Source organism: Pezoporus occidentalis, unplaced genomic scaffold (genome assembly GCF_034315485.1).
Source record: "Pezoporus occidentalis ecotype Australia unplaced genomic scaffold, CSIRO_AGI_Poc_V1 ctg3, whole genome shotgun sequence".
NCBI classification, from domain to species: Eukaryota; Metazoa; Chordata; class Aves; order Psittaciformes; family Psittacidae; genus Pezoporus; species Pezoporus occidentalis.
The window spans coordinates 7643892-7788070 of NW_026914940.1; the positions used below are offsets into that span (position 1 = coordinate 7643892).

Below are 144179 nucleotides of genomic sequence, written 5' to 3' on the forward strand. Positions count from 1 at the left end.
TACTTCCTCTGTAAACACACCCGACTGAAAAAGTGAAGGTTCGAATTCTTGATCAAAAGCAATCATGTCCTTTTCACTTGGTTGACCATTTATCTGTTGACCTACCATAACTGACTTTGTGCTGTGTTTGCATCACTTGTGAGATCTTTTAAGTTATATTGGCCACAACCACTCTTTCATACAGCTGAATCATACTGGTGTTCCTTTGTCTTATACTCTTCAACAACATCTGTGGTCCCTAGGACCATAACTCCCTCCCTGAGAAGCAGTAACAGCACCTCAACCTCAGCAATAGCTTTTCCTGTGCTGAGCACCAAGAGAAAGAAAGCCTGACATCCCTCCCAACCACCTTTGTGTCCAGGGTTTGGGTTCAGATCTGCATTATGTCCCAGCCTGACTTCCTAAGCATCTTAGACATTAGAACCAGAAATAAACAAGGTCATTTAACTTCCCACTTGGGGTGCGTTTGGATGTTAATCACAACATAACGTGTTACCTGAGACACTTGGATTCCAAGTTGTACAATCCTGAGCCTGCAAACCTACAGCAGGATAAAAAAGAAGGTTAACACTGATGTCAAAGTTTGCCTGTCTTACGTACTGTTCTTCGTAAGTTTGACTGTTAAGGAGTCAGGTTTGTGTGATCCTGAACGTTCAGAAGCAAATTTAATAATTGATTTGAGGATCAAGTCATACCTGTCTTACTTCCTCTTGGAATTAGAAAGGTCTCTAAGAATTCTCACACTTAATGCTTCAGTTTGCTTAACAAAGGCATACTTTTTGTTACTATTAACTTGGGGAGGTGGGAAGCAAAATAATAATACTTACAAAATATTTTTATTAAAAATATTCCAAATTTCCCTCACTTTTTAAACCTGCTCTTAGAATAAAAGATTTATATAGAGTATAACTGAGGCTTTCAGTCAGTTGCTGAGGGGAGTTGCTCCAGCACAGCAGATCTTCATGTACAGGGGCTTCCTGAGGCTGGGAAATGCTGCAGAATTGAAGCAGTCAGCCTACATGGGAGATGCTGGAAAGGCCTGGGCATTGCAACTACTTACAAGAAGAAGCCTAAGGAGCAGTAGTGACCAGGAGTACTAGCAACAGAGCATCTGTGCATCAGGGTGTGCAGGAAGGGCATGCTCACCCTGCCAACTCGAAAGGTGAGTTCAGTTTGTAGTCATCACCTCCCAGAATGAGTTCAGCTGTGGTATCCACCCTGCAAACAGCTTTTTGACGTGAGTGTCATATGTGTGTCATGCAAGCTACAGAAGGTCCCAATTTCCTCAAAATAGAAATAAAGAATTGTTCTTCCCCCTTCTCTCAGGGTGCACTATTAAAATAAATAATAAGTATTTCAGTAAATGGGCGCTCCCAGAAGAAGTGAGTAACAAACATCAGTGTAATACTCAGCCCCATTAGATGGCACCACTGTTTGAAGAAAGCTCCCTGTGGGTGAACTGCATGCAGATTTTCACACACGCTGACAACTTTCTTCCTTCAAACTGATAATACAAAGTCAATATGCTTTCTAACCAGGAAGGCAGATCTGAAAAGCACAGCTTATCTTTTTGAAGCTTATTTGCTACTAGAAAATTATGTTTGTATTGTTCCTTTCTCAAATTTTGGTGGCCTTAGCAATGTACTAAACTACTAAATGTGTTAAACTACTAAAAAAACTAAAAGTAGTTTAACAATGCTGCAATGCTATAAACATTTGCAAGGACAAAAAAATGAGGCCTATTTTAAATGCTAAAAAATGTCAGTGACATTTTATTTGTGAGCAATAAAAATTAACTGACACCTTAGAAAAGATTGATTTTAAATTTGGGTTTTATTGCTTAAATATATATTGCACAGTGTGTTCTTACATTGACTGAAACTGGATCATGACATACAGTACAGAATATATGACCATCAGAACAACAGACAAATTAGCCCTACTCTTGATTTTGGATAATCAATTAATTTCATCTTTTAAAATCAACATGGATTTAAATTTACTTTAAAATGACCCACTACCATAATCTATAATTTTTCAAAATGACATAATGGGAAGAAGAATCCAAAGCAAAAGCTGGAACACATTGGAACAGCTGGATTTATAACCACTGTGACAGTACTCAGTATGTTGCAGATAACACAGGGCCCGTATGCACATGGAGCTTTTAAGTTCTGCAACTTGCCTCAAGAACATAAAAGAGACCCGTTAAAAAAAGCAGCTTTATACTGTACAACAGCATTCTTAATTCATTTGGTTTCATTCACTGACTACACATAACAACAGCTACCAAACCAATACATTTTACAGTCACTCCCTTCTCCCAGCTGTCTACAAAGGCCAGAGCGAACCAATTCTCAACTTACAGACTCCCTGAATTTCCAGAAAGGAAGAAATTAATTATCCTGTGAACACACAGGGTGTTGCAAGCTCTTCATTCCCTGCACAATACCTGCACAACACCTGCATTTCCCAAACCAACCTCATTTGAACATTGAAAACGTGGAACCTTATCATTAGCACAAATGAAAAATACTTCATAAACAGAAAATGAAATGCTGAATCTAGTTATTTTCACATGCAGCATTCATGCAACAGAATTCAATCACAGAAACAATCCTGTATTTACAGCACAGTCTCCATACTGCAAGAGTGCAAACAGAAGTACATTCTTTATTTCTTAGACTCCGTATTTCATTTTTGTACAAAAGTGCAGTGTTATTCTTAGAAAATGACAGAGTGGACAAGTGGTTAACATTGTATCCCTAGATTTACTATTTAAAAAATTACACTCTTTATATAGGCCACAAAACTATAACGTCTTACCTTAAAAACCCCCCAAAAAGTGAAAACTAAAAGCTAGAGTCCTATTTATGTGTAGACTGTGGTCTGATCAGGCTGAAACGCTGCAGCAGTAAAAATCACAACGGAATGCTGTAGATAAGGGGCTGTTTCGTCATCCACTAACAGCTGTGATTGCACTGTTAAACTGAAAAGAAGGTCTCAATTACCTTTTGAGTTTTGTGAATGCTTTCTGAAAGTCTCAGCATGTTATCTCATAGGTTTAAGTAGCTGATATTTCTCTGATATTATGTCACTTCAGGCTTTTGAAAGCAGCCCAGTGGAATACTGTACTACAGTTATAAAAACCTTAAAATCCTTTTTACAGTGGGTTTGCAAATGCTCAGCCAGCACAACAGCTGACAGAGAACCATTCAGAATCATGGATTAATTTAGGGTGGGACTTGTGAAGGTCAACTAAACCAAGCTCCTGCTCAAAGCAGGATGAACTGAAGTTAGTTGACTTTGTTTGTGCCCTGATCGCTGTTTATCTAACCTGCTAACTAAGTGCCTTACATTGATTATAGATATTTGAGAACTTTCACTGATGTTTGTGCTGCTTCAGTCAGATTCAGACAGATTAAGGGACTTCAAATTTACTATTCATGTCATCAATGAACATTGTTTTTTCTTTTTGCCTACAGAATTTGGAGAGGCATAAGGACAGCCTTGAAAATTATCCAAAATTCAGTGATCTCCTATATTCTAATATATATTTACTATATATATTCCTTTCTTTACATTTGAATAGTATACTCAGATACATAAACCTATGAAAGTTACCATATTTTCTTTATTTCTAGAAACGTTTGAGAAATGGAACAAAAACGAACACAGAAATGCATCTCTAAAAATGCTTTTGCTTGAAAATATGCAATAAATTCCTCATCTTTAAACTGTTTCATCCGGTTTTCTTTCAATTTCTAAAATATCATTACAAAGCTGTAATAAACTACAGAGAATAGAATACCTCGTAGAATATATTTGCAATTTCTGTATTTATGATTTAAAATGCCCTCAGTTTATTTTTTGCTATACTAAATATATCTCTCCTGTATTTATACCAAAGCAGACAGTAAAATACTACTGCATTTTCAAAAGTACAGTCTGTAAACGATACACCTTAAGACATTAAAAGTATTGCACAGTTCAGTGCTTCAAGAGGAGACTTCTCATCTCTTATGCAAAGCAGTTAAAGTTTAACAAGAAATGCAGGACACACACTGGGCATACATATCTAAAATGTATTATTATGTGATGCATCAAAAAAAAATTACTTAATAAGTGTCCATTAATTCATTTACTGTACTTGAACACGTGTAAGGTATTGTTTTTTTTCCATATATTCCAAAACAAAGAAGTTGGCTACCTATGACAGCATGAACAAAGGGAGCTAAGGTTGTGCTCCACTGGTTACATTTAATAAGATGAAGCAAGCCAAAAGCATTCCTGTTAAGATATATAATTGAGGTGAAGAGGATTAAAAAACAACAACCAACCACCAACAACAAAAAAGCAAAAGGCTTTAACAGGTTTTTCAGTTACAGTGCCTGAAATTAAAGGAATTTACAGAAATACAAATTCCTAGAGTAACTGAAATATTCACCTGTATAGCAAGACAAGTTTTAAACCTGGCTTTTACATGTACTCAAACATGACAATGAAGGAACATGATATATGAAAAACCTAACTTCAAATATATTACAAAGGAAAACAAAACGAGACAGTCTCATAAGTTTGGCTAGAGTAACCCTTATATGGCTCATGTCCATCATTAGAGGAAATAAACAATAAAAGTTTGAAAACTCATCTTGTTCTTTCTATTGTATTCTACTCTAAATAATGTCCAGCAGACTTCAGAAGACACTTAATACACACAAAGGTCTGGAAACTTCATCTCGTAGACTGGAACAGACTGGTAATGAGCATGTCCAGCAGTAATGGTCATCGTTCCTGAGGGGCTGGGTGGAGGGCTGTGTGAGAAGCACAATCAATAATTTATAATTGTAGTAGTTGTTTTCTTTAAGTTTATAAACCAAAAGCTGAGAAACAAAAAGTAAATCGCACCATCCCCTCTCTACTCCCCAACCATCAGTGTTTTCTCCTATTCCTGAAATTCTAAGGAAATTATTATGCCTTGTTTTTTGGGGTTTTTTTTTTTGGTATTCTGGTCTAGATAATCAACTTCAGTGATGTTACAGAACTATAGAAATGCATTTGATTACTAAACGCATCCTGTTTATCCTGCATAATCGATGTGCAAAACACTATAATACTGTCATGTACTATTTTGGGTGTTCAATATCTGACTACTTTCTCAAGCATACCGCTATGGGAAAACGACATCATTCTTCAATACTACAGATATACATAGAAATATAAGTATACTGTGACATGGTTTCTGGATATTGTCCACTATATAAAAGATGGAAAATAATAAGAAAAATCAAAGTGACTGTTTTAGATGAAGTCTCCTCTTTCAGTGTACTGGTTCTGGCTGGGATGGGGTTTACTTTCTCCACAGACTGGGGCTCTGTTTTGGATTTGTGCTGGAAACAGTGTTGATATCATAGGGGTGTTTTAGTTACTGCTTAGCAGGGCTTACACAGAGCCAAGGCTTTTTCTGCTCCTCACACCATCCCACCAGCGAGTAGGCTGTAGGTGCACAAGTTGCTGGGAGAAGACACAGCTGGGACAGCTGACACCAACTAACTCAAGGGATATTCCACACCATATGGTGTCCTGCTCAGCAACAAGGAAGAAGTAGGAAGGGGGGGACGCTTGGAGTTATGGCATTTGTCTTCCCAAGTCACCATCATGCGTGATGAAGCCCTGCTTTCCTGGAGGTGGCTAAACACCTGCCTGCTGATGGCCAAGCTGCGACTGAATTTTTTATTTTGCTTTGCTGGTGCGTGGGGCTTTCGCTTTACCTATTAAACTGTTCTTATCTGAACTAATGGGCTCTCTCACTTTTATCGCTTCCACATCCCACTGAGAGGGAGTAAGCCAGTGGCTGTGTGGAGCAGAAATGCCTATAAGGGTTAAACCACAACATTCAGGCAGATAATACTTGCCTTAACTATTGCATATGTTTAAGAACACTGTGATATGACCACCTGAAAGTAGTCACAACTGCTTTATAAGTCATTTATCATCCATCACACTCTTCATGCGTAAAGTCTTACCGAATGGTGAGTTCCAGTATCTGTGCAAGTCTATCATGAAGCAAGTTTGCCTAGGAAAAGCATTAAAATTGAATTGTTAACTACTATACGTGGAACTGAGTTAAAATGAATGTGCCAGGTCATACTCAGTCAGTGTGTGCCACATCACCATATGGCAAATCTTCACCACATGGCAAATCTAAGGCAGCATTTCTTGTCTGAGTTTCTTTTCTCACTGCTGCAAGGCTTCTAAGCCCTGAAGAGGCTTAGTGAGCCTGTCTTGAAGTGCAAGGAATTACATAGCAAATTTTGCTATTACAACTAGCAGTTTAACAAACCTGAAACACTAATTATTCAAAATGTATACTGGGATAAAAAGTGCTCCAGTTGTCCCAGGATGAAATACAAACAAACGGGGAATCTAGATTTCAAAGATGGCAAGGAAAACATTAAGATGAAGAGGGTATGAGTTTTCCTTTCCAAAAGTTCTAGGAACACTCAAAAGCACGCTTTAAATAACTGGAATCTCCCAACATTGGTAACAGTGGAGACTATAACTAAAGACAAAGACTGAACTTTAGGAGTAACTGCAGCAGTGACATGGCAACATAAATCACCTTTTGCCAACCCATCCCCATTAATGCTTACACTGGTATCTTCAATGATGTACATTTGTCAGAAACTCACTTTGGTTTCACATTGTGCTGCAATTTCTTCAAATGGTGCTTTCTGGAACTTTTCAATCACAAGGCGCCTTTTTTCTTTTTCCTGTTCTTCAAGCCCATTGTTATCTTAAAATAATGAAATAAAAAATAAAGACATAAGTAATCTTTGCTTATCAAGTATACGTGATATAGGCCTTCAAATGCGCAATGCAGAAGCAAACAAGCACTGCATTTGAAGTGACGCAGCCATACTCAAGCAAGCTGTCATCTGCCGTTGCTTCTAAAGCAAAAATGCAGCTACAGCTTCAGAGTGCTGGTTTGAGGACCCCTGTCTGCCTCTTTCTTACTCTGTGCTTTAATTACTGGTACATCCAGCCTTCCTTTTGCTTTATTATTTGGACTCAAGACTGCGCTTGTCACTCAATGCACGCAAGTTCAGCCTCAGGAGAAAAGACAAGAGCATCCTCCCTCCCAGTACCATGCAGAATGGTGGGCAGAATTTTTCTACCAGAATTTGGGACAAGCAAGTTCAACCTCCATAGGCTGAGTAAACCTACAGGCAGCTGGAACCTTCCAGCATGTAATGAATTTAAGTACCTCAGTGATGGGGAAACAGACTGAATTCTTGTTTCAGTGTCTGTGTCTATTGCTTAAAATATCAATGCCTAATCCGTATCTTGATGGACTGGACAGTATTAATCCATAATTACTTATAGCAATATTAAACAAGGAAACTGGATAATTCTAAGTTCTGGTACCTGGGTCATTTGTCAGAAAACTACTCTTTTAAGAAAACAGTGTTTTTGAAGGCCGCAGTGTGTACCTTGCAATTTATTATCTGCACACATTGAATAATAATATGCAAAAGATATTTAAGTTGCTTATAAATAATCACTGAATGGAACTTGAAAATCTTATGTTATTTATAGCTTGATCTCCAAGGGCAAATTTAACGGATGACAGGCATTTCCAGATGCTTTTCATTCAGTCAACTTAGCTTCAGAAACTGAATTCACTAAAAATATCAAGATGTCATTTCAGAAACTTAGAAATAAATAACTGAAGTTTTAAATACATTTACCAGCTGATGAAAAACAAATGTAATGTTTTAATTATGTTATTCTGGCCACACCATTTTCTCTAGCAAATCCACAGTAATCTAGAACTATGCTGGATAAATACAATTGTATTAAATCTTACCAATTGCTTTCTTCAAAGCTTCAAAGGTGATTTCTTCAGTATTATCATTCTAAACAAAAAGAAAGAAAAGCCTTTAAAACTCATATATATAAGATAATAAAAAGTAAGGAATTTGATAAATACAGAAGTTTCTAATAGCTTTACTTGGAGTTTCTGTGAGAGATCACTACTGCAAATTCTTCAGCCACTACAACTAGCGAGGAAATTTTTATCAAATGAGATCAAGGAAAATTTTCCAAGTTCTAGGCAAGATGCTGTACGGCAACAATACTTTGGAAAAAGACCTGAATTTTGGCAGGAATATGCTGTGGCGTTTCCATATTGTTAAGCCTCAGTACTGGTTCTCAGACAGCTGTTGCAAATAACAGCAACTGCTTCCTGAGACTAGTTGTTACCAGCAGTGTGATCCTAAAATAACAGATAGTAGTGGAGGGTAGAGGGGAAAACAGTTATTGCTTTTTGCTTCATTTTGCAATAACTATATCTCATTTTTAACTAATGTTCAGCTTGACACCGACCACACACTCTGTTTCATGTCCCTAGCTAGTTTGTGCTTGAAGATGCTAACAGCAGGATTCATTTGCAGGTACAAACCCCTCAATTTCAACAGCTAATCTCCACCACAGTCAGCAGAAATCTGGTTAATAGAACTCAGCAGGACCTTGAAAAAGATCCAGTAGAAACAGAAACAGAAATAGAAATGTATTTTAAGAAATACTTCAAATGAAGTGTCAAAAGATGGAGAATAATTTTAATTATAATGCAGTCTTCCTAAGGGATAATTAGCATCAGCTCCTGTACCTTACATACAGACTTTTTGTTGCTGCCTTATCCTTCCCATGACTTTTAAAGCTCTGTGTGCTAAACTCTTCTGGAAGGGAAAAGGCAATACCGTAACATGCAATCTGCCTAGTCTTTACCTGCCACTCCCAAAGACAGCAGGTCTCCCACTAGTCATGTATCTGTCAGCCCCATGTTGATGAACATGCCCCTCAGAGACTTCAAATGACACAGGGATACAGATCCAGGAATTTATCTGATCCCTCAAAATGCAAAGAAAATGTTTTAGAATATTTACTTATAAAATATGAGTTGTTCAGCCTGTGGAGACTGTGGAGGGATTGCTACCCTGTATTCTGCAGTACTATCTGTAAGAACTACGGTGACAAAATATATTGCATTGTTATACAGCAAGATCAGCAGCAGTCTTTGACAACACATTTCTACACACAAAGGAGTTAAAAACATCAAAACCCCAAAGCATTTAACACTGCTAAAACAATGAAATATTAGACTTTCTGGGGAAACTTCATTTGCATTCCCTATAAAGATGCTGCTTTAAAACATCCTACGATTTTCACACCTTATCCTCTGTGTTGTTGCCAGGCAGAATATCCACTTGAATAGACACTGTGTCCACAATGCTCTTCCTCCTGGAGAGTCTGTCCTCATCTAGAAGAAAAACAATTTACCTCACTTCAAGTATAGAACTTGAAACATGATCAAACTTCTACACATCAGATGCAGATTTGTTTCTATATGCCTATTTAATCAAAGATCATCTATTTTACCATTTGGACTGCTGTGAAAAGCAAGCTGTTACTGCTCTAAATTATTAAATATGAAGGAAAATATCTGTTTTATTGCTTCTTCCCCCTTTCATCACAGATTTTGTCAACTTTCCCTTGAAAGCTCAGAATTTTTTAAACATAAGATTTTATTCCAATACATAATAAATAACATAGCACATGATAACATGTTTCTGCAGAGTCATTTACAAAAGCCTGAACTTATTTTTTTGTGAAATTGAAATATTAAGGTCTTAATCTGCAGGTACTCTAAAGCAGAAAAGGGCTTTTTGGAAGATGACTCAATGACAGAAGAAATAAAGACTTCTGAATGGAAAGGAACAACAACCCTTCCTTATTCTTGTTGCTACAAGCACCATATTCAGCAAGTCTAAAAAAAAAAAAATCTACTTGGTGAAAAAAATTCTATTTCTAACTTCCTACAAACATTTTAGCAAGTCCAGCTGGCCTAAAAAGTTGTCAGAATGTGACCAACTGTGCTGATAATAAAAGCAGCATAGTAATTTCATTACTGCATAAGCAGATTATGATCAAAGGATCCATCAGTTGACGGATTTTCCTTTTGTGACTGCATTCCTGAGACAATACAACAATAATATTTTCTCATGTTTGACATTTAATATATTATCATATTTAAAATTACCATCATATTTAAAATATTTTAAAAAACCTAAGTAAAAGTAAAGTAAGTAAAACCAGTAAAAGTAAGTTTACAGTTGTGTCATGAGGATCCTCTGACAAATGGAGACTCGAATGACTTTCACGTATAGCATTTACAAAACCTTGAATTGCAATGTCACGTTTTACATTTTAACCAAGACCAAGCCATTTGTGCCTGGCCATTATTATTTGCTCCACTGCACGCACATAGTTAGAAGGACCTGCAGGCACTTGATACTAAGACAAAGAGAATGACTGTAAAACTCCTGCACCACAAGGCAATTTATGCTGGTTCTTCTGCAACCTTTGCTTAAACCACTTTTAGTAAGTGCTTTTGCAGTGCAAGTATTGAGCACGAACAAGAATTCATTCCAGCAGAACTGAACATACTCAGCATTTAAAAATCAAGATATATCTTTCAGAAGCCATATAAATGAAAGCTATTTTAAGATCAAGAACCAGTAAAGAACAGGATCAGTGAAAACCACCTGAATTGTAGTTACCTTGGCCAGTTTCTCGGAGACCCTGAGCATTTGAAGTGGCATTTGGAAGGATTTGCTTAATATTTAATGCCTGATGGCTCACTGGGACACGAACAAATACATGTAGAGTCTGAGGAAAGCCCCTTAGCCCTCAGCAGTAAACACAAGACAAAACTACATCTTTGCTGCCATCTTGCTGCTTTCTCTGTAATTGACATTTGAGCACTGGAAGATACACATCTGCGACTTCTCTGGATGCCTCACTATACTTGCCTAATTAAAATGCCAATTTGTCTAATTTTAAGAAATAAAGTGTGTGAAAATTGTGAAAATGGCATTTTCTTCTGTTAAATGATATGAAGATCATCTCCACACGCATGAAGGAGCCTTGGGTCATGAGGGGGGTGATGGCGGAGCACTGATACATGCTGTCCCAGCCCCTGCAAGGTCTATGCCAGCATCTGTGGTCCCGTGGTCTAAGGTGGCACCCACTCCATGGGGCAATGGGAGCAGCAATCTGGGTTACTTTACTGACTGAGCAGTCACGGATATGGACACAGTGTGGGATGCAGGGAACAGCACCTTGGGATTGCACAAAGCTTAGTATGGGATGCTCAGGGGAGGAAGCAAGGGTCGGGAAAAGGAGGATTGAGATGATTTGAGGAGGAACAAGAAAGAAAAATGGATAAGGGGGTAAAGGCATCAGTCCCAAGCAAACTTCTTACAAAACAGTACACGTATCTGGCCATACCCTGAGCCTTTATCCTGAACAGTGAGTAGGATAAATCACCGTTCTATGAACAGCTGAGAGCTTCTTCCAACTTTCTACCAAGTTCTTGTCAATCAAAGAGGTAATCAGTACTATCATAAAAATGATACCTATAGCCCTAATACCTTCTCAGGAAAAGAAAATCGGAAGCTAGCATATTGCAGAGTTCCAAACACAGTAAACAGAAAGGCAAAACTTGCAGCAGCTCACATTGCTTCACATATATCGAGATTAAAAAAAAAAGCAGAAGGAAATGCTAAGTATACCAAGTACAACACAATTTCTGGGCTAAAGGTCTTAAGGCCTTCTAAAAGCATATTGGTTTTGACTGCGCACATCCTATACAGACACACTGCTACTAGCAGGACAGCAGGCTGGCCTACAACTTATTTTTACCTTTTGACTTGTATCTGTGTTTATGAAGCTTTCTGCCTGATGGAAATAGAGCTAAATTTAATATATATATATATATATATATGTATAGACAAAAAATTGTTAAATGTACATTTAAATTATCAGCTTCCCCCACCCTCAAATAAGGAAGAGAACATGGTACAGTACTTCACACTGGGATGTCTTAGAGCGTATTAAAAGAGCAACCAGTTACGTGCAAGCACAAACTACTCATGGTTAATAAAAAATTCTTCAAGCAATGTGAAGTTTCTCTTTCAGTGAATTGTTCAATTGGCTGCTGGAAATCCGTTAAAAGCCCAACCACACAATGTAACACACAGCCAGTCATTCACACACTGTCACAGAACGGTTTAGGTTGGAAAGGACTTTACGATCACCCAGTTCCAACCCCCTGCTTTAGGCAGGGACACCTTCAACCAAGACCAGGTTGCTCAAAGCCCTGTCCTGGGTAGCAAGAACTCTCGCAAACCTTCCCCAGGCACATTTCTATTTTCATGAGATACCTAATTTAGCATAGGTACCTAATGGAGGAAAACACAAGATTCTTAATTAAATCAACATGTGCTCATTGAGAATTTGACTAAGGCAAATAAGCCAGCATAAGGCCACATAGCATAAAGATCTACTATGTTCCATCCAGTGCTGACATAAAAAGGATAAAGAACACTGAGTTGTACAAACCTTCCTCACCTGCTAACTCAAGTTAATACAGAAAACCAGTAACAATCACTACCTGCTTCTTAGGTATTCTTTTGACAGAAAAGACTTTACAGAAAAGAGTCAAAGTGGATTCAAGAACTTCCTAGCCCACCTCCTGAATTTAAGGAAAAAGGAATAAATCTTAAAAGGTCAGAAAGATGAAACTTCTCAGCAATAACCGAGCAACTAAAGAGAAAAAAGAACATCTTGAGGAAACGGAATTACGCTACGATTAAGTTTTGTTGCCAAGCAGTCACATTACACTTCATGTTCACACAACACATTAAAAAAGCATTCTTAATTACAGGTACTCAGTAGTTTTGCCACTAATTACTACTTACCTGTCACCTGAGGTACATATGGGACTGACAGTCTTTCCACACTGTATCCACTGCCTCCTAATGATTCTGCAATCTTGTTCGTGAGGAAAAATAGATCTTTTTCATGCTTCTCTAAGGATTTTGGAAGACTGTCAAAATATGTATTTGAAGTTAATTATTTACCAGTAGAGATTTTGTTCATTAAATAAAGCATTTTTCCAGTTGTCTGCAAGCAACTGAAAAGGGTCAATGGTAATGATTAGATGGAAGTAAAAACTTGCTCATCTTTCTAAGAATGAATACACCCCAAAATGAATACCTTTGCAATATCTTCAATTACCTTAACGCTTCCTGGTTATCTGAAATATGTTCCTCACTTATCCTGCTACGTCTTGAAAGAACACTGTCTCTGTTGAATAACAGAAACTGCAGAGCAGTAGTATTTTCCATTTGCCAGAAGAGTGCAGCAAAAAAGGCTAAGGGTATCTAGGCTACATTAACAGGAGTGCTGCCAGCAGATCGAGGGAGGAGATCCTTCCCCTCTACTCAGCAGTGGTTAAGGCCACACCTGGAGTATTGTGTCAAGTGCTGGACTCCCCAGGACAGGAGAGATGTGGACTTACTTTAGAGAGTCCAACAAAGGGCCACTAAGGTGGATTAAGGGACTGGATCATCTCTTCAGTGAAGAAAGACTAACAAAGCTGGGACAGTTAAGCCTGGAGAAAAGAAGACGGATCTTATCAGTATCTACAACTAACTACCTTAAGTGCAGGAGCATGGAAAGACAGTCAGGCTCCTTTCAGTGGTACCCAGTGGCAGAGGGAACATAGATTGAACATCAAGACACATTCTTTATTGTGAGAGTAACCAAGCACTGGCACAGGTTGACCCCAGAGAGGTTGTAGAGTCCCCAACCTTGGAGATATTCCAAAGCCACCTGGATGTGGTCATGGACTGCTTACCCTATATGACCCTTCCAACCTCACCCATTCTGTGATTCAGTGAAAATGCATTTTGCTATGCTAGTGCTTACACCAAGCATCACTGTGCAGATAAAAGTCCCTCCAGCTACAATTAAAACCACCCAAACCCCACATTTTTTTTCATATATGCTTTTAATCCTTGGTTTTCTTCTGCCCATCCTGTATACTATTAAACCTCTAAATTATTTTTCATGTATGGAACACATTTCAATGATATGCTATTTTTTAATAGAAAAATAGGTACTTCACTGTTCATTAGCTCCCATTCTTTATGTACTTACTTGCATTTGTCTTTGAAAATTGTTTCTGGCAGAAAATAAGATGCTTCCAGACTTCTAGTCTCAATGACCTGAAGAAACCCAAGACAAATAGAACAAATGGAGTACCACAGCTATTTTCTCCAATGACAAAGTTGCTTGAAGAGGTTCTAATACAGCAGATTACCAATCCTTCACTAACATCCATCTCAGCACATAGTAGGCCTTTATAGTTTCTTTTAACCACAGGAGATTGTTGCACTCACCCTTTAGACTAAAAATCAGGTTCTCATGGTCTCCTGCATGCCACTACTGTTTTACCAAAGCCAGAGAGGCTGCAAAGTCTTAATACCAGATGGGGACTTAGCCCATTATATGTGGTTCCATAAACAAAATAAAAATGTTTATATATACCTTGAGAGAAAACTATTCTGTGCATAATTTTAAGAGTCAGAAAGTAATGCCATCAGAGACCAAAGAGAATGATGTCAGTGGACACAAACACAGGAGATGGACACCACACTTACAATGGGTTATTTACCCATTTTACAGTAGAATGTGTGCTCTTCTAAATGACTTGAAACTACTTAATTATGTGTTACCTTGCTGACATGCTGACAAAAGGCAGGAACTGCAATCATCTGACTCAGAAAGTTTAGATATGCTGCAACCAATGCCATGACACCACAACGATTAAACATTGGCAGATTATCCTCATTGATGATGGCAATGTCCTGAAATACAAAGGATAGCATTATACTTTCCAAAGATAACAATCTGTCCTGAATATATGGAAGTCAAAATGATTATCAGGAACACTAGCTGACATGTGATGATTATCTGGTATTATTTATCATTTAATACCTCCCATCTTAAAATCCTAGTCTTTCAGCTCACTCCTGAATAGTTACATTTGATCTGAACTCAGAGTGCTTAAAGGGTTCAACCCCTACGAAGAGAAATAAATCAAATCAACTACCATAGGTTGATGACTGGCAGTCTCTTCTCTTTACCACCTGCTGATCACCATTTCTTTCAGGAATATTATAAACAGTAGCTTAATAATAAAAATCACTCTTGTGAGTCACAGACACGGTACCATAAAGGGAATTACTTAATTTCTATTAGCATGTCTATGTTTATCCAGATTGTATTATTTTAGCTCTAGTAAAACTCCTAATGTAATTTTCATCAAGGATTTATTCCAGAGACATATTTTAAAATTAAGGATGCACTCTACATATCAGAGGTTTCATAATGCAGGTGCACATCAGGAAATGAGGCTAATGACAGAGAGTGAACTAGTAATACAGGACACAATCTCACCAAATTTCTACAGCACATGCTAGCACTACTTTTGTGAATGCTTTAATTTCAACACAGATAGATCTACTAAGTTACACAGCTTCTCTAAGGACTCTATGTAAGTATGAAATAATGTTTGATCCTGTAAAGGAGATGTTAAGGAATAAAGCCTGACAACACACTGATAGAATTTTACTCCAACATAAGATTAAAAAGTCTTGTTGAGAAGTATTTCCAACAAATCAATTAACCAAAAGCTTTCTTCCAAGGTGAGCATAGTCCATATATTTTATGCGGAACACTGACACAAGATCACAGATTGTAAGAGTATCTTCTGAGTATGATAATGAATATATCAGTGATTCTGGGGAATTTCTGAACACATTTCCATATCTGCTGTATTTCCTGTAGAGAACATGCTGCAGAAGTTTTAACAAATCTGATTAGTTTACGCTTCCCTATTAGTAAGTGGTATGCACAAAGTGCACTGCCTTCATGGATCGATCAAGTTCAGACTGAATGATGAAGGTCAATATACAAACAAAAAAGTTATCCACATCTCCAATTACAGATATAAACTGTCAGCCAATGAACCCAACCCTGATTGAGAATCATACCTGCAAAGCAATAGCTAATCGAATGAGGTCGATAACTACTTCTTCATTGGCTAGTTCAATTGTGGTAAGAGCTAGAGATGTAAACAGAAGTTCAAAGTTTTTTTGGACATTGTCTTCTTCTTTACAGCCTAAGTAGATGTGTCTGTACAACTGCTGACCATGCTATAAAAGACAAAAGAAGGGAAAATGAATATTAAAATCACAGAATGTTTTAGGTTAGAAAAGATATTCAAAAGTCCTCTAGTCCAACTCCCTACTCCAAGCAGAGCCAACTTTGATATCAGATCATTTTAGATAAAGAATTAAAGAAATAAAAAATGATCAAATACATTCATACACGTTTGTATACACACATGTATGATTAATCAAGATGACTACTAGCTTATAGCAACAGCTTCTTTATCAATACAGTACTGTCTTATTTTATGTGAGAGTGTACAGACAGAGAAGATGATACAGAGAATTGCTCATGAATACTGCACTGCGTGTCAGACACTGGCATTCACTTCCTACTGAAATATTGAGGAAAATAAAATTTCCTGGTTATGAAAAGAAGAAAACAAAGACTAGATCTTGAAAATTCTCAAGAATGTTCAAGTAACTGAGGAGCTTCCAGGATTATCCGCGTAATGGTATCAAATTTGTTCGTTAACCAAGTCTCCTTGACGAACAAATGCAGAAAATAATCTTGAAGGTGTTTCAGAGGGTGACTAGAGCACATCTACCAATGGGCACAGGGAGGCTCCAGCTAGTGGAGAACAGGAGTTATCTAATGAAAACCCCTCAACTTCAACAGTGACTTTCCTTTCCTCATAACACTCTGTGTAACCAGATCTTGTAAAGAAACTATTATCTCAACACACAAGAAAACTTAAAACACAGAAAGGCAGGATAAGCCAACTCTACCACTCCAGCATTCTTAATCTCTAGAGGATACAAGTCTCTACCACTTGATACAGTTAATTTTCAAGATCTAAGGACTTTATCTCCGAAAGTACTAGCTCAGCATTAGAAGGAGAAAGAAAACTCATTTTTAACATCTGTTTTTCAAGCAGGACATATTCACTTAAGGCATAATAAAGATGATGTTGGCCTTTTTATTACAAATAAAATCAAATATATAGCTGTTCAATATATGTTTTATTTAGAAAAGAGGGAAACAGTTATTAGCAAAGCACAGAAGCTACTACGAAATAAGCACAGACAATGTTAACTGTTTAAAGACACAGCATATTTAGAATATAAAAGTAATGAAATGATTTATCCCACTGATGAAGAATTGCAGTTAGATATGAAAATAAATTATTATGTAGTATTTCTTGACACACAGGATCTTTCTAGAAACCTGCAAAATGCAAGAAGTTCAGTATTTCCCTTGAAAGAAAATATAGAAGTAAACCTCCTGGCTTTAAGAAAGTGGACTGAGATGGAAGAGTTTTGTGCATATGTCTGGTTTAATTTCACCTAACTTTAGGTACTGAAGTACTTAAGTATGATACACAGTTGCCTTAAAATCCCCATCTAACATCAAAGAGGACTAGATGGTCATTCAGATCTTAATGGATGTCTGGAGATGCTTCACCCCTCCCCTTTGATTACGCAGGGAATCTAGGATGAGTAGGCTGCTAACATACACATCTACACTAGGCAGAGTAACATTAGCTTTATGATACACACTTGAAACAGTATCACATAGATAATTAGAATGAATGACTGCATTCCCCAGGGTTAATACATTTCTTAGAAGATTAATCTTTTCGTGACCTGCTAAGAGTCTCTTTTCCTCTCCTGCCCTCTTTTCTGATGAGTGTTAACAATTCAAATATTTAGTTTGATGATTAAATTTTCATCTAGCAAAAATCAGCAAACACAACTTAGCCAAACTCCTTTAAATCCTAGATATTAAATTGATGAATTAACATTTAATTCACTTTTTACAAAGATACATTAATAACAACTGTCAGTGTTGGAGTATTCCTTATGTATTATTCCAGTATTAATCAAACCAGGTGTAAATACACTGCAAGGAATACCAACTGTGCTGACCTAGCAAGAACATTTATCTTGCAATACTACTTGAAAGCTGAGCGTCTCTAGTTAGCATATTACAATATATGCAGTATTTTTGCCTCTGGACAAGTTAAACTACAATTCTTTTGATATTTATAATTAGAGTAGTAAGTCAGCACCCAGAAGACACACATTTTTATTTCACAGCTAATAGCAAACAAAACCAAAGCAGCATGGGATAGCTATAAGAAATGAATGCATTTTCTCAGGCAGATAACAGTGATAAACACTGTAAAGCCTGGCTGAGATGACTGCAGTACTTTGCATCTTTTTTGTTTACAAACATACCTATGCAGATAAACCACAGACAGGAATGAAAGAGCACATTAATTACATGTGCTTATCCACACACTGAGAATAGGGTGCATATTGTAAAGAAGTAACTTCACTCCGCATAAGCATCATCTAAAAAAACATATATCTTTTTTTTTTTTAGAACAAAACATTCTCAGAAGTCAACTGGCACAATACCCTGGTAAAAACAAATCTTATGAGGAGGTGCTTTTTTTCTTCAAAGTTAACTTTCTCTGACATCTTTACCTAATACGTAAGACCTAAGTCCCTCTACTAAGGCTTTTAACAGAGAATTTCAAATAAAAAAAAAACAAACCCTGAAAATTCAGCAAAATAAAAGCCATACAAATGAAAAACTACCACTGAGCACAAATGAAATGCTGCACGGGGATGGTCTTTTCAGAATTAAGGCCTAGATACACACTGTTCTAATTTCATGCATGCAATGGTTTTCGCTGAAGACAAATTTATTCCACGGAATAACATCTCAAGTCTCTAGAGCACCTCAAGATTAAAATCACTGTAATTAGAATTAAAATCAGTTGATACTGATCTTTGCAACTTGTTGCAAAAGGACAGTTGTAGAAGAAAAGCAAAGCAATTGCCTCAGTTACTTTTATCTTCTTTCCAGATAGAAAAGTTAACTTTTTCATTCTATTACCTTTTTCATGAAGCTCACGTCTTGCCTTGAGATTTTGTCTCGTTTTATCTTTAGATCAGAAACATCTGGTATTATTCTGCAAAGGAAACAAAAATGTCAGTTTAGCATAAAGAAGCTGAAAGGGAAGAGGATGTGAAATACATGAACTATTCAAACAAATCCTGAAGCAATTTCCATTTTAATTATATCCATGTTTAACAATGACATTCAAATTTCAGTTGAAGAGGAAGAACCATAAACGGAATTATGACAACCACATATTTGTTCATGTATACAAAATACCACGTACTGTCTTCCATAGTTAAACCAGCAGATACTTGGAATAGTTTTAAAGGTATCATGCACTGAGGTTTACCTGTAAAACTCCTGTCATCAATAAATGACACTAAGCAATATGCACTTATCAAAAAAGTACATTAACATTTCATATAAGGAAAAACATTGTAAAAGCCATTTATCATTCAGATATTAAACTAAAACTTCAAGCAGGCCAAAGCAAACAAAAAGAACTACCTTATCCCTCTGAGCTTTGCTCTGTTGTCATGCCGATCAATGAGGTTATGCAGTATTTCCAAAACCAGCTGCCTTAGTTCAGAGTCTTCCATGAGTGAAGGAGACAATAATGGGTCCAGGAATGGGGGAGGAAGTGCATTAGTTATTGTTGTTGCTTTGTATCCTGAAGTCACCTGTTCAATGGTGGAAGTAAAGTTACTGTGGGTAAGAATTTCTTGCAGCTATCACTTTTTAGTGGGCTCGCTTTGGCATCGGACAGGTGGATTCAAACTGAAGTACTGTATTAGTTTTGAAAATTCCTAACCTCACCATGAAATTTGGAAGAGCCCATGTTCAAATGAACTCCCTCATCTGTTTTGAAGTTTATTTCTCAGGATTCTTCCTCTACCAAAACACCAAAAAGAAAAAAGAAAGGTATCACAAAATCCTTTAGAAAAGCTGCAGGGCATGAAATGAGGACTCTTCCATTTCAGGCACTAAGCTGATCATTTATGGTACTGAGTATGCTGATGCAAAGAAAACTGGTGCCTAGATGTACATCTTAAACATTATGGATATTACTTTACTGCAAAAAAGAGAGCAAGCAGCAAATGTCACTTTCTTAGAAATCTGGTGCCATTGCTTTTTTCCTCCTTTTTTTTTTTTTTTTTTTACACTGATACTACTCCCAACTCACCTCATTTGATTACTTTCATTTAAATCAAGCTCTGTAGGTACATAAGGAAAAATTAACTTCTATGTGAGAATTGAAATATTAACCAGCTGAACATTTACAGCAGTCAGGAATGTTCAAAATTTACCTTCTCTTAAAATGGAGGCTACAAGAACGTTATAATCTCAGAAAAAACAGTATTCAGAAATGGACAAGCATCAACTATTGAGGATGAGGGGAGCAAAATTATTCAGAATTATAATAAAAGCAAGCATATTTTTTTCCTAAGACTATACAATATTTATCTTCATTATGCATATTGCTTACCATTACAGCTTTTACATGTGAACTGTGTCGTCCTGGTTTTGGACGGAATAGCTAATTTTGTTCGTAAGAGCTCATATGATGCTGTGCTCCCGGTTTGTGGCCAAACCAGTGTTGTTTTAGTGGCTGTTTTACAGGGACAGGGATCACTCAAACACAGGGTTGTTATAGTTACTGCTGAGAAGCAGTTACACAGAGCCAAGGCCTTTTCTGCTCCTTGTCCCATCGTACCAGTGAGTAGGCTGGAGGTGCACAAGAAGTTGGGAGGGGACAAAGCCAGGACAGCTGATCCTAAATGACCCAAGTGATATTCCAAGACCACTGCATAAAAACAGGGGAGTTTGCAAGGGCTGCCACTGCTCAGGGACTGGCTGTGTATCAGCTGGCTGGCAGTGAGCAATTGGGGTTTAAGTATTTTTTTTGTCTGGTTTTGGTTTATTTTTTATCACTTTTTCTTGGCTTTTCTTTTGTTTTCTTTTTTTACTCACTAAACTATCTCAATCTCAACCTACTTTTCTCACTTTTACCCTTCTGATTCTCTACCTCATCACACTGGGGAAGAGTGGGCAAGTGACTGGGGGGTACTTTGCTGCCTGCTGAGGTTAAACCACAACACGTGAGCAAGAACTATTCCCACAGCATAACTGAACTGTTGAAAGGAAACTGGTTGGCAGAGGAACATGAGAGTACATGAAGGTATCTAATAAATCACTTTGAAAATGGAAAATTACTAATATTACATGCAGTAAGGCCACAAATAAAAGTGAATACTTTTAATGAAGTGCCAGACTTTAATTGCCTAGACACCACAAAGTCTGTCCATGTGTATGCATGACAACAGACTAATTACGTTATGAAGTCTGACTCTTTTGTGAGGAATACATGATGTACAATGCCCAGTTCAGTACACAGAAGAGATAAGGTCCAGTAGTTTCTAATTCTTTCCTATGTGCACACTAAACCTCATACACCACAATGAAAGCTTTGCTCTGAACACAGATTCCCTCCCACATTTTTTCCCCAGTATTTGTCAATGTTGAGTAATTTATTAAGGACCAAAACATTCATTTTCACATCTCTGGGCCATGATGGGATTTACTTTCATATTCTAAAAGAGGCTCCAAGTGAAAATTCAGTGTTAAAAATGTTAAATTCTTTCCACATGCACAACTTGAATCCCTTAAAGCACACTTACAGGCTGTGCGGCGCCCCAAATAATTAGAACTGACTTCAACTGAAATTTTTAGGATTGGTGAGACTAGTATTGTCAGAAACAGTTTAGGCATAGCTGAGTCGATCTTTAATGAAGACAATGTGAAAAATGGCCCCCTGAGGTCCTTTTTAACATGCTTTCTACCCTTGAATTGCAACTGTGAATGCTTAGCTCTTCTGCCCACCAGAATCTAGCATTTCATATTTTGACAAGCAAGAAGAGTTTAACTGATTTGCCTAACACCACACACAAGTTTAATATCAAAGCAGGGGTACAAACTCATTCTCCAGGAATGCATTCTTTTGCTTTAGTCATGAAATCATTCTTTACATTACTTTCTCTAATTCAGTCACAAAAGAGTTTTCAGTTTCTGCAATGAAATAGGTCAGGATTCTACAGGCAAGAGCCTCCTTTACTACCCACTTCTGATTCCTGCAATCAGGATGTATTTCAAAAAATACTCTTTGAAGTTTTACAGCTGAAAAACATATTTGTGATAAAACATTTAATAAGAGCTTAAAAGAAACTTGGGAAATACTAGGAAGGAAAGAACAATGGTGCCTGGGGCTCTAAGGCTTGGAGATAGGCATCCATCCCTCTGGTTTTAAAAATATTAGTCATTCTGCTAATTACAGCTTTTCTGGTGTCAGACAAGAGTGATTTCACTTTGATGTTGCCAGCACTGCTGTCAGAACTAGCCAACTCAACCTACTCTATGATGTTCTTTTGGATCTGCAGATCCAATTATAACTGATATTCACTAATCCACTAAGAGATGGAGAAATATTTCTTGAGCTGCTTGTAATGTAAGTTGCAAAAACGCTGTCCCAATTTTACCCAGTAGAACTACAGATCTATGTAATGTGAAGGTATGTTTTATTTCATAATACAGAGTTGCAATGTTGTACTTACATGTATAAACATATAAAGTGAAACACTATGTACTTATAATAGACCTGAACACAGAAGGCTTACCATAAGTAAAGATCTCAACAGCATAATTTGAATCCGCCTGGTTCCCAAATCTCTACAATTGGAAAAAAAAGATGAAAATTAGCTTCTTTATGTATCTTCAAAATATTATTGCACTCCAGACATCATTCTAACAACTACAGTTTTCACAAGTGAATACAACAGTCTTGGAAGGGATGCTGGTCAACCACAAATAAGTATCTCCAAAGGAGGTGTAATAACTAAATGTTTTTCAAAGGGACATTTATAGAAGGCCTAAAAAAGAAGCACATACAACTGAAAAGACTAAATTATATATGGGAAACAGATCTATATCTTCATGTTTTATAGAATCATAGAATGGTTTGGGCTGGAAAGGACCTTAAGATCATCTAGTTCCAACCCCCCTGCCATAGGCAGGGACACCTCACACTAAACCATCTCAGCCAAGGCTCTGTCCAGGGATGGAGCATTCACAACTTCATTCAGAAATCTCTTTGCATCTGAAATGTTTAACCACTACATGCTTGACTTGATATTCATAAGCATCAGCACTCAGAATTTCTTCTGAATTAAAACATAATGGAGTCTTTTAAGACACCGGTACACTTCTTTAAACCAGATCCCTAAACTCTGAGACTGAGAAAAAGCTATCAGCAAAAATCAAGACAGAAAAACTGAAAGAACCCTCAGTTTTCAGATCATAGGAAAGTACATGGAATACCACTTAACCTGTTCTTCATTTGTTCTCATCTTCCACCTGCTGGTGCTTGAAGTTAAACACCTACTGGTATATAGTCAAATATGCACTGTTCATGCAAGATCTTACAATAGAAGAGCACCTGGAATAAATTGCTCTGCTTACAGAATCATGGAATTATTAGGGTTGGAAGAGACCTAGAGCAGTTACATAGGAACATGTCCAGGTGGGTTTTGAATGTCTCCACAGAGGGAGACTCCACAACCTCCCTGGGCAGTTCCTGTTCCAGTGCCTGTTCCAGTGCTCTGCCACCCTCAACAAAAAAGTTCTTCCTCATGCTGAGGTGAAACTGCTTTAGTTTACTGCCACTGCTTTTTGTTCTGTTGTTGGGCACCATCGTAAAGAGTCTGGCACCATCACCCTAGAAGCTGCTTTTGAGGTATTCATATGCATTAATGAGATCCCCTCTCAGTCTGCTCTTCTCTAGAGTAAACAGGCACAGCTCGTGCAATCTCTCCTCATCAGAGAGATGTTCCAGGCCTCCACTAGACCCTCTCCAGTAGCTCCTTGTCTGTCTTGTACTGAAGTGCCCAGAACTGGACACAGTGCTCCAGACGTGGCCTCACTAGGGCCAAGTAAAGGGAAAAGATCACCTGCCTCGAGCTGCTGGCCACACTCCCCCTAATGCACCCCAGGATACTACTGTCCCTCCTGGCCACAAAGGCACACTGCTGGCTCATGGTCAATTTACCATCCATCTACCAGCACTCCCAGGTCCTTCTCAGCTGAACTGCTCTCCAGTAGAGGTTAGCCCCCTGGAGACTCAAGTACCAGTACTTGGGGTTAGTCCTCCCCAGGTGCAGTACCCTACACTTTCTCTTGTAAAGAGACATTTAAAGAGACTCTGCCAAGAAAGCAGACAAGGTACAAACACTTTTGCCCTCTAAATAGCATAAGAAAAGAGCAAGCCTCTTCACAAAAGTTGGCCTTACATAACAGTGGAAACTTCCACCTTCATGGGCTCTAATCCTGGCTATATCCCACTGGCAGCATCATTCACATCTTGTGTAGCAGAGACCAAATTTTCAGGTAAGTAATGCAAGATTTTATCAGCAGTCAGAAAGCCTCCTCTGTTCACAGTGACAACGTGCATTGCACAACAGTCATATTTACACAGAATCCTATGACTGAAAACTGTACAGTTACAAACAACCCCAAACCCCTCACCCCAACTGGTAACCCAAGTGCAGAACTGTAAATAGATTCATATTCCAGATACCTTCTCAATGAGTGGTAACTGCCTGGCACAGACAAATCTCTATCTTGGAATACCGTCCCATACTGCAGGGACACAATACTGTATCAAAAGCCACCAAGAAACCAGGAAAATGATGCTGACTTCGTACTTATGATCCCAGGGGATCAGACATATGTGGTACAAAGTGTCCAGGCATGCCTGGAAAGAACAGCTACAACCTTTTCAGTGACTTTCCCCATACTGGGAAAAAGCAATCTTTTAAACATAATGATACAGGGAAAAATACTACTTCAGCACATGACAGCTTTTTAGTTATGGGTTTACAACAGAAGTCTGCTCACCTGTGGCTTTATTTTCAAATAAATTTGGAAAATCTAAACCAAACCAAATTCATTGGAATTTCTGCAGTTTATTTCTTAATCTGAAGTCAGCTTGTACAGAATGAAGAACTTCCCCCCCCACAAAAGTAGTTGTAACTCCTACAGCTATTTGAAAAAAAATTAGTCATAGCTCAACTTCCTTCATTCATAAAACACACATGTAAAGTTATGAGTTAACCACCATTAAGTAAGCAATTTCAGAAACATTTGTACAGATTTAGAGAGAAGAAATGTTTTAATGTAAGATAAGTTCCATTCCAATCAGGTATTTTCTATCAGTTAACACATCTGGGTATTAATTTCATACTTCTGACACTGTGCTTGTCTTGATTCTGCACAGTATTTAATATAGCCCTGAATGAGGGAGAATGTGCATTTCACTTTTCTTAATGTTTTCACTTTTTAATTTATCGGGATTCTAAAAAATTAAATTTTTAATTAGAAATTAAAAAATGAAGGATATACAAACCCTAGGTGACTGGTATCCAGTGATTGTGATGTTGCCCCGAAAACAGGTACTTTTCCCATAATGAACATCATAATCTCTGATCTCTGGTAATCCGGGAGATTGCTTCCAAAAAATCCTAAATAAAAACGCAATATAAGCACACATAAAAGAGATATAGTGTCTTCTCTTAAAAAGAAAAGCCTTACAAATATGAAGAATACATTAACAAGATCAAAACAGATGCAGAATGAAACTATGCTTTGGTTTAGGGGGTTTGGGTTGATGTCAAGTTAAGTATAAATCAAGAGGGTGCGCTAGCAGCCAAAAGGACCAACTGTGTCCTGGGGTGCATCAAGCACAGCATCGCTAGCCAGCTGCGGGAGGTGACTGTCCCACTCTATGCTGTGCTGGTGTGGCCTCACCTCAAGTACTGCGTGCAGTTTTGGGCACCTCTAAATAAGGACATCAAACTAGTAGAGTGTGTCCAGAGGACACACCAAGATGGTGAAAGGCCCGAGGGCAAGACTTAGGAGGAACAGCTGAGGTCACTTGTTCAGCTTGGAGAAGAGAAGGCCGGTGGCTGCCCTCATCGCAGCCTACCCCTTCCTCATGGGGCTGTGGAAAGGAGGGGCTGATCTCCTTTCTCTGGTGACCAGAGACAGGAAACAAGATATTGGGAAAGCTGCATCAGGGGAAATTCAGATGGGACATTAAGAAAAGGTTCTTCACCGAGAGAGGGTGGTCAGTCACTGGAACAGGCTGCCCAGGGACATGGTCACAGCACCAAGCCTGTCAGAGTTTAGAGTGTCTGGACAATGCTTTCAGTCATATGGTTTAGTTTCCGGTAGTCCTGAGAGAATCAGGGAGCTGGACTTGATGATCCTGATGGGTCCCTTCCAACTTGAAGTAACCTATTTTATTCTACCATTGTGCAGTAATAAATGTCACTTTGACAGAAAGAAGCTTTACTTTAAAAGGTTGGGTTGTGGGTTTTGGGGGATTTTTTTGGGAGGTGGGATGCTAACATTTTAACTTAAGAATGGTGAGAAATAATCTACTATATACTTGCTGCTGGCTGTAGAAAGCTTCATGGCATAAGCAAAGGTACAGATTAGTGAACAACATGGAAGTTACATTCCCCCTTGTTCTTTAAGTAAAGGAATACACACTGCAAATGCCCTGCAATATATAATTATCAGTACCATCAAGAGAAAAATCTGAAAAAAGGGGAGAGGCAATTTTAATGAAATCATTTACAGAAACTGTTGCTCTTATTTTCAGTATTGTGTTAAGAAATACTTCAGTGAAGTTGTGGCAGCAGAACCAGCCATTAGGTGTCATTGTTGCCACTATGTTTAACACTGTTTTTTCAAGTAGCAACTACTCAAATATATTACTGTGTGACTGCTTGCAATATGATTTTCATAAAAGAATATTAGTTTTGCACCTCTGAGACCAAATGATGTCTATATTTCAAGTGCTATATAATAATATAATCAACAAATGTATTGTAAGTCCACAAGCATTTTTAATTTTCATTGAGCTTCTTGGCTATCTGCTCAGATAACAATTAAAAAAACAGTCTTTCAGAAGTCAAATACATGAAGTAAGCCTGAGATTTAGAGGCAAATATAACCAGAGACACCATACTCACCAGTATTCCTCTTTGATTCAAGATGGTTTAATACCATTTCATTGAGGATGATGCAGAAGGGAAGTAATTTTAAGTGAACCCACGTTACTGTCATCACTCACCAATTGTTTGGATAATAGCATTTTGGACAATCCTCTCATCACTCTCCTTGGAGCTTGTGCTGAAAGTGGCACTCCCTGCTGAACTGCGCCTATCACCCAGCTCAAAGTCAACGCTGATGCGTAAGTGCTTCAACAAGGTGTTAAAAACTTCCAGAACTGTTGGGCCTGGAAAAAAAACACACAACAATGATTGCAGCTGCCAAGAGAAAGATGCCTTAAGTATATTAAAATCAATCTTTTCAATCCCTTCCCAGGAGAAATCAGGTTAAGCTGAAAAGAACAAATGAAATTCACTGTCTGAGGGATATGGCCTCGGGATAAGCTTTTGAAGTGTGCCTACACCTTGATATTTGAGAAATTCATTTGGAATCAGTAAATGCAATCCAGTGTGTATGCATAATCCATTACTATCAATTTGTAGTGAGTCTGGCTAGGATGGAGATAACTTTCTCCCTCACAGCCTGAGTGGTGCTGTGCTTTGGGTTCGTGACTAAAATATTGCTGACAACACACCAATGTTTTGGCTGTTGCTGAACAGTGCTAGCAAGTATCAAGGCTTTTTACTTTTCCTATTCTGTCTAAAGAGTAGGCTGAGGTGTGCAAGAAACTGGGAGGAGACACAGATGGGCCAGCTCACTCAAACTGACCAAGGGGCTATTCCATACCATGCAACATCACGCTCAGCGGTAAGAGCTCAAAGAAAGGAGGAGGAATTGGGGGACATTTGTCTTCCAAAGTAACTGTTCTGCAAGCTGAGGCTCTGCTTTCTGGGAAGCAGCTAAATATCTGTCAGTGGGAAGTACTGAATAAATCCCTTTGCTTTCTTTGTGGATGCAGCTTTTGTTTCACCCATTGAACTGTCTTTCTCTTGATCCATGAGACTTCTGACCTTCTCTCTACCTTCTCCCTGTCCTGTGGGAAAGAGGAGCAAATGGCTGTAGGCTGGAGACAACCCACCATGGCAAGTTTTACACAGAAAATGCGAGTGGTTGCTGAAATTAAGCATCAATACTATGTTAAACTGCTGATACTTGCACCCAATTTTCAGTTATTTCAAAACCTGCTACTGAAACCCAGTTCTATGTATTGGATCAAATACTGAGCTCTTTTATTAATATAGTAAAAGAATTCACAAGTCATTATCATGGAATGGTTTGGGTTGGAAGGGACCTTAAAAGTCATCCAGTTCCACCCCCCTACCATCGGCAGGGATACCTTCCACTAGACTAGCTTGCTCCAAGACCCATCCAACCTGGCCTTGAACACTGCCAGGGATGGGGCAGCCACAACTTCTCAGGGCAACCTGTGACAGCACCTCACCACACTCACAGTAATGAATTTATTCCTAATGTCTAATCTAAATCTACCCTTTGCAGTTTAAAGCCATTTCCCCTTATCCTATCAGTACATGCCCTCATAAAAAGCCCCTCTCCAGCTTTCCTGTAGACCCCTTTAGGCACTGGAAGCTGCTCTAAGTCTCCCCAGAGCCTTCTCTTCTCCAGGCTGAACAGCACAGCTCTGTCTGCCTGTGTTCACAGAAGAGCTGCTCCAGCCCTCTGATCACAACTCTGACAGGTCTGTGCACGCAAGTGGATCTTTTACTGAAAGAACAGGCTCAGATTAATGAAGCAAAGGAATAATGTTTCAGTAGCAGACCAAGGAAATACAACAGCAGAGCACATGTGTACCCAACTTCGTAACTACTTTTATTTCAAAGAATTATGCTGCCTTAAATGACACAATTCACCTTATCAGCTGCTTCAAAATTACAAAAGTAAAAATGCACAAAGATCGTTCTACTTGACTCCCTTCTTACCACTCATCTCACAGCAGCTATATCACAAAGTGACAGTGCTACTGACATTTCGTAGAGTCACACACAGATCTCTTTGTGAATTCTTACCAAACAGGAGCTTCTGCCTTTCACAAGGCTGTAAACATTCATCTACTCATTTTTCAATGCAAAGGATTATAAAGCAGTGAAACAACCAATTAAATACATTTGAGTAACTGTAAACCAAGTAAAAGACCTTCTCAAAATACATGCTTTCATTCAGTCTGAAAACAAAGCAAAAATAAGAACCAACCTTCAAATTTATCCTTTGACCTGATGCCTTTAATCGAAGACAACTTACCTATTGATCCTTTGGCTGCTATTGCAACTGCTTCCAAAAGAACCTGAATAATGCCAGCACGAACTCGTGGCGAGTCTCTTTTACGAACATCAAGGTGTCCCAGAATTTCTTGTATTACATGATGGGAATATTGTGCCTATTAAAACACAGACAAACAGAAAGAAAGGCTTAATCTGTGACTTTAATAAGAATAAACTCGTACACCATTCAGCTACAGTCACAACCATATTCCTATTCCATAATATTCTTACTCAGAAATGTATCCAGATTTCAATCAATTCATGATTAAATATGGATTTTAAAACCTACCATGACTGATGAAGCCATCCAGCATAGTGTACAAAAGCTTATAGCATTAAAATACTCAGGAACATCTAACAAGAACAGAGGAGGCCTGAAGCAGTACTTCATTCAGCCAACTGCAGTCCAGGGCCTTCAGCTGCTATTATGACAAAGTGCCATTGATATAAACACTGAGAAAACTCAGACGTCTTCCACAAACCTGCAATTCCATAACTTTATCTTTCGGGTGTCTGTGCTTGATCCAAGCCAAGCAGCAGACTTTGATCATGTTTACAATAGACAATAGAGGTTGCTCACTAGTAAAAATCAATTAGCACAGCACAGTTCCATGTGAAGATGGATTCTTGGATTGCAACAGCAGTACAGCTGTATTGGCATGAGAAATGACCACCTTAAGAGAGATTTACTTATCAAGCACATGTCAGGTCAGTATGACTATCCATCTCCTTGTTCTGAGCTGGCTGAAGGACCTCCACACTACCTTTCACTGAGAATTCCTTAATATCTTTTTTAGTTCTACAAGTGTACAGTAACTGAAAGTAAATCAGGTAACTTCTCATCACAAACCACTATCAGGTTATTATTTTAACAGTTTTAATAAAGAATAAGGCTAAGAAGTTATGGAAAGGCATCTTTACTTCATCTGTTGTCTATCACTACTGTGGTGAGGTGAGCATTTAAACCTCTCTCATCTGCTCAAACCATGTAAATGAGATAAGAAAAAATCCCTGGAGAAAGTCCTACCTGTATAGAATACATGATGATTTTGAAGCAGGAAACAGCAAATTCGTTGGGATCCCATAGTCTGTGATGGTCTAAATGCCTGTAACCAAAAATTAAGGGACCTGGAATAATGACATTCCACAGATATAATAAATGTCAACTTACAGTTTTCCCAAAGTTCACCTCAAATTGATTATTTCCTTAACATAAAGCTTCTAAAGAGTAACTAGGTAAGAAAACTATAACCTCAGAAAAGCTTTGTTTCAAGGTTTAGGATGTGGTCACAAAACATTCTGCTGTAACAGAAATTCCTGATCTTCCAGTTTTGGGAATTTAAGGAACCAGTCATACCAAAGATACACAGTTAAGAATATACTGTTTCCATACAAAGTGTACACATAAAAATAGCTGTGACATTATTTATAAGGAAGAGAAACACTGAAGAAGATGATTATTATACCTTGACAAACTCTAAATAAGATAATTTGTTTTGAATCAGGAGCTACAAAATAATTATCACTGAAAGTTAAATCCAGAAGAGAGACTCTAAGAATTACTTTCATTTTCACAGTGGTTTCATGAATAATATATGGAAACCAAAAAAAAGAGCTACTCTTTGTATATATACTCCTTTATCACTCTGAAGTATTTCAACACTTTCTGCAAGAATTATCCAAACAGAATCAGAACGATAAATGCTTCAGTTTCTCTTTAAATGGGATAGGAGCCACCAATGAAACACTGTCAGTTTCAAGCAGAGAGAAATTCTGCTTAAACACTATGCTGAAAGCTATGAATAGGGCAGACATAAAACCTTCCAAAAAGAACTGAGTAACTAGAAAAGCATGACAAAAATCAAGGCATATTTAAATCGTGGAGTCTGAAAAAAGTAATTTTGGATGCCTTTTAACTGGTATGATTTAGGTTAAACCCCCCCCAAGCAAACAAAAACCAAACACACCAACAAACAAAAAACAACAATCAAAAGAAAAGCAATCAAAAACTTCCTTGCAGCAACTGAATTTGTCTTTCTAAATAGGAATCTCAGTTACAGAATCACTACTGGTCTGCCATTCCTCAGAGAGCAGAGCAAACATATAAAGATGCTCCAAATAACAAATTTGAGAGCATACAGGTGAAAGCAGCCACTACCCTGAATGCTGGAGGACTGGCTGGATGCTTTAACTGACTTTGTTTAGAGTCTGAAGGTCTCAATTACCTCGCTGGCCAGCTGCTACCAGCCTAGTGACCTAGTTGAGCACACAGGTCTCCTTCAAGGTTGATTAAACTAGCTGGCATAAAGCCATCCTCCACTGTGCCCTAAATTATGCTGCAGTCCATCGCACAGCTTAAAAGAAATACAGCCATTTTGACACATTACACAGCTTTAAATAGAAATCCCTACAGGAAATATTTTCAGGAATATTAAAGCTGTCTGTCTGCCAAGGTAACAGCATATTTGCATTACTAAACATTAAACTGGACTACCTGGTGGAGATAGCTGCCTTTCTTGTGCACATGCCAAACACACAGGTACATTTAATCCTGCCTTGGATAGAAAGACAAAAAAATTACCTCTTTAAATCCTTCAAGGCTTAGTGTTTCATCATATATTTATTCATATCTTCTTTCTCCCTAATATCATTCCAGCACAGCCCATCACTTGTGGATGACAGCTTATTTTAGCTAGCCTATTTTATTTTTGTCTTACCAAACACAAAATCATGCTCTCCACTGGCTTCTCCTGATTGCAGCTAAACCTTTCATCTTTCAGGGTAGCATGCTTTCTCCGTTACCTCTTTATGTGCCCCAAAGATTCATTCAGGCAGGTTATGGTCAAGATTATTGGTCAAATTATATTTCTTACGTCAAGTTTGTTTTTTATTTCTCAAAACAAGACACACAGTTTTCCTTTTCCAGATAGGCAAAGAATTAGCTGCATCAGGTACATAAACTGATGGGGCGATGGAAGGGGAAAGACGACAGCCCAAGTTAACATTTTGAGTAGTAGCTCAACTGGCAGCATACTTTGTGTACAGGAATTTTACTCATAAGAAAAGGAGTATTAGATTATTGTAGGTGATATATTTTACTCATCAGAATGCAGGCAGTGTATGCAACATAGTTTTGCTTGTGTAAAAGAGAGTTAATGCTATCTTGAACATGCTGCATTTAGTTTAGTTAAAAATCAAGTCACATCTTGCTTGTTTTGTTTTTTTTTTTTTTTTCCAATTAGATTTCCTTTAACAAAAAGTATCTATGTGAGATTGCAAAACATTTTATTGCTGGATTAACAAATGCTGAACTCTGCCTTCTACTAAAATGTTGCACATATGTAGCAAATGTGCACAATTGTGTTTCTGAAATTAAAAGGAACAGCAGAAACAATGGTGCAAATAACTACTTTATCAAGTGAGAGCCACAATCAGTCAAAATTCAACTCACAGTACAAAATGATAAACTGATGCTGGTGATTACAAAGTAGAACTGAGGCATGTATGGAAATGTATGAAATAATCTTCTCATGCACTATGTTTGCCGGAAGAATATTAAACACCAGTCTTCTGATATTCAAAACCCTTGCACTGATGATCTGATAACTCACAAGAATGGAAATACAGTGAGATGAATAGGGTATAACTTGTTATACTTGGGAAGTTGTTTATATTCACTGTATCCCCCTGGATCTGTCTAATCTATTCACCATTGCAAATTCATGCTAAGTAAGTCTAAATAGCCTGTGACTGCTGACACAAAATACAAATTTTTTTCATCTCATATTAATATGAAATTTTTGACTTTCATTAAGCAGTTTGCCAGATTGATCTGTCAGATTTCATTAAAAAATAGGAATTTGTGACTTTCCAGATGCAGACACTTCTAACCATGGAGAATTTCTGCCAAAGACAAGGAGAATTAAAGTCAATCCAAAACCATACCAAGAGACTGACTCCAGATTTCAACTGTCTTCATTACCCTCAAATCATGTTGCAGCAGTACTGTTCTCCCAGTTTTGCAAGGAAGCGATGGTGGCACGTGGACTGGTCATAGAATGGTTTGGGTTGGAAGGGACTCCAAGGCAAGATAAAGGAAGCCTTCAAGTGGGGAGCAGAACCTGCATCTTCAGTGTTAGCACTGTAATAAGTGACCTTATCATTATTTTCAGAACTTTCTTAAAACCAGTGAAATTGTTGAAAACTGTTAGGAGAAACTTTTTCTAACCAAGTGTGCACAAATTAAGTCAGGTTTTTCAACTGGATACAACGGACTCACTATCTCAAACTTCCACTCTACCAGTTCTGCCCATTCACAATGCGAAGCTGATTATATAGCACATTTTTTTTGCTTAGGAAAAATAGCTTGGAAGCTGCATTTTCTGCACTCTTACTCTCAAAACCACTAAACCTTTACAGCAGTTACTTACAAAAAGATGAACTTATTTGGCAATTCTTCCTCTAAATGGAACACAAAAATGGTGACCACAAACACTCTATTCTGAGTAACTGTGGTCATCATCTACTGATTTCAGCTCAGAAATAAAGCATGCAGTTCCCTCTAGTGGCAGGTATTTTGGAGGAATGCAAATTCTACACGTAGGAAAGGTTGAAGATTTATTAATAAAGCACTCAATTCTACAACAGTTAAACTCCTATCAGACTGGTATAATAGGTATACACGGAAAGATAATAGCACAGCTCTTTGCAGTTAATGCTTTTGGGTGAAAAACAAGTGGCTACAGAAGTTTTCTGTCCTCAACACCTATCCTATCTTCTTTTTGAACTTCTGTTCTTACTTAACAGTAGTAAATAAAGGGCTTTTGGAAGCTTGAAAGCCTTTCAGTGCAGGAATGGAATCCTTAAGTCTTGGGGGAAGAACTAGGTCATCTAAGAGAAGATGTGCCCATAACAGGTGAGTATCTTGAAAATCTACAAGGAGCACACAGCTCTCCTCCTCACCAGGGTTTGAAAGTTGTATCACTGAGTTTAGAGCTTCCTGTAAAGATCTCCCCTGAGAATATGCCTACTTTTTAGATGCTAGAGGTGAAAGAAGCAGATTTAAGTTATCTCAGTGTTTGTAGCTTTTTTCACATCTTTTTTTTAAGAAGCAACTGTAGCACAGAACTGAAAAACACTGCACTTGATAGTTAATACATCAGCTGTCATTTGTACTGCATGCATTTGTGTATAACGTCCCTACTGTGTGCACATCTGCCATTCACAACTAAGTGAGCTGTTAAAAGATATTCCTCACAAAATATCAAAACAGGTCTTCGAAGAAAACTGCAAGAAAGTACAAATCTCAACTTTATATATTCATCCAGGCACAGTGTTCACTTGTGCTACTTGAATTTTATGTGGCTTGTCTCTTCACTGACTGCAACGGTTATCTGTGGGATGCCAATATCTACAATAAACAGTTCCACATTCAAAAGAAAGGCCAGCTGAGGCAAATCCCTCCAAATCATTACATTGCACTTCTAAAATCAGTAAAATGGGAGCCATGTTTCTTCATAACTATCTTCAAGTTGATAAGCAACTAAGACTTGAGATTAAGAGAAGGGCAATTTCTTGAAGAAACATGAATGGAATCCCTTAGGTTGAAAAGGAGGAAGGAATTTAATGCAACATAATTAGAGGATGAAATAAAAGCAAGTCTCAAGGTAAGACCTTCCATGAATTTTCAACTTACGCAAAAACTGGTCTGACAGCATTATTCATATTTCCATACGTTGCTCTTCCTAGTAGCTCCCTGAAGCAGTTCTCAGCCAGCAGAGCAGGATTTTCCTCTTTCTCTCCTCCTGTAGGTGAGGATGGAGGGCCTACTCTGCTGAAGTAAGACAAAAATACACTGATTTTACTACTGCTTAATGTTCATCATTCTTACTGTACCCACCCTCGGTTCTACAATGTTCACAAGTCATGCTTTTGACCCCAAAGCCCCTGTTACCTCAAATATGCATCAAACCAGAGTTTGGAATAACATATTTTATTCTCTTATAGCAGGACTATAAACCATCATCTGTCCACTCAGTAGTGATCTCTGTATTGGTAAATATTTATATGGCAAAACCAATGGCTGTTAACATAGATTTAACCTGTTACCCACTGTATTTTGAAAACTATAACCCATTGCTAACAATGAAGGCTATGAAACCATGTAAAAAGTTAGGCAGAACCTTTAGTCATTTTGTTCAGACTAATGATCTATTTCACCTGCCCACTACTGAATCCACACTGTGTGGGTGACTGTTAAATAAATCTCCAATACTTCTGCAGGAACAGATGGCTTACAAGTTGAAAAATGTCTGATTGAACTGATTAGAACATTATCACCCACACAGTTACCTCTAACTAGATTTGTAGAAGTTAAGTTAGTCACCTTCTAACTTTGCCCAACATCACTATGGAGAGGATTGTACATGGTGTCTGTGCACTGGCACAGGCTGCCCAGAGAAACTGTGGCTGCCCAATCACTGGCAGTGTTCAAGGTCAGGTTAGACAGGGCCTGGAGCAACCTGCTCTAGTGGAAGATGTCCCTGCACATGACAGGGGGTTGGAAGCAGATGGACTTCCAACTAAAATCATTCCATGATTCTATGGATAAAAAAAAACAATAAAAAAAGATAACATGATGGAAGGGAGAGGAAAAAAGCAATGGGTGGGGGAGGATTTTATTACACAGCTACTATTTCTTCAGGTGCTAAAATACCCCAATGAATGACTTAAAGTAAAATATTTTTTCTTAAGCTAGAAGGAATTAAAATTAGCATTTAAATATCAACTTCATTTCATATGGAAATTTCAACTTCGGAGTTTAATAAAACGTGCTGCGCAAAGCAAGGCTTTAATTTTTTATACTAATGATCAAATGGCAGCTACCAAATTTTTGTAAGGTTCAAATACTGCCACTTCCCATTATTTCTTTTCTCTCTGTGACTGGGAATCAGGCTGACTATTTAAAATCAATGTGGTACAGAAAGAAAGTAAAACTATCAAACTGAAGACTGAATCCAGACAAGAGAAGCAGAACTACAGGAATGCCAGAATATTTTGAACAAACTAAAACCTACTGAGGCCCAAATTCTATCGAGTTTTGAAGGCAAGTCTCACCTTGGAATAGCAAAGATCATCACCCATGCTGTAAACAGTGAAAGCTAGAGCCCTTCCAGAAGAGTTTCCAGTTTCCCACTTCTCATTTTTGATGCAGGCCCTGAAATGTGTTTTTTTTTGGGGAGGGGGCGCTGTGTTGTGGGTTTTTATTTTGTCATTTTGTTTTCTCCTTGCCCAAATTCACTTCTTTTTTAGTACACAGAGACCTGAATTACTACAGCAAATTAAAGGCATTTGAAAAGTATTTCTGAATTAAAGCACTTCACACACCATACCATTAAACTGTTAATATTTCATTTAAACTGAGCAGTTGAGAGGTGAAAGACTGAAGAGGAAAGAAAGTTTCCCCTAAGAAGAACTGTAGCTACAGATGGCATGTATTTTTTTGCACAAAACACATTATAGAAACTTAAGTGAGGGTTCACACACATTCTGTATAGATGTGTTTAGAGATTTATTTTAGTCTGAAGAAATAAGTACACTAAAACCTTAAACATACTTTCAGTTCTGCAGTGCAAGTTTATGCATTAAATACATTTAGAAGTGTTCATCAGCTTTAGTTAATGTACACTCCTTAGTATCTAAAACACATAGCTTTAGAGCACGTCAACGAGTGAAATACTGAAATGCCACTCGTCAGATGAACATGTTAACATCATAGTTGTAATATCTTCTGATAGCAGATCTTCTAGTGCTTCAAGACTACTGCAGTCTAAAAGTTGCGATAGACAAGTCCAGTTCCCTCTGGTAACATTAGTGTTTCAGAAATTACCATAACATTGCTGCCTTGTCACATTTTAATAATAGGAAAGCCCCAGGCACCCTGTTAGATAAGTAAGGAGAAATAGTTTTACAAATATAAAGTGATTAGAATTTTAAAAGGCATGACAATTTGTACATAACCCAACATGAGCACCACTAAACCACAGCTTCATTCAACTGCTGTGCCTCTCAATCTGCCTGTTTTTCCCTCCCTGTACTGCCTCTCAATCTGCCTGTTTTTCCTTCCCTGTACTGTCTAGACTGATGCAGACAGACAGGCATCCTTCTCAGTGCAGAGAAGGTACAAACAACCACCCAGGACTCTTATTCCCATTGCTGTTTTGACTCAGATTCCCAAGAATGCAGCAGCAGTACAAAGTGGGTGGGTGGAGGGAAAAAAGAAAGCAGGGTGCAGAACATACAGTGAGTTCTGTCTGGAAGAATTATAGTTAAACCAGTAAAAATAAGTTACATGTTAAGTGTCTCTATATGAAAACCCACAGAAGGTGGCCTCTCAGCATTGCTTGGAGTCTTATTTTAGAAGAGGTTAAAGGGAGAAACTGCAATCCAGTCTTCGTGAGTCTTCAGACTGCATCAGAATGTTCAAAATTGTCTTTCCTTTGCCTGTCGGAATCACCTTCTTATTTTGAACTTTTATAGCATCTACCCCTAAGTATTTCTCACTCAGAGTTCCTTTAGCATTATCAGATGAAAGACAATGAATATAAAACTGCTTTTAACTTTTATAGCTTTAAGGGAAAGCTTTGTACAGCCTCTCAAGGTTCTAAATTCAAATGAGCAACATTTTGTTTCACTGACTTGGTTTTTAGACAAAGATCAGAAAACAAAGATGTGTTTTTTCAACAAGTATCTGACAAATCCAACTGCAACACAAGTAAATTACTACTATTTCTCTGCATCCAGACTTTCTTTACTACAGAAAGTCCAGAGGAGCGAAACATGAAGTGCATTTTGCAATTAAATGGGCAGGAACTACTCCCTTGAACGGTTCTACCAGTTCAAGGTAGTAGCATATACAATATACTGCATATATATGCATGACAATTATTTTGTAACACAGAATCATGGTGAAGTACAACTAAGAAAAAACCCAATCTGATTTTTAGAACAAGTTACACTTGCAATTTTTTCTGATAGTCATGTAACTAGAATGTGCATACAGATACACAAATAACACCCAGAAATACAACTGTTTTTCTAAAGTGTTTAAATATTAAAAACTACAAAAGTGTCTCATCTGACAGGTTCTCAGAAGAATCTAGGATTAAGCTACTAAGTAAGGTTCCACAAGTACAAATTATGCTGATCTTTAAGCTAAGCTTTAACAACATGTACCTCAGCTTTAACCAAAAACGGTTATTTTCTATGGACTTAAGATGGGGGTATTTTCTGGAATTTCTGCTCTCTCTCAAATAATACTTTGATTCCATCTGCCAAAACAATGTGCTTCTGACTCCTACTCCTCCAGATGTCTCTGTTTGTGCTCCACACATATGATATCACAAGATGAGAAATTCTCTGTAACATCACTTAAGGCCTAGAGATCAACAGTTTATAAATACTGTTTTCAGCTTCTGTCATATGTACATCATGAAGGCCTCTGCTTGTCACTTGGAAAAGCATTAGTCTTTTTTTCTGTTGAACGTGCATTATAGAGAAAGTTTCAAGCAATATTTAACAGTTGCTTTTTGACAGATTTGTTTTCTACCACCACTACTGCATTGCTCAACAAATGACAGAAAGTGGTCCTGCAGTACACAAAAATTGATCTGCCTTACAAGGTTGATCCAAATCCTATTTCAGTCAGCTCTACCATCAGTAATTAGTTTAATTTTTTGCTAAATGGCCAACCTGCATGTAGAATCCTTGTAAGAACAAGCAAAGCCTAACAAGGCTCTCCTTATTCCAACAGCACTTCCAGAAACCTTCGTCTCTTATTCAGAACACTCTTCAGATGTAAAATCCAGATATTTCTGTACATACTGTGTGGGCCCTCAGTTTTATGCAGTAAATAAATAAAGCATGGACAGAAAGACAACTATTGATTTAGTTATGTAGTCTCAAAACCTGCTTTAGAGAAAAGACAGGTGCTGACAGTTAGAAGTATGAGAAAAGAATGAGGCTGAAGAATTGGGAAAGACACCACCTAAACCCAACAAACTAAAAGTGAGAAACGTGACAGATTTAGCAAGCTGAGTGTCATGTGAAAGCCTGAAAAGCGTGGTGGTATGAAAAGGCTGCTGAGCCTACTTACCAAGCAAGCTTTGAAGCAGCTATGGTTGGACACAAAACAAACATTTAAGCTCCTTTGCATAGCTGAGATTGGTTTTAGGGAATTTTCCCAGTGCTAGCAATAGAAGTGCTTAAAACACATGAGTGACCAGGAATAAAAATACCTGTCAATATCGTCTATTTTCTGCATATTAAACAGCAGCGAAGGTACGATCTTGTCCATGTGCTGAGGTTCCCATATAGTTGCTCGAAGTTCATCGTTAACTGTTTTTCGAACCACTCCCTGAATGCCCCTGATTCCAGCAATCCGAATCCTAAGGAAGGAAGAAAAGGAATGAGTGAAAAGGAGAAGAAACACATCACCTCCCAGTATGGCTGTTTCCCTAGTTGGCAATAGTAACTACATAGCGTGGGATTCAAATGGGTTCTCACAAGCAGTAATATGGAAATGTGGCCAATTCCTTAAGGTTGCCCATATTGCCTTTAAACGCCTTCAAAGATCAAACAACCAAACAGAAGATGATCCAAAAGGATAAGGATAATACCGACACTGACCAATGAATACTCAGGCTGTGTTCACCACCTCCAACAGAAGGCAAATAGGCAAAAATCCACAAGCTCTACACAATTTACCACCCATCAGTTGAAACTGTGCATAATCTCAACCTATTCCAGTGCTGAAGAAAACTGGTGTGAAGTTACCACAGCACAGCTGAACCAATATCTAGTCATGATCATGTCCTTAGAAGTTGTAATTAAGGCTTTGGATTAATTATAGCCAAGTTTTAAAGATCTGTGCAAGATTCACAGGATGGAAAGCAAAGGATAATGCTATCAAATTATGCACAATGCACAAGAGGGACTGCCACTTTTATCCCAAACCCATTTGAACGGAATTAACTGAGATCTGATCAACAACCATAAAACAAAGAAAAAGAATATTAGTTTTAGGCTGACTGGCTAAGGCTTTTTCTTTCTGTTAGCTAGTTTTGTTACTTTGTTAAAAATAGGTTGCAGGAGAATCTCTGCAATTAAATGAATGGCAAAATATTTTGTTGAAGTGGTAGTAGCAAACTAGCCATTATAATAAATGGTAGGAATAGGATTTTACTTACTGAAAACAAGTAGAAGAAAGGGTCGTACAGCCATCAAGTGAAATAAGCACAAGATTTGCTAAAATTTAAAGTTATTTCTATTAAAAATCCATCCCTCCTTTTTTAGATCTTAATTTCAGAACGGACAACACGTAACTCGCCTTTGCTCAAATTTGCTGAATGAAGATATTTGCTAGAGGAACAGACCTCATTAAACTCTGTAACATTTCTCTTTAGATTTCAATCTTCCTGTTTTTCAGCTTTTTCTGAAGCAAACCACATACATTCAGTGTGCATCTGATACCATTCTAGACCTTTCAAGACAATTTTACCAGGGTTACACACACAACAGGGAAGAAAAGGGATGCACAGTTAGAAAAGCTCTTGCTGCTGCTGCACTGCAACTACAGCGCAGTATCCAGTATTGTTTTCAATACTGAGGATCTAAGAGTGACAGTGGTTTTTTTTTTGCCTTTTAATTATGAGTTCTCAAGCTAATCAAGCTTTGCTGACACTGCAGGTTTAGATTCATTAAATATTAGGACTGACCTCTGCTCCTGAAAGGGATATCTCACTTTACAGGTCAGGGTCAGTTTCAGTCTCAGAGCCTACATTACCTGATTATGTGTGTAGATGATGTTCAAGCTCCCACCCAAGCCAGAAAGTTCAGTGGAACCTCAGGCTATGCAGGTGGACAGCAACTTCAAATGTCAAGCCCTCGGCAACATGGTCTAGTGTGAGGCATCCCTGCCCATGGCAGGGAGGTTGGAACTAGGTGATCTTGAGGTCCTTTCCAACCGAAACCGTTCTATGATTCTATGTGTGGTTTAGGATCACCTGAATTTCTCCCCAGTCCTCATCAAGAGAATTAACTACTTGTGATATCTACAGTCTGCCACAGCTCAGTTCTTTTGTTGAATTACCTCAGAACCTCCAGCAAATTGCTGCACCAACTCCAATGACTGCTGTTCATAAAGATCTCTTTTGAAAGAGATACATTTAAGCTGTCTAGAATGAAGTAGTAAAAAGTAATATTGCCGTATATTTGGCTAACCTGAGTAAAAAATTGATTCACAGTGGGAAAAAAAGGCCACACTTGTGTACTAGAGTACCATTAGAAGTGATTTCACGTTCTTACTATTGTACAGGAGGCTAAAAAATGAGGGTTGTCTTACTGAGAAAGGTGCAGCATCAAATTTCATCACATTGCTCTAAAGAACGTTTAGATAGGTATTAAAGCAGAGATTACATTTAAATCAAGGTCATGTACAGTCTTCTGTCACTAGGATGAAATTCCTCCTTGTCTAAGGGTACAACAACATTGCAAACTGCAGCACAGATAAGGTGCAGGCTGACACTCTGAAGAGCAAAAGATTAGCACAGTTCTCTTACTCCTACAGCAATCACAATTTTGAGGTGTTTTAATTTTGGGGTAACCTTATGAGTAGAAAATCATACCTGATACACCAATGCAGGATGTATTAGTCTCTTCATTCATTCCATGTCACAGCTCATTACTTATATTACCTCTCATTTGCCAGGGGCAATGAAGGTGAAAGTACCACTAAAAATCCTGAGCTGAGCTTTATATCCTATCCTCTATGAAATGTTTCATGGTAAGTAAGCAGTTTAACATTTATGTTTTAATTTCACTAAGCCTAAAAAGGCAAAATCTTTCCCCTAAAGCTCATTAAAACATTTATGAATACTGTTTGCAATCCTCAGCTTCAGGTAAATAGTCTGTACCTGGCAGAAGCCTAAGTTACGAGGTAGCTACAGTAGACAAACTGACGTCGCTAGTGCTACCTGCTTAAGAAGTTTCCATCCCCTTTTCCCTTTGTCCCTCAATACAATTCAGGTCTTCCCCATACAATTCACATGGTCAGCCTGTAAAACCATTCACTGGAATAATCCTCCTAAAGGGCAAAGGGATGGGGGCAGGGGTAAAAATACAGGAAAAGCAGACAGATTTAATCGTAACCATTTTAGAGACACAGTTTACAGCAGAACCCTACACACCACAACAGGGCAACAAATAAGATGGCAGCAAATTACAGCAAATGAGAAATTAATTTTTTGGTTTGTGTTTGTTGGTTTGTTTTTTTCTTCCCTCCTAAGCAATGTACAAACTAGTCATTCTTTTTGAAACTGCAAACTTTTGGACAAATCCTTATGTGTCGCAGTGAACGTGAAAACAGCACACCCAAAGGGTTAAACAAACGTAAAGCACATGGATTTTTCACAGTTGGCTAAATAATTTAGCACATGGAAATAGAAAAGATGAGTATAATGGAGATGCAAATAATATAATCTGAAACACCTTAAATTTTCTAAGATACTCAGGAGTCAAAATACAGCTGAACAATAAGAACACATCTGCTAGGGGGAGCTGAAGTAAAACTAATCGTGGAGCTTACATAAGAATGCCCAAATTTGTAATACTAACGCATGAAGGCGTTTCAGCTTCAGACAGTCTCATACTGCAGACATCTATGAGAATTCAATTTTAATGAGTAATTCTCAAATAGCAGACTCAAAACATGCTTTTGCTATTCATATGAGTAGCCCCATTAATTTCTCAAAGGAGTTATGCAACTTGCACACATTTACAATAATAAGTAGAGCTTTTCTGGAGAGCAATTATTCAGGCAAAATTCCACTTAAATATTCCAGGAGGTTTAGCCACCTCAGATTTGCAATATTTAAATTTGCTATTTAAAAAGTCAGGCTTTTATTTTCTTCCCTATGGAATGAAATAATCCACTAAGTATCACAAGAAAGCTGTACTATAGACTATATTAACATGCTAAGACAGTTTTCTTTAAGACATACAGAATGGCACTTACTCGGTTTGTGTTTCTGGATCATGGTCACATGAATGACACATGGCACTGAATCGAGACACAAAGAAGTCATAGCGTCTGTGGTATGAAGGTGTGTCTTCCTCAATGTTGGCAAATTTGACAAACTGGAAAAAAAATACATTAAAAAAAGCTTTCAATACTGAATTCCCCAAAAAGCATAATGAATACTAAGCTTCATTTAAGAAGTAACAGAAAACATCGCATTAGGAAAGAACCCAGATCTGACAACACTTAAGTATTTCACTGCAGAGAAAAAGTTAAATTGGACAGCTTTCCTTTTAAAGCCTTTCCACTGGAACTTCATTTAGATCATCAGGAAAGGTGCAACTTCATGAGATACAACATGCTATGCAATACGGAAACATCTAACACGTCAATAGTGACTGCCACCAGTTCACTGAATCACAGAATCATTTAGGTTGGAGAAGAGCCTTAGGATCATCAAGTCCAACCCTTTAACCCATCACTGCCAAGTCCACCATTAGACCATGTCCCCAGGTGCCACATCTATGCATCTTTTAAATACCTCCAGAGATGGTGACTGCACCACTTTCCTGGGCAGCCTGTTCCAGTGCTTGAAAACCCTGTCAGGGAAAAAAAAAACATTTCCCAATATCCAATCTAAACCTCCCCTAGTGCAACTTGAGGACATTTCCTCCTGTTCCTACTGCTTGTTACCTGCGAAAAGAGACCGACCCCACCTTGCTACAACCTCCTTTCAGGGAGTTGCAGACAGCAGCCCAAGCAATCAACGAGTACACTATCACTAGCAGGTTAACTAGCAACATTCTGACTTATCAAAATGCAAGGGAATAAACTTGGAGGCATCTGTCAATTCTGTCTATCTTTACAAAAGGGAAGAGGTGGCGTCAGGGAATTAGAACCCAGTCAACTTTAATTCCATTAGCAGAAAGACATTTAAAAGAAAAATCCAATTTGCAAACATCTACAAAGTAATGAAAGGGTAAGTAACAGTCAACATGGATTTGTCAAGAACAAATTGTATCAACCCACTCCAAATTATCCCTATGACAGGGAAATAGATTTTGTAAATCCAGATGAAGCAGCATCTGTCATATCTTAACATCAGTGATACTGTGACAAAAAAATACAAAAAATCCTAGAAGGAAAGCTAGAAAAACAGTGTCAAAAGAGCACTCACGTAAGGCAGATGCAAAAGGGTTTGGAAAAAATACAGAGACACTTGTGACATCAAACTACAAAAATGTATTGAGTGAACTTCTGAGGGGGCCTGTCTGAACACAGTTACACTAGAAACTCAGATGACAGAGTGGGCTCATCAAATGTGCAAAGAACACTAAGCTGGCCAGAGCTGCAGGCACATTTGACGCCTGGTTCTTGACAAACTGGAAATAGGACCTGAAAAATCAAGAAAGCAATTTAGGAATGGCAAATGCAAAATGTCATTTTAAGACAGCTGCACAAATACAAGCCAGACACAGCTGAACGCAGAAAAGAAACTTAGGGTTATAATAAGCTGCACCTTCACAGAAGTCAATGCCATTATAATGGCATGAAAAAGAAAACAATATATTGTGATACATTTGTATCCATGACACCTATGAAGAAATTTTTTGCCACCTAATTTGCACTAAGCCCTTAGATGAAGTACGGCACCCAGCTGGGGCATCACAGCTGAATATAGTGATTAACTGATGCAGTCCTTCAATTATTCAAGGGATGAACAAAGCTTTAGATAAACACCTTTTAAAACAGACCAAAAGACATTAAATTATCTAGTCTAGAGCTGCCTAAAAGGTATTAGTATTACAAAGTACATAAGACAGCTTTAAAAAGAAAAGAAATGTTTTTCTTTGTCCAATAGAGATAGAAAAACCAATGATAGGCTGACGCTGAAGCGAAGGCTGCCTAAGTCAGACATTAAAAACCTCTTCTTTCTAAAGAGAGCAGACTGCCAAAAGACCTTTTGGATTCTCCATCACAGACAGTTTTAAGAACTACAGAAGGAATTAAAAAGGGAAAGGAAAGGTTGAACAGTGCTGGTTCTGCCCTGAAGCAGAGAGCTGTCCCATTTAGATTCCTCAGCTTTTCCCCACCCAGTATTCTTCCTGCCAACTGCGAAGCACAGGCTGAGGCATTGTGCACTTTCCAAGATGTAGAACCTGCTTTTATCAGCACGTTACCCACATTCAACTAGAGAAGTCCAAATCACTTCAGCACAATCTGATTTGTGGGTAGTTTTCAAGCTGAAAGTGAAAGCTGTGTATTTCAGAAAAAAAGCAAAATTACCCTATTTTTTCTACTTTTTTTAGTCTTTTTTTTCCTGTTTTATGTAGAACACATATCCATTTCAACAGCACTAACAGTTCACCCACTGAAAGCTACAAGAACAGCTGAAAATTATACAGTTTGTAAAACTATACTCTCAGCCATCACTGAGAAAAGGAGCAAAACTGTGTAATACTAATCCATTTTACATATCCTTCTGTAGCGATTATCCTGTACAGTCAAGTGGTGACAGACACTGAAACCCCAACTCTGTACAGACTACTGCCACAGTCTGAAAGACAATCAGCACAAAAACAGAAACCATACACGATTTTCAATGCAGCGAGTTACAAAAATGATCACTGACTTCTCAAGATGTCTTACCTAGAATCTCACTGGTTTGTTTTACAGAATTGTCAATTACAAAACAGAAATAGATTTTCTAAAGTTTTTTGAAGAGAGGAACCTAATTAGTCTCTACGATTTCATAAAGCACAATGTCCAGGGGTAAAAAACCCCAAGTTAAATACGATCTTAGTATTTTCCACACATTCAAGTGTTCCAGCCTACAACAGATTCACCCAGCAAACTTCCAAAAAAGTATGTAAAAGAATAGAAGAAAAAAGTTTAAAGAAACACAATACTGTATGTAGGAGTGGCTGTGAAAATATTAATTCCTCCAGCATTTAATATTAGCATATTAATATTTTCTAAAACACAAAATTATTTGATTGACAGGGTCTTCCAACATGAAAATTTAATCCAACTCTATTAGCTGTTTTGCTAGAAGAAAGATTTATTGCATCAAGAAACTGCTTTGTAAGGATAAATGACAATTTTAGAAAATAAAGTGGCAGGGTCTCTCTCCCTCTGGACATTTTCCCTGTATCATGATGTAGCCTTGTAGCAGGGAAGCAAGCACCCAGAAGTTATACCCCTCAAAATGGCACACACATTAAAACGTCCAGAAAGGGCAAAACTTCTTTTATTTCCTCATGTATATAACAAAACAATTTCACCCACTGAACACAAAGCATTGCTGAAGCATACTCCAGGATTAGCACTTAGATGACTGAACATCTAGGCCGCAGGCAAGCTTAATTGTAACAACAGTTTTGAGTTGCACTGTTAATTCAACACAGTATATAATTCCATTCCATTATAGAAATTTGTAGTTGTTTCAGTACATTTTAGCCTACAATTTCTCCTTGCTTATCAGTGGTGCTCCTGAACTGTTGCTGCTGTTCAATAAATATTTTACTCCTAAACACCTAGGATACTTTCAACCATACTTCAAATATAAAAATTATTCCACCTAAAAAAGGACAAAACTCTTATGAAAGTCCAAGCACTTGCCTAGGATATACTTAGAAAGCTTTTAGAGATGTAAACATGTCATTCAGCCACAGTAAATGCTGGCAATCACCCACTGGTAATTTATGGCAGTTTTACCAGTACAAGCATCTTCTGTATTTGTACAATACTGAAGGTACAAAAAGGAACTGACATTGGTAATATCTTATTTCTATTAATTTTGAAACCAATAAAAGTCAATCAGTATGAAACCATAGAGATCTATCATGAAATAAAGAAGAAACATATTATCTATTCAGAAGATGTCTGTTCCAGTCTGAATCAAGAAAGTTGGATATTACCAGGAAGACAGAGATTGTGTGAGTCCTCTAAGTAAATCAAGCAAGTTCTTAAATTAAATTTCTAAGGACATAATTTCTTATATGCATTTCTACTGCCTTATCACTCTCATGTAGCAAGTACAGAAGGAGAAAAATCATAACTTTAATGGAGCCTGGATGTCTTTAAAGAAGGTCAGGTTTTTGGGGCAATTCAGGAACAATCAGCATGCATCATATTTGAGTTACAGTTATGGTATTTAAAGTATCTCCCTGAAAAAAAAACAGTAGGCTGGATCTGAGCAGTATTTTTTTTGTTATATTTGAGCTCCCAGTCTGTCTTCCACAGACTGCATTTTTCACAGGTTTCAGATGGGGGAAAGGGAGCGCGGATACTGAGCTAGTAGATAAAACTACTGTATTTCATTCGTAGAAAACTATCACATACGGAAATATAACATCCTATAAGCAGGAGACTCTTCTAAACTTCACAGGACAGCATTAATAAGTGTGTGAATACATGCATGTGCTTCACCAAAATATACAAACAAGACAAACACTTCCACTTTTCTAAACAGGAAAGTTTCAAACACCATATTCATGCATTAACTTCACAAATACAGTATTAAAATGATCACAAATAATCAGATAGGTCAGCAGACATTGCTCATTTTGAGTTTTATCAGCATAAGATGAATAGTTTAACTTTCTATTTTTACTTCGTGCCACTTGGATGAAAATTATCCTGAATGCAACATGTACACTTGTGTAACAAAGCCACTAATGGTGTCTGGGCTCACAAGACACTTAGTAAGTGGGGCTATGAAACTGCAAGACCAGAGAGCATGAAGTGGGGAAAGCAATACGTAACTGTGACTGACCCTAAGAGGACTGTCTGAAGTGACTTATTCAGCATCACTTAAATTCTAGTAGATGCAGACAGAATTTAGAAGATAATTTAATAACCTAAAGGATGAGAAAGAGTGCTTTGTGTACTTCTGTCACTTTGTACCTTTAACTATTGTAAAAAAAGATGAAGCAGGGATCCTAGAGATTAAATAGCTCTATTGTATATTAAATCAGCACAGGTTGAGAATTGGGCTTGCACAGCCTGGAGAACAGAATGCTCCAGAGAGATCTCAGAGTAGCTTCTGGTACCTAAAGGGGTCCTTGAACAGACAGGACTTTCATCAACCTGGTCTAGTGGAAGGTGTACTTGCCCACAGCAAGGGGCTGGAACTACATGATCTTTAAGGTCCCTTCCAACTCAAAACATTGTGTGATCCTACGAATTCCACATTGGTCATGGAATGAAAGAAACACCTTGTAACAAAGGTAAGTTTCCATCACATACTTCTACATCACTATACTGCAGACAAACAAGACAAAGAAATAAGTAATCTACTGGGAATATTTATCCTGACATTCCTTAATTTCACAGTCTTGACATTTTCTACTATTTTTACATACACACGTATTTCAATTCCACCAAAACCAACTGCTTTTATAAGCCAACATTAATAAATACAGAAATCTTGTTATATCAGGCACTGCTCATTTCTCTGCTTGGGATACTGCTTGTCTTCTTCTGAATAAGAAGTTATGACAACCAGCAAAACAAGTCACCTTCTCATGCACAGAAAGGCAAACACTATCACTGCTGGTATCATTATTTCACTGCTCCCGAGAAGAAAGTGCCCTTCTGAAGAAAAGCACCCAAATAACTAAGGAAAGCATTTATGGTAAATTTAAAGTTTGGTAATACTGGGTTCTACGTATGACTGCTATTTTTTAGATGAAAAAACAATATTTTACTATCAAAATACAAAGAAGAATTCACCCCATCAGCATTCCAAATTAACTTAAAATGGTTTGTATTCAACCGAGTTTTCCCAACACAGTTTAAGATGAAACTTTTACTAAATGATACACCCTATTGTAACTGACCAGCTGCTCACTAAAAACATTTTCTGGACCCTCCTGAAAAAAACTGGCAAAAAAAATTAAAATATTAAAAAAATTCTCTCTCATCACAAAAATTTTGACCACAAGTTCAAAGATTTTAAAGCTTTTCAGCCCTGGACAGGAAGAGCAAACAATTAATTCATTCTATCCTATTAATATAACCACTATAGATCTAAGCAACACAATTATTTGTACATGAGAGACACGTTTTCCATAATCATCAGTTACTGAAATTCTGCAAAACAGAGAGAGAAATTTAGCATTGCCATAAGCTCCTATGTAACTTACTGCCATCAGCCTTCAGATTCTGCAATACTTAAGCCAAGGAAATCTCACTTACCCCACCACATTCTTTCAGTTTCCTCACCAGCATATGCTTTCCTAGCACATGGTTAATAAAAATATCTTCCAAGATAGAAAAAGCCATTTTGAACTTCATAGACACTGCCAATTTGAAATCTGGTCTACATAAAAAAAAAAAAGTAGCACAGTTCAACATGTAACAGGTTGTCCAAGGAAGTGGTAAATGCACCATCCCTGGCAGTGCGCAAGGCCAGGCTGGACTGAGACTTGGGCATCATGGTCTAGGGCGAGGCATCCCTGCCCATAGCAGGGGGGTTGGAATTAGATGACCTTAAGGTCCTTTCCAGCCCTAACTGTACTATGATTCAATGAGACCTCATAGCAGCCTTCCAGTATCTGAAGGGGGCCTATAGGGATGCTGGGGAGGGACTCTTCATTAGGGACTGTAGTGACAGGACAAGGGTTAACGGGTTAAAACTTAAACAGGGGAAGTTTAGATTGGATATAACAAGGAAATTCTTTCCTGTTATGGTGGTGAGGCACTGGAATGGGTTGCCCAGAGAGGTTGTGAATGCTCCATCCCTGGCAGTGTTCAAGGCCAGGTTGGACAAGACCTTGGGTGAAAATCTGTGATGAGGTGTCCCTGCCCATGGCAGGGGGGTTGGAACTAGATGATCTTAAGGTCCTTTCTAACCCTAACTACTCTATGATTTTATGATTCTACATGCACTATTGAATTTCAAAGTATCTGCCTGTATAGATTTATAATTTTTTATTAAAAAAAATAAAATCATTGCTGCTGCAAGAAATAAACTTAACTTACAAATGCAATATAGAAAAAAGTAATAGAAATTAATTATATGTAACCTGAAGATCAGGCATAAAACTACATAAATGAAAAACAAACAATTTATCTGTGATGAAAACATCACTGCCTTTCTGAAGTGATGAGAGCTTTCCAGTGAATCTCTGAAAGCCAGCTTTGGGATGGAAAATAAAGATCACCTTATAGCCACAACTTCTTAAGTGTAAGGAGACTATAAATTTGTATTGATCTGAAATTGAGTTTAACCTAAGAGTATTATGGAAACTTTCTAAAGGTTGTCTGACTTTTATCAGCTTAAAGACTTTTACTTTATATACGATTTATTCTTCTCTTCAGTATGCATTTCCACTCCAAAGTGGTGCACCAGAATAACTACAGCATGTGAAATATTATTGAGTGCCTCTATCTCTACTCTTTTGGTTGTTTGTTTATTTCCTTCAGGAAGAGAGGAAAAAATAAGAGGCTAAATGTGATGGAAAACTTACACTAAGTCTAACAAAATTTATTTAAGAGCACAGTAGGTCAGTGTCCTTGGTAACAGACAGGCTGCCAGTGCCAAAACACTTTGCTTCTCTTCAGTCAACACAAATAGAATCCATCTTTTCATCTATTAGGGAAATTAGCACAATTAGGCTGAAATTAGCTGTGGGATACTGCTGAAGAACCTCACAGATCCACTCTCCTCACAGAATCCCAACACCTTATTTAGGAAAAAGTAACAATTTTTGGTAACTGAGTTTTGTAACAGATAAACACAAATTAGCTCCTAATTTAGGAAGTCCATTAATCTGCTTTGCTTATAAAAGACTTCATTAGGAACTGACAGGAATATCAAAGAAATTACCATGAGGTGGAGTTCTGGTCAACAGAATCCGATTAGAAGTGACTTACATCTTGTACAATGAAGTGGAGGTTGGTAATAACTGTTTGCCACCATGGATTTTAAACAACTGGGAAGTGATGCACATCTTGCTATTTGGCAGCCCAGGAATAGTTCCAAAGCTATTTCCTTTAAGAGATCTCACTGAGGCATTATACAGAACAAATTGAAAGAAGTAGGGTAGTTTGGCTCAAATGTATTGAAATAAATAAATCTCTCTCTATATATATATGTGTGTGTATAAAATGAAATGAGATATATTTATCCTTATTACCGTCAGTAAAGCTGATATTCTGGGGGAGAAGGGGACACTCCTGCATCAGAGCAAGAACACTGCGTTTCACCACAATAAGGAATTCTACTTCAGAGTAGCACCACTCTATGATGCCCTCCCATCTCCACGAATTGCAATTCTGTTTTATTCCATGAACTGGAAATCATGCCCAAATGAAAGCCCAACTGTTTTACAGGCTCCAGAAACCCTGACACTGCTAACAATGGCATTATTTGTTTACTCATGTAAAAGCATTCAAACAGAGTTAAAATAGTCCACATCACAATCCAGGAACTTGCGAAATTTGTATTGCACCACCTGGGAAATACAGCAGTTAGAAGGCAAGTGTTACAGAACTAGAATACTGATTGCAACCACCACTCTATTTGGAAAATCAGATCTCCAAATCTTCATTTTGACACTTTTAGTTATGCCCTTTAAGCCTGGATCTGAATCCTGAAATATTTAAGCTACTAACGGTGAGGTTGTAACACTGAATATTTTAACCCCCTGGCTACTTTTCAGCTAATAGGAATCCTTCTGTGTAGTGTCAGTGCTGTGGAGAAGGATGTTATGTCCTCCTTCCTACACCTTTGCTCTCACTGCTGGAGAGTTAAAAAAAAAAAAACAAACCCACCACTCTCTTACCTACACAATGTGTCCAGGAGATCTGTTTAAAGATCCAAAATATGAACTCTCAAACCAGTTTTCCTGTTCCTTCCAGACAAAATTATTTCTGCAGGGGATGAGCCCAGACACCAAAAGACATTTTATAGACTGGAAGGAAACAGAGTCTGCTTCCAGCTGGTGTCTGGTCTGTGTTTGGGCCAAATGGTATAAGCTTACACATACAGAAGCTTCTCAATTCATGGTAACTAGCAAATATTTTGTGACTTCTGAAACCACTTTCCCATAGCAAATAAGCAAAGCTTTACTCTGATTTCATTCAGCATCTCAATTTACTTACAGAATTAGTTCCAAGAACTTGAAGCTTTGGTTCTCCTGATTCCAGAAGCTTGGCCACCATATGAAGAAAACTTTCCACAAAGGGCTTTATGCTTTGAGAATGGCAAGCCATTAGGAGCTGGTCTAATGCCTCCATGGCAATTAAAACATACCTGAAAAATAATAAGACATACATAAAGACGTGCTACATGTATCATTACTGCAATTAGCTCAAGTTAGGTCCTTAGTATAGCAAAACTTAGAAAAGAAAGAACAGAAGGTGTAGATATCCCGCTGTCTAAAAATTGAAGTTACTGGTATTTCCTACATTCATTTTTCTTTTCTTTTTTCTTCTTTGTTTTTGGGGGGAGGCAGGCAGCAGTGAAATGAGTGTTTTTAAAAGGGATGTCATAATACTTGGTAACAGAGTAAATATAGTCCAGTTATCTTTCCTACCACATTTTATTTTAACTTCTAAATTCCAGCTTTCTAGTCTGCAGATCCTCCTTCTATCCAAATCGCAGTCTGGAAAGCCATGCCCCTGGACAAGCAAACAACATGCAAAGTAAGTAGAAAAAAAGAGTAAAGAAAGCAGTGACCAAAATTAATTACCCTAAACAATGGACACTTACTCATTCTATAAAGTTTCTGAAAATAGCTTTTGACATCATGGAAAGCCAAAACTGATGGCCTGTGGTGGATGTTGCCTTTCTTCTCCGAATCCTGCTACTTCTTAGACTCAGTATTTTCCTACTCCATTCTCACATTCGTTAAAAATCTTTTCCCTATTTTGACTCCATATTCGTTAAAATTTGAGCTCAAGTAGGACTTAAGAGTATGAAAGTGTTTCAAAGATCCCACTGAAATGCAATTTAGCCAAAAGGGCTGAAAAAACATGTTAACATCTATTTCTAAATGCTGCAACTTATTTCCTTACCCATAGCGATGTCTGACAACATCTCTGCTCAGTCTCTCTGCTAGGTAAGCGCCGATTCGATCCAGCTTTTCTGGCGCAGACACTGCATAGAAAGTCAGCTTCTCCATGTCAGCTTTAACAAGACCATCCTAAAAGCAGACATACAAAATACATAAAGCAAAAAAGTTCACAGAAAGTATAAAGCTTTTGAAGTATTTTTCCTTTTGCCTACTCAACATTTAAAGTTTTGAGCCATACAGATGGGAACAAGCTATTGAAAAAACACCGAACAACACACAACTTGAGCAAAATTGTCATCAGCTTTGCTGCAAAAGTCAGCAACATAAAAAAGTACAATATTTTTTAAAGAAATAAAGCAACTATTTCTCCCATCTTTTTCTGGGGGGATGGGAGGCAACACATGACAGGTATTCAAAAGAAATTATTAGTGAGACATATCATCAGTTCTAAGACACACTTTTTTCCTATTGGTACAATATAATCTTTTGCTTTTCCCCTTCACCTCCCAGAAAGCGTATCTGATGAATAATTTTGACACTACATACAAACAAGATTGCACTTTAAATATTTTATTTGCCAGTGTCATATCTTGGACAAGGCTGACATACAGGGTACCTGAACAATAACTGTATAGAACAAGAGCAAAGATTAGTATATTAGTTCCAACATGAAACGTTGTACTTTATACAACCCGAGGCTGTAGTTGTAACTACCAGGTAAGAAGGATAAGGCTTTTTGTCTTTTTCTTTTCAAATAAATTACTTTGAAGCTTTTAACACAATCATTAATTAATACATTGTATCAAGCAAGTCTTCTCATGTTTCTCTCTAACACAGGCAAAAACCATCATGGCCTGGCTTCATCCTGCACTAAGCCCATGAACATTAAAAAAAAACAGAGCCTAAGGAGTGCCATCTCAGAGCTCCTGAGTCAGACTAAAGCTGTAAGACTACAACTGTAGTAATTCTGGGTGTTTCTAAACCTGTACCAAGCAAGCAGATTAAAACAAATAAATCTATGAAATCATGTTGTTCCATGCCTTCAACACACTGTATCTGCAGAAAACATTTCCCTTGCAGCCAGTAACATACATTTAGAGAGTAATCAGTACTCAGTAACAACATATTTTAAAGAAAAGCCCACATACTTTGTAAGCTATAAGGAAAATGTTATACAAATGCTGACTGTTCTGCTTGCTTCTGCTGTAATACAAGAGAACAAGATCTGGTAACACATTTAAAAAACTACTGCAGCCCATACATAAGCTCTTGATCAGTGTGAACCATCACATGGTTATGTACAGATACATGCACTGCTGCTTATTTTCAGAGAGTAAAAACCAGGCTTTAATATAGCACTGAGACTGTTCCAGTGTATATGAGTAACTGGAGAAATTAAAACAAAACGACCAAAAAAACCCCTTTTGGATCACAACAGTCTACAGAACAAGAAAAACTTACACTGTCAATACATCAAGAGTTAGGAAATTAAAATCTTGTAGAAAATCAGAAAGTGTGCACACCTGCAACCACAGAACTATAAACAGTTCTTAAGTACATACGAAACTAAATGCTACCTCTGTTGCAGAATACCCTGCTTAATTAAATCTCTATTTCTCTGAACAAAACGGCCTAATTTTACTCTTCAATATACACAGCCCTGCTCTGAGAAGAGAATTAGACTAGATGATCTGTAGAGGTTCCTTTCCAGCTAAATTGTTCTGCTAACTTCTATTAAAGCTACAAAGTGCTAAAGCAGAATTTACTGTAAAAAAAATTAAAAAAATAAAATATAAAGCATTAGTTAGTAATCAATTTTTTTCAAATATCAATCCCTTAAACTGTTAAAGTCATCACTCACTTTTGGATCTTCAGGAAATATGTTGTCTACCAGACGCTTGTAGCGAGGTCTCAAAGCAGCACAGCAGCAACACACTCCTGCAGAGAGATTCACCCAACAGAATTCAGAATTCAGTTTTAGGAACTCTGGTGTTTTCATTTGAAGTGACTAGCTGACAAGCAAGGAGGAGAAAGAGTGAGTTCAGCTTCTTGTTACTACCAGCAATAAAGCAAAATGAAGGTAATTGAAAACGACTGAGAAGTCAAATAGGCAACACTACTAATATAACACAAGAGGAAAACATGCAAGCATCTTGGGTACTAGAAATGTGCCTGCCATCCTAAAAAATACACAGGCAGAAAGATAAATAAATTTAGTAATATTAAAACCAAGAGTACTTCATTTGCTGTGTCATCTTCATTCTGACTGATCACCATTTCAAAATATATCTAAATGTGTGCTATGTTCACTTTTCCACAAAGTCAACTATGAAGTTTTACAGGCATATATATAAAGCAATAGAAACCACAACATGAAACACTAGCTTCAATATTCCACTATTTCACTGGCCACCAGGCAAAAGACAGTCACTTGGAGAAAGGAATTTTTCTGATCTCAATTCTACTCTACTACTAATACACTTAAAGATCATCAGAACAATACATGGAACTTGCAATTTTATTAAAAGTCTCATACTGCCTGCTTTAAAAAGACAGAATCCTATGGTTTAGCTTTTCTAGCACTCAGGACTACTAGAATATTGAAATAATTCCAGTTTATATTAAAAAATATCACCTGAAGGTAAAAACTCAGTACAAAAAAAATATAAAAAAGCTTTCAGACACATCATCCAACTATTTCATCAGTGTAGGTTTATTCAAAAGGAATTTAAATGTTTTGACATATCAGGTTTTAAAGGTTCCAGTGGACACAGTATGAGACCAACTCACTGGTCAGGTCTCAGATCAGCTCTGATGCACAAGAGCCACAAAGTAGAAAACAATACACTAATAAATACCCAACTATGCATGCATATCAATGGCTTTCATCAGTCTTCCAAATCTCAATACCCAGCGCATTCAGAGTAGCCAAATATCTTATTACAGGTATCCATTTAGGTACTCAAAAAATCCTAAAATACTTTGCCAAAGACAGTAAAAGCTGTAAAAGCTTTTGCTACAAATCAAAATAGGGAAAAGAATGAAGGGCATCCTGGCACTAACTCTGATGATTACAATTTATCTGCAAACTTTTCACGCTGTGAAGAAATATTAGACAAATACACCAGGACTTGTATCTCTTTACTTCAGATATCCAAGTAACCTTAGTTGTTTTTATGACAAGATTTGACATGAGTAGACATTCTCCCCCTATTCCCCCTGTTTTCTGCTACTACTTGTCTTTTGGACAAAAAAAGGTAATTCTGCTCATAGTCTGACAACTTAATTCTTGCAAATTATTTAATCAAAACCAGTTGTCAAAGATATATATATGAGTTTAAAAGCACACTTTAAGATTTCCTCAGTGGTCTTTTAACTCAGTTCATGAATTAAGAGAGTCATACATTACCGGTAAGATGAACACAGACTTATAACTTCAATACACAACTATGAAAACAAAAAAACACTCAAAGAATAAACAACTGGAATATTGAGATGTTTTGTATGAAAAAGTACTTCATTACTACTGTCAAATTCCTCTTGTGATTCCTGTTGACATCTCGGTGAGGTGTAAGCACTGTAAAAATCTACATTTACTAAAAGCTGCAGGTACAAAGTAGTAAAAATCAAAGCCATTTCATATGCCACTAGAAAATGTAGGTATCAAAAGAGGTTAAAAATCTGCTTGACTTAAAGCAAATGATTCAGTTGCACAAAAACATTCTACTGAGAAGAATGTTGTGCAATATTTTAAAAGTGAAATCATGATAAAAAAATGAGTTATTAGTGTATAAGATATCACTCAGTATTGGGAAATTCAAGTAAGATCATCAAAATCCACCAAAACAAGACTTCATCCTGTTAAATGTTTCTTGAGTTAAACACGCAGCTCTGCACCTGGCTCAATACTCTTGGTACTTGTGTCTTCCTACTTGATTTTCTACGTTATGGACCTCTAGCATTGGTCCAGAGCAAACAGTGTAACAAAATATTATTACAACAACTGCAGCAAAATATTTTGCCTCAGCTACCGAAAATGTAACAAGAACAGAAAATACTGTAAAATACTGCATGCAAGACAGAGGCAGTTAAAAAAAAAAATCTTTTAGTTTCTTCTTTATGTGACAGAAGAAGAAAATCTTTGCAAAGAACCACAGTTTAAATCTTCAGATGCTCTTTCAGAACTGTGTTAATGACATAAATTTAACATAAAACCTGCACACAATTACTCCTTCGAGAAGGATAAAGTCTATCAGGTAACAGCACCAACTCGTTCTGGCAGCCGTATCAGACGGTTTCAGTTAATGGAAACTCCATATTGTTCAAATATTGCTCTTCACATTTATGGCACACAGTGAATTTTGACATAAAGAAAAATCCCTAGCTAAGTATATAATATAAGATTTGACAATTTTCTCTTCTCCCCACACTGGATTTTCACTAGTATCTTTACATGGCTGTGTATTTAATTACATATGCTTTACATGAGAAAACCCTAAAGCAAACACAAAACAACAAACTTTTCAAAGAATTCTCTAAAATTAAAATATAAAACCAAAATTAGTATGTTAATGTCATTAAAAGAACTTTCTACATTCAACAGAATTCAAGTACCACAAAGTGAGAGTTAATCTATCAAAGCTTTCAGCCTCCAAAGGTATTATCAGTAGAGAAATTAAAGCAGAGCACTATCAGAAAAATAATGAGGTGACAGACTCCCCAAACAACACAGAAAAAAAGGAAACCAAAGGCAAATCCCAAAACAGTTAACAGTCATTAGACAGATTTTGTGGAAAAAACCATTAACTATTGCTCAGTTTTGATATAATCAGTTAAGATTAATAAAAACATAGGAATAGGTTAAAAAGAAGCATGACTATTAAAACCCCAACACATCGCACAAAAATCAAGTCTTAACAACATACATTGAAAATAGACTTAAAGAAATAAAACAAAATATAGGAACATTTCACAACATAAACTGGAAAAGATGAATGTTGTAAAAGACAGATAGAAGCTAAGCAATTTAACCCATACAAAAGTTGATCCAGAGCACACATTCGCTTCACACAAATAAGCTGTTTTGTAGGTCTACAGAACGCGGTCACTAAGCCAGGCAAAAGGAACCCACTTCATTTTATGCAGGTTTATCGACGAAAATTCCTATGACAATTTAAGCCTGCCCCTAGAAGACATCTCTGTCATTTTATACAAGTAAATATAAAGGATAAAGCAGTATCTACAGAGAAGTTCACACTTACATGATAGTCAACACAGAAGGTTTAAAATTACTTATTATGGGATTTTCTGAGTTAAAATAGGCACCTTCTCTCCGGCTAAAGGAGTCCCGCAACATGCACTCCACATGTTAAAAACTGAACATATTTAACCAGCTGTACGGGTTCTTTTTAAACACATTTATTCTACTCAACAGCAGTAAGAAGCAGTCCACATTATCAGAAAATGGTAATTTCACCTACCCAAACACATACATGGTCTTGGTTCAAAAGCAGAATTATAATCATAGGCTTTTTCTTGCTCAACAGTTGGAACCTGAACATACTGCCTCATCCTGGATATGATCTCACTCCCTGGAAACTCTCCTTTTCAGAAATGTGCTCTCTCACACTAGCACAGCAGCAGTTACTTCAGGCGAGGGCTCTGCAGTACTAGAAGCTTATCTGATGAGCTCTGTGACACCTACATAAAGCCACCAAGCACGTGAAAAACTTCAGTATCAAATTCTGTTAACAAGGCCAGGCACAAGAAGAGAGAAAAGTATGAAAGATACATCATCAATGTGTGATTCGCAGCTCATCGAATCAAACTGCAGAGCCAGTTTCATTACTTCAACTTCCCCAGAACAAACAGTCATTATTTCTGTGACTAGAAGCTAAAAAAACTGTATAGTTCAGGAAAACCTGTGTTCATTCAGCTGCCACACATCACTACAGAGTGACAAATAAATTAGCAGAACATACTCACTTGATCTTGCTGAAGAATGGTCAGAAAAATTATTTAAGACAGGCTGCTGACCATAAAGGCTTTTTAAACTAAAGGGTTTATCTCTAAGATCAGGGAAGCACTTAAAAAATTAATAGGTTAATGAAACTAACATTATCTCTAATAATACTTCAGAATTCAAGAAGCAAGGATTACAGAATTTAAATCCTTTACATCCTTACTCACAAAGATTGTGACACGTCAGGTAGAAAAATCAATTCGGAGTTAAACAATTCTGAAATTCCTTTCTGGCTTCCCAGCACATCTCATCACTTTATCGTTTTACTTCCTAGATTACATCCACTTGGGCAACACAAATACAGGAATTCCATATAGGTCTTTCTGTAAACCATGGAAATCATAATGTCCTGGTTTTAATAAAATCACAACTAAAAATTTCCACCAAATAACAATTCCATACCAATTCTAAAGTTAAGAGACTTGTGCTAATAACATAGTGTTTAGTGCAAAGAAACTCAGATAAAAGACTGAGCTGCACAGAAACTGTCACCCCACAGTTTATTAAAGGAACCCTGTTGTGACAATTAGAAAAATACCCACTGCAATAAAGTTTTATTTGAAATGAGTTTGTCTGAATCTTCACTTACATCTTACTCATAAAAATTACAGGAACACAAAGCCTTCAAGCCGGCTTTAGACACCAAACACCAAGTTTTGCCTATCAAGCTTAAAGATGCCAGATTATTTTCCTCTTTATTAAAATCTGCCAAAGCAGAAAACAAATGGATTGTAAAATTTCTCTCATGCTACAATTTCTTCCACAATTCTGTAATGCTAATATTGCTGTCAACTGTCTGCAGAACATTAACGACCTGAACCAAGATTTCATATTCACTCACTGAATATTTTTGTTGTCCCAAGCTTATCTGGTCATCTGTATCTTTATTGTCTGTCTTACAAGATTAAAAAGAGCCTTATCAAAAAATAGCATAATTAACAAAAAGTTTGAATCTACCTATAAATGCATGTTTTGCTAATATCAAGAAACTGAACAATATTAAAAATACATTTGGTTGCTCAATGTACTATATAATTATGTAAAAACTGAGTACTTTTATACATTAAAATTTTATTTCACTTGTCTATATCTGAGATGAGAAACACAAACAAAAAGTAACTGGTTTCAAATATCCAGAGTAAAGTGCATAAAGTAACACTTCACTACACTAACTATACCTGCTTGGTTTTGAACTGCTAATATCAGTTGATGCATTTCATTTTCAAGGGCATTCCCTTTCCACTATGAAAAACAGATCAAGTATTTTAGAACAAGGAAATTATTCTGGCCATATAAGGGAGTTAATTAAAAATATTCTTCACCCTGCTATAAAAAGAATAACTGCTGTAAGGACGCACTCATCAGCCATTGCAATGTCCCTGGAGCGTGCTCCCAGAGAGAACAGCAACCTCATCACTTAGCCAGGATGAGGTCCCATTCCCTACATAAACCTCTCCTCTCCTCTACCTTTCACCCTGGTGTCATTTGAGTCCACAACAGCTGGTTTCCAGCCTCTCTCCACCAAAACTTGGTAAAGACAATGTCCAGATGAAATCTCTGCCTGAAGAATATGATATTCATCTCAATGTGGACTTCTGACCCCCATGACAGCAAAATCACAGGAACAGCCAACATGGAAAATTCCATCCACTACCTTGGTTGACAATTTTACATTTCTTCTTAAAAATAGTTTGGTGCTCAGTTAATTTGAAGCAAATGGAAAAAAAACACAACCTTCTCCCCAGAATTTCTTCTTACGGTAAAGCTAATTATAAAGCTAATTCTGGCACAGTATGACTTCAAGGTGTGTCATTCTATACTTGGATCAGATCAACACGGAGAGATGCACAGCATGCTACAGGGAAAAGCATGCAAAAATAACCTGAATATGAACTCTTTGTGGAAAGGAGAAATGACAATGCCTGTCGAGCTACTAGTTAAGAAGTATGAAAAAGAACCCCAAACCCGACCCTAGTCTTTGTAAGACCCTAGTTTTACAAAGCTTACCACGAAGCCTCTTCAATAAAGTATTCTTTCAGATCCAGTAGCAATTCAAACAAATCCCCAGGGAAGACATTATCTTTGGGATGATGCCTTTTAAAGGCTTCTAATCCATTAAAAGGAAGTTTTGCATTACATCAAGTTCTCTGGTTGCATTCTACTTCACCAGTTCCACCGCCCGCAGTGTTTCCATACTGTCTCTTCTTTCTCCCACCTTTGTTGTTTTCACAGAGTAACTTTGTTTCACTTGCTCATTTCTGTTCTTTTCAACACCACCTCCTCCTTTCCTACTCTTGAGATAGTACCAGCACTCTCTATTTTTAATACAGCATTAAGAATACCTAAAATTAATCTGGTTCCAGCGAAAGAAGCTCTATGGCTTCTTATGAATTTTGCTTCTTAGTTCTTGTCCTTACCTATCTTCCTATTAAGTTGGCCATAACAAGGTCATCAGTGAAGAGGAAATTCTGTCACTGACTACAGAAGACACCTGGAAAGACACATCTAAGATATCTCCTTTTACCCTTCTCCATCACATTTGGCACTGACAACCTGTTCACAGTAAAACACTGGGTAAAGACCAACTTTCATTCCTGCTTTCAACATTGGGTTCACAGTCAGGAAATGAGTTCCAGGGGATAAACCCAGAGGAGGAAAAAGAAGAGTGTGTCATAATACTCCCATTTCTAATAGATACTGACTTGGTAACAAGACGTTTCATAAATCAGTGAAAAATGGGGACATAAGCAAACTACTGGATTAAAGGAGAAGGGGAGGTAAAAGGAGACTCATAATGCTTTGTGTAATCTCTGACGCACATGAACTGGCATTATTCCTCCATCCAGGGAAGCAGTAGAGCACAGAGCAGATTTGTAACAAACACTGTCAAAACACCCACCAAGGCCTCATCCAGTAACACACTGTGCCAGAAGGTCATTTTTTACCTACCATTTAATTCAGAATAAAAAAAGTAAAGAAGGGTTGACATTATCACAGCAGCCTCCTCCTCCCACTATTTAACACGAAATACTTTGATCTGTCTCTTCCTGTCCAAACACATGGCTCCTCACAGGACCTGTAGATACAGGCAAACAGAGCCACCCCAGCACAGGGATGACTGGCACAGAAGTAAGCTCCCCGTACCAGACAGGCTACTCTGTTCAAAGCCTGGCTTCACCTTGACTCCAACCTATTCTCTAACCAAGATGGACAAGTTTCAGAATACTGCATCCTTGAACACCTCATGGCTGCAGAGGACAGCTGCAGGTGACAGGTAAGCATGCTGCAACCCTCCCAGGCACTCAAAGGCCAACAAACTTATTTTACACTCCTCTATGAGTTCCACTGAGAAGGAGAGCTGCAACATCTGCACCTCTCTTACCACCTTGTTCCCACTCTATTGCCGCATATTTAAAGACATAAGCTCATGGCAGTAGCACATGTGGATTACTTAGTATCTACTGGAACACAAATGGTCACTCAAACACCATGAACAGCTCTGTCTTTCAGCAGATGTTCTGATTCCAAGGTCAGTGTAACAAAAGAAACTGGAATGACCCCCAACACATAGGAAAGCTGCCAAAACGTCTAAAGATCTACCCTGCTGGTCAACTGAACTCTGTATTACATAGTAGCCTCTTCTTGTTTTGAAACTGTGGCTTCCCTACACCAAGCAACAGAAGAAACTGTGAAACACTCCCTACTTCTGAAAGGTCATGAAGATTTTGTCAACACAACACATTCACACCATTTGAAGAGATCTTAACGGATAGCACTGGTAAACTTTGTCTGTCACCTGGCCTGCAGAAAACAAGCATGCACGTCATGATGAAAAGTCCTGATGATGGGGAAGCAAAGGTTCACATTCACAGGCCTTCTTCCTGGAAGCCTTAAAGCTAATGCAGTGAGAAGGTATAGCTCAGGGAACTAGATTTTAACTAATTCAGCATAAACCACTGAACTGTATATGACATGCAAGTGTGTTGTTCTATATACCCTTTTTTCTATGGAAACATCCCAAATGCCAACATAAACACGGCCAGAGGTTCAAAACCAAGTTTTACCCTCATTTAAGCATACTCAGCTATAGACTTCAGTACATATACACAAACTATGGAAAAGCATTTCCTAATTAAAAAAAACACACTTTCTGTATACAAGTAGCTCAATACCACATGACATTTGATGCCCCCACACATACATACTGTACATAGAAAGTAATTTTAGAAAGAGAATGGATGAAAACTGTTCTGTGAATCTAGAACCATACTGTGTTTCTCATCTACACTGAGAAAACTGAGTGCAGCAATCCTTGAGGCACACACACAGGGCTCAAAACTTAGAATCATACAATCAATTAGGTTGGAAAAGACCTTTAAGATCATCAAGTCCAACCATTACCCCAGGACTGCCAAGACCACCACTAAAGGGTATCATTGAGGGCCTCATCTACATGGTTTGTGAATGCTTCCAGGGACAGTCTGCTCCTGTTCAGCAACAAAGTGTTTAAACTGTGTTGACATTATTGAAAAATAAAATTCTAACCAAAAATGTTGTAATGTCACTCTGAAAAACAGAGTCCCAGAAGATACACAGGGTTAAGAACTCAAAATTCTTCTTTAATTGTCTCACTAATCTTCCATTAAGTTTACACTCTGCTTGTGTCTATAATTATTCATTTGATTTTTCCGAAAGGCATTTGCAAAATACGATATTGCAATTCGGACATGTGAACATACATATAGAAGAGCAATAAAACAATTTGGAATTAAAAATCTGAAAAAATCTCTACATATTCTTATGAACAGATCCTTAGAGCTGCCCCTACTTTCCATTTTAAAGACTTTCTTTTCTCTGTAGACAGCTTTACCTACTTCATCCTGCCCTCATAGATCAACTTTGTGTTACAACTAACAGGCAGAAGTTTATGCAACAACTTTTCAGTATTAATAGTTTTGAAAACAGACATGAAAGACAGCATTTACACCAAAACCCCTCCTTTTAGGTTAATGAATTATAAATTATCCCTGTGGTTCTTATCTTCCCATTAGTTCTAAGGAGTGCTCCGGTTCACAAAAATAATATTCTGTCACTTCTGAAGAAAAATGTCAATATCAATTACAAACTCGTTTAAAAAATGTCCAAACACATACAGAAACAGCCTTGGATTCAGCTTGTACTGCATTTATTACAAGAAAACTCTGCTAGTTCAATCATATCAGACACAGATCAATTATAATTTAATAACTGTTTGTATTTTATCCTATGAAGTTCAAAAGTAGGGTATCAGCATTTCAAAGTCCCTTTCTAACCATTAAACAGTTATGTTGTTTAATGAAAATAAGAAAACAGCTGTTTTAATTGCATAAATTATCCTGTACTTGGTAGAACTACAGAAGTACATGAATAAAGTATCTGTGAAGATTTATCTTCACATATTGCCTTTCATATTAACAGCTTTACAAAGTATCAGGAAGGAGCACTGATTTAGTATAATGATATAGCAAAGCGTTAGGTTGTAATTCCTTACTCATTCTCTTTGTAAGGAATGACTAAGCATTCTCAAGCCACAATTAAAGGCTCAGGGTACCCATATAAAGCCAAAGTACAGATCTTAATCAGCAAAATAGTGTACAATGTCCAAGTACAATTTAGAGTCACAATTGCATTCTTCTTGAAAAAATTAAACGACCAAGACCTCTAACAGATCTCAAGCTGGACATTAAAGAGAGGTCGAGTTATATAGGCACCAACTATTCTTAAAAATCTTGGGGTGCAGAATTCTACTCAAACTTTACAGGGTATAAATCTGGTTTGTTAAAAGCCACTGAATTTAAAAACAATTTAAAAAATGCTTATTTTGAAATAAAAAGTTTACCTTTTCTCAAATAATTGTCAGGGATTTTGCACATCTTTACAAAAGATTAATTCTTACTGACATGGCTTTAGAAGAACAATTCAGTATTTGAAAGAAGCCAAAATGCTTAAACACAAAACATCAGTAGTTCAAAGGCATTCATTACATGAGCTCAGTTAACACATGTACATTATCAAAGGTTAAACAGTTCTTTACCTCCAATGAAAGCTTTTTGCTCTGAATTAAAAGCATACAAGTCAGACTACTGCAATATTCACTCTATACAAAAAAAAACACATTTACTGATTTAAACTTCTGTTCCAAGAAAACAGCAAGCACTCTATAAATAGATATAACTGATTCACTCTTTGTATTCTGTACATAGGCAAGCTAAGAGGTTTCTTAGTTTACAAATTACTTCCTGATCTCAAGATTCCTCAATATACCTGTGAAATACAAGGATCCTGTAATTGTTTTAACTTTTGAAATGTGAATAATTATGACACATCCTTATGTTAGAAAATTTCATGCTGACCTCTACATGGGTACCAAAAGGCTTGTATTCTTTGAGCCAGTTGGGTTACCAGTAAGAGTCATAGGCCCTTGCACACAGCAGCCACAAACAGAAGTTGCTAGTATACCTCCTAGACACAAACTCCAGAATATGAAATAAAGCAGAACTCTGGCTGTTCAGCTAACCACTTTCAAAATCCAAAACTGTTCACCTTTGGACATGATCACTAGCTGAAATCTGCAAGTTAGTAGATGCAAGTCTCATTCATCTACCTACTCCAACTTTCTACTCATTCTTGTCTAATGCCTGCTGACTTTTTAGAAATGAAATAGTGATCTATAGCCAAGAGTCATGTACACAGCTAACTTCCATCCTCAGCAATTAACAAGGTACCTGATTCTCTAGAGAGCTGCTGGGGATCCTAGAGGTCAATGACAGGAAAGAAAGTCCATACATCATGTAAAGAGAAAGCCAAAATATTTTTAAAAGCAGTTTACCCTGGTCTTTCCACAGAGACATGCGTTTAATCAGAGCGGAAAATCTACCCCTTCTCAAAAATCAAATTTTCCTTTGTTGTCATGCATAAAAAAATAGGACACTTGCATGCATAATCAGCAGAGCCTTCTTACCCTTTCGTCCCATGACTGAGAAATCAATAGCAAACAATGCTGTGCATGAAGGTTAATCGACTCATAGGAAAACCAATTGCAAAGCGATTTCTGTAAATAACAACAACAGCCATGTTTTAATAAAACCTGAGAAAATTATTAAGCTACATTTTAACATTTGATGAATTGCACATGTATAGTTTAAAAGGCTTTAATGGGAATAGAATTAAGTTAATCTCTAAAGCTTCTGATTTCCTTTGTTATATGCCCAGATTGTGCACACATAAATGACCACAGCCTGAAAAAGAAATTCCTCAGGTTTTGATAAGGAATAGACTAAACAAAATTGTTCCTTTCTTGGCTATACTGAAGTGTATTCCAAAACAAATGGAAGGAATGAAAGGAGGAATGATGTAAATGAGGTTACTAGACATATTTGCAATCTGTTAACATGAGTGATTTTCATATTCTGTGGATCTGCTCCTAAATACTCACTTTCCCAAATGGGGTTAGCACGATGCACATGGAGAGAACTAACACTTCTTCAAAATTAGCAAGCTTTAAAGAAATCCATGCAGATTCATTAAAGAACAGGGAAGCACCCACCCCTTTGGGACAGCTAAAAAATCTTGGGTTTTGTTGTGACTTTTTTTGACTCCGCTCTGTCAAAGGATATATTTACAGAAGTGACCACTTTTTCTTTTCAGTGTAGAAAAGACACTCACCTAAAAAATCAGCTGAAAAAAACCCCACCAAACCTGTATCTAAGTGTTTACATAGCCAAAGCTTTTATTATTTAAAGAATCCATTGGATATTTTGTGACTATAGTATTATAAAAGTTACAGATATTCTGAAATACAGTTACTTTCTTTTACTGGCCTAGGTCTGGCAAATGGCAAACAGCTGAAGGAAGCCCAAACCATGACATGCCCTTCGCAGCTGTTTTTTAAGTTCCTGTGTTGGTTAGGTCACTAGCTGAAAGATGCACTTGATACAGGGCTGCTTCTGTTTCTCATCCTCTAAGGTACTAGAACAAAGCAGCAGAAAGCAATTTGAGACTCTCCCCCATGTGACTCTTCTCTACTAGCCAGGAAATTAAAATTTTATAGCATTAAAATGTATTTATTTTAACACTATTCTAAGTAGTTAACAATACCAACAGAAAACTAATAGGGTTCCTAATGCCTATAAGATAAATTAAAGCAATTACGAAAAATGCTTCATTAAATAGAAGGTCCCATTTAGGGTTTTAAAGTTATCAGGGGTACATGAAAAACATCCTTGAGATGAGGAAAAAAAGTATGTTAGATAGAAAGAGTGGACAATGCTATTAATTACAGCTATGGCCTAACGTTCCCTAAAACCACTAGAATGCTTAGCCCATGAAATATTTACACAGACAGATTTAGAAATACATCTCCAGCCACCAGGGTTCACAGGGAACTAAATCGTCCCTTCGCATTAACAGTCTTGTTATTACTTACTTGTTATATACAAAATAAACATTAGAATTTTAAAAGACAAATAAATTCATTTCCCAAAGTTGATGCTGAAGGAAGAAACCCAAAGCGAGATTATCTCCCTCTTAAAATGCATTAAGAGCATTAAACACGAGTTAAATATTCATTCCTTTCAAATTCCATTTCAAGTGCTGTTTTCCTTCCTACGCTTGGCATGAAAGCTCCAGCCAAAAAGAGAAGTGTAATTTTAACAGGGTTTTTTTTTGTTTGGGGGGGGCAGGGGTTGGTTGGTTGTTTAAAGACCATGAAGCAACTGAACTGAAAGCAGTAACAGCCAAGAACAAAGAAAAAGACAATCGCTAGTCAATGTTCAATATTCTATTCACATTCATCTCAAAGACCGGGGAAGCCACTGGTACACACCAACTGCAGACTAGTGGTCTCAGCAAAGACAACTGGCAAAAAGCCACATGGAAAACTGAGGAAACAACATGTTTAATATAGTTTAGCGAGAAGCAGTCAATGCCTTGAGTCTACTCAGAGAAGCACTCTGAAGTTACCAAAACAGTCATTGCACTGTAACCAAGAACAAGCCAAACTGAGGAAGGTTTCCCACATAACCGATACATGTATCTCAAAAATCCGAGTGCTCACTTTCTAAGTAGCAAATATTTGACAGACTAGCACAGAGGAGGCTCTTATTACTAAATTTTACCGCAGTAATTCAAGGGACAATGTGGGAAAATTTCATTTGTCAAAAATCCTTCTTTTTATTTAGTTGCTCTCTTAATTTTTGTTACAGGGCCTGCTAATCAGCAGCTAAAATCAGTTTAACCTAACAATCACAATTACTAAAATTTTGAAAAGCAAGGATATAATTATGTTGATAGAATAAGAACAAAAAAAGAGGAAAAAATGGAAAAAAAACCCAACAAACTACACACATAACTACCACACGTAAAATACATTCTTCTAGACAGCAGGTGTTCTCACCTGTATCACACAACATTTTTCTGGTCCAAGCACTTTCATTTTAGTAGAAAATCTGCCTTTAAGTTAAATATTTAATAAAGTAAGTAGGTTAGCTGTTTCTGAAAAAAAAAAAAAAAAAAAAAAAACGAAAACCAAAACCAACCTCATGTACCAAACAGTGTTTCAAGCATCTGATTAAGTGTGAATATCAGGATCATAATGTTCAAAAAGAAGAGTCTTAATGAAAAAAGCATAGCTAGCTCATATATCAAAACATTTCTTTAACAGAAGCATTTGTAACACTGCAAACCAAATGCAGCCAACAAAACCCTTCCAAAACCACCCGTGTTCCTAGCAGGAGTGCGTTAAACAAAATTACCTGAACCAGCTATAGAAAAGGGAAATTGAGAGCACAATTGTGACAAATGTAAAACATGTACTGCCTGTACTGCAAAGGCTGTCTGCTTACAAGTTCTTTGGTTTTGTTTTTAACTAAAACGACTAATTCATCTTTTCATGGTTTCTTTGTGATAAGGCACAGCTAAATCAGTTAATAAAATAGCTGTGGCTCAAATCAATCTTCTCACTTCTGTTATAAAACACAGTAGGAGTAAACATATTTGCTTTCTGCACAACTGCTGCAGCAGTTTTATAGCATTACACCTCCACTACAACCTAGATTTCAAAATTTTACCATGCATGGCTAGACAAAAACCAAACACTTTGACATCTTAATCTTTGATTAGGATTGAGAGAGCAGATTGAAAATGTCCTATTTAGGGGCTATTACTGTACTAAGACTAAAACCTTAATGTTATTTTAAGGACTCAATGGAGCACTATGTACCCATATTCTTACATAGGATCACTAAATAGCAACATTAATAGAAAGCCTTGATAATCCAATATGTAAAGTGTAGCTAGTGCGAAGACCAGCACACATGACTAAAATGAGGTTAAACGAGATGAACATTACCTTTGGTTAGCTGTGTACATTCATCTCTCTTCCTCTCAATACTACAACCCAGGTCTGACCACATGCCTTTTTTTTGGACAGTTTAAGGGAGACAAAAAGCAGATTGTCCTGTGAACATTTCATGTACAATAACTTCAAGACTGACTTCTAAAGCATCTCTATGAACAGCTAAAGTCCCCAGAAAGACAAATAATGTCTCCTTGTCCAGTCTGTCCATAATGTCAGTATCTTGACCTCTCCAGATCATCCAAGCCACTACTTTTAGACCTAGGAATTCCCCAAGTACTGTACTCCAAAAATGGGGCAAGAATATTAACTGATACAGAAACTCAGGGAAGCAAGCACGACAACACTGGAAGAGAGGGAGTTGGTCAGTATGACCCAAGAACTCCATCAAACTCTTCTTTTATCTAGATACTACTACCCCACTTAATTTGCAAAGAATTCTTTCTAGAATGACAGAAAACATTTTTTTTTTTTTAAATATTTCACTCTAACAGTCTTTTCCATCTTTTATTCAGAAAGACGCTCAGTGTATTTCTTGACGTGTGGGATGAGAGAACTCCATGTGGGGAAAAAAAGAAATAAAATCCCAGCCTTTACAAAAAACTGAGATTTTTTTTTTAGATTTCAAGGACAAATACTTTCAGATTTCAAAATAACACCAAATAGAAGCAACCTGTTTTGTCAATATGCTCTAAAATGAATACTGCAGAACAATCCTAAATTAGCAGGCAGCAGCTTGCCCTTTCACAAACAACAAAGTTGAAGTCTTGAAGGCTGTCTCAATGCACACTGATGAGAAGCGATGCTTGTCTGCATTGCAATCTAATCATACTTCTTCATCACCAAAATTTTTGGAAGGAAACTATTTAAGACAGTTCTGTTACTTCATACGAATTGCAATGCACACACATATGTTAGGTTACCTTCCCTTCATCCATACACTTAAACTTAAAAATCTACACAGAACTAAATGGCTGCATTGTTCTGAATGTCTCACTACAGGTGAAAATTCAATCGGTTGGTTTCATCTCCTTTTAAGTTCCATCTGACTCTGTAGTAATGCAGACTCCATAAGCATTAGGATAAATAGTGTTAATAACAACCCTGAACATAAGCCTACCTGGTTTAGAAAAACAAAAACATCTTACTTTTGCAGTTTAATAATATTACTTTTCCAGTCTGTTTAAAATAGCCACACACTTCTAAACAGCAGAAGTGACTACCATGATAAAGGCCTTAATATAAGCACAGCGGTGAAACACTATCACAAATGTTGAACCCCAGCACAGTCAAAACTATCTATGGCAGCTGATTCTTATGCACAAGTACAATAAAATATGTATTTGCCATTACTTTGTTACAGTCCCTCATGTCTATGTAGAGAAATAATTTCAACTATTTACCACAAAAAGCAGAAAGCATCTAAGGTATGCTATATGACTGTGGTTTCAAACAACATAACACAGAATTACTGTAATTACCAACATTTTTGGTACCCAGCAGTCACAACTAACTACAAAGCTTAGGACAATGCAAAATGAAAAAGGGTCAAATATTTTCCTCATGAAATTAAACATGTGTGAAATTTATTACAAAACTATCATTAAAGTGCATTGCATATGATAGTTACTGTAACTTTATGAAGACTTCCTTATCCTCTGGATAAAGCAGAGTGTTTTACCCAAAGCCTGATGTTAGTAATTTTACTAGAGACCACGCAGGATTTTTCTAAATAGAAAAATGAAAAAGTAGTTGGATTTAAGACTATTGTAACACATTTCACAACTTAAGCCTTTGTGTGAGGGAAATTTGCTACTCTTCAAGGCAGACAATAATTTGATTCTTTGAAGCATCTGCCTCAGAAGTTTCATTTAAGTTTGAATGTTAAAAATTTTAAGTCTTACCACTTTGTATCCTAAATAGTAATTTTATCTTCTATAAGCAGTGTTTGGAATTTTCCACAGAAACGATTACAGATATATTAGAATGCCTTTTTATTTTTTAATACAACTATTTCAGCACATATTTTAAAATCACAAAATTCAATGTTAAACTGTAAACTTTGGATCAAAAAGGAAAATGCAGAGTCTATGCCAGGCTCTTTTGAAAAAAAATACAGAAACTTACAAAGGCAAAAGCTGTATAATGCTGAAATTAGAAATATCTTATAGATTACAAGTATCATATTTTCTGTTGGTTTATTTTAATGTTAATTATAGCAGAACTTTTAACCCCCAAATGACAATATTATAATAGTAAACACTCCTAAATACCATTTTAATGTACTTAAGTTAACAATACTTACTGCCAGGCATTGTCAATCAGGAATCTGTCTTCAATTTTGCAAAACCATTATAAACTATAGAGAAACAACAAAAAAATAGTAAGTCAAGACAATAATTTAAGACAATTTACATCCAAATACACATAGCAACTTATGCAGAATGAGCCACAGTCACATTCTTCAGCTCCAGCACGAAACTGTTACCACAGAAACCCAGATATCACTTTATCGGACCAGACTAAATGTAGGCTTTGCCAGGGCTAGAAATTTAGCTTTTCTGATCTTGTATTTGATGCCTGAGTAAAATATTTTTCGCTGTATTTATTGGGATGACCTTTCAAACTGCCTCTGTTTAGGATGATAATTGCTATACAGCCTTTCAGGATACTTCCCCTTCAAACGTAAATCAGCACTTCTCCAGAGAAACACCTGCCAAAGGTTTGTGTTCTGCACACAGAAAAATGAGGCTGCAAAAGCTGTGTGGCACTTTCTAGGATGTTTTGCTCCCAGTCTTGAAAAAAAAGGCAGATTTTAAATCAAAGACCAAATTACTATAAACAGTAGTTGCTCAAAGCATTTTTGATGCAATTGGGTATCTTCATAAAATGAACTCAATTGAAGTTAGGACAATCTATTTTGGGGATAAAAATAGCCTAATCTACCATTTAATTCTTGAGGATTAAAATGCTACTCGTGAAGATTTTTCTATATTAAAGCAGCGCATCTGAGTTTCATTAACTGCCAAATGCAACCTCTCTGCAAATGTACCTTTCGATATACAATAAAAAAAAATCTCAGTTAAAGAGAATGAGTTACTGTTCCCAAAGCTAAAAAAAAGAAAAAGAAATAATAAATTGAAGATATTCAGCTAATAGTTGTTTATATATGCACATCAAAATACCTACAATTCCAGGCAATGATAATGTGTGAATAAACATTTATTTGATCACAAGACACAAGCAGTGTTCATAGGTGTTAAAAATAAACCTTATTGTACATTTATTTCAATCAGGGATTCTAATTTGCTGATAGCAACTGTGATTAAAAATAGTGCTTCAAAGCAATTTATTTAACATGTGCTACCCTATTAGAAGGCTGCATGTCCCTCTCCAAGGACAGTTAGTAGCAGCATAATTTTCTACAACAAAATGTGCTGTGGATTGCGATGTTCAACAGACACATGGAAAAGTAAAATCTCTAATACAGAGTGAAGAACTCGGCTGAGAGATTACAGAAGACATTTACTGACATATAAGAACATAAAAATGAAAAGAGCCTGATGAGAGGTTCAAGGGAGTCAAGTGCCAGACTCTGTTTTACTGACCATCACAAGCAATCAGGACTTCAGTACATTTTGCTACTTTAGCACTGCTGTTGCAGGCAAAATCAGCAACCTTTAGAAGATATTCATTACTAGAAAAGCTGCATAAGCCACTAAGGTAAGTGTCCAACTAGAAGACTTTTGGTTCTGTTTTTAAATAATTCACTGGATTTTTAATCATTTATGATCTGTAACAGGATCAAAAATTCAATATGGAGGTGGCCTGGCTTCTACATGCAGAACAGACTATACAATTTCCTCTCCATAAAGTGCTCAATCACTGGCTCATCAGGCCTAGGGCAAAGCTCAGTCCAGATACTGATAGCTGCTACACTAGAACAGAACTGAAAATAAGAAGCTTCCTATCATGAGCCTGTTCTGCTGTTTGTCACTGAATTAGATTTGACATATCAAGAGAGGGAAAAGAACAAACAACGAACAAAACAAAACACAGAATTTTATGAAGTAGAATTTGGCTACAATTAAAAAAGAGAGATGGTAAATCATGAGATATAATTTAGTTTCCTAAATAGTTTAACACATACTAACATGTTCCATGCAATTTTGCTGTATTTGACAGATGACCAGAAGCAACTTAAGGATGCTATGTGCCTATACAATGTCTTCTCCAGCAAAGCAGCAGACCCTGGATACTAAAAAAGTAAATAAGAGCCATGCCTAATTTCCGTGGAGGATTAAAGTTATTCTGTTTTCCTAAAGATGCAATAATAATTCTAAACACAATTGTAATCAAAGTGTAATGCTACTGAACGTACCTTAAAAGGCAGATCAACACTTGTATGATACATAAGTCATTTTTCTTAACAAAAAAAAATAAAAAATCAGTTTAAAGGAGATTTTAAATGATTTGTCTAAGATAAGGAAATCCAAAGCCAATTCATTGCACTGCCAGGTTCAAGCTGCACCAACAGGAATAAAACTATTCTTGGTTTGACTTATTGGTTCCAATAATCATCTTCCTCCATTACATGCTTGCATGTGATTTTTTTTTCTTCATTACTTTAACTAAACTGGGATCTGAAATTAAAAGACAGTTTATAAACAGAAACTATTTCTCATTATCACAAGATTCCATAAATGTCAGTGAAAGGCAAACAGAAAAGCAGACATCTTTATCTTGTCTGCTCTAAAACAGATCTCTGTAAAAGGTCTACAATTGAAAACTGTATATAATACCCTTGTACTCCAGGCAAAGAAACAGAAGTCAGCACACCTAAGGCTTTGTATTTTCTATCAGTAAGTCCACGATTACGATAGTGTATTATGTAATGCTATAAATTATTAACTTGATTTTGAGTATTCAAAACAAAATTGCCAGCTGGGCACCTATCCACTCCTCCAAATTATGCCAAAGAAGAAGAGAGGTTTAAGCACCTGTCAGAAAGGCAACATAAACTGGGCAGGCATGAACTGAAAAACATAAAAATACACTACATATTGAGTTTTTACATCATTTGGTTCCCCACCCATACTTCCTACTTGAAAAATCAATCAAGGCCTTTAGTTTTGAAGGCAGGCAAGTGGCCAGTGCAATGAAAGATTCATGTCACATGCTCATTCCTAAATATAGACAGACAGGCTCCAACGGTAATTCCCAGAATCCAAAAAATTCAATATAAGATGGATTCACACACCACAGTGCAGTTCTGTGGAAGTACCTGACTTTATTCCAAATTAGCTTTCTCAGGTAGAGAAGCAAACCCTGGCATGAGGCTGGCTGCATTAATGAGGCTGCTCACCCAGGAGAGTTCAGCTAAACAGGCACATGTAAAAGGACATTTGTCCTGCTTCACCTTAGAGAATTCAGCCTTGATTAGACAGCTTTAGGACAAGAAAAACCTTGCACATTAAATAAGTGTTCCTTTAGCAACCTTTCCCCCCTTCTCAAAGGCGAGTTTAATCCAATACCCATTTCATTAACAAAATTAAAAGCAATGCTCCTCTGCCCAGGTACACATGTTGCCAGTGTAGGGTTAAAAATCCATCAGATAAATAGGTTTTGTGATAATCTAACTATAGAAAACATGATTTGCTTATATTTAAAAAGTCTTCAAAAGCTGTTTGAAAATAACACAGCAATTTTGCAATAATTACTTCATTACAGAGTTAGACTGGGCAGTTAAACGTGCCTGATACTGACCAAAGCTGTTTCTAACCTGTGAATTTTACAATTTAGATTTCATAATTAGAAGTACTAACCCCTTTCATTATACTTGAAGTTCAACTGCCAAGTCTGATTAGCATTCTAATGCCTCCTTCCACTTCCATGTAATATAAAATTTGTTGATTCTTTTCTCCTGTACAAGTTTGGATCAGAAATAGAGAGAAGTTACTGCTCAACAACTGCAAACTTTTTCAGAACAAGGACATAACAAGGATGCCAAACTTAACTATTTAATTTTAAAGCAGCTATTCAATTATAAACTGTATTCTAATTCCCATTTTTGTGGTTCTGTTTTTTTTTTTTTCCTGAAACAGAAATTAATCCCATTCTAGAAGCCTTTTTCTGGACAAATATTAAGTGTTATTGAAAAGCGTAAATAAAACTTATGCATAAGCCTTTATGCATATCAGAACACTACAATCAAGATTTCAACCCCAAACGACTGGTTTCTCAGGGATAGTTCACAAGTTTCAGAGCATCCATACACTGAAGCTTCCAGCAGGATGCCCTGAACACTAAAGTTACTTCAGAAAACAGTTCAAATTATTTTAAATGCATTATCAAAGGCTTCAGGAATTAGAGGACCTGCATCTTCCCAAAGCCTTCTCTGTTATTCAGGTTTTAGCTCACCTACTCAATTTGCACAGCAAACATTTGATTTAGCTTTATAAAGTAAAACATCTAGGCTTGCAAACTTCATTTTAAAGTAGGAATTAAAGTGCTATTTCTAAGTAACAGGATTTTCCACAAGTTCTCCAACAGAGCACAGAGATCTCAGTCCACACCAGGATCTTTTCTTCCTAGCATATCAGCTATGGGATACCTTCCAAGGTGTATTCAGCACAACAAAAGCGAAGTTGTACTATTAGTTCTCAGTAACAGGATTTGTGGACTTACACCTCAATTATCTACAAGCATGGCTCCACGCTGCACAATTAAAGCAGAAGATGAAGCTGTTTAAGAAAGCTCACAGAGCAGCCCTATTGTACACTTGCATTGTGCTCGGTTAATGCTTAGCAGTACCTCGCTGTGTTATAGCCAATTTGACGGAAAACAGCTCCGGGAAATCCCAAAGCCACAGCTCTCTACTGCTTCGCTACTTTCAGACTGATGTTACTGGGATATCCCACTACATCAGTCACGACTGGTGACTGATAACAAGGTTTTGACTTATGACCGCCTCATGGAAGGCCTCTACCTCTTGCAGGAGCGTCACGCATGGACCACTCACTAGTGGCAGCTCCAGAAGTCCTCTCCTGGGAAAGGAACTGGGGGGTCCTGCTCGCTACCACAGGCCCCCGAGGCAGAGTTTGTGGCGGGCAGCACCCACCGTGGCATCCCGAGCCGGCCGCGCTGCCCACAGCGTGCGGGGCGCCGAGAGGCGACGTCCTAAGGCTGCTTCTCCCGCCTCCCTCCCGCTGCCCTGAGGGGTCCCGCTGCCCCGCTCAGCGCCCGCCTATCTAGCGCGTCCTCCTCGCTCCCAAACGCCGAGAGCAGGGAAGCGATCATAAGAACGGGTAAAGGAAACGACTGTGGAGGTGAAGACAAGAAAGCACCGCTTCCTGGCGGCCCCAGACTCACCTCAGGGACCTCTCCGACTCGCTTTACCAGGCGGCCATGAGGGGGACGCTGGTTTCACCGGCGACCGGTACCGGTACGGTTGTCTGGGCGAGCTGAAGCTCTGGTGGAGGGTCTTTGCCCCTGTGCCTGTGGTAGCTGCCCTGGTGGTGATGTGTGTGAGGAAATGGAGTCACTTCTGTGAAGGGCGGTGGGGTGCCCGGGAGGGGAAAGGCGCTCATTTCTTCAGATAAAGCAAAGTCAAAGTCGGACCGTAAACCGGCGTGTTTCTGCAATTATTAGTGCGAATTGGACAGGAGCTGTGCTCAGCTCCGATTACCACTGCTGAAGGAAGGGTCCAGCATGAAGTTCGTGATGGACAACTCCAATGGAGACCACACAAAACAGCTACTGGTATGAGGCAGTAATCTCTGAATCTGTTCTCCTTGAAGTAATGCTACCAGGTACAAAACCTGTTGCCTTTGTTGCCTGATTTTCCAGACAGCCAAGGGGAAATCTGAAAAGATATACGTCGTTTTAGATAGCTCCTTCTGAAAGGAGACAGCCCAGTCCAACTGTCAGGTTAGATGGATGAGTCAAAGGTATTCTCCCCATTTGAATCACAGAGTCACGGACTGGTTTGGGTTGGAAGGGACCTGAAAGCTCATCCAGTTCCAGCCCTGTGCTATGGGCAGGGACACCTTCCACTAGAGCAGATTGCTCCGAGCCCTGTCCAACCTGGTCTTGAACACTGCCAGGGATGGGGCAACCACAGCTTCTCCGGGCACCCTGTGCCAGCACCTCAGCACCACCCAGCTCGTGTCAGATGCAGCTTTAGTCTGAAGATCTTTCTTCTAACCACCAGCTATAGGCAGCCTATGCTCTTTATGGAAGTGTTTCATTCAAGCTGTATTTTTCTAACAGGCAAATGTCTATTAGTTGTGCATAAGGGCATGCAGGCTCCAACATACCTGTCATGCCACATGGTTTGAGGAAAATGCTGGCAAATAGTGCAGATACTAGTTTCTTACTAGCTGTTTGAATGAGACAAGCAGCAACCCAGGTTGGTGTTCATTCAGCCCCTACTCACAGGTTTAAATGTAGCACTGTGAGTACCGTCCTGATTTCTCTATTTTTTTCTTTTGGTTTAAGAAACACTAAAATGGTTTAAAGCCAAAGTTTCAGTGTGTAACATTACAGCTTCTATGTCTCTGATGAGTACCTTTTATTATCTGAGGGGGTTTGAAATGTTTTCCTCCTGTTTTATTATGTTATAAACATCTGTGAATATGGAGTAGACTTGCAAAGCTCAAATCATACAGTAAATATTGTGTTGGAATTAAGCTTTGTTTGAGGAGATCTGCTATGCTTGGAAGCAGGCCTTTTTTATATAAACCATGTGGTATCTAATATTCAATAAAATTCATTAAAGTCCTTAGCTTAATTGTAGTTCTGTTGTTTCAAACAAATGTTTTCCTAATTCAATTTCAGTTCAGAGCAAAAAGCTGTATCTCATGAATACTTGTGTTGATTTCTCTGAGCTTCTTTATGTGCTATGTAATGGGTAGCAGATTTACTTGTGGAATACAAGAGTTTTTCATTTTAGTGAGGACAACAGAAGAGCATCCAGCCACCTTTCTGTCCCACACCAATTTGTCATTAACCATCTATGTAAGATGGACCTGATCCTTTGACCACATCTAGGGTGACGATCAAACTACCAAGTAAGATTAACAGAAAGTTCCATTACATACCTAGGAAATTTCTGCATGCCTAATTTGCAGCCAAACTGTCTGGTTTTGCTTCCCTTCATCCCAAGCCCATCTAAGTGAACTAGCCAGTTTTGACTGAATGTCTCCTAAATCTTGAGGACCAAAAGTTCATACATGTGTTTTTCCACACATGCACACAACTCTGTGTCCCGTGTGGCCTGCTTTTGAATTGTTTGTAAAAGTGATAATAATCCTATAGGCATAACTTTTAGAGCTTTCACTCTAGAAGTATCTAAAGGGTGAGACAGAAGCATCGTGTTCTGTGGCCAGGACTAAAATGTGAATTGCATTAGTAATTTGGCAGTAGCAGTTCTATGATCTCTAATTGGATAACTAAAGCATGAAAGTACAATCAAATGTTCAATGTCTGCAGCAAGCAGGAAGAAGAACTTCAGTTTGAAAAGCTAGTAAAGGTTCAAAAGGGTAACAGGAATGATTAGTTCCCCTTGGATATTCTAAAAGTATGAGCTCTTTTCAAGGAGTTTTAAAGAAAAATAAGAAGGAAAGTAAAAAATCCTAAAGGAATTAATGTACCCCAACAACAGTATAATGCAGGAATGGCAGAAAGTTAATGTTGTACCTGTGTAGGAAAGATACAATTATATAGATGGAGAAAAATAGATAAGTAAATGTACAGTACTCATCAACAGAAATGAGCAAAGGGTGAATTGGTGATTGACTTACAGCTGCTCACCACTGCACTTTAAAATCCTTTATAGCAATTAATTTGGGCTTTAGCAGTGAGAAAGCAGTAGTTTTCATAGCAATAGCTCTATGGTTTGCTCAGCTAGCAGAAGAGAAAAACATTCACAGGCATTTCACTGAAATATATTTCATCTATATAATCAGTTGCCAATTAAATAATTTTATTAATACTTATTTGGTGATGTACTTTTCCAATCACATATTTTTATGCTTGATTCTATAAATGGGTGGCAATTACAGTATTTTATAAGTTGATGATAGAAGATGTTTCTATCAAGAATAGTTAGACTGCAGTGATCAGATCTTCAGGGCCTGTGTTAAGACATTTACATTGTTCATTTTGGGAGGAGCACAGTGGTTGCAAACTGCCGATATGAACCAGCCCTGAAAGCAGAGCAGAGAGTTCATGCCAATTCCACCCCCCAACCATCCAGCATCTTACTAGTAGATTTCTTTTTTTTTTTATTCCCAGTCTCTTCTCAAGCAAGATTTCTCAGTGACAGCTCTGCTCACCAGGAAGACAGCTGTCAGGGGCACAGCAAATATAGATTGGAATGATTATAACTTTTTAGAAATGCTCAGAAAGTGCTGAGCAGCCGCTGTCAGAAAAGTTAGTGCCTTGCAGATGTCTCGGAGCAAGAATCTTCAGATTGCATCCAAAATCCCCAAATACTTGTCAAAACTATGGCCATAGATACTTGGAGAATAAATTCCACATCAAAATTGAAAATGTCAGCATGAAAATGTCAGATGTGTAAGAAAAGTTCTCATATGATGTATATATACACACATGTATGTATTTGATAACAGATAATAGTTTATGATACATAGGTGCTTTATTCTTAAGTCATTAATTATTCTAAAGTTAAAGAGTCTTTATAACAAGTTTATTCAGAGAAGGAGACATTCTTACTCCATTGGATTACATACTCTTCATCCTTTCCTCTGGCATCAGGATTGTCTATAGTTACAATTTTCCTGGCAGATTGGAGCAATTCTGGTAGGTTTTATTTTTAGAATGGGTACTGTTTCTATAAACTAAATGGGTTTATAATACCATATTTAAGTGAGGTCTGTGTTATTAAAATTTAACATACTTGTCCAGCTGGGGGCAGAAGGGGAATGAAGTAGAGAACTTTTACCCATACAGAGTGGCCGTGTGATGCCTCAGATACTGTGCGTGAAACTCAGATTTCCTGAAGTGTTGTCTGTAAAGGGCTGGCTATGCAGATAAGTTCCAGTTGATCACATCACAGTTTTCCTACTCCAGATCAGTGACCTATAAGTCGAAGTTCCAAATCCATTCCACTGAGCAGCTGATGTACCTCAGCATCTTCTGTATATCTTCACTTGAGGCGTTCTCTTCCCTCTGCTATATAATAGGAAATTAATGTCAAAATTTATGATTACCATAACAGCCAAAAATAGAATCTAATTATTCTCGTCCATTTTCAGTCTCAGCTAGATTATTTTTTGAGACTCAATTAAAATCCTCTGGAAAAGAATGAATGTGCTCCAGTTTTGTTGCAAACAATATTTATTCTGCCAAGTACTGATAACAAACAATGCACATTATGTTTCATGCAATTCATTTTTATTTCTTTTTCCTTAGTTTCTAAGGCTTTTGCAATCACACTGGTCAGTCCCTGATATCTTGAGAGCCAAAAGTCTAACTTCAGCCACACACAGACACAAATAGAAGTCTCACAGGTAAAATGGTTCTGGCGGTTGGGTGAAAACCTATAAAAAGCTGGGCAAAACTGATGTGAGTTGGTGACCTCACAGAGAGAAAAAAGTATCACATGAATTCATTCTTTATGTTGCTAGGCCTGGTCTGCTCAGGCATGCTGTGTATACAAGCTACAGATACACCACCAAGACAGGCCTGATGGGTACTTCCTTCTTCCCGGATGATAATGAGGGAATGTGGGAGGGCTGCTAAAAGTATTAGGGAATGAATGAAGTCATGATAAAAAAAGAGAGGAACTGGGATTATGACAGCGGAGGCACAGCTGTGTAGGATGCAAATCCATGGGAAATCAGGTTTCACCAGTTCCACTGATCAATGAAAGAAAATATTTATGTTTTCCTGTCAATACCTTTTGGAGAAAGGCATGTCACAGCCATTAAAATAAACGTCTCTAAAAGGACTGTGGGTGACAGCCTCCACTGAGAAAAAAAAACCCAACTTAATTTCCTATCACAGTGGGCCAGATTCTCAGCTTGTGTGAACTGCCAGGATTAAGCTGAAATGAATTGAGTTGTGCTGTCTTGGTGCCAATTGGCCTGTTTTAGGTTGTTAAAAATACTTTCAAGCAAATACAGATAAACAAAAAAATTAGCCAGGAATATGTTTAGAGAAAATGGATATAAAATTACAGTATGAAAAGCTGTTATGTTGTAATAGGTAATGGTAGGAAGGTAAAATATTCACTATTTTCAGATCTACTATCAAAACTAAGTAGGAAATTCATCCTTTTTCATTTCAAAACATTTCTCAGTGTTCTTTATTCTGTTACAAGAAGTAGTATTGTCAAGAAGACCTAGGCTGGGATAAAAGCCTGAAGCATGATTACAAGGGAAGATGGTGATTGTGAGGAGGACTCAGTGGCATGGTGAAACACTGTGGGAATGCTTCAAAATCAAGGACATGCAGTCATGTCTCTCTCAGGCCTCTCTAAAAGCAAACAAGATTATAAATAATAAGAATAACGGGTTCCTGGCCAGTCACTATCAGGAATTCAAGGGTACACACCTATGTTTGCAAAAGAAAAGTGTGTAGGAGCGTGTGAGAGAGAGTGTGATTATTGTGCTGACTTGATCTGTTCCCAGACCACTGGGGCAGAACTGATGACTTTTTGTTCCTGAACACTGGGGCAATGCTTGCATGTTCTTGAGGAGGTGAGATTGCAGAGTACGTGAATATCCTGTTTGGCTGCATAGTCAAGATCCTTGTCTGTAACTATAAAAGGGACAAGAAAAAAGGAATAAATGACTTAGTCAGATCACATACTGAGTCTGTGTCTTTCAATCTGCCACAAAACACAGACTGACTTTAGGAGACCAGAGCCTGGAAACCACTCTTGGTTGAAATGCACATGGTCATTTTGCTGGCTTTCACTGGGATAGAGTTAATTATCTTCATAGTAGCTAGAATGGAGCTGTATTTTGGATTTGTACTGGAAACAGTGTTGATAACACAGGGATGTTTTCCTTACTTCTAAGCAGTGCTTACACAGAGTAAAGGTCTTTTCTGCTCCTCACCCCACAGCACCAGCAAGCAGGCTGGGGATGCACAAGGAGTTCAGAGGGGACACAGCCAGGACAGCTGACCCAACTGACCCAAGGGATATATTCCAGACCATATGGCATCATGATCAGCATATAAACTGGGGGAAGAAGAAGGGAGAGGGGGACATTTGGAGTGGCATTTGTCTTCCCAAGTAGCCATTAGACATGACAGAGCCCTGCTTCCCTGAACATGGCTGCTGAGGGGAACTGCTGAATGAATTCCTTGTTTTGCTTTGCTTGTGTGTGCAGACTTTGCTTTACCTATTAAATTGTCTTTATCTCCACCCAGGAGTTATCTCCCTTTTACTCTTCAGTTCTCTCCCTCATCTTCTTGTGAGGCGAGTGGAAGAATGGCTGTCTAGGGCTTAGTTGCTGTCTGGGGTTAAACCATGATAGTTATCAATGCTTACTACAGCATCTCCTCTTGTGTACTGAGGACAGGCTCTAAGGCCCAGGAATCCCACCACACCCCTGCTGTTAGTTGATCTTTGTGGTAAGTACTGCCTAACTGGAACTGCTGGGGTTAGAGGTACCTAACAAATGAATGCTCTATGTGTGTCCCAGTAGAGCATTTTTATCTCTTCAGATTTTGGTTTTGAAACTTAATTTCCTTGTGGACTTTTGCCTTAGTGCTTGTTGAAACTTAGCTGAGTTCTTCCAGAAATATAACGTTAATTTGCTTTACACAGCAGCTTCTTGAGATGAGTAGGTAAGACACTTTTACCTCATTTGAACTGAGGCACAGAGTGCTTAAGGTTTGGGATGTCAAGTTTTCAATACAGAAAACTGGTTGGGGTTTTTTGTTTGTTTTTTGGAGTATTTGTCTAGAATGGCAATTGCTACTGCTTTATGAAACTGCCCCTTGCAGAAGCAAGTCACTGCCGGTACCTACGTGCTCACTTCCAGTATGTCCATGGTTTCCCACTCCAGTCTTTCTCATAGATCTAAAGTACATCTTTTCTTAATCCCTCTGAAGGTGGTATGTGTGGAGAAGAGTGGATGTTGTTGCTTTTTTCCTGGAAAAATCCCTTCCTTTCTCTTTTTCATTCATTTAGTTATGCCAATATGCCAAGTTCATAAATAGAAAACTGTGATAAAGGTGTTCCTTTATCTAGTCTCTGTTGAATTCAGCAGCCTGGGAAGAGGTCATGCCCTGATATGACATCTGTGACTGTCAAATTTGGAACTAGCTTCAGATTTGCTCTCAGGTATGCCAGCTGGTCCTGCGTGCTTACAACCTGGTTCTATGTGCCCTATGGCCTTCATTAAGGATTCACATGAGGTGTGAATTAAGTTTGCTTGAAGTGATCTAGAGCTTGCACAGCCATGTCCTGCCATGTCCATTTCAATCACCTGAACCTTATCTCTTCTCTCTGGGAACAGGTGGGATTCTCAACTTCATCTGACTGTTCCAAGCTAATTGTGAGTGAAGGAGTGAGCGTGTGTTGAAATAATATATCATTTGACTAAAAAAACCAAAACACACCGAAAATGTAAAGAGAATGTGGTGTTAAAATGCAGCTTTTCAAGATTGCTGAATTCCATAACCACTTTAAGAAATGCTATTCAGAAAATCATTGACAGGGTTGATTTCTGGCATCATCTTACCTTGAAGGAGTTCACTGAAGTAAGCAAGACTGTATACAAGTGAATGAACAAAATTTACCTCAGAGTCATTCATCAGCTCTGACTGCTACATAGAAAATACCTGTTGCTTGACCATGTTCTCGGTACAATTTTGACAGAAGAGCAGTTAGGTCATTTATATTGTGTCTAGCACATCTGAGCAAACTTTTAAAGTTGTAAGTAGAAAAAATAGCCCTTTCTAACCAATCCTTTTTCTACCATATAGGTAATTACCGAGATTAAACAAGTATCTCTAAATAGCTTATGTATTCCAATTGCTTCTATTTTCTGCTGGCTTTATGAATGTCCTTCTAAAGAAAGCATGAAAGAGATATTTGCTTTATTTTTCTGAAATAGCCTGCAGAAAAAATTACTTTCATTTTTGGGAATAACAGTAAGTTGTTGGTTTTGAGGAATAAAAAGAATACTCTGCAATACTTGAACTGGTTTCCACTTTAAAGTTTCTGAAGCAAGAGAGCTTGCATGAATTTTTAATCTCCTAAATTTAAATCCTTAGAGTATTGAAGAAAACAAAGCAAACAAACAAAAAGTTCTAGTTGAGCTAAAATAATAACAGAGCTCCCTTCTCCCAGCAAAAACTCATTGATAAAAGGAATTGCAGTGCCTGATCCTCAAACTTAGTTTCCAACTCCTGCAGCAATAACAGCAGCTGGGTTTTTTTAATCCTCGATATCGTAGTGTTGGAGATGCTCTTCCCATAATCTATAACTGTAAATAGGAACAAATCATGATCCAGTTGAAAGGCATTTGTCTTTTTTTTAGCAGTCCGATTTCATTCACAAGTTCTTGCAGTGAAAACATGAACAGCACTAGGCCCAGGCCTTAGGTGTGCTAGTTTCTGGTTGTTGCTGAGTTTTCCAAGAGGAAATTGTTCATTTTCTTCATGGCCTTTCATTCATGAACCACAAAAAAAGATACAATAATAATACACAATATTGGTAGGACTCATCCATAAGTTGTGAGTACCATATTTCATGCCCTTTATCCGACATAGCTGGACAGATTTTACAAATACAGACTCTGCAGGAATCTTTTCCCAACTACTTGCCTTCCAGTCATTCCTAGGGTGCCTTGCCATGGTTATTTATATATTGTAAATGGGTTAGAGAGTAAAAGGTAGTTGCATGCTCTTGAAGTATCAGGATCTTTTGTTGCCATGTTTAGAAGTTATTATGGTGGTTTTGCATGGAGAACAGAAAAAGATGAACAACTCATTGCTTCAGTTCCAGAGTAGTGTGTACAGCCGGCTGATATATGGGGAGGAAAGCAAATAGGTGTAACAACTGGAAGCACCATTCCTTGTTTGCCACAGGAATGGATTTTCAATGAAGTATTTAATTTCATTTTTTTTTATTTATATATAGACTTTATATATAATGGTTTTAATCTTTGGAAGAACAGAGCCAAGTAATTGAAAATACCTACTTTTATCTCAAAGGACTCCTAGAAGTAGTATATCATGTTGTAACTATTGCAATATCATATACTTTTCTTACTTTTAATTTATGGAAGGATAACCGGGTTACTGTAATAGCAGTCATCTATTTCCTCCCACTAAAATGGTTTTATTGTTCAGATAATTTGATAGAATTAGCTGACAAAAATGCTGTCTAACTGAGAAATCTTTTACTGTCTGCTGTGTTTTTACTACAGGCATGTCACCTACTTACATTCCCATCCCACTTTGCTGAGGGAGAAAACCAAACAGCTCAGAAGACTCCAGTAAGAAATGAAAATTTCAGCTGAATGCTTACAGTTTAGTTGATGTGATAGTCAGTTTTCTACATGGTGATGAGTCTGGTGAAGAAAGAAATCAAGGCCAGTAACTGATGTCGCCCAGGCTCCTGTGTTGTGACTTCAAATTCATAATGATGAACAGCTGAAATGGTGTACTGTTACATAGCTTTTCCCCTAATGTAAGAAGTACCCTTAGGGTTCAAGCTGATGCAGCGTAGTGAAGGATGTGCTAACAGATACTGTATTGTAGAATTTTATGTTTATAAAATAAATTGCTATAGACCTATTGTTATATCTACTGAAGTGAATGGTTCATTTGAATACAGATGCTCAGCGGCACATGATTCCTCATTTGTAACACACTAACTGACAGTTCAATGTTACGTGAAGTGTTCCAGCACTGCAGAAGATTCCCTTATTCTGATGACTTCATTCTCTGGAGAGAACTCAAGTAAGCTGTGTCAGAGGAACATAAAGGGTGAAAGGAATGGTAGTATCATTCTTTTATCACCCAGTCCTAATAACCCTGCAAAAGCTTCTCTTTACCTCCACCAGCAGGTTTCGGGCTAGTATCTGCAAGGGGCACCTTGCAAGGGAGTCTGCAAGGCCATTCTCCATGGCACTTCCTCCACTCTTCAGGGCCTGCCATTTGATGGAAGTAAGGGAGGTTCAGGGAGGGACAGGCAGGAGTCTGTCCACAAGCTTTAAGGTACATTCAGAACAGGGAGACAAAAAGCAAGAAGGATCCACTGGTCTTCTAATATTTGCGTTTTACAGAATTAATCCCTTGTGTTTTACCCACAAGGAAGAAGCCTGAGATTTCAGAAATGATTAGGGTATAATACTAGCCCTCTCCCTCCTCTCCTTAATTTTGCCTGCTGACCCAATTCTGTGCTTCCTTTAACAAGACAGTATCTCACTAGAATAACAATATGGTTCAGCTCATACACAACATCCCTTGCCATTGCTAAGATTCAGACTATAATTGAGTTATATATATAGCTATTAATTTCAGGATCCCTAGGGATATGCTGAGACACTGATGCCTATCTCCTACATTATTTTACAATGTATCTTACAAAGATTGTAGGAACATTTTTATACATTTTCCAGTTCTGATTAATAAATCTATCTGCAGGAAATAAAGCTCATATCAGAGCATTTTGTTGCAAATTTACCTTTCCTGTTAAACTTGTTGGCTGGTTGAAAAGTATAGTTTGTATAAACTAATCTTGCCATGAATTCTTGTCCTGGGTTCAGCAGTAGCAGTCATTTTTCTCCTTTGTGTCAGTTTGGGCTCCTACCTGAACTGGGCCAGTAACTACTACCAGGTGAAGCTGATGACTCGGAGTCGGAGCAGGACCTGGAGGAAGCACATCACTTCTTGATGGAGAAGCTGTTTTGCCCCCCCGCCCCAGCCTGACCAAGCACCGACCGATACCTCCTCCAACCCTGCAGTCCTAGCCCTTCTGGATAACTCTCTGTTACCTCCTGGGCATGACGTGCTGTGGTATGGAATACTTCTTTGGTCAGTTTGGGTCAGGTGTCCTGTCTCTGCTTCCTCCCGGCTTCCCCTCCTCCCTGGCAGAGCATGAGGCTCACAAAGTCCTTGGCCAAACCAAAACATCATTGTTATCAGCTCTGTTCCCAGGCCAAAAGTCAAAACACAGCACTGCACCAGCTACCGCGAAGGAGAAAAATGACTGCTACTGCTGAACCCAGGACAATTCTCCATAAGCAGGGACTCAAGACTCCAACTCTGTCCTTGCCCTACAAAGTGCTTAGGGGCAAAACACTTCATCTGTTCTCCTGTTCGCATATTTGAAATGGGATCAATAATTGTTGCGTCCCCTATAAAGAACATTGACTTCTACCTATGCAAAGCACTTGTACTGGAGCAAGACGTTCTGGTAACATTGCAAACTGCCCATCCTTCCACCTACTATCTTCGCCTGTTGTGGCACACATAGTATCGGTAATCCAAGCTCTAAAAATGCGTTCATCTGTTCTGCTTCTCTTCCTGCTTCTTCCAAACCATAAGGCTGGCTTTGCTATCCTAAGATTTAAGCAATAATAACAAGAATTAGATCCTTCTGATGCTTGAGGCTTATGGTTACGCTTGTGTCTTTTATTCAGGGCAATCAGAGACTTAAATTCTTATGTGAAACTCTGTTTCTAAAATCCATCAGTCAGGGCTTTGGCACACATACAGAATTCCATAAATTGTCTAAAATCACAGCAGTTGGTGCACAGCCTGCTTTTTATCACTGTAATTTTACATTACCTGATTTCTAGTATCACACTCACATAAAATTGTAGCTCTTGTAGGTCCAACTTGAACTCTGATATTCTGAACTGCTGTGTTCCTTTTGCAAACTGAATTCAGTTCGCCTCAAGAGGACAAGGGAGTGAGAGCGCAGCTGGATGAGCATCTGTCAGCCAGCCATGGGCAGCAGCCACACAACTGAAGGAATTCTGCTGCTTAGAATTTGGTCCTGAACATTGATCTTGATGCCTAGAAGAATCAGGTGTTAATTGTGGCAGCTCAAACAGGCCTAATATAACAAAACACCCCACTTTTCCACAAACGGCATGTATTCTTAAACTAAGCAAAGTGCAAACTGCAGAAAACATACTTTGTAACACAAAATTACCCCCTGCAATGCATGCTGCTTCACTTTGCCCCCAATGTAATACTTTAATAAAAGTACCTTTTGAAATAGAATGCTAATGAAATCGTAATCACATCTATAAATGTCCTGAGTATACACTAACCTTAAAGTAGGCAAAGAGAAAAATGTTACATGTGTGCTATTTGGAGACTAATCTGACCTGATAAATAATTCATATGAAACCAAAGAAGCTACTTGTTTAGTCAGTTTCTTTCTGTAGATGATCTGCAGTCCATTCCATTTATCTTCATACACTGTTGGCAAGTTTAGCTTGTTTCTCCGTATATGATTAAGAAGTGGGGTGAAAGAAGCATCTTGTTCCCTATTTTCCTTTTGCAATTGCCGTTCATTGTAAGTTCTCTTGCCAGGACAGTCAGTGGAAGTTCAGGTTTTTTAAACTCTTGGGCTTTGGCCTAAACATTGAACAATCTCAGTGATTTAGAGTATATTTGCATTTGTGCAGGGAAAAGTGGAGAAGTTCATATGGTGCTGAATTGTGTGTCCATGCCCAGGCACTACACGATAGTCAAGATACACTTTCACCTCGTCCACCAAGCTAATCATTTTGTACTAGAAAGCTGTCAAGTTGGTCAGGTGTGATTTCCTTTCCATGAATCCTTGCTGACTATTTCCAGTCACCTTCTTGTCCTTACTTGTAGAGATGGTTTTGAGGATTATTTGCTCCATCACTTTCCCAGGGATTGAGGTGAGGCTGATCAGCCTGTAGCTCCTAGTTCTTGGTTTTTCCAGACCACTTAATGCTTCTGCTAGTTCTGGAAACTTACCTGCAACAAAATAAGAATCTAGTCTACTGCTCAGTATCACAATCAAGACTTTGGTTCAAGCAAGGGTTTGTGTTTTCTTGGCCAAATGACATATCCATTATGTTTTAATAACAGCTTCCAGTTTTCATGTGTAATACAGTGAGTTAAATCCCTAAAAAAAAAAACAGCCTGCTCCCCACAGGTTTTGTAGTAGAACAGCTACCTGTAATGATTCACTGAGCTGAGATGCTTATGGAATATAATCTCAGTAACAGAGGTTCAATTTTTGCATCAGTGACAGTAAAAACATCTGCTACCAAAGCTGTAGAAATTGAAAAGAAGGGTTCAGAGGTCACCTTGAATTTATAGCCACAACTGATTTGAAGTACAAGTGAAAATCAGCTGATGCACATTTTACACTGCTCAAATCTCTCAGTGAGAGTCGATACAAATTCTGCCAGCAGCAGTAGGGCAGACAGTACTGTAATGCTTTTGTAAAGAGGTCAATGGTTTGATTGTAACAACCATATTGTAGATGAATAGCATTTGCTTCCCACCCGTCTTTCCCAACCATCACTGAGCATCAGATGAAACTTAATGCTAAAATGAACATACAGCACCACCTCTTGATGGGATTGCCTTCTGCAATGTGATCGTGGCAGATTTCCTCTCCTCCTTGCCCCCTTGATAAATGTAATTAGAAATCGGGACAAGTTACACAGTATTTTGCTATTATGAATCAGTAAAAGAACATTTTTTTTTGCCATCCCTGAAGGCTGCAGGATCAATCTTCCTGCACAAGTCCTGTGAAGTGTTGCCATTTACAACCCTCAGGTTAGATCTATCCACTCTGTTCAAAATGCCTGATGAAGACCCCTGCATGTTGACATCCCAGGTGTACTCCAGCTATGCCAGGACATCTGCTGTGATTTAACCCTGGACAGCAACTCATCCCCACACAGCGGCTTGCCCTTTCCCCACCAGTGGGATGGGGGAGAGAATCAGAAGAGTAAAAGTGAGAAGACTCGTGAATTGAGGTAAAGACTGTTTAATAGGTAAAGCAAAAGCTGCACACGCAAGAAGATCAAAACAAGGAATTTGTTCTCTTAAGTTTGATCTGCTTCCATCAACAAAGTATTATGGGTGACAGCCTTGTATGGAATAGTAATTTTTATCTAATTCTTTAATTTCACTATTTTGATTAAAAAATTGATCCTTGTTTTGGGCTGTTTCCTCAACAGACATTAAAGGACTAAAATGTCCACTCAATAAATAGGAGCCTCTGTTAGAGAGCCCTTAAAGTCTGTTAGCATCTAAAAAGTAAAAAAACCAACATGGATCGATGGTAATTCAGGCACCTTCAAATTTAAATAGCTAAAAAAGTCTAGAAAATTTCAGAGGTCTGTAGAGGCTGTGTTTGAATCTCTTATAACTCTTGTCTGTTTTTATATATAATTCTCTCTTTCTGCAGCAAAGTTTAACAAGTATCGTCACAGTCTGACTGGCATAAACAGGTATTTTCAGGCAATTTACTGCTCTTACAAGCTTTCAAAAGAGTTGCTCATCTTGGACAAAGTAAAAAAGAAAAAAGATGAGGCAGTATCTATAAGTAGCCCAAAATGTGCAGCTTGAGAAGAAAAATGGATTAATGTATGCCTTATTTCATCACAAAGAATCATAGAATCATAGGATAGTTAGGGTTGGAAAGGACGTTAAGATCATCTAGTTCCAACCCCAAGGGCAGGGACACCACGCACTAAAGAAACAGGAGCTCAGAACTTTGAGGACTTAATGCTTAAAGTAATCAACCTGCTGGCTGACTAGATCCTTGTAATAACATCTATTTTTCCAAGTCCTGGTGGTAACAGATTCTTTGAAAATATTGAATTCTATGCTGACTTGCATTGAAGGAACAGAATAAAAAAGTATTTTCTGTCACCCCAAGCCTGCCATGGGGAAAACATAAATGCATGTTTTTAGTTAACATGAAATCTGTGGTATAATTATAAGTTTATTCTGTTACCAGAACATCTGACACTGCAGGAATTCACAGCTCTGTGTGTGTTATCCGTCACATTAGAATCTTGTGCAGATAACATCATAAAGTACCACAGGCTGATTTATGTTTCCAAGGTAAACAGTGGTTTAGAGTGTATGTACCAAACTTGTGGTCATTGTCTCAGAAAAATAAATCACTTTTTGTCATTTTTATTTTGTAGGCTATTAAAAAAAGTGATGGGTAATTTGAATGAAAATATGTTGCTTTGTTATTCATTGACTTGAGCTGCATAACAATGCACTATCAAAAGGATCTGGAAGAGTCGGTTAAATTAGTAACACCAAACTTGATAGTTTCTAAAGAGTGCATATAAATAATGAATCTGAAAGAGGAATATAAAAAATTAAAAGTAACTTGAATCTTGTGAACATGTGCAGTCCTTATGCAAGCAAAACTCCCACAGAAACAAGAAGAAAGATGAGAAGACTCCAGGGCTTAGGAGATGAGATCAGCTGAAGGAAGAATGAGTGTTTTATTAAAAATTATCTAACCTGAAAAACTCTTTCTTGAATCGAAACCACAGTCTAATCCTTCCTAATAGACATCATTATTTTCTAATTCTGCTTTTTCCTCCCTTATCCTTTGAAACAAATACAAGAACAGTGATATACAAAGGAATGTGATGCCGTAAGAGCTTGTTATTAAAAAGGATCCATGCCCATGACTATCTATAATACTGGGAGGAAGGGAGAGTGCATAAAGCAAAGAGGTAGGACGGCATTAAGAACTGTTTAGTGACTTTTCTTCTGCTGCCCAGCTCCAGGAGTAGAGAAATACACAGTTTATGTACTTGAGAGACAACACAGACCCCTACTACTCACATGCTTCTAGCTACTCTTTCTGTTCTAGTACATGCTTCTACACTTAAATTACAGCCATGTTCCCCAGAACGGCTCCAGCAAATCCAGCAGAAGACAAAAGTCAGTTGAAGGAAGTAGAAAGCTTAAAGTGCTTAAGATAAACCTAGTTAGCAGAGAGTGAAGACTACAGGAACTGTGATGCTCTGCAGCTTGTGGCTGTGCTTGAAACAGGTACTACATGAACTTCTGACAACTGTGAAGTCTTCGGCTCCTCTCAAATCCCCTGCCAGTGCCATGCTCTTCCTTAGTCTCAGAGAAAACTAGTGGGTTTTTTTCTATTTATTTGTGAACTTTGGAAATTCCTGGTGGCCCCTTTTCCTGAAAGGTCCATGCCATGAGGGATCCTGTCAGCTCTGCTCTGTCCTTGTTCTCCTGTAAGCGTGGAAAATGCCATCCTCTGGAGAAACCAGGTCCAAGTCAGTCACTAGAAAGCCCTGAAATGAATGAATGAAGCACCCCACTCTCATGCGTACGTAGGACTATATTATTAGAAAGCATAGTTATAAATTCTAGTATACATGATCATTGCCTTCACATTAAAACATCCTGATCATATCTAATTGTTGCAGACTTATGCATTCACTTTCACGGACAGTTTGCTGAGACGAGCAGGAAAATGGCAGTAACTGACCTGTAACAAGTTCATGCTCATATGTCCTCACAGGAGAAACAATTCTTACTCTCATAGCCACGTATTAATTAGGCTCCTGTGCCCCTCGTTTTTCTCTTGGACCCTTTTCAGCTTGCTTTCCGTCTGTTTGCCATGAGGCTAGATGGGCGTATGCACACTGACTCTTCAGAAATCCTCCAGGTCTAATTTGCTGAAGGCAGGAGCAACTGGATGCACAGAAGAACGTGAGTAAATTTCAGTTTAAATGAAAATCACAAGCATTTTGAAAGAGGAATACTGAAATTACTCCCTTTTATTGTTTTAGGTGGTAACATAGAAATCTACATGGCCTTAAATATCAGTGGAAGAGCTATCTAGTTACTGTTTCATAAAACATGCTGTTCTTCATTAGTGCTTGAGCTTTCAGAAAACCTGTAAAGATCTTTCTGCATTTGAAAGTGCAAAATGAATTGTATAGAGTGTCATCAGCAAAATGAAACTTTCAGAGAGCCATAATGGCAGAGAACATAGTGGTATTTAAATTACTGAGCCATAAAGGATGGAACTATCAACAAGTGAATACATACCTCATGAAGAAAGCTCCCAGAACAGAGTACAGTTATTTCATCCCATTAAGGGATTCAACTTCTTTTCTGATTTTTTGAAACAGATGGTATGACAAATTGGCAATGCTCTACAGCATGAGCATAACCTAACTCATTCAAAGCCAAGCTGAAAATAACAAAATGAAACTCAGCATGGAGAAAGATTCAAGCTAACACGTGTGGGGAAAGAAATTCAAAACAAAGAGATGCAAACAGAAGAGGAAACCTGGAAAGCAACTGTTCTAAAGGAGGCCAAGAAAAAGGTGGCACACAGATGGTGTCCACTCAACAGGAAGAGGGGGTTTTGGCCATGCAAACTTGAATTATCCAAGCAGGAATATGCTTGGGATGTTGGGACTTGCACTTTCACACTTAGCTAATAACTGAGTGATTTCATGGCTTTGAATGACAGAAGCCAGTAGACCTTGAGTTTCTATGTCTTTTCTAAAATTTGCCATGCCTTCCTGACCTGCTTCATGTCAGATGCGCCATGTTTTATGGTTCAGATAACTGATAAATCTTGTTCTGAGAGTTGCAGCCCCCCAGGGAGGGTCTGAGTCCGCTCCACAGTGCCACCTTCTGAAGCACCAGAGCTGACTGCTGTGTATTTGTCCTGAAGAAATAAATATTCACCAGGTCCACCTGTGTGGAGCGAGGTCAGACAGTGTCAGAACCACCCTTCCCTGACCAAAGAGTCTGGGGAGGATCTGTGCCTTTCCTGGTTCCTTTTTGGTATTTATGGCAATACTTAAGCACTTATCATACGTGGCAATTCTGCAGAATCATGGAATCATAAAACAGTTAGGGTTGGAAAGGACCTTAAGATCGTGTAGCTCCAACCCCTCTGCCATGGGCAGGGACCCTAGACCATGTCATCTAAGCCTCTGTCCAACCTGCCCTTGAACACTGCCAGGGCTGGAGCATTTATGGCAGGGGGTTGGAACTAGATGGTCTTAAGGTCCTTTCCAACCCTAACTATTCTATGATTCTATGATTTAGAACATTCCTTTATAACTGATTATGTTTAATAATTCAACATATCCTGTTTTTACTTTCATATGGATGAAAAATGAAGTTAATTATAACTCATTCAGAGATTTGATGGCCATGAGTAATTCCTATTCATAGTTTTCAGTACTTGGGGGTTTTGTCCTTTTGTTGCTTGCTTCTGTAACACCTTCAATACTTTTCTTAATCTCTTTGTTGTGACTACTAATGCATAGATTCAAAAAATTTCCTGTGTTTAATCATCTCTTAATACTTCATGTTATGTTTAATTTTCCCTGAAAGTCTCATTTTTTTTTTCTTTTGAATTAATAGGCTTTTGCTTTACTAGCTTAAATTTAACATTGATTATTTGGAAATAAAGACCAAACTGATCCAGTTTTTCATGAAAATACATTAATTGAAATCAATTCAGGAACACTGGCAAACCCTTCAGAATGCAAAATAGTTTCCTGATAGGTTAGGAAGTAATCCTGACTCCTGTTCCACTTCCCAACTACTTTGTACACAATCAGCTCAAGTGCTTTCCTTGCTTCCTTCTATGACGTGTGTGTCATCTTATTTGATCTGTTCATAATGTTCATAATAAAAGCTGAAAAATCCAGGAGTTTTTGCAAATTCGTATTAATTTCACCAAACAGTGATGCCAGGTGCAGTACAGAAAGAGAAGCAGGCTGCCATTTCATGGAATTCTGTGCTTTGTTTCCATACAGACTGGTTAGATATCTAGCTCTGGGCACCTCTACTTTTGACCTGCAAAATTACAGATGAAAAGCTAAACAAGTAGTAGGATAGTTGTAATGGAGTTTTGTATCATGCAATTTGATGCATTTAACTTTTATTTATAGAATCATAGAACGGTTTGGGTTGGAAATGACCTTAAGATCATTCAGTTCCAACCCCGCTGCCATAGGCAGGGACACCTCACCACAGACTGTCACCCAAGGCTCTGTCCAACCTGGCCTTGAACACTGACAGGGATGGAGCATTCACAGCTTTTCTGGGCAGCCTGTTCTAGTGCCTCACCACCCTCACAGTAAAGAACTTCTTCCTTATATCTAACCTGAACTTCCCCTGTTTAAGGTTTAACTCATTATCCCGTGTCCTATCGCTACAGTTCCTAATGAAGATCCCTCTCAGCATCCCTGTATGCCTCCCCTTATTTCCTTAAGGTAAGGGGCTTCTTTCATTAGGGTTGCTACAGAGGGTCTGGGGAGACACAGTTACGCCCAAAAGTGTGCCTCAGAACATGTAACTGACATTAATCTTTTGTCTGACTTTCTTTGGGAAAGCTTCTTCCTGCTGACTGACTACCTCTGCTTCCTCAGCCCGGAAGAGGTGGCTCTTGTAAGAATCATGTCCTCTGGTCTCAGTAATTGATTATAGGATAGCTCCCACTAAGACAGGTGGTTATATCCTTTCATTTCCTTCTCCTGAGTCCTTCTTAGGCTCCATTAGGTTACCGTTTTACACATCTTTGCCTGCCTGCTTGGCTTTTCCTCTTCTAGTTTTTGGAAGCTCAGCAGTGCCTACGCTTACCTTTCAGATATCATCTAACTCCAAAAGAAATCATTTTATAATAACTTCATTAAATTAATGGCATTCATTCTGTCATGAGCTTCATATTGAGAACAGACACAATATAACCAACAATGAAATGAAGGAAAGGTGCTTAAGCGAAGCAGCACTAGCCCATGGGTACTGCCACTTTTTAGACTTGTTCTGTATATTAAGTAATTTTAATTCTGTTTGTTTTGAAAGAAAGGTTCTGACCATAAATGGTAAAGAATCTGAGTGAAAATTATTTCTCTTTGCCACTCAAAAAATAACAACGATTATTTTGGGCCAGGGTTTGTATTTTCCAATAGCACAACAGTTACCAAGGAAAAGGTTTGCATTAGGTTTGTAAAAATCATTACAAGAGCAACAGATATTTGATATTTCCTGAATAATATTGCACATTCCTAATTAAAAGTAGCCTTTTGCAGAAAGTGTCTTTTCCTGACTGGGTTTTAAGTCATTGCCGTGACTCATTAAAATATATTGTTCCAGAAACTCCCTACGGCACCAAACGAAATGTCATACAGACACATAGATCATCATCTGTAAGGCTTTGCTTTGCAATTAATACGACTTTTATAACTCAACTCCGTTTCTTTTTCTTTTTTAACTGACAACGGGTCCTGAACTTTCATTCTGTTTTGGTTTTTTAACAGCATTACAGTCAGCTTTGAAGTGCTGAGAATCACTTTGGTACATACTGAGAAGGATGACTATGGGGAAACATCGTGTCGTTGCTTCTTGGTATGTAAGTACTGCATGTCTGCACTTGTAAGAGCAAATGGGACTTTGTGTTTAGAAATATAAGAAGCTGTTTGCAAACCCTCATGGTGAATTTAATATAATTGTAGCATATGAAGCATGCTGGCTGACTGCACAGGTCCTTCGTGAGATAAATGGCCTGTACTGAGGGGAAGGGCCTGCCCAAGACATCAGAAGGTTGCAGCAGTACAAGCAATAGGGAATGGAGAGAAAGATCATGTTCAGTTTTACCCAGCACTCGAGTGGACTTTGGACCAGCTGTATCCCACTCAGAAATATACCCTTCTACCCACCTAGAAAGGCTGGAGCCTTTCATTTTCTTCTGTTTATGCTTTTGGATGCTCATTATATCCCTGGGCATAGATCTAGGTTAGTGTCCTGACCACAGTCACGGAGGAGTATTTAATGTAGTATAAAAAGGTCAAACTGAAATCTTGCTAAATGAGCATATTTACTACAGCCAAACAAGGCATTTGCCTGACAAATCCAAACCCTGTACAAATCCCTCTATCAAGCAGATTGTTCTATTAAGAAAAAAAAGAGATGGGTTTGGTTTTCCAAATTGACATGTTTTCCTAATCTGTGTATTCAGCTAATAAGCTGCAATATCAGATGGGGAATTCATCAAGAATGAATCAAGCAGTCAGTGCTGAGCATGGTGCCTCCGGATGCTCTGACCTGCTCCCTGGGAATGCTGCTTTCCCTGCTGCCTCTGTATCCAGCCTGGGGAGATCAGCCTGCTGGTACAGGGCTCAAAGCAGGCAGGGCAGCAGGCTGTACACAGCCTTCCGTTGTTACAAGTTCATGCCCCAGTGGGACTGGGATCCCCAAGGAACTAAATCATGCTTCTAACTAGGGAAATAATACATTTAAACTTTGCTCAGGCGCATCTAATCTCCTCTCACCTTAATAGCTGGACTGTCTGAAGCACTGCTAGTATTATTCCCCTTCTGCTTGCAGAGGGGGGCTTAGTTCTGGCAGGTATGCTTGAATAAGAAGTTCATTGCTTGAATAGTTTGTTCCATCTTTATCTTTTGGCATTGTTACCAAGCAGTGATGCAATAACCTCAGTAAACATGATGGTGTAAGGACAGAAAAGGTTTCACATCATGGTGGCTGGACTGAGATAGTCTGCTTTCCTCTTCTTGCTGGCTGCCCGGCTGCTTTCTTCCTCCTCATTCCTCCCTTCTCACTCTTCAACTCTCTTTCCTTCCCTCCTTTCCCTTATGGAAGGATAAATGTTCCCTCACCAATTATTTTTAAACTAATGGGAGGTGTAGCATCTCCCAGTTCCATTTAGTTCTTTGGCTCTAATCTAACCAAAACACACCCAAGGAGGGTTTTATCATGCTCTGGAGATCTTTATGTGAATCTAGGGACTCATAATGAATATTCAGCAGCTCAATTATATGCTATGGAAACAGAGACAGATAACCCAGGGGAAAGAGAAATAAAAGGTCTAATCAAAGGAAAGAGATAACTTGAAGATAAAATGTGATGGAACTATATGAACCAGAGAAATAAAAAAGGCTCTTCCAGACTGCAGGGGATGCGGATAAAACCCTTTGTGAAGAAGAGTCACTGAGATCAGGAATAAATATTCCTGCTGTCATAATTATGGCTCTCAGATTAGATGATACCTTCATTTGACTTTGCCCCATCAAGATGGAGAAGTCCAGCTGCTGACCTGCTGTGTAGATGTGGCTCATCCATCCAGCCTAGAGCAGCTATTTAGGCAGCAAGAGCTACCCTAACTCCTGAGTGCTTCCTTTCAAGCCCAGAATATTCCTGTATGAAGCACATTATGAACTGGTCCTGCCCTTGCTGCCCAGAGGGTGAAACAAGGAACAGATCTGTGATTGCACAGTTGAAACTCATCTAGCTGAGATGGTGCTGTCACATCCATGAAACCTGCAAGCAAAAGGAATACATTCTCTCCCCCAAATCTGCCCCTCACAAATAACATATTTGACTCACTTTTTAAACATGTTGAGCTAGATTAAATGAATTGTCTATAATGAAACCAGGAACGAGTAAAAAGCCTTCCTAGCTGAAAAACAGGTCTGTTAATTCCTTTCCAGTGCTCTCTGCTGTTCTGTAAGGTATCTGATTTTAATTCTATTTCCTTAACACATTAATAACAGGACACAGCCCCAGGTAATTACTCTTTTCTTCTGGAAATGAAACTGGAAGTATTTGAGTCTCCCATGCCTGTGAAGAGTTTTCTTGCTGGGTCTTGGGGGACTGCACTGAAATTGATTTGCAGGTTTTTCTTCCTTAGTTTAGAATTTGTGAATGATCAGCAAATAGTTTTCTGAAATCAGTCAGGAGCTGTGCTTTATCTGAATTATTTAGAAAGAACCCCAAATTCTTGTCTCAGTTTTTCTTTAGCAAAAGCTGTAAAGGTAAAAGCTACTTTCAGATTGAAATATGATGTTTTGTGTGTGGGGACTGAAGCTGAGTGGCCTTGCAACATACATTCCCCAGTCAGCTACACATCTGGGGAGCATTCCCCATAGAGCTTCTCAGAACTTAGGAATTAAAAAGCAGAATCCATTTAGTCAAGTCTCCAAGCAAAGCAATTTGGACTTTGATTTCTTGTAGCATCTTCTGGCTGATTTATGCTATGATTAAAATTTTTGTTGCTGATGATGCATTATGCATGCAATATCTGATGAAGTAAGATCACTGTAAAATCTAAAAATAGAGTCATTCAAGTATCCTTAAAAGAAAACCTGACATGAATACTAGCTCACACATCAATGAGACTGAGCTGCAAAGGAGCGCTCTGCTTATTCTCTTGAAGCAGAATTTCAGGCACAGACAGGTGTCTGTTGTGCACATTTCTACTATCTAGGTCTCAGATTTGATTTAATTTAGTTTAATTTAATGAGACAAGAAGACTGGTGTCCTGGCAAGGTATACATATACATACGGCATACAGCAGAGGTTGAGAGTTTGGCCCGTTTTACCCTACCCAATTAATGTGTTGCAGTTGGTTGGTTATGACACCTCCTTAGCAGACTGGTGGGTGCCACCACAAGTCAGGGGCAGCATTTCACAGCAGCTTTTATTTTCTCTCAAATAAAAGAATGAAACAATTCAGCCTTATCAACACCAACAGAGGAAAACCTCTTGCTCTCTATGAAACTAAGCGGCCACAGCCTGAACATCTGCTCACTGCCTGAATCATTTATTCTCTCCTTGACTTGAAAATGTGCTCAGGAGGGTTCAGAGCTTAGGGCTGATTCTTATAACCTGCTTATTGGTATCCTAGTAGAAGGATCGTATGCCTTCTTGAGTCACTGGGGACCCTAAACCCTGTTGCTGTGTTCTCTTCCCTTGGAGTGGACACCTCTAAGGCTGGGAACATCATTCAGCCTCCTCCAGGGTGACGGCGAAGGTAATGAGTGTTTGGTCAGCTAAACAGAAATGTACACCTGGGAGTAAGATACCCAGAGATGTCTCTGTGAGTAAGACACCATTATCCATCTGGGCTATGAAGAGACCATTTGGACTCTTCATTAGGGACTGTAGTGATAGGTCAAGGGGTAACGGGTTAAAACTTAAACAGGGGAAGTTCAGGTTAGATATAAGGAAAAAAATCTTTACTGTGAGGGTGGTGAGGCACTGGAATGGGTTGCCCAAGGAAGTTGTGAATGCTCCATCCCTGTCAGTGTTAAAGGCCAGGTTGGATGGAGTCTTCGGTGACATGGTTTAGTGCGAGCTGTCTGTGGGCCATGGCAGGAGTGTTGGAACTAGATGATATTAAGGTCCTTTTGAACCCTAACTGTTCTGATTCTATGATCCAGAGCATCACAGAAGATCCTTGGGCAGCATATCACTTCAATTTACCTCCTTCACATAGCTTGAAAGGTGAAAAACCGGGTAGAGAAATACTAAAAAGTTATAGTAAGGGATTCTTCCAGTTTAGTCACCGAAGAATACAATGAAAGGTACGGAAAACATGTATGACAGCTAGGGAAACAGGGACTGTTTGGAAAAAGAAGTGACAGCAAAAGCACTGTGACCTCTGGACTCTTCCCCTCTCAGAGTCCAAGTGATCTTCAGAGCTTCTTGAGCGTGTGTTTGAGTGTTTGCCTCCATGCTGACATTGTTTTCCTCTTCTCTGGAGTTAACACTGACCGATACAGGTCTCCCTTTGAAGAATGTGTGGTGCAATTCATTATTTTGTTTATGGTGTGACAGTAACTGCTGTCAGCAGATGGAAATGGACAGTGGGCTTTGGTTCTGAACACAGCAGCTATAAACAGAGCTCCCTGTAGAGACATGGAGTTGACCTTGCAAACATTGTGTACACTATTGATGGCAGCTTGCTCCATAGTGAAGGGATTTATTTGTTTTACCTCTGTATATTCAGCAGTGGAAGGCTCTGACAGAATATCAATGCAATGGGTTATTTCTCAGGCACTTAAAGAGCTTTCCCCTGAAATCAAGTTTTCATCACTTTGAGACCTGAGAAAAGAGCACTTTTTGCTTTCCCCACTGCAGCATGTAGTGTCTCTAGCTGGATCGTTTGAGGCACATTTGCAGTATTTAAGTGAGGTTTCACTGCTTCACACACACAAAAAGATACAGGCTTCCCATTAAGTGTATGTACAACAATTAGCCTGTTAACATCCAGCAAAACAGAGATGGCTAATTATTTCATTTGCAACTGCTACTTCGAGTCTGTTTTGCTTTGAATAACACAGCTATGGTAGTTAATGACTATAGCACAGCCAGAGAAATCAACAGTGAGGTAGATGTGCTTGCAAGCAAAGCCACGTGCAACTTCTCTTCATGCCATGCTTGATTCTTACCCTTCAAAACTGATCAAACGAGGGCTCTACATTGTGTGCTCGCACCTCCCCATTCAATATTATAAACAGTGTTTAATGCATGCAGATTTGCCCTCCCCATGGTGAGTAACAGGGACTAGAGCAGCCTGTTATTTAATAGAATGTGACAGAATTGCTGCTTTTGCTCAAGTTGTGTGGATTTGTACTTTCAGAGCTGAAAGCTCCAGGTTTATTCCTAGTTAATGACAGTAGCACCAGTGCCTGCGCACATGAATTATTTACATAGAAACAAGATTAAAACTTTGGCAGAGGAGAGTATTTTTGGTAGCTTGTTGCTGCTTTCATGAACCAGTGGGAAGCACTGATGCCATAACTGAGAGAATAACAGTTAGATCCATCTTCGATACACGCAGAAGTGACAGTGCAATTTTGCCAAGGGTCAAAGCATTCTAGACCCATTCCTGACTAATGAGCTAGTGATCGATCTCCCCATCAAATAAGGTACTTCCACACCATGAAATTTCTCAAATGACATGAAATCCACAGAACTGCACCCTGAGAATTCTTCTTAAATTATTCAAATCTGTAAGGAAGATAAATCCATTAGCCAGAATGTCATTTATTTTTCTGTGAATCCGACAATCTAAATAGTACACAGGTGAGATTGCAGTAGGTTGAATTGCTTGCGGGTTTTGCCCTATAGTTGTAAAAGACAGATGAAAGCTACGTTCCATCTCCAAAAAATCAGTTCTTTTCCTGACCTGCGTTCTTAAACACTGGAGGAAAATATTTCACTTAAGCCAGCCAAGACAAGAATATCCAATATCTATTGGGAAGTTAAGTAGGTTTGGCTCCTGAAATATTAATGGAAATATGAATCCCTCCAGTGTCAAAGTCATGAAATTTTCAATAGTTTTAGAAGTAAAACTTATGAGCATGCTTACTGAAAAATCTCACCTATTACTGTGAAGGTAAAAAAAAGATTTTATTTACCCATGCTCACCCATGTGCTTAAAGTATAGCTGTTTACGAAGGTTTAAGGTGAGACTTCATTTCTGCTCCGCTTCCTTCCCTTCCTCTCAGAAAATAGATTTTTTAAAACAAGCATTTTTTTGAGACTGCCTATTTCAGGAAGGATGGCATTTCCACTCAGTTACATGAGACCAGTTCTGCATCAATCCTCAGGAATATGCCAACCCAAAGATTATTCTTAATCATACCTGATTGTCACTAATGCCCTATGTTCTGAATAAGTTTCTCTTGCTTCTCAGCTTCTTCATTCCTTGGAAAAATCCTGGCTTTATTATGATATGAATTGATACAGTCATTCAGTTTCTAAAATGAAACATTTTGAATCCATTTTGATGTTACAGATTAAATGCTGAACTGCTGAGATCAGCCAGAATTTTGCTTTACTGTTAGAGTATACCCTGTACCTCAGTAACCTAATGGCAGATGTATAATATGGGGTCCATTTAAGGTGTTAAGCTTGTGCTCCAGCCTCATTCCGCTTAAATTATCCTTGTCATGAGTACTCCACCAATTCTGACTAGCTGAGAAAAAAGAAAAGGCCTAATTTGCTGTTAAAAAGTAAATATTTGGACTATTGAAGGCACACCTCAAAAATGCATTCTGGAGTCAGCCAGTCCCCGAGGGAGGACAGTGTCCTCTGACTCCTTCCATAGAAGCCAAATATTTGCACCCCTGAGGTGCGAAATATCTGCACCTGTTGTAGGAGAGCATGCAGGGGAAGACAGTCCTCTTGGATAGCTCTAATACTATGTGAGATGCACAGAGAAAGAGTGGAAACCGCTATCCTCCGTTAGGGCCTGAAAGATTCAGCTAAAACCAGTCTGAAATTAGCCTGAGCCTATGTTTTAGAATCATAGAATTGTTAGGGTTGGAAAGGACCTTAAGATCATCCAGTTCCAAACCCCCTGCCAAGGCCAGGGACATCTCACACTAAACCATGTCACCCAAGGCTTCGTCCAGCCTGGCCTTGAACACTGCCAGGGATGGAGCATTCACAACTTCCCTGGGCAGCCCATTCCAGTGCCTCACAACCCTAACAGTGAAGGACTTCTTCCTTATATCCAATCTAAACTTCCCCTGTTTAAGTTTTAACCCATTACCCCTTATCCTGTCACTACAGGTCACTAATGAAGAATCCCTCTCCAGCATCCCCCTTCAGATACTGGAAGGCTGCTGTGAGGTCTCCACGCAGCCTTCTCTTTTCCAGGCTGAGCACCCCAGCTTCCTCAGCCTGTCTTCATACGGGAGGTGCTCCAGTCCCCTGATCATCCTCGTGACCCTCCTCTGAACTTGTTCCAACAGTTCCATGTCCTTTTTATGTTGAGGACACCAGAATAGAACAACAGGGAACATTTTAAAAGCTGATCTGGCCAAAAAGATGAAGATCACTTCAGTATGGACATTTCCAGCTCAGAAAAGCATCTGTGTGATGTGTGATTACACAGTACCAGGTGCTTGAGTGATGCTGTAAATAGGGGTGACGCTGCAGATCTAAGGTCTCTACGAGCAACCAGGCTCCAACACAATGTTTAGCTCAGTGTTTATGAACAAATTAGAGTAGCAAATTACATTCATAGATAAATTCACCTTTTTTCAAACCATACTTCAGTTTTACCGGGTGCTCAGCACAAATTACACTGGAGGGCAGAAGTCTACTGCTGGATCAACAAAGCCTCTCTCAGTTTGATAGCTGAATAATTAAGACAGTGCTTTCATCAGTCCCCTCTTAACCATGAGTTGCTTCACTGCTATATTTACAGCTGTTGCATAATCTTAAAGTTTGCTTATGATATAATGAAGAAACCCAGCAGGTTGCCAGCTTAAATAGTATTTAATGTGTGTGTTAAAATGAGTTATTCATCCCTATTCAATTCGTTGTTACAGTACTGGGACTTGGGCAACCTTCATTTTGGTTTATTTACAGTATTATAATAAATTTTGCTGCAGAATGGAGCTAAATTATATTTTAAATAATGATGCAGATTGGATTATTACTCAAAACCAGAACCAAAAACCAACAGATGTAACAGATATATTTAAACTAATTACCAACACATCACAGCAGAAACAGGCACATGGCACGTGGATTCTTTTTCCTGTACCAGCCATCTGATCCATGCCTGTAATCATTAACTTAGCACATGCTGAACTGTATTTTCAAGTACATCTCAAAACAAATGAGCATGTTCTTGAGTTTTCAGATTCCAATTATTCTGTCGTGGATACCCTTCATTTAAAGGCTGTCTGGACCTCGATAGCCAGCAGTATTATTTGTCAATGAAATGTTTAATGGCCCAGTTCTGCAGATGTTGAATTTATTAGATGATGGTTGTCTTGGCAGCAGTCACTGGATTTCCAGAGTGAAATTTATCAGCTGCCACAAATTGAACTCAAACTAAAGCTTTATAGTAGGAGTTTGGTGTGGGGGCAAAGAAAAGAAGGAGGATCAACCCTTTCGAATGGGTTTGGTGAGCAGTAGCAGTTAGAGTTGTCTTTGAATCTCCCACCATCTGGACTTCTAGCAAATCCCCAGTGAAATTACAACAAACACAGACTGAACTGGGATTTGCATAGGTAAAAGCTGTGTTAGAGCTTCACTTTAAAACATGTAATTCTGAAGAGCTATATAGAAACAGTTCCTGAAGAGTGTGAAACAGAACAAGTACAGTATGAGCAAATGTACTTCCATGAGCTGTCCCCTTCACGTTAGCGAGATGGCTCTCATGAGTCAAGTTACTTGCATTATTAACAAGATGCTGCAATTTGCACCTTTTGTTAGAAAGGAAAACTGTCTCTTTCATATGCAGAAATTGCATATTTTTGCAGTTATTCAGGGTCCTTGCAGAGGAGGTTTCTGAGTCATGCGGAGTTTTATTACATTAGCAACAACATTACCACAATGAGTGATATTACACCTATGTGAAGAATAGCACAAATATTTCAAGCATTCACACTGGAAGGAAGGATGGCAAAGTTGTTGCTGCCCAGTAGCTGTTCTGGAGCCTGAAGAAGTAGACTGGGTGGCTGTTGCTGAGGGAGATGCTGACATTTATATAGAGGGACATTAGTAGTTAGTGTTGGGCAGGAAAGATGGACCTTTCTATCAATAATAAATGTTATCTATCTTGTTTCTAATGCATTTCTGAGGCTCTGAACTTGGATATCCAATGAAACTCAGCTCTTTGTTATCTTCCTTTCTTTAGCCACCACTCAGCTCCTGAGATGGTCGCAAAAGAATGGCGCAAAATATGGTATTGCAGAGACCAGGGAGATTTTCTAAGGGTTTCTAATGCACCTGTGGTCGATGGCATCACTGATAGCTGAAAGGCAAAGTCACATCTGTAGTAACCCAAACATATGCAGTTGATCAGTGTCTGTCTGGTTTGTAATGTGTGTATGAATGTAGTACTGAAGACCCCAGCAACTTAGAGTTTAACAAGCTGGTCTTCATAAAGAAGGAAGGAAAGAAGAAATAATTGTTCCTGCTTTATGTATGGAAAAGAGAGACATACAAAGATGACATTGGAAATCTCAAAGAAAAAAGCAGGCAATAAGAACCAGATTACAAGAGGCTCAGACTGTTGCACAGAGCTGGGGAGAAGTCTTGTAGACATCTTGGGACTGTCTTATTGCCTGGCAGAAATGTGACTTCTGCTCTTCCCATCTGAGCACTCTCCAAAGACACATTTGTCTCAATAGACAGAACCGCACACGCCAGCTTGGGTGGGCACTCTGGAAGGTGTTGGAAATGAGAAGGGTCTGTATATTTGTCAACAAAGGTGGGAATTATTCCTCATCAAACAGCACCACCCTACAAAACTTCTTAAGATGATCCCTTACCTACCCCAGCTCTTCCCTTGGTGGCCTTTGTGAGGCCATTCCATGACCTCACCCTTATGAAGTACAAATCTCACCGTTTCCTCAAACCTTCAGCTTTCCTTAGCCCCAGGGAGCTGCTGATTGCATGGCTATTCTTCATCTCAGGTCCCCTGGTTCCTCCTCTCCATCAAACTCCCTCACTGTTTAGGATGAGCCTAGATGAAAAGGCAGAAGAGGGAAGTGGAGAGTATGAGAGACACCATGTCTGCTACCTGCACCTGGTAAGTTCTGATAGAGCCTGCTTAGAGCCAGGGTGGGCAGCCAAGCAGCAGCGGTGAGGAGAAACTCTCAGTGTGGCCGTCCATGCCCCTAAGAAAAGGGGTGATTGCTCTTGCTGGCTGCTCTTCAGGAGCATTCCCTTCATAAATTCCCTTGCTTCAACTGCCTTGATCTGTGCCCTGCAGGTCTACAGCCCACATGCATCAGGTACAGAAGGGCGAGGGCTGCAGGAGTTGGATGGTGCAGAGCAGCCATAGAGCTCTTCCTTCCCCTCATCCTGAGACAGACACAGCACCAAAGTGCCACAGAAGTGATCTCATTCAGCCCCTGCCTCCACAGGCTTTGCTCATCCTCTGCCCTGTTAACAAAGACCACTTCTTTGAGAAGAGCAGGCAGGGAGGTGGGTGATAGCTAAGGGGAAGATTAAGAAATAGCAGACTGAGGTTGTAAGAACAGTGAGAGAGGCAAGTGTGAGGTCTTTGGTATTTTAAAGTACAGCTCATAAGGACCCTACAAAATCACAGTTTTCCAGGCAGATGCAGCAAATGCCTTGCACAAATACTCTAGTCCTTCTGCAACGCAGAGATAATTTAGAAGGAAGGTGTATGAAGTGTCCTGGCAGTGCCTTTTTAAAGCTGTGAAATCTTCTTTGCATCTCTTCAAAGAATTGCTTCTTATATGGGAAAACTGAACAAGCTGTCTTTTGTTTTCAGGCAAGCTCTGCAAGGTTGTGGGGGATCAAGCTGTGTGGCAAGCACAAACACCACCTCCACATGGCTACAAACATAGTACTATGTCAGTATATCCATCCTCAAAATTCTGTGGTACCTGGTAGGATAAAGGCAATGCACCACCAGTTCATCTGGTTTCTCATGGCAGCTGCTGCTTTAAGCCAAAGTGGATTTTGAGGTAAGGATGAGGTGCAGGCTTAGAACTTCTAAAATTATATGTATCTCACACAAGAAGGTTGTCAGAAAGGGAAAGAACCTGGGGCAAGAAGGAGCATTTAAATCAACAACACAGCCACCTAAAAAGCAAAGGAACGAGCAGACCCAGCTGCTAACTGATAAGAAGGATAGGTGGGCAGGAGGAACCTTTGAAGATAAGAAGGATAAACTGAGATTTGCTTTAGGGAAGGAGGATGTGAGAATTGTCAGATGCAGAGTAGCAAGATTGTAACTGCAGCAGTAATTATACTTAAGGCAATACTGGAGGTATCACAAGATCTGGGCAAAAAGTACTAGGTCCACAGCAAATTGTCGGGTGTGCACAGATCCCCACTTGCTGTTCCACTCACACAGTTCTTCACGTTGCTGCCAGCAGTGCTGCAGCCATAGCTGGCAATGTCCTGCTCGTGCACTTAGACCCAGTACACTGCTTGAACCAACTGCAGCTGCTGCTGCTCAAAGCCAATTCTAAACAAAGCAAACCATTTCAAAGTGCCACAACAGAACTGAGTCTCTGGGTCTACTCATCCCTTCTTGCTGCACTCGAGGTTTTAGAAGCAGGCTGCAGACAGCTTCCCGCCAGATTCTATAAGGTTAAATGCTGTGTCTAAAGTAAGAGTAAATCATTTAATAAAGCTTCTTTCCAGAATTTGCATAAAAAAGGCTTTATGATATTGTTAGTTTAGCACTCGAGGGACTTTTTCTCCATGCACACCCCCCAGCCTCTTCTCTTAAGTCTCTGATTTTTATTATTAGAGAATTAAATCCTGACTTCTCTGGGGCTTTTGGGGTTGGTTTTCTGGTTATTTCTTTGTTTTGAGGATTTTGATGTTGTTGTTTGTTTTTTTTCTCCTCCTGGTGAGGACATTGAGCAGTATATTTGTATAAAAGAAAGGAAAACAGATGCACATCTTCACTATACAGGAAAATGGAGAATCACATCCACCCCCCCCCCCCCCCCCCCCCCCCGCAGCACTCCTTTGCTAAACTGATGCAGGGAGGTAATACTGGTGATTCATTTTTAATGTTGTTTTAGTGGTGTAGGAGTTATAAAAGAAAGAATAAACTAAAAAACACTTTAGTCTTTACTCTTGGAGACTTTGCACATTGTGCTGGATTTTCTCTTGCTTATGTGGACTGTGATTCAACCATCTTCTTGTTTTAAAAAGTAAACCCTTCAAAGTGCTCTGTGTAATGTGTTAAATAACACTTTGTTTCAGGCAGGTGTCTTTGAGACTACCAACTTACTACTGGGTTACTGAGAAAAGACTAATAGCCCCTTTCAGACCTTGAAACCACACAATTTGAGCAGTGTAGCTTAATGGCTTATTAGGAAGAAACTGTATAGTCCTGCTGGGAATGAGTAAATGTCCCTCAGCCCAGCAAGCTTTGTCCAGCCCTAGTACTCCACTTCCCCTTAGGGCAGCCTCTAATCTGTTTTCAGTGATCCCAATATGTTTTACCTCAACCACCTTGCTCTGGAAGCAATGTGCGCATTTATGGGCCTGTTTACCAGCCTCAGACTGGAGCTTGGTTTTCTGTGTTTTATTTGCCTTTCTCTTTGAAAGAAAATCCCAAGGCAAAACCCTCACTACAAAGCACACCCTGAGCTCCGAGGGTGGACTTTGTCTTTCCTTTTGCATTGCAGGCTTTTTAACTTGGGCAGTCATCACACACATATCTTGCCTTCTTTTTTCAGTTAAAACAAAGGGAGATAAGTTATTTACAGGTTCCTTCTCTTTTCTTTCTCTTGCCCAGAGAAGCTGTGGCTGCCCCATCCCTGGCAGTGCTCAAGGCCAGGCTGGACACAGAGGCTTTGAGCAACCTGGTCTAGTGGAAGGTATTCCTGCCCATGGCAGGGGGTTGGAACCAGATGATCTGTAAGGTCTCTTCCAACCCAAACCATTCTGTGATTCTATGATTGCTATACAGTATCCTAATGTACTGGAAATCTTATGGCACTGAGGCTGAAGCCAGTACCCAGGGTCAGAACTGGGTGTTGAATATGTGCCATATAGATTGTTTTAAAAACCTAGTATTGAATTCTGAAGGAGTAAAATGTATTTTTTTCCTCTGGGAATTGCTTTTGCCTGAAACAAGCTATTTTACACTATCTTTTTTTGGTTAGATACTCTTTTCTTCTTTGCCAGGTGGCTTCTTTTAAAGGGAAGATTTTCCTAGAAACCCTTTCAGAAACAAATAGAAACCAGTCTCATTTTCTTGAATATGGCAGATCTGCAGCATGTATTCTGACAAAACCCAGACCTCTTGCAAGGCATGTAATCTGTGTCAGTCTCTGTCTCCCAGAGGCTTTAAAGAGCTCTCCAATTGTCTCTTGCAACAGAACACATCCCATCTCATCTCCTAGAGTCCATTTGGTGTCCATTTTTGTCGGATTAAAAACACTCACCTGAGAAACTTCCTTCAGTTTAAAAAGTGTTAAAAGCTGCTTCTCCCATGGCAGGGCATAATCCACAGTTTAGAAGCAACCAGACTGTATGGGGCAAACAAATAAACCCACCTGATCATGTTTAGCATCAGGACTCTCCGGTTATATGAGAACTGTGGGAGATTTTTTTGTTTATTTGTTTGCTTTTTTTTTATACTGGTAAATGCCACAAAATGAAAAAAAAAACAGTGAAAAAAATTATATATGACTGTTACTAAGAAAAATATCCTTATTTAATAGAACCATTCAGTGATGGAGTCAAACTGTTTCCCTTATCTTGACCTATGCTTAAGTGCTTTTAGCATGATTGCTGAAGGGGGAAAAAAACCCTAGATTCACATTGCTTGAGTGCAGCATTGCAATGTCAATGGGAAGTACAGAGGCAATTTTTCAGGCTGGAGTCAACCAAAGCATTTTAACCAGGAGCTGTGAACGAGGAGGGCTTTAGCTCCACAGTGGGGTTGTTTCTGTAATGCAATGCAGAGCATGTGCCCTAGGTGATGTTAGTGGGGAAGGCTACAACTTCCTTATACGCTTCTGTCAACCCATTCTCTCTGTGGTTTCATAGATCAGACCAAATGAAACTTCACTTAGAAACTGCATGCAGCCTGTATGCATCACAGAAAGCCACTGCCAGATACTTAACATTCAGGTGCAACATACCTGGCTGCCATGTTTAGCATAAATTCAAACCTTTTTCTCCTGCAGTGTTCTCACTCTGTGATAACAATGCTTATGCATGGACATGCTGACCAAGCTCTTCAAATGCCACGAAGTTCTCACTGTTTTTTCCTGTACCCGTTTATAAGGTTGGAATTTAGGCTTTCCTACTGGTGTCCATTCATGAAGCAGTCCATGAAAACTGCTGTTTTCATGCTGAGGGAAAACTGCTGAGGGAAGCTAATGGATTAAAATTGGCTATATGAAACCAGCAGTATTTGTACAAATAGTTGTTTATACAACAATGAGAATGGCAGAAATGTTTTCATTAGAAAAAAGTTGACAGATTATGTTTTCCAAATTTGGACCACATTTGCACTGGATGTGTCTCCATGAAAAAGCATTGGACTTATATCAAGAGGGTTTAAATGTGCCTTTACCATGGCTCAGTATGTTTGTCTTTCCTCCTTTCTTGATTATTCCCTTGTTCAATGTGATTGCTAGCTTTCAATACGCAGCACCCCAGTTGAGCTATTTGCATTCATTAACCTTTCAACCTGCATTTTGGATTTCAAATTGACTTTGTGGCTTTGGCTGTATTCCTTCTTTTCTCTTTCTTTGCTAGATTCCTTCCCTCACCCTTTCCTCCTTCCTGAACTAAAAAGCTAGAGACACACTTTGGCTAAAAGGAGCACAAGTTTTAAAGAGTAATTCTCTGTGCAAATGAGCCCTCCAGGTAAACCTACTAGTGGTTTTTAGTTCATTTATTTCTTGGATGTTGTCAAGCAATTCTTTGCACTGTTGCACCTTCCTTCAGGGCTTCCCCTTAAAATGCTCCCATATTTTTCCTTTCCCACTGATCCCATGAAGAAGAATAGCCTCATTTTTATACCGCTGCAGGGTTCTTCAGGCCAATGCAAAATTATGCCTCTAATTGTAGCTTGCACCTAATTTTTACATTTTATTTCCTTCCCCAGTAGTTGCTATCAGCTCTAGTATCTTCTGTCAGTTGCTATCCCCTGGTAGTTGCTATCTGTTCATTTCAAGAACATTCTTGCTGTCTAGTTGAATGGCTCACATCAGTCATAGCTGCAGGGATAATAATTGTCCTTGCCATCCTGTCTGACTTTGAATGCTTCATTGGCAATGGTGAAAATCCACCAAAGTGGCATTTGGACTTCATGCAGACACTTAATGATGCTTAAGATCCTGGTCCTCCCAGTTGTACCCTTCTTCTTATTCACACTTTCAGATTTTCTTCCTCATGAAATGCTTCTCACTTCTTTTGTTCAGATGAAGTCTCAATCCTCTTTGTCATAACTGCCAGACAAAGGACTTGATGCAAATCTCAGCTCAGCAGAGGGGCCTCACTCATGCATTGAAGATAAATCTGTCTTAGGGGTGACAACAGGTAGCACATGAAGCAGTTCCACTAATTCAGGAGACCTCTACCCTAAAAGGCAGTGTGCCATGAGGAATTGCTTGGCCGAATCAAAGTTGAGTAACTCCACCAAGCAAATCACCTCTGTTGTCTAAAAATTCCCCCCAAATGTCTGGGGTTTCTTCTTCTATTTTTTTCCATCTATTTCTTTTCTTGTCTCCCCTGATGTCCAGGGTGAAGGCGCTGAGGCTGCATATTGAAGCCTATGATGACTTCTCTCTGGGTTGTTCCTTACAGGGAGGGAAGAAGAGGGCTTGTGTGGGCAAGAAAGGGGGAGAAGATTGGTCATGAAAATATAGTTACTACTTTGAAAAAAAGCCCTCCAAAACACAAAAATAGAAACCCTCAAAGAACTTTTGGAAACCTGAAGGAGGAGATGTGAAGAACAAGCAGTATTCACTTATTGCAAGTTTTCAATCTGTAGAAATGCATTCATGCAATGGAATTTCTCTGTCTGGTCTGGTCTGGCTTACAGTGTTCTTGCTCTTTTGCAGAAGCCCTTCCTTGATCCTCCTGAGCTCACATTTCACTTTTCTTCCCTTCAGATCATGCCATTTCCAGAAAAAAAACAAACAGGTGATCTTTTCCCTGTTGTCCTGTAACCTCACCTCCTGTGTGCCGTTTGCTGTTGAAGTCTTCATTTGCTGTATTGCATTATGTCATTCACAAATCAATGGTAGATATTGCACATGGCAAGTTGGCACTTACTCCTCTGAGCAAGGGTGGAGTAAAATTCCAAGCCAGAGCAAGTGTTACGCAATATACGTGAAACAGTGATTAAAACAAGTTACTCTGGATTAAGTTTTCACAAGAGACCTTTTCAAACTCTCTTCAGTGGTAGTAACATGAGAGAGTATTACCCCAGCTCCAATACAAATGGATTAATTCCTGCCGCATGCAGAATCACAGCCAAACTGAAAACTTTTTGGTGTACAGTAACAGGTAGTTTCCTTATCTGGAAAATCACCTCCTCCAGGAAACGCCATAGACAGAAACCTGTATCAGAACTGAGCAGTGTCCCTGTTGTTTCCTTTTAACAGTGAAGAACCTAGAAATGAGGATGCTGAATGTTCAACTGAGCCTCAGAAGGGCAATTTTTTTCATCCAAGAAGGAGGAAAGCAATTTAAGATAATGAGGCTGGAATAAATAGCTTTTATTTTTTGTTGTTTTTTTTTCTTCTTTATTCTCTTATTTTCTTTTTAAGTTTGCAAGTGAAGAAACTTATTTTTAAACATGTACATAATTCTCACCTAATCACACAGAGCTGGCACTTCAGAAATAATGACATAAGTAGCAGGAGGCTGAGGATAGGACCATATCATCACCATGATGCGGTCAGACCATTGCAGTGCCCAGGGCCAGAACCAGAATCCCAGGAATAGAGTATTGTTATTGCTACTGTTTGAACATGAAGCCATTCTGCCTCTTTGCTTCTTGGTTGCCTCTTATTATGGAGAAGATGGCACCTATTGCCTGGCTTTCAGCAGTTCCCAACCATGCTCTGGGCGTCCTGAGCTCTTCTCACCTTGAGAATATTTGCTATCTAGTGCGGGAAGATGTAGGAGGATATAAATCTCTGGATAACTGAGTATAAAGAAGGTAGTAACTCATATTCTTGTAGGTTTCTCAGAACAGGAACTGTGGCCTGTTGTCCATAGCCCTGAGCGCATGATATTGCAGATGAGCAACTTCTGGATGATTTTTGTGTGTTTGCTGGGTAAAAAGAGCAAACTCCCCCCCCCCCCCCCGAGTTACTTTGGTTAAGGGTTTTCTGGATTTTGGATTATTTTCTCTTTTTTTTAGAGAGGGAAGAACACTGTTTTTAAACCAAGAGAAAATTTGCCTTTCTGCCTGAGGGTGTCAGCAGATATTTGGAATTCTTCTGGTAAAAGGAAGAGTCTATGAGTCTATCTTAAAAGCAATCTGCACTTTCTGCAGTCTTCTGCAGGAAAGAATATTTCTGCACCAGCAAGTGTTCATCAGATTCTTTAAAATATCTGGCTGGCAGACCTAAAGAAGCATAAGGTTTCCTGATGGCTGTTACCACCTTGATCTGCATTTTCTGACAACACGTGGTCCTCATTTGACTCAAAATCCTTGCACACTAACTTTAATGATGGCTTGCACACGTTTTTTTGCCATCAGTGGTAGTCTTCAGCAATCCAAGCTGTATCTTAAGTCTTGAGTAGTCAGGTAGCTCCTCTTTTACCTGGGCAGGGAACTGTGCAACCTGCTTGACAGAGCATTTTAATGTATTAATTACTCATCCTGAGACAGTTAAGGTTTTGCCATGAGTCCTGCATAAAGGCTCAGTGGGAAGCTGCTGGGCACACTCCCTTACTCAGGACAAAATACCTTACACTGGAGATGGTGTGAGTCAAACAGCCACTTGGACCTCCCGATCCCACCAGTAAGTAGTACATTGACAAAATGGACCAGAAGGGTGTGAGCCACTGTCACTCACGGGGCCATGGGGCCACTGCTATAAAAGCAGGTAGTCTTACCTTTCTGCCAAGCAGCACTTGGCGCTGATCACCACCTCTTACCTTTGTGAGAGAGCTCCACTTTCCCCAAGTGAGCGGGTTTTGAACACAATCATCCTCTTTGATCCACTCATTCCTACCTGCACCACTGGCAGAATGAAAAACACGTTAAATGATATATATGTCCATGTTGCTTTCCCATTTATTTCATATCCCAAGTAGGATCATTGAACTGTGGAATGGCTTTGGTTGGAAGAGACCTTACAGATCGTCTGGTTCCAACTCTCTGCCATGGACAGGGACACCTTCCACTAGACCAGGTTACTCAAAGCCCCATCCAATTTGGCCTTGAACACTGCCAGGGATGGGACAGCCACAACTTCTCTGTGCAACCTTTGCAGTGCCTCACCACCTTCACAGTAAATAATTCCTTCCTTATATCTAATCTAAATCTCCCCTCTTTCAGTTTAAAGCCATTCCCCCATGTCCTGTCACTGCTTGCTGTTATAGAAGTGTTACTGTTCAGATTTTTGGTGAGGATGATTTCTGCATGGCTTCTAGTATTTAATAATGAACAGCTGGAGACACATGGCAATTTCTCCCTTGCAGTCATTTTTCTCTCAGTGATCCATTGTTAGCTTTCAAATCTATGTTGATTCTTTCAGGACATCACCCATACAACTAAAAACTTTATCTGCATCCTGAGGCTGTTTCAGTTAGATGTGCCTTGAAAACTTAGGAAGAAACATTGACAAAATGCCTCATGTCCCTGCATTTTCTGTGGAAAACCTGAGATACTTTGTGCACATGTACTCGGATTCACAGCACTCAACAGTGAGAAATTGAGTTTCTTGAATCTCATAACAGATTTTTTTTTGCCACTGTTGCGCTTTCATTTATTTTGTAATGGCAGTAACTGACCCACTTTGGTATGAGTATAATTTATATGATTTTAATCTGAAATGTTCTGTATTCCCAACTGTATTTAATATCCTTCTTCTAAACTAATATATTTATTTCTTTTCCCACAAAATATTCCTATCTTCCACAGAAATGTGGTGTTTGACTGCATACAGAAATAATTTCTACTTGCATCAAGGTTCAAATTGATTTGTTCTGTTAAAGTCCCAGTGTCCAATACATATTTATTCTACAGATGGCTAGCTTAAATTAATGTCAAATTTTTCATGAGATGCTCTTTCTCATCTTCTTTGCAGTCAAATGCATAAGGAAAATGGAAATAGCACGTCAGGTATATGGTCTGAGTTTATATTTCATGTTCACTCGCTGGGATTGATTCCCAGAACATAACTCAGCTGCTTCCAGAAATTATGCTTTAGAATCAGACTGAAGCCCTAAATCCCAGAGTAGAGTCTGAGAGATGCTAAATGAAATGACACCAAAAAGAGGTTTTGACACACCTCTGGATCTAGCCCTTTGCATTTCAGACAATTATCATTGATATTTTCTCCTATGTTTCCACATATGTTTCTCCTGTTTGTATTTATATTCAATATATACAGGGTTTGCTGTTTGCCAGATATCTGAATTCACTGCAGAGAAATTCAGCTAGTTCTTAAAGAGAATTTCCTCTCTCTTTGCTCTCTGAAAAACATCCATTTGGGGGTAGCAGGGTAAATGTCTACTCTGAACTTATGTTACCTGTTGAGCTCCTCTCTAAACAATTGTAATCAAAATCACATCTTTAAAAAGTGAAGCCCCTCAGAAAATCCTACACATTATTATTCTCATGTGTACTGCAGCTGCTGCTCTGTAGCATAGCACATTATAGTGCCAGTCTGGGCTTTCTGTTGGTGTGCACTCTAGGCACAGAGTGAAAAGCAAAAATAACAACCTCCCCTCGCTGGCAGTTGCACTGGGTGGTGTCCTTGGGCGCCTTTAGCCACTTGTGCCTCCTGCTGCCCAGTCATTCCCAGTATTTCCCAGTCAGCTGTGGGAAATGCTGGAGAGGGACTCTTCATTAGGGACTGTAGTGGTAGGACAAGGGGGAATGGCTTTAAACTTAAACAGGGGAAGTTCAGGTCAGATGTAAAGAAGAAGTTCTTTACTGTGAGGGTGGTGAGGCTGTTGCCAAAAGAAAATAAATGCTCCATCCTTGGCAGTGTTCAAGGCCAGGTTGGACGGAGTCTTGGCTGACGTGATTTAGTCTCAGGTATTCCAATCCCATGGCAACAGGTTAGAACTGGGTGATCTTAAGGTCCTTTCCAACCGTAACTATTCTATGATTCAATGAATACCTCTATGGAGGTACAGGTGTACTAGTAAAACAGTGGGCCACCAAACGGCAAGGAGTTCTTTGGACTATGCCAACAGGGCAATGAAGGCAGGACCTTGTACAAAATGGAATGTCTGACAGTGTTTAAAACCACTGTAGGTAAGTCATTATGAGCTTTAAAGGTTGGAAGCATCCTTATTATAATTCCTGTATTTGTGAATATAGCATTACTTTAACAATGAAATGTATATTGGATATTAATCAGGTGTTGCATCTTTCCATAACAACAAGCAGGAAAAGCTAACGGGCTTGTCACAGCAGGGGAAATAATTTGCCTGCTTAGCCGGTAGGGACACAATGGGAGCTTGTGTTTGTGCCTCACTGCTGGGGCATCTAACATGCAGCAATTCCACCAGAAGAACTTGGAGGCAGGAAAGAAAGTCAACATGTGAAGCATGAAACATAAATAGCAGGATGTGCAATAAATGTTCCTCGGTGTTGCTAAGCAATATGCCAGGCGTGGGCAAGAGCGATACCATCCTGGGAGCTCTCCAAGTTGCCAGCTCTTAATGGGATATTCTTTTGCCCAAGATGCCCAAAAGACAAAATGTGTTTGAGAACTAAGGGAATCGCACTGGAAAGCACATTAGGAAACTACTGAGGAGAAAGAGGAGCTTTTGAAATAACCTAGCCATTAATAAAAGATGTACCATTGACTTGAAAGCTCCTGGTAGAGTCCTTTCCAAAGGCACCAGTGAAGTGTATTGGCTCGTTTCTTAGCTTCAAAATGTCTCCATTCTGCCCTTCAGATAGTTTCCTATTTAATTCCAAAACATGGCACAGAAACCACTGCATCTGGTGGCCTGGGTCTTGAATGCATGGAGCAACAACATCCCCCAAGGCTCTGAAATCCCACAAGAAGGATGTGAGGGTCTCCATGATGTTCTTGACACAGTTTTTTCAGCGTTTTTTGGATATCTTCTGGGTGAAGATCTGATGCAAAAAAATGAATCACCTTCCTGGCCTTGAGAATAGAGGGTATTTGGAAGAGCATGCTCTGATGAAAGAGCACCTGTATGGAAAGGTTGTCATGACGACACTTCTCAAAGTGAATGGGAAGATGCTGTTCATCATTTTCCATGGCCAGTTTGAACTGTATCTCCCCTACTGATGGATTTTAAAAGTGTAGAGGTAGCTCCTGTTTCTGGTCTCTTCCACCCAGGTTAATGTCCTCTGAAGGCATGCTGGGAATCAGTGCCCCCAGCAACAACCTGAGCCCACAGCTGCTGCAGAAGATGAGCAGCAAGCTCCTATTTTCTTTGAAATAGCTCAAAGTCTATGGAAGAATCACATACCTGCTTTTCTACATAGCCAGGAAATTCCCAACTGCTTCCTTCTTACTTCAGCAAGAAAATGCTATATTAGGAAGATCGAATCTGAAAGGAATCTGACACCTGAGAGTTTAAACAGGCAGAAAGGGCCTGTAGGATTTGCTCCTGGCCACCAGGAAAAGTTTATGTATAAACACATCATTCCTGTTACCTTTTATCATCAAACTAACTGTGCAGGAACAGAGTAGCATCGGTAACTTTCCCCATCTCATTTGTTAGCATGTTTCCTCTCTTGGAAAGGCTTTTCTTCCACAAAGAAACGGTATTTTCCGGAGATGCAGATAGGTAGCTGTCTGGGTACTGGATAAAACAGCAAATCCCAGTCCTGAATGCTCCCCTAAGTACCAATCTCTTCCTTCATTTCTAATTTGTCTTCAGCATGAAATACTAATGCACATCAGTTCGGTAGGACCGCACACATTCAGATTCTCATTTCCATCATCAGTCTGACATGTAAAAACAACCCAACCAAAAGCCATGCAGAGAGATAGAGGCTGGAAATCAGTCCTATCTACACCAGGAACTGTATAGGCGTCTTATATTAGTTACAGGTTTATAAAAAATAAAATGTAAAAAGAAGAAACAAGTCCCCACATAAGCACAGACCAGGGCTCCAGGATTCTCCTTATTATAACTGAGTTGTCTAAACATTATCCTTTTGACTAAAGCTTCTGTCTGGGCTTTCTTTTTCCTGTTCAATAAATCCTGCAGTCATCACTGGATGAGGAGGTGGTTTAATTGCTATCACAGAATCATTAGGGTTGGAAGGGACCACTGGAGATTATCTAGTCCACCCCCCGCTAAGGCAGGTTCACCCAGGACAGGTTACACAGGAACACATTCAGGCAGGTTTTGAATGTCCCCAGAGAGGGAGACTCCACAGCCTCCCTGGGTAGCCTGTTCCAGTGAACACAAAGAAGTTCTTCCTCATATTGAGGGATGGTCAAATGCTTTCTAATAACAACCTATTCACTTGATAATTTGCTCACATATTTCCAGGGAACATAGGTTTGACCCCCCTGAGGCTGAGAAGAGGTCTTATTAATGCTTGGGTTTCTCATTTTTGCATCTGAGTATACTAAGCCCTAAAGCAGCCTTGGCTGTATGTGTAGAAGGAGGTATTTCTCAGAAAAGCAGGTGAAACTCAGGGAGGTTTTTAACGTGCCAAGGTCATTTGGGTGAGATCTTTTTAAGCGTGGAATGGTCAATGGTCCATTGATCTCATATTTACTCTGGGTTTGTGGTTACCTCTTCTTGTCTTTGTGCTCTCTTGTCATATAATCTAATGATGCGGCAAAGCAGATGAGCACTCCTGTGCTAGTGCAAGCTGCCTTTTTCCAGTTCAGCCTGCCGAAGGCTGTTCTATTCATTTGACTTGTTGCTCCTAGTATCCTTTCTCTGTTGAGCCATGTTCTTTGATCCATAGATGTTCATGTGATCTGTTTAGCAGGTTAATTGGTCGTATTTTGTTCTTCTCAAAGGAAAAGAAGAGAGGGGTGAGGTTTCACAATGCTGACCAAATTTAGCTTAATTTTTAGATGGCTAAATTTCTGGAACAAAAACTGGTTACTGAGGTGTGATCTCTCAGAGCTCTTGGTGTTAATAAAAATGCAGAAGTTCTGCTCTGAATTCTAAGCAGGCACAGTCAATCCTGCTTCTCTGCGTGAGCTCTACAGCAATTTTTTCCCTTCTTCCCTACCTCCTACAGATGATTTATCACAGATATTAAACTATAGCCATCCCCAACAAAATACTTCAATTTTCTGCTAAGAAGCAGATGCTTGCCAGCTCACATTTGTTATATAGTAATGACATTCTGGAGCCAACTGCAAATGGCATTCTGCAAAACTGAAGATTTTTGCTTTCCATTCCCATTTTCTGTTTCAGTCAGAATGATCATGGAGAAACTCCACTATGTTTTGCCATCATGCTGTCCCATGAATGACAGCTGTGGTGGATTTATTTATCAAGGCATGGAGAATGCAGTAATAAAAGTGTCAGTCAGCCTGTTTTCTCATTCCAGAGAACATATGGTAAAAGTTGGATTTTTAGGTCTTTAACATTGGTGTAAATCAGGACATCTTTTGACATGGAACTATTGAAACCCAGATCAGAATTAGGCCTTTGGGAAAGGGGAACAGTGCTTACAAAGTTAAATGTTGTGAGAGTATTTCTGAGCTCTTGGCTTCACATGGTCATTCTGACCTGAGCACTGGCAGAAGTCACCTCCTGCTCCAAAACCTCAAGGGCTACTATGCTGTCTGAAGGGCCTGGCTTCTTGGCTTGGGAAAACCTCAGCACACAGGTGCTGGGGGCTACAGCTATGTTTGTAAGTAATTTGGCACAATGGAAGTGGGTCAGTAAGTTGATTTGTGCTGAGTCTTTAGCATCTCTGTTACAAGTAGCTCAAAGGAATGTCCAGGAATTAGTTTAAGTCTAGTTGCTTGGGCCAAGCATCATCACTGCACATGTGGTGTGAAACATCCTGGAGGGAAACCAACCCACAAACCTTTGCTTCCTTGGTCATAGGCTCCTCTACAAATAACCCTGCAGCTTCCTGCAGTTGGCAGGGGCTTGTCAGAGAAGTCAGCATTCCTCTTTCCATTGCTCATGGAGAAAAGATGTGTTGTAATTCCTCCTGTGGTTTACACATGACACTCCAGTACCTGTTACCCTCTTCATCTCCCCACTTGGAGTTTTGGTAACATGCACTACAGGATGCCATGTGGGGGTAATGGAAAACTGGATCCTATGTCTTTACTAGCAGGACCCACTTACTAGTGAATGAAGAGACCCTCCTTCCCCAGGCCTCATTGTTTCTGAAAGGAGGATGGACAGAATGGGTCACTGGGAGTCCTTGCCATTACAATTGCTTGGCCCATGACCAGTCTGATGCTCTGGACCTGGGAGCTGGGGTGGGAGGGCAAGGAGTGAGGCTGCACTGTCGCTCTGGATGTAAGTTTTATCAGAGGAGAGCAGCATCTAACGCGCGCTGCCTTGAGCTCCTCCAAGCTTTAATCCTCATGAAATATTCTGAGCCCACTACTTGTTTGAAAGTCTGGATGTATCACCTTGTGGTATCTCACAGCCCTCAACTCCTGCTAGCCAATAGCTACTTAGTAGTATAGTCACATCCAGGCCAAGTGGTCATGGAGATGTGTGGGGTCACCCGTTCCCCTTTGCCTTCATGCGGTGCATAGCACTAATTAATCATACAGCCATTTAGTCTCTCTGGGTGCCTGAGCTGTGAGGACACTGCTGACAGGGTTCGTATTCCCATCTGGTGTCCTGTTTATAGTGATTACAGATGTATAAGTGGCAAGAGTCACAATCCACTGTGGGGTCATACAGACTTTGTAACCTTCGTCTTCAAGTAAAAAATCAAAAATCAGCAGGAAGGATCTGGAATGCACATAGGGGCACGATTAAATCTGTCCTCATAATTCCCTGCCTGTGCTAGGGAGGTTGGAACTAGATGATCTTTAAGATCCCTTCCAACCCAAACAATTCTATGGTTCTATTCTATCATTAATATTTCCAAGAACTGAGAAAGACATTCAGAATTAAATAAGAGAGAAGAGGGGAATTGTTATTCCATAGTGTGTATGAGGCTTTCAGAAGAGGTTTCTTCATATCCAGATGAATTTCAGCCATGGTGTTTATTTCCAGCCCTCCTTGGCAGAAGAAGGCAGTATTTTCCTGTAAAGCCATTTGGTTCAAAACCTAATAACAGCATTTCTCAGAACAAAACATGAAGCCATTTAGTTTCTTGAAGCCACACAGGCCATGCTTATTTTTGCTAAGAAAGTATCTTCTTGGCAATTGAGCAATATCTAAAAAAACCCTTAAGTGAGGGTTGTGAACAAAACTAAAGTGAGCAAACTTGTTATTTTCTTACAGCCGTAGTTTGGGAAAATAAAATGCATTTCTTGGTTATTTTGTTTTATTCTCACCTGCTGTGAAAAGCCTCACAAAACCCCTTAAAACCTAAAAAATGAGCCTGGGAAGTCCAATGTCTCTGTACTTGCAGGAAGAGCTAATGAAACATTCCCTATCAACCAAGACCCTCAGGACAACATGCAGTGCCAAGATTAAAGAGAATATATTCTTATAGGGAATATAAATATGTATAAATAGTCATATCCTTAGCTACTGCACACCAAAGAAAGTCAGAGGAAGAAAGTCAGAGGGAGAAAAGATGGAGGCAACTGCTGTGTGTCATACTGCTGTATTTATGACAGAATTGCAGGTAGCCACACTGCAGTCAGTAAATCATAGAATCATAGGATAGTTAGGGTTGGAAAGGACTTTAAGATCAGTGATTTTGTTTCACTTCATCTGGACAGCCTCAGAACCACCAGGAGCCCCACTGGGTTAGTGAGGTGTTATAAAACACATAGCAAAGTCTGTTGCCTTACCTTGGCTGTATTTACATGCACAGGCTCAGGATTTCAGGGTCTGCAGAAGAAAATTCTCCTGTTATTGGTGCTGGAGTAAATGAGTAGGAAAACTGAGAAAAGTGCAGGTCTCCTCCATGGCTGTCATGTTCCTTATCCCTCAATTACAGTAGTGCTGAACCAGTTCCCTTAGATAAAATTGCTTCTACTTTCTGCTGGAGTTAACTGCAACATAGCATACCATAATAAGACCAAACCGTTTTATTAGCTTCCTTCATAGCAAATAATTGTTCCTGGAAAGATTAAAATGAATTATGGTGTCCGTTTCAGGGGAAAACTGCTCAGTTCGTGTGGTTTATTTCAAATCAGGAACAAGGCTGTTTGTGTATGTGTTAATGACACATAATAAGGAGGCAGTCAGTGAACTGTACCTTCAGGATCAGTATTAGAAATGCAACAGATAAAGCACAGTACTCGACAACTGCAAAATGCTTTCAGATCTGAACTAAACATGCTACTATAAATAGTCAAAGGTCTGCTTTTGGCAATACCAAACCAGGGTCTGTCTGCAGGTGAGTTAACCTTGTTTCTCTCCCACTACTACACACCTTCTTACTATTTTGACATACTACAGAGGCACTATCTGAGGATTCACTGGTGGTTTGTTCTCGTGATGATGGGGCAAACTAGTACATAACACAGAACACCAGAGGCAGTTTTCTCAAAGCCTAAGCCCCTTCCTCCATTTTGGTATTGTACGCGGGTTTCCGAGTCAAAGGATATATATTTCCAACTCACTCATGATTAGTTAGCATTTATATAACAAAGTGATAAATATTGTGTCTCCCATTTATAAATTCTGCAGATGAATCGATAGTTGCTGTAGAAGAGAACACAGTAAATAAAGTACACAGTGTCAGCTGTTATACATTGTGGAGCCTCTTTAGCTCTCAGGGAGGAGAAACTATTATGGATGTGGACAAAGAAGCACAGGGTTTTTCATTCCTGACTTTCTCTTTCTTTCATGAACATGATGGCAGAAATTGGTTTATTCTTATGGATTTGAGAAATCAGAAGCTAAGACTAGCACAAGATTTATTGATCAGTTATCTGGTCTATATTCTTGTTTCTCCTCATGCTCCACAACCACATATTCCCCTTTGACATCAGAAGAGAATAAAACCCCCAGACCCTGCATAATGGCAGATTCCTGTCCCCAGCAGACAGCAAGGTCTCAGAAGCAGCAGAAAATTCCACAGTGCACAATTTTCAGTGCACAGAAACATATAGAAATATGTATGCTTAACACTGTAGTTATCTGGCCTGCAGAGGAAAATGTAATGGAAACCGGGCACCTTTCATAGTTGTCATGTTGCCAGGGAATAATTGTCATTTGATAAGAACAATGACAGATATCGGTGTTTTCATGAGGAGGCTTAATTGTATCAGAACATAAAAATGCTGTCAAAGCTGGGGATGAAAGTCACATCAAAATGCAAAGCATAGGAGGGAAAGACTCAAAGGCACTCATTCTGCCAAGCAGAACAACGAAAATACAGATAAAAATACAGTATTTATGAATTTAGCCAAGGGTCATTAGAAATAAACTAGTTTCTGTGGGAGATGTTAGAAAACATTATTCCATCTGCAATTCATTCTACAAACTTACACATTCACATATGTGAAAGAGCAGCTTTGCAGAGAACTTTTCCTACACACATACTTTTATCTTTGATGACAGCAATGTTAAGTTACTTCAGACCTTTGCTGGACATCTCTCTGACACATATGCTGAAAAGAGTGTCCCTGGACTATTCATTTTTTCCCACAATGGTTTTTATTGTTGTTAGATTTTGTACCATTGTCCTTGGAGAAATGTTCTAGAAAGGAAAACTTAATGAGTATGAAACAGATAGCTGCTATAGACAGTGACTAATGTTATAAACCCCGTAACTCTTGGGCAATTTATGATCTTTCCTGATGGTCAAAAGACAGGAACAACCACAGGTAGAAAATGGAACTAGAGAATTTTACCTTTAATCTTTCTGGCTTTGCAAAGGAATAAGTGACAGTTTAAAAAAATGCCTTTTCTTTGCTCATTTTCTTCTGTCATTGGTAAAAAATAGATTTTGTCAGCAAAAGAATGGCACCATTTAGGAAGGCAGTGGAGAACCAAAGAAATACAAAGGGTGACAAGAAAGATAAAAGTATTAGAGAAAAAAATTATAAGTGGAGACATGGAGGGAGCAAAATGTATGTAGTCTATTAAAGTGAAGATTCAGGAAGGATGCGATCATAGTTTATATATAGCTTCAGAGTAACAATAAGTATAAAGAAGATAATGCTCAGAGGATGATATGATAAGAAGCAATGGCCTGAAACTACAAACAGAGAACTTTAGGATGGACATTACTAGGTATTTTTTAATGAGAAGGATAATCAAGGGGAGCAACTGAAACAGCATCCTTATGGAGAGTCTCACCTGGGTAAAATGAAATCTTGTCCTTAAGGATCTTCCTATAGTTTTGAAATACCAGACTGATATTAAATTAATAGATATTTAATTGAGTCCAAGAGCCCAGCGTTTCCACTTTTCTTGAGAGCAGTTATGAATGTCTTTCTGGAAGGGCCTTTAGATCACTGAGGCTTATTATAAATTCCCTGATTTTCTGATGAGAAATAACAAAAATCTAAGTGTTGTGGATCAAGTTCCTGACACAGGGAAATTCATCAAGCAGGTCACGCATTCCTGTTTATTATTTGCACTTCTTTTTTTACCCTGAGCGGGACTTTTTCCAAGGCTCACGGGCAGCATGCCAGTTCCCAGCTCCCAGGACACATCCGTGTCTCAGGAACTGTCATAAAGTGCCTGGAAGTAGTGAAGAAATTCCCTTGCTGTGTGTCAAAATTCATCAAAATAGTTTGTAGCACACAATGCACTGTTTATTCACAGGCTTAGTCCTGCAGTAAGAAAACAGATATGAGCACCTTTATTTTATTGCTACCAAAGCAGCACCTGAAAATACCTGAGTCAGAAGAGTGGGAGATATAAAAAATGCCAAGGCAGAGATGAAGATAGTGGCTAGCATCAGGTGGGAGAAAGCACTTTCCAATGGATAACATGGCATTACAACATGCAAAGCACCTTGTCACTGAAGTTGGCAAGAGATATTAATTATAGGCTCTTAGGTGGGATAAAAGGAAATATTTGACAGAACATTTTAGATCTTGAAAACCACATTCACTCCCTGGGTGCCTTGGACCAAGCCCTGGGTAGATACGCTGGGCTGAGCTCAGTAGAATGCATGAGAAATTCTTCAAAGCAGAAAAAAAGAGGGAATACTCTATCAACCACCTCCAGACATATCCTATAGTATATATGCCATATATAATATTTAGCATTATTTTGAACCTCAAAAGTACATCCTTTAAGTGTTCCCTGAGAATGTGTCTTTCCTCACCAACGCTGTTAAGAGGTATGAAGAAGTGAGAACTAACTCCATTCACTCACCATGTGTTCACCAAGGAAGGACAAAATCCCAGAGCTGTTTCACATGCAGACTTTTTTCCAGTCTTTGCCCTTTATGTGAACACCAGCAGGTCTGTCTGAGATCCTCGCCACTTGGTAGAACTAAAAGATGGAAAGACCTCTGTATTTTTCTATTTTTCAGTGAAATGAGACTATTATCCTTATAAACGCGTGTGCAAGCATTAAAATTTATATAAAATGTGTGTGGTATCAGAAGAAGAAAACTATTATGAATCCGTTCTGAAAGGAACATTTAGATTCCTGAATGATGAATACCTCAACTTTTGACACCCTTTTCCCTCCCCACAGGTCTCAATCACAAAACACTTCAGAAGGGGGGGTTAATGGTCACTCTTGCAGGGAAGGTGAATTTCAGAAGTCATAAAACCCTGCCCAGAAGATGAATTTTTGCCCATTGTTGAAGCTTAATCGTACTCCTCCTTCTCCTTTTCTGCATGTCCCAGGGCTACATCCCAGCTCCAATGAGCTCTGCAGGCACAATGCTGCCTGCAGCTCTCAGTGATGGCACACACAGTCCATGCAGAGCACCAGCTATTCCAAAGCAAGACATTTTGCACAGGCACACACAGACAGGTTAAAAAACTTCCATCTAGTATTAACCATGGGTACCAAAATAGCATACCTGTGATTAATAACCTCACCTGCAAGCACAGGATCCTGAACTGAATCTGCTGTTATCAGTTATAGGTTAGAGATGAATTTGTACTATCAGATAGATGGGTTTTAGACCCACACATGCTCTGAAGGGTCTGATTTTTTCTGAAGAAGCTAAGTCATAGAGACATCTTGCACACTGAAAATGACCAAAAGATGGGCCCAGACAAGCCTTGTTGGCAGCCAGGGGTCGGGAGTTGTTATATGACTGTTTCAGACACATTCAAAAACCCTAAAGCTGATAAATTAAATTGTAACAAGAGTTGGGAATTAGTTAAAGGCATGTGGGTATTTTTTTGAATTGGGATTATTTTGGGGTTACTTTTCTCAGACTATCAGCAGAATTTTATTTTGGGCTTTTAAAACCCCAAGATCTTGCATTTGAGCTAAATAAGAAGGTTTCTCCACTGGAGTTTTATTGAACTAATTCATCTTTCATGTGTACCAGCCTCTAGAGGGAACATAAAAAATATATGCCTTTTCTCTGACAAAAATGACAATGCTCAAGAGGGATTTTGTTGATGATTTCTCTTCCCTGGTAGATTGTAAGCTGTTATTTTTTTTTCCTTAAGATCTGATATATGCCCGTTAGAAGGAAGTTGTTCTTTCTTACAGAGAACGAAGCACTGTGGACTGAAAAGCAAAGAAGCAGCAGAGTCCCCTACTGTAGAAGGTGGATCTTTGGAACTGCATTGACAAAAATCTGTTCATAAATCTGAACTAAGAGTCTCCAAATAGGTATGGAAATGGCTTGTCTTAAGTTGTGGAAAATAATTACAGAGTGCCAGTTTAGCAGGAAAATTTAGGAGCACATCCCTCGGAGGCTGGCTTTTTCTAAACCTGAATTGGAAACAGGTACACTTAACATCGATACAGTCTGTTTGCAATCTGAAGTGATTTAATGGATCAGGAATGATCCAGGGCAGTGGAAAAAATAATGCTGCCTAGTGACTTGGAATGTAGAATAAAGACTTCATGACAAAGCAGTGTGAATATTGTACTTGGTGTTACACGGGCATCTACGGTTATACAGCTTGCCTTTAAAAGAAAGCATATGGTGGGCTCGCATTAGCAGTGCATTAGCTGGACACCTGTTTGTGTGTTGTAGAGGCTAAATTTAGAGGAAGTTACATAATTTTTGAAGATCAACAGTTTCCACTGAGAATTGTCAACATTTTGGACGTGACAGGAGAGAGAAGCCAAGCAACCAGGGTAGGATTTGGTGTGTCTTGTGGCATATGGTGCCTGCCTGTGTGAAATTTGCTGAAGCATCCATCAATTACCTATACCTGTCAAGCAGTCAGTGAAGAAGCTCATTGCATGAAGGTGAATAGCTACAGGGTTTTTAACCACTGTAAAAATCATATTTCATACAGTGGTTTTTATCTGAAAAGGAAGTGACTTGCTAAATCATAAAAATATTGGCTGTGGTCTGTAATGTCTTTGTTATCAGTAGGTGCTGAAAGTTTTCTTTGTTTATTTTCTATTCTTTGGATATTGTTATGATTTTGCAGAAAATCTGGAAATTTTAGTTTAATTTTTTTCCAAAGTGCTTCTAAATCTTATGAAAACTATTACGAATATGATCTGAAGTGTGTCAAATCTGCTGTAGTTTACTCTGATAGTTGCATGGATAGATTTCTGCCACTACGATGTTTTCTTTCACAAAGAGCTATTCTGGGTTTTCTGTTGCTTTTAGTTTACATATTTCTGCCAGATGACTCATTCCACAATCTAACTTGTGTTTCCATTTTTACTCTGGTGATACTCATCCTAATTTTTTTCTGCACTCCTAATCAGAGAACGACTTCATATAATCATGAAGACTACCCTGCAAGAGAATTTCTTGCAGCTAAATTTAACCAATCTGCAAACTTCTGCAGGGGATGAGAAGAGTGAGTGGGCTTAGGAAACTTATTTAGTTGGAGTATGGTGCTAGTCTTTCATCTATGACAAGCAATTTTGACCTTCTGTTTCAGCAGTGCTTTGATAGATGTTTTACTTTTATCTTCTTTCCCTTCTTTCAGATTATAGAAGGGGATATTTAAGCTCAAGTGCTATAAAACATTTCACTGATCTAAAAGTGCTGCACATCAGTAAAACATGATGCAGCACTCCTTGATAGGCTGGGCTAGACCTGAAGGTCTTACCAGTTACATCAAATCAAATACATGTGAATCAGAGATGGGGTTTAGCTGTAGTAATGGCTAGGAGTTGTTCCTGTTGTTTAATCATTACCATGGGCTGGGGCACGCTGTGGTCTCTACCAGCTTGTTCTTTCATGAGCACTGTCTGGACATGGTTCTCTTCCCCACCAGGGACCCATGTTGCTTGATATTACATGAAACCACCTTTTTTTTTTCTTCTGGTGGTGGTGGGGAATTTATCGATATGGACGATAGCATTGCTGTGCTGCTTGGCCCTAGGGACAAAGAATGAACATTGGCCTGTTCTATTTATTACTACATATGTATAAACTGGGATCTATATTGTGCAGCACTAAATTAGAAAGGGAGAAAATCTGCAAGTAGGTTACACCACTTCTTCTGGTACCATAAGAGCAGAATTTCACTGCCTGCTCCTTTCTGCTGAGTGAATACATGAAGACCATTGAAACCAGATTTGAGGCTGTCCTGAACCATTAAAGATGTAAAAATAAGAGCTTTATTATTGTAGATGAACACAGAACTGTGCAAGAAACCTCAAGAAATTCTCAAAATTTCTTGTAATGAAAACAAACCCTGCTGACAGCTCTGAAGTGAAGATACCTACACCATCACCTGCATTGGTACAGCACAGAAATGGTTTGACAGCAGGTTCACGCCCTTGGTTGTGATTCATTCAGCCTGGGAAAGAGATACACAAATCTCCCAACACTCAGCTACGGAATTCCCACACCTTGTTTAACTTTGCTGATATGGTCCATCCTACTGAGCAAATATATCTAATGGTACGTCAGGGACAAATAGCCAAAAGCAGGAAGATGTACAATCAACTGCACAAATTAATGGCTCAGATGTATGAGGAGGAACAAACAACCAGATAAGATTTCCTCAAGAGATGTAGGGGAGAGCAGGGAAGAAAAGATATGCTTTGTACACTCATCCTATTTCAGAGAAGATTAATGTTAGAGAGAAGCAAATTATGGAAGTGTCTGTCAAACACATAAATACAACTAGGTGTTCCAGCTTCAGTGAGAAAGTGAATGTATTTCCTTGGGAATAGACAAGAAAGATTATCCTAAATTATAGTAAGGGGCATTTAGATTAACCTTTAGGAGAAATACTAAGAGTAGGATAGTTATACTCACCAAAAGGTTTTAGGATTAGACAACAAATCTGTCACAATTATGTCAGCATTATGAGATTGCCAGCTATATGGCAGGGGATAGACAACTTCTTCAAGTTGCTTCTAGACCTTTTGTTTGGTGATTTTTCTATGGATGGAGCTAGCAGTGGCAAATTTGGTTCAGGCCTCATCCAAAAGTTCTTGCATTGATGTTCATACTACTTTACAAAGTTAGAATCAAGTATACTTAGGCTTATATGAAAAGCAGTGCCATTATTGTGAGGTCAAAAAAGGAATTCAAGCAACCGTAGCTGCATGGGAAGCAGAAGGATTTGGAAAAGCAGAAGGATATTAAAAACGACATCTTAAACTTCTGCTTACAACCACCTCCAATGCTAAGATATAACACTGGCTTCCTCTGATAATTTGTTTTAAAGCTTCCTGCTTCCAGAAATCAAAGAAAGAAACATGTTTGCCACTGCCATTTTAGTCAATAACAGGGAGTAGAGAAATGTCAGAGAGCAGCTGGTAATGTGGTTAAAGCAAGCTTTGGATCAAGCTGCTCAAAGGATGTAAAGGCCAACGAGTAGAAGAGATGCTAGCTGCGAAAAGCAGCTTAGAGACTTTGCTCTTGTAACAGCCTTAAAACAGAAGCTTCTTAGAAAAACAGCTCTTCATTTGCATTTGATTCTGGACTGAGGTCAGTGGAGAATGACAGGGGTGATTGTCAGAAGTCTACAAGTTGCAAGGATGAGCAACAAAGGGGGAAGAATGAACTGTGGGTGTATCTCAGGCAGACTCAGAAAGGGAATTCTATTCAAGGACATTGTGCCTTACCATGCAAGAGATAAAGGCCCAGGAAGGCCGAGAGAAGACACGCATATTTCAGCAATGGTTTACAGGAAGGCTTAGTCCTGAATTTTAGTGGTTCTGGACACATGAGTATGGGATTGGGCAAAATGAGTGGTCAGTGTATTTTATGTCCCTTTCTGAATATTTCTCCTTCATGAGTCTATGCAGAGGTACAAAATCTTAGGTAGTCCTTGTGGAGAGGCTGTTTCTTTTGATTGGCATGGTTACCTAGGCAATGGGTTGATTCAAAGGGCTCTGTGATCCATGCTGGGGCCTTTTCAGGTTGGAAACGAAGGCACAAATGGAATAAAAAAAAACAGTGTGTCTTTCTTGGGTCTAAAATGTGTGCTGCTCATGTGCAGGCAGACAGAGTGGATAACTGCAGCTAGATGGGATCCATCTTGGCTGGAGTAGTTACACAATGTTTTGCTATGGTGAAAGAAAGGGGTGGAGGAATATTTAATCCCCAGCTGACTTCATCAGAGATCTTCCAGTCTACTTTTTATTGTTTGAACCATTCAAAACTGCAAGAGAGAAGAACCCAACGTACAGGGCATCATTGGCCATGATCAAATAGTGATGTCCAGCACCCCAGCAATGTTAACAGCAGTTGGCGCTGCTGCAAGAAACTGAGATGCTGTAGGATTCAGAAAGCTGCTGCACTCAGGATTCCTTCTTAGGTGAAGGGGTGCTCTCAATGAGCATAGCATCTTCCGTAAGTTTGCCAGTCTGAGATGGAAATGCCTCATTGAGCAGCAGTGGCAGGACCCATAATGGCCTTGCTGCCCAGAGCTCCCAGCCCCTGCTGAGGGGGTGCCAGCATGACGCTCCTGAGAGCTCTTTTGACAAAGAAACTGGTGGTACTCAGTGCAGCTGTTTCCATCCTAGCATGACTCACTCTTAGTTAAAACATTATGATTCATGGCAGAGTTTTAGCTCCATGGTTCATTCAGGTCCACTTTTCACTACTGCCCAAATACTTGTAATCAGTAGGTGACTTGCCTTAGCCAAGAAAAACTAAAAATGAGCCAAAGTAAGCAGTTCTTCCAAAAGAAAATTAAGGCCCTTCTCTTTCAGAGGTGCATAGCAAGCAGTAGGACAAGATTAGATACACCAAAGCGCAGGATATTCATAAAGCAAAGGCATTTGAGCCTGAACAACATAGCATAAATATTAATAATAGCATAATAAAACCATAAATAAATGGTTTTATTATTGATGTACGTTAAACTGGCATGAGTTGCCAATTCTCTCTGATCTTCTGCACATAATGTTCCTTCTATTCAAGATATTTTGCCCCAGAGTTTCCAATAGCTTTCCTTCTTTTAAATGCATAGAATAAAAGTTGTTTAATATGTCTTTAATATTAAACATAACAGATCCAGGAGTAGAAAAGGGGATAGGTTCCTGGTCTTTCAGTCTCTTCTTTTCCTGAAAGTTTGCATGCTCTCAGTTGTGCTGAATGCTAGATCAATTCTTTGCATGCTTCTACTGAGAAGGCAGAAAACTTCAGCATGAAACAAAGAACAGGATGAAGCAGATGAAGGCAGAAATATCTTTAAATAGTAAAAACAATATTAATCTGCATGGACACTAGCTATGGATTGTGAGCTATAATAGTTCCTTGGGGAAAGGACAGAGATAACCATGTTCACTCCATCATAAACATGCCATTTATTGTGACAACTGCTGGCAGTTCTACAGAGCTAGTTTCTATACCAGCTATAGAAGTAAGAAGTATATTAAAGAAGTGTCCAAACCCAGGTCCTTTATGAAGGAGCATTTTGAATACATCAAATAGTGCACATTTGAATTAGACAGGGTCCAGAGACCCAGCCAGAGATTTCAGCATCAACACATGAGTAAAACCATTCTTTGATTCTTGGAGATGCAAATAAGCATTAACAACTAGCAAACGATTCTTGGATTGTATGTGCCACGGGAATTACACCAACAGTAAATTGGACCTTTTGTTTTGGCAATAAAGAGATCATAATCATGTGAGATTTGAGGGATACCAAGGTGATGAACTTGAGTCCAGTCAACAGATTGTAATGAACCAGTTTGTGTGTGTGACCAAATAACCTCACTAAAGCCTCCCTCATGCTCTGCAGCCACAGCCTTACCATGGGGAAACCCCTCAGCTCCAGCATTCTGGATTCTAGTGGAAGAAAGGGTCACTGTGACAGCCGAAATTTAGAGAGGTTAATTTATGACACAGATTAGTGCCAAGCCAGGGGCCTTAGCTCCTGGCACTGAGGAATCTGTCTCTGTTTCAGCTCTCATTACAGTTATACTCCCTGCAGCCTCAGTGGGGTCCCTTTTGTGTGCCCAGGGTGAACCCTAGATCAAATCCAGACATGTATTTGCTTCAGTGGGTTAGAGCTCCAGGAAAAGAAACAAGGTGCCTGAAGCCATTGAATGCATCATGCACTCCCAGTTTAAATCTGGGGCAGGCGCAGTCATGGTCAATTGGCTAAAGAGAAATTAAAAGTCAGTTTGATGTCCTTTTCCAGGAGTAATGAGGATAAACTTCTTTTAATACAAAATCTGTACAAGTGAACCACAAAACAAGGGGACTTACTGACTCATCTTTCTGGGAAGAACAGTGTGCAACAACAGTGGCATCTCTCCTTATGTAAGTTGAGCTTGGATGGCAGCCAGATGGAGAAGGAGCATAGAGATGCACTTAAAGCTCATTCAGCTATGGCCAAAGATAAGCCTGGGCTCAGCTGGGGCTGGGCAAGTTAGGAAAGGAAAGGCTGGGAGCTGGTGGCAAAGAACAGTTAAATTTTGCCAGGCATTATACATGGTATTAATTTGAATGTTCTGCCTCTTACCAAACCTGTATGCATAAGTGTCTGTCATAAATCAGAAGGAGTTTCCTCCAAGGCGCTTGAAAAACAAGCTGAAAAATGCAACATCATTTCAATTTCTGATACAGGCAATTGTGATCTTCCAAGAAATCAGTTAGGTGCGCTGTTCATGCAGTCACATCTCTGTCCATGAGGATCTTTGTGTCTGTCCAGGATACCACACTCATATAGCTTAAGCATATTTCATGAAAACATAGCATGGTGGCTGATGCTGGCACAATGTGTTTTGTTCTTCTCAGCACTCAGCTTAAATTTTTGAACGTGTATGTTTTTGAAAACTAATTTCATGCATTAAAAAAAAGTGTGATGAAAAATTAAATTTCAGGAAAAAACTTGATGTAATATATTTAAAATAGTCCTTAAACGTCACAGGTACAGGTATAGTATAGCTATATAATAGTATAGCTGTATAATAGTATAGCTATTTACCACAACAGGAAAAGGATCAAGCTTCCCAGTTTGTGATATCCCTACTCTATTTGGGATGAACAAGGCCCTTTCTCACAGGCAGAGGTATTCAAAGCTGTGCATATACCTGGCACCTGCATCACATTGACAAAAAACCATTTCTGACATGCCTGTGGGGCAGCACAGGATACAAGTGCCTCCTGTTGTCCTCTTTCCTACAAGCAGGATGGAACAGAGCCAGAGAAAAAGCATTGTGGTGCCCTATCAAACCTTTGCTTTACTTATGTGTAGACCTGGGGTCCAATGCCCCTGGAATAGCCAGTTCCCAATTCCAAGGGTCCAATTGTTTTATATCTCTGAGTAGATAAAACTTGAGGTTTTCCCTGTGCTCACCAGATGACAGTCATGTTGAATTTCCTCATTTGATTAAAACCCAATCAAAATTGGAATAAAAAAGAATAATGATATTAAAGGTTCACAACTGTTGTCAGTCACTAAGGAGAGCTTGCAGTAGGAATTTCTGTTACCTTTTAAGAAGTTATGACAAATAAGAGGTCTCAAACTGTGGTAAGGAGATAGTAATCTGAAACTATGTGAGAGTATGCTCTTTGTGGGTGTCCACATCCAATTCAACCAGGGTGTGAGTCTGAGCTCCACTTTAACTCCCACTGATGCCGGCATAAATCCAACAGGATATTTTTTTGTATGCGGAGGTGGAGATGGTGATTATGCTGAGCTCAATTTACTACAGATTTGGAGTAGTAAATTGTCTTACCCATTACTTCGCACTCGCCTCTCTCCACTTTCTAAACTGGGAAAACATCTGAGCATTGAAAATTGAGCAAACTATAGCACAGAGTCTGAGGAAGCTGAATACTGAGTCATGAGCATGGAGCACTTAAAAACATCCCCATCAATGTAATCTGTTAGCATGCTGGTTTAGTTTTGATTAGTTGTACTGGTCACCAGGAAGACTGCAGAGCACAGAGCTGTCCATGGAGAGAAAAGCAGAGTCAGGAGCAATGGGTGGTCTGCCCAAGTAGGGATGGAAGAAACCGACCTCTCTGAGAAGCCATTTGATAGCTACTTGATTTTCCTAATAGCCTGAGCTGATGCTGTGCTATGATTTTTAGCCCATCTTTTGAGGAAACCCATCACAGAATGATTCTAATCAGATCAGGGTATCAAACCACCACCAGTTATTTTCAGTGCTTAATGCCCTTTGGTTTTGTAATAATCTACTCAGATTTTCCTCAAGTCTTTCCTCTTTTAACCGTGGCTGGTATCAGCTCTCAGGTTTTTTCCTTTTCACTTCCCCTCAAATTACATGGAGAGCACTAAAGAAAGCAGTCCGCGGTTGGGTAGTTCCTCTCCTTGAGCTGATCTCTGTTATCACTGTAATGAGACAGTTTTCCCAGGACCATGAGAGACTGGCTTTCCCCCATTCAAGTGGCAACATGCTTCTGGGTTTTCTAATATATGAATGATGTGATGGCAGGTTCCTCAAATACCATCTGATAGCAATAAACTCACTTGGGGTAGGGGTACGCAGTGTCCCACACTGGGATGCTGCACAAAGATGTGTAATAAGGATATTGGCAAAAAAAAGAGCAGGGAAGCCCTTTGAGTAAAATAACCCTGCTTCATTCCCATATTTGAGACGATAACTCCCAAGAGTCATAGGTTCTTGATGAATTCATTTTTATTTCAACATTCACCAAGCTGGCAGGTACTATGACAATAGAAACAACAGGATAAATGTACACAGAGGGGCTTTTTGTGCTGAGAAGTACATGAAACTGTTGCTTTGCCTCTGGTCCTCTGTTTTTCTTAGGTATTCTGTGGTTTTGGGAGTGCTTCTTATGCACATTCAGGCAAAGGCTTACAGCTGTGAATTCAATGAGACGGCAGTATTCAGAGCTGAAAACTGAATATGCAAGAGACATTTGCAGGCTCTGACACCCAGTTTAGCAAATTCATGCACAAGTTAAATTTGCAATCCTATACTTACACGATATTATAATTGCGCCTTTTAAAGGCAGGTGTTTGTTGAAGTTGTTTATAGGTTCATCTGAGTAAGTTGGGTTTTTTTTTAAAGCAAAACTCTATTTTCCTACTCCTCTAATCCAGCTGGAAAATGGCTCCAGCAAATCTTGTTTAACTTCCAAAAAATAAGGAAATAACCAGCTGGTTGTAATCAATCATAAAACATTCATGCTGCAGGTGAGCTTTTCAAGTACTGTGCAAATGTAACAGAGGTGTTAGCAGATTCAGATTAATGTCTTCACAACCAACTCTACATGCCTAATTCAGTGGAGGTATTTGTAGGGCAGAGATGCAAGAATCCAAAGGTATGGAATGAAATCTGTAACTTTAGCTACACCTGCTATAGTTCCCCGTGGTATCGCCATGGCAACTCATGGATGCCACAAGCTACAAACCCAACTATTGCAGTTACACAATAGCTCTATTGCAAGAGCTATTTTTCCTCTTTTACTGTATTTGTGTACGTTTCAGTCAATCTCTGGAGTTAAGTAGGTCAAACCATGCTCTGCATGCTCACAGTTGCCCAATTGTTGAGCTCTGTTTGGATGAAAAAGAGACAGAAAACGGGGCACATTCCAGGCTTTTTTTTGCTTGTTGCACTCTGGACCAGGTTTTTACACATAATTGGGCATCAAAGATGCCAATAACTGTGTTGTTGCATATTCAAAAATCCAATTTTTCCTCTAGAGTATGTTGGTGGTTCTGAAATTTCACCAGGATAATCATCCTTAAATATCTAGGTTTTAGCTAATGGAGGCACTTATTAAATTACATAACAACTGTGCCCATTCCTAGCCATTAATCTTATAACTATACAAAATGTTGCGTTTGTCTTCTAAACTTACGGTCACAGGTAAATAAAATCTATTTATGCCATCTTTTGAAAGATGGTAAAAATAACCCTGTCTGGAAAGGGGTTTCAGTTGCTGATCCAAAATGCGCTGAGCTGAATACAAATATGAGAGAACCCATACTACAGCAGAAAGAATTAATTGTTCCCACAGGGTCCTCGCCATTGCTGTTAGAAGCCTAAACAGGAAAGTATCACTGGTTGCTTGACATGTAGAGGATTAAAGGAAAGTTGGATGTACCTCACTTCCAGGCTTAATAGTATAGCTTTTAGGCTCACATGATCTGGACTGAAACACAACTCCATAGTTTATATCCCCAGGAATCCCAAAAGGAAAGGTTCTGTGATCAGAAAACTCAGCTCTCTGGCATATTTTTCTGCCTGCTTCTGCTGCTAGAGAAGGAGTCATGAATCTTTGCTTCATGTGGTGTCTAATGGGTGCAAAATATCTGTCAGGGGGATGCCTTCATGCTATTGCAGCTTTAATGAGCACTTATATGACTGAGAAAAAGGTCAGGGATGGAACTGAATGCTTTCAGGCTTGTAAGTTGCTGGCTTCCTACCAGCAACTTATGTAATCCAAATACCATTTTAAAGGCCCACATAAACTCTTTGATTACATTAATGAGTAATTAAACAGACACACTGGATGTTCCACATATATTTTTCCAAAAATTCATCCGAATTTCAGTGCAGGCCCAAAGCCTGGCTGTTGGGTTGTCCCTCCTCTCCTCCTCAGCAAGTCCTGAGTCTCAAAGGAGTAACAATTACCCAGTGCATGACAGTGGATGGGTAACTGGGGCAGTGCTTTCTGACTTCCTGCTGGCATTTTTGTTATCTTGCTGAAGCAGACTATGCCATGGATTCAGTAACCAGAGGACCTGAATCTGTCTTGTCAGCAGGGGATAAATATGTGGCAATGACAGCTTTTTGTGATGGTGATTAAGGATGTCTGGATGTCATGCTGTATTTGCATTGGTTGATGTGACTACACAGGTCCAGAAAAAAATGCAGCATCTTCTTTTTTGTCCTTAGAGGCAGTTCAATTGAAGTGCTACAGCACCTGATTGGAAAAACGTGTATCTCAGTTTATTCCTGTATTGTATAGACCATTAAAGAGCTTTTTTCTTCATAATGGCTTTGTCAGGGAGGAAATGGAATTTAGAAGGCTGTAAAATTACTCCTGCCCCATGTCAGGTCACAAAGCTTACTTCTTGCTAACATCATGCCTTGTACATCATGAGTGTTTTTTCCTGCCTTCAAAAGAATTTGTAATCAGATGTATCGAGAGCAATTTCTCTTTCTCTGCAATGGACTGAACTAGCTCAGCAACGTCACTTGTGGGAGGGAAATGTCTTCCAGCATCTAACCCTGCCTAGCACTCACCCTTAAGCATTTTTGCTTCCCTAGAGGTAACACCAGGCTGCTTATAACATCTACTGTTTCTGCTTCCATTGCTGGAGACTGCAAATGGGGAATATCATCTTATGTATCCCTAAGACTAACTGAAGAGAACAGTGCACACTGCATCAGAGCTGGTTTCTCCAGAGCCCAGTTAGAAGCTTGGAAAGAACTTCAGCTCATGACTAATGAGTTTAGGTACTTAAATTTATATGTCCATGTCGTGAGTCAGATGTTTCAGGATCCCACTGCAGTCAGTAGAGGTCTAAGGCTTTACTCATCTATCTAAACTGCTGCATGTCAGGTAACTATATGGGGCTGGTAAATCTATGGCTGACCAGAGCACTTTAAGACCGGCAGCTGGAGTCCAGGTGGGATCTTCTGGGGCATCTCAAATAGCACTAGCCTCTGCTGAAGTCACATCTCTAGAGGTGGACATTCAAATTAAGATGTGTCTGTGTTGGTGCTGAATCCCTTTACCAGGAACATTAATGGCCACAATACACACAAGTTGGTAGAAGCAAACTGGAGACTTCTCAGGTTTACACCAAAGTTTGCAGAAGTTGATGCAGATTCATTAATGGCTTTTGGAACATGTCCTTACAGAAAACTTGAGGTTTAAGGTGTGATTCACGGAAACAGCTTTAGATAATTTTTTTTCTCACAGTATCCAATGCACCCAGTTTACAGGGAAGAAAACTACTGATGTTTCTATTAATTAGTGATATCATCTGACTCTGTTGGTTTCTTTCTTCCTTCCCACCTTATCACATTTTTCCACTAGATATAGCATACCCAAATGAATGCACATTTGAGTGTCTTTTTTTCTTTACTAAAAGTAGATTGATGTGGTGGAAGAGACTAGAAAAATTACACAGATTTTTAGGTTGAAATAGAGCAATACAGCCAGCCAGACTGACCACAAGCATAGCAAAGGTCTGAGAATCTTACTAATGATGCCTTCAGGGAAGGGATCTGGTCTCTCTCTGGGAAGGATGCCCCAGCTGATCAGTAAAGGTAAGCAGGTAACTCACTCATTGACCTGTCTACTTGCAGCAGGTGAAAGGATATATATTTATATATCTATTTGTCTATTTATCTATTTATTTATGACAACTCAAAAATGGGGTTAAGTTGCTCAATTTTACTAGCAATCATAAATTTTCTTTAATAACAAATAAATACTGTTTAATAAATGAGCACTTCAGATTAAAATAAAATGAATAACTGCAGCTATGGGTAAAAGCCAATACATTAATCCATTGTACCTGTTCAACATCCGTACATTTTTCTATATAAAACAACAAGTAGGTCACTACGGTTTTCCTTCTACATCGTTTTTTATTGATCCCATGTACAGAAGTGTGCATCTAGGCCATTGTGCTGCTGAGGGGAACCTTTTCCTGCCTCTAACAGAGATGCCAGTTTAAAATGCGGTTTTGGTTGGGATTTTTTTAGCACCTTGGTGAGAATTTTCTGAAACGTCTTTGAATTGCGCACTGGAAATTCACCTTGATGTTTCAGAGCTGACTACCCCAAAACCGTCACTGAACTTTAAAATGTCACAGAACCAGAATTATAGGCTCTAAAAATAGAGGAAAACCTTAAAGAGGAATTAAACTGAGTTAGACAAGTTTAATTAATCACTATGCTTTGGAAAAAAAAAAAGTAATGTGCTTTTCTGTTCAAGTGGAGAGACAGTTAAGACAGAGCTTGGGGTTTGCAGAGGCGTTATCAGAAGACATTTGTGTACTAAGCAAGAGCAAGCCCTGTTCTTTTCAGGTCCTGCTTTTGGAAAGCTTGACAGAAGCCATTTCAATACAACCCATGTGATATCAGTCAACTAGTCTGCGCTGGTGGGGCCTCATTCAAATCCACTAGCAGTAAACATCTCCTTGGATGAGTGGATTGAATCCATGCTCTAGCATGTTCATACGCGCTTACCTTCAGCTGCGTGACCAAAGAAAAGAGCAGAAGAAGGGACCTGGGACCGGAGGGAAAGGAGAAGAAGGTCCTTGGCCATGTTGTTATGTGTTAGATGGTTAGAAGGTGAGATTGATGGCATTTGGGGTGCAGAAGAGAACAAGGGTCAAAGTAATTTGTCAGCAGCACCACCTCCTGCTGTTCCTGACTGGGCTCTGATGGACCCTGGTCCTGAATCATCACCTCATCTGGGGCTGTTGGTAGAGCTGGACATTGTCAGGAGCCCAGCCCCACTCTGCTGCAGGGGATCTGTGTTCTGCAGCTGAGGGCACAGTCTTTACCTGTGCATGGTTGCATGGCTTGCATCCTTCCTGGAGCAGCCGCACTGCCACTGCTCTCTGACATTAGGTAATGTTGACACATCTTTCAATTAGCACCTGGGGAAACAAGATCTCACCTACCCACTGCCCTCAGTGTCCTCAGGGGAGAAGCTGTTTTGTTTTGAGTTGGTTCACAGCTGCTTTCTTGCAAGGAGGCAGCGACGAGTTTCATGAGCTCCTTCCCTGGTCAGCTCTTCAGCTATCACTCATACATGAAGGCTCATCTATGCCCTATTTTAGGCTTGTTTGGGGTACACAGGCCCATCTTTTGGCATCATGCAGGTGAACCTCAAAGCACCAAGAACCTTTTACTCAAAGAATCTTTTATTATTCCTCCTCAACTCACTGCATCTCACCTGCCTGTCACATTCAGCAGCGGTAAAATGCTCAAATGTGGCTTAGCTACACTGTGAGCTCCACAATATTTTAGTAAATCATCCTCTGCAAAAGGACTGTGAATATCAACATACATTTTTCCCAAAGAAATAATCAGTAAGATCAATCCCCCATCTTTCCCATATGAATAAAGACAGTTGGGCACAGTAAAACTGTTTCTGCAGCTGAGCTGCTTCTGCTGGACCCTTTCCCCATTTGAGTAGAGGGGTCTTATCCTGGGTGATCCTTTCAGCCCTGCATGGATGTTGCCAGCTCCAGGAGCCAGTTCAGCTCCCTGTGCTCTGTAGTCTACCAGATGATATGTTTCAGCTGCCCAAGTGACTTGAGCAAGGTTGTATTCATAGCCTGTGTGCAGCAAGGGTTTGCACAAGCTCTTTGCCAAGGTTAGCAGTCTAATCACAATCCCATCCTCCCCTTCCTAAAATCATGCAGAGAAGTTGCACTCAGAGTATACTCTCTTGTCTGATCTGTAATCCTTTGAAAACCAGAACTTCTAATGGGAAAGCTGATAACCCCTCAAGCCTGGCAGTGCTGTTGAGTGCTACTGTAATAAGGTAGTGTATATTCAATGTAAGGATAATGGATAACATGGGATTTGTAACAAAGCCATAACTCAATAGAGGGAGTTCAGATCATATCATGAATCGTAGCCATGAAGTATGATTGATCGATGAGACCATTAGGAAGCTGAGATTGAGTTTCAGGTCTGGTAATTTATCACTCCACAGCCTGAGCTTTTTATGACATTTGAGGAACACATGTATATAAGTTTTCCTCCATGGTTTTCTTTTCAGGTCCCTAATTATACATAAGGTACCTGCAGATGCTTTTAAGCCAGTGGGCAGTCTGGTGTCACTGTCTTTCACTGTAATCAGAGTTGCAGGCATCCAGTGAACTTCCCTTTTAAATTATTTACAACATAGATCACTGCAGAATTACAACATCGCTTTTTCTTTCTCAGTGCTCAACAGGGCAGTGGAAATTTCCAGTGTAATAAGACTGGAAGGTAAATTTCTTTCATAGTTAATATTTTATTGTACCAATTAAGAAGCAAAGCAGAAGAGGAATCTACATCCTATGTAATTGTTAATTGTATTTCATATTAATTAATAAACATACAGCAGTTAGTCTGAGGCATGACATTTTGCAACACCTTCTTTTTCATCTGGTTTAGTAAATTATATTTGCATCTCTGTGCATGATACCCAGCCCATCACTTGGATGTATTTTGTATATACATAATAAGCTGTCTGGAGCCATAACAGTTCGATGAAGTTACAAGGCATTTGCTTTCTAGAGGGTGAAAATTAACAGCCATAGGCAGACCTGTAAAAGTAATAGATTCTAGTTCATTTTCCAGCTCTGACAGCTACTAACCCAGAGCATCATACAGTGAAATGTCCGGGATGGCTGCATATTTGAAAGCAGTCTCCACAGTCTGTGTGAATGGTGAGCAAGTCATGAGCCCACCTGGGTGATATTTCTGGACCTGGCTTTAAGAAAATGTAGAGCAGAGATGCCACTCACACGTTATGTCTAATCAATTTGACACCCTTGTCCCTATCACAGCTGGAGGACAGGGACATTCTGTCTTGTCTCTTCCTTGCTTCTTCCAAAATGTCTCACTGCCCAAAGCCTCTATCCAGTGCTGACACATCTGTGTTTTTCACTCCCTCCCTTCCAGCATTATGGCTTCTGCAAAGCACAGCCTGTGTGCCTGCATCTCCCTTGCCTGTGACCCCCAGCTTTCTTAGCTCTTTCAAGAGGGTTAAGAATGATGGAATTGTTGCAGGTCTCTGTTTTCTACTTTTGTTTTGAACTTTTGTGATGATCTTTTTCATGTAGCAGAATGATAGCGATGTTATTCCCTTTGGCATCCCTGCTGTGCTGCTGAAAGAGGGTAAGATTACCCTTCTTAGCTCCTTCCCTCCTCCTTTTTGTTTTTAAAAAGACGTTCCCTGTTGCTGTCTGGCAGAACTGGGGACAAGCAGCATTCCCAGTTCTTGGGAAATTTTCCTTAAAACACGTGTTCAGCCTGAATTAGTGGACAAGCGTATTCCCAATTGTCTATGAACTGGGAATTCCAAGGAAAATCTCACGTTTTACACACCAGATTATTGTGTTTACAAAACAAAAGGTTCTTCTTGCAGCTGCAGTGAAAATTTGACATTCTTGAGAGTTCTCCTCCCCGTACAGCTGCAAAGAGCCTGATGAGCATGTTAATGTCACCATGGGGTGGGCAGGATGCTCAGGATCTGTGACTCACTCACACCCTGCCCTGTGCTGCTTATCTGAGTATGTCCAGGGTACAAATGCTCACCTCCACAGCAGGGACTCTACAGGTTTCAAACCATAGCAGACCTTTGAGT

General features: G+C 39.0%; 1 protein-coding gene and 1 long non-coding RNA gene across 6 annotated transcripts; one reads left to right on the forward strand and one right to left on the reverse strand.

The window, feature by feature from the left end:
• Positions 1–1814: 1814 nt before the first annotated feature.
• EFR3A (EFR3 homolog A) lies at positions 1815–77261 on the reverse strand. 5 transcript variants are annotated; one of them, XM_062627007.1, is made up of 25 exons: positions 77225–77261; positions 72159–72212; positions 66461–66550; positions 55300–55376; positions 53440–53567; positions 52525–52675; positions 43411–43532; positions 39635–39784; positions 35035–35172; positions 30367–30445; positions 29320–29455; positions 27185–27349; positions 25451–25565; positions 22668–22719; positions 19504–19676; positions 18991–19066; positions 15966–16127; positions 14646–14777; positions 14068–14135; positions 12825–12952; positions 9234–9322; positions 7871–7919; positions 6693–6796; positions 6027–6076; positions 1815–4814 (listed from the first exon to the last, which is right to left on the reverse strand). In XM_062627007.1, the coding sequence occupies exons 3-25, from the start codon at positions 66471–66473 to the stop codon at positions 4709–4711; spliced, it is 2463 nt and encodes an 820-aa protein (XP_062482991.1). In that variant the 5' UTR covers positions 66474–66550; positions 72159–72212; positions 77225–77261; the 3' UTR covers positions 1815–4708. The 5 variants fall into 5 exon arrangements, with proteins under 5 accessions (XP_062482991.1, XP_062482992.1, XP_062482990.1 ...); XM_062627008.1 differs by lacking the exon at positions 66461–66550; XM_062627006.1 differs by lacking the exons at positions 66461–66550; positions 72159–72212; positions 77225–77261 and adding an exon at positions 58919–59102 and having other exon boundaries at positions 1815–2989; positions 4720–4814.
• An 88-nt stretch (positions 77262–77349) lies between these two features.
• On the forward strand, positions 77350–91007 carry LOC134167873 (uncharacterized). Its single transcript, XR_009966311.1, has 3 exons — positions 77350–77614; positions 86269–86803; positions 90564–91007. It is a non-coding gene; the product is annotated as an uncharacterized LOC134167873 (long non-coding RNA).
• The last annotated feature ends 53172 nt before the right edge of the window (positions 91008–144179 follow it).

Coding starts and splice junctions, on each gene's coding strand:
- EFR3A (XM_062627004.1), bottom strand. CDS start 59,009: ATGAGGCAGTATGTTCAGGTTCCAACTGTTGAGCAAGAAAAAGCCTAT. Junction 12,953..14,067: donor ATTTTCAAAGACAAATGCAA/GTAAGTACATAA, acceptor ATATTTTGACAG/TCTTCCAAAATCCTTAGAGA. Junction 7,920..9,233: donor GCAACAACACAGAGGATAAG/GTGTGAAAATCG, acceptor CTTTTTGTTTAG/AATGATAATACTGAAGAAAT.